General features: G+C 34.2%; 6 protein-coding genes, 7 long non-coding RNA genes and 1 pseudogene across 27 annotated transcripts in view; 9 read left to right on the top strand and 5 right to left on the bottom strand.

The window, feature by feature from the left end:
* The first annotated feature begins 8,778 nt into the window (after window positions 1–8,778).
* On the top strand, window positions 8,779–10,893 carry LOC123898371. Its single transcript, XR_006805309.1, has 2 exons — window positions 8,779–8,904; window positions 10,721–10,893. It is a non-coding gene; the product is annotated as an uncharacterized LOC123898371 (long non-coding RNA).
* Window positions 10,894–28,445: 17,552 nt separating this feature from the next.
* Window positions 28,446–29,705, bottom strand: LOC123896118 (F-box/LRR-repeat protein At2g42720-like). Its single transcript, XM_045946550.1, has 3 exons — window positions 28,989–29,705; window positions 28,738–28,890; window positions 28,446–28,457 (listed from the first exon to the last, which is right to left on the bottom strand). Exons 1-3 carry the CDS (start codon window positions 29,703–29,705, stop codon window positions 28,446–28,448), a joined length of 882 nt encoding a protein of 293 aa, XP_045802506.1.
* A 3,995-nt stretch (window positions 29,706–33,700) lies between these two features.
* Window positions 33,701–34,403, bottom strand: LOC123897765 (dynein light chain 2, cytoplasmic). The gene is made up of 2 exons (XM_045948541.1): window positions 34,145–34,403; window positions 33,701–34,011 (listed from the first exon to the last, which is right to left on the bottom strand). Exons 1-2 carry the CDS (start codon window positions 34,280–34,282, stop codon window positions 33,820–33,822), a joined length of 330 nt encoding a protein of 109 aa, XP_045804497.1. The 5' UTR covers window positions 34,283–34,403; the 3' UTR covers window positions 33,701–33,819.
* A 204-nt stretch (window positions 34,404–34,607) lies between these two features.
* Window positions 34,608–37,748, top strand: LOC123900148. 3 transcript variants are annotated; one of them, XR_006805813.1, is made up of 4 exons: window positions 34,608–34,886; window positions 35,317–35,995; window positions 37,055–37,160; window positions 37,442–37,748. XR_006805813.1 is itself a non-coding variant. In XM_045951475.1 (3 exons), exons 1-3 carry the CDS (start codon window positions 34,612–34,614, stop codon window positions 37,460–37,462), a joined length of 402 nt encoding a protein of 133 aa, XP_045807431.1. In that variant the 5' UTR covers window positions 34,608–34,611; the 3' UTR covers window positions 37,463–37,748. The 3 variants fall into 3 exon arrangements, 1 of the variants encoding a protein (XP_045807431.1); XR_006805814.1 differs by having other exon boundaries at window positions 35,317–35,999; XM_045951475.1 differs by lacking the exon at window positions 35,317–35,995.
* Window positions 37,749–40,834: 3,086 nt separating this feature from the next.
* LOC123897705 (inactive TPR repeat-containing thioredoxin TTL3-like) lies at window positions 40,835–44,213 on the bottom strand. 3 transcript variants are annotated; one of them, XM_045948442.1, is made up of 4 exons: window positions 43,847–44,079; window positions 42,127–43,523; window positions 41,784–41,979; window positions 40,835–41,425 (listed from the first exon to the last, which is right to left on the bottom strand). In XM_045948442.1, the coding sequence occupies exons 2-4, from the start codon at window positions 42,408–42,410 to the stop codon at window positions 41,270–41,272; spliced, it is 636 nt and encodes a 211-aa protein (XP_045804398.1). In that variant the 5' UTR covers window positions 42,411–43,523; window positions 43,847–44,079; the 3' UTR covers window positions 40,835–41,269. The 3 variants fall into 3 exon arrangements, with proteins under 3 accessions (XP_045804398.1, XP_045804399.1, XP_045804400.1); XM_045948443.1 differs by having other exon boundaries at window positions 42,127–42,450; XM_045948444.1 differs by having other exon boundaries at window positions 42,127–44,213.
* Window positions 41,446–41,738, bottom strand: LOC123897706. Its single transcript, XR_006805117.1, has 2 exons — window positions 41,596–41,738; window positions 41,446–41,556 (listed from the first exon to the last, which is right to left on the bottom strand). It is a non-coding gene; the product is annotated as an uncharacterized LOC123897706 (long non-coding RNA).
* A 2,065-nt stretch (window positions 44,214–46,278) lies between the features above and the next one.
* LOC123897698 lies at window positions 46,279–49,104 on the top strand. Its single transcript, XM_045948435.1, has 2 exons — window positions 46,279–46,984; window positions 48,556–49,104. Exons 1-2 carry the CDS (start codon window positions 46,532–46,534, stop codon window positions 48,913–48,915), a joined length of 813 nt encoding a protein of 270 aa, XP_045804391.1. The 5' UTR covers window positions 46,279–46,531; the 3' UTR covers window positions 48,916–49,104.
* A 4,185-nt stretch (window positions 49,105–53,289) lies between these two features.
* LOC123899662 lies at window positions 53,290–55,657 on the top strand. Its single transcript, XR_006805706.1, has 3 exons — window positions 53,290–53,945; window positions 54,046–54,268; window positions 55,351–55,657. It is a non-coding gene; the product is annotated as an uncharacterized LOC123899662 (long non-coding RNA).
* Window positions 55,658–64,341: 8,684 nt separating this feature from the next.
* LOC123896117 lies at window positions 64,342–131,173 on the top strand (annotated as a pseudogene).
* On the top strand, window positions 79,276–94,479 carry LOC123899723. 10 transcript variants are annotated; one of them, XR_006805725.1, is made up of 8 exons: window positions 80,568–80,642; window positions 80,803–80,921; window positions 81,223–81,857; window positions 81,990–82,114; window positions 82,235–82,832; window positions 90,487–90,719; window positions 92,185–92,326; window positions 92,432–94,479. XR_006805725.1 is itself a non-coding variant. In XM_045950935.1 (6 exons), exons 3-6 carry the CDS (start codon window positions 81,650–81,652, stop codon window positions 83,664–83,666), a joined length of 414 nt encoding a protein of 137 aa, XP_045806891.1. In that variant the 5' UTR covers window positions 80,568–80,642; window positions 80,803–80,921; window positions 81,223–81,649; the 3' UTR covers window positions 83,667–84,287. The 10 variants fall into 10 exon arrangements, 1 of the variants encoding a protein (XP_045806891.1); XR_006805724.1 differs by lacking the exon at window positions 81,223–81,857 and having other exon boundaries at window positions 80,803–80,898; XR_006805727.1 differs by lacking the exon at window positions 81,223–81,857.
* LOC123899725 lies at window positions 99,848–109,208 on the top strand. Its single transcript, XR_006805733.1, has 6 exons — window positions 99,848–100,764; window positions 100,914–100,966; window positions 102,027–105,329; window positions 105,885–107,532; window positions 108,647–108,788; window positions 109,054–109,208. It is a non-coding gene; the product is annotated as an uncharacterized LOC123899725 (long non-coding RNA).
* On the top strand, window positions 110,268–114,175 carry LOC123899726. Its single transcript, XR_006805734.1, has 5 exons — window positions 110,268–110,587; window positions 110,856–110,939; window positions 111,179–112,507; window positions 113,614–113,755; window positions 114,021–114,175. It is a non-coding gene; the product is annotated as an uncharacterized LOC123899726 (long non-coding RNA).
* A 3,680-nt stretch (window positions 131,174–134,853) lies between the features above and the next one.
* Window positions 134,854–136,693, bottom strand: LOC123899724. The gene is made up of 2 exons (XR_006805732.1): window positions 136,378–136,693; window positions 134,854–135,064 (listed from the first exon to the last, which is right to left on the bottom strand). It is a non-coding gene; the product is annotated as an uncharacterized LOC123899724 (long non-coding RNA).
* Window positions 136,694–137,033: 340 nt separating this feature from the next.
* The window catches only part of LOC123899727, an 8,973-nt gene continuing 8,020 nt past the window's right edge, over window positions 137,034–137,986 (top strand). For both annotated transcript variants that reach the window (XR_006805736.1, XR_006805735.1), the window contains exon 1: window positions 137,034–137,986. This exon is cut by the window's right edge and continues 2,415 nt beyond it. This is a non-coding gene — a long non-coding RNA (uncharacterized LOC123899727).

Raw genomic sequence — 137,986 nt, 5'->3', positions numbered from 1 at the left:
AAATCAACTCATAATCTCTTTTTTCCATACAACATTAATTATCTTTCTTAATGTGTAAAAGTGCCAAAACGACATATATTGTGGTACGGAGGGAGTATGTGTTAATGTGATCGAAAATTCTATATACATTTTTTTTTTCATTGCCCTTTTCCAACAAAAGTTCTGTATGCGGTCTTTAATTAGCTTAAAGTGATTATAATATTAACACCAGACATTTTCAATTTGTTACATTACTTGCATGGTTTTAGTTTTAGGTCAAAAGTGAGGAACAAACTATTGATTGTTTGGGAAGTAGGGGGTTTGATCTCTATGGCGAGGGCGTAATCAATGTGTGTTTGTAGATCGCACTGGTGATTATAATGAACTTGTAGAAAGAAATTCAAATGTCTTAGCGGTAGTTTTTGAGTAAAAAAAATGGAAACTATTGCCTATTCTATAGTACAGAAAAGGGTTTTTACGTCTGTTGGAAAGGGGTTTTCACGTCGGTTTGGCACCCGACATGAAGACTGTCGTCGTGGTAAGTCATATATTTCACGTCGGTTCCCACTATAACCGAAGTCAAACATAAATTTTAATCTTTTTTTAATAACAAATTCGGTGTTCCACGTCGGTTACGTGTTTACCCCGACGTGGCATGTCTATATTTCACAACTGTTGTTTGTTTTAACCGACGTGAAAGGGATTACTTATTTTTAAAAAAAAATCATTTTTTTGCTGCTATACAAAAATCAAAATCACTTCAAAATCGTACATTTATATTAACAATAATGATACAACTCATAATTCAAACATTACAATCCATAACTTTTTTTTTTAAAAGGCCAAGAGAATTATATTAATAAAGGCATAAGTCATGCCTTAAAGACAAAACAAGATACAAGAATTTTCACTGTCAAATACTAATAAAATTGTTTCCTTGATGATTTCATTATGCCATAATCAGTATATGTACAACCATATTGAGTCAGTGTTGACTCATCAAAATAATTTCCTAATCAATATAAATTAATATGGCATCTCCTAATATAATGATACAAATAATGATACAATAATGATACAATAACGGTTTTATATTCTAATACACTCCCGTAGTTGAAACTGGAGGTTGACGAATGTTAAGACTATCTCGGAAATCATCAAATAACTGCAGCGGAAAGCCCTTTGTGAAAATGTCAGCTATTTGATAACGAGACGGAACATGTAGAACACGTACTTGACCTTTAGCAACCTTTTCACGAACAAAATGGATATCCATTTCAATATGTTTGGTGCGTTGATGTTGAATAGGATTTCCTGACAAGTAGACAGCACTGACGTTGTCACAATAGACAATAGTAGCTTTTGTTACCGGACACTAGAGTTCTAAAAGTAAGTTTTGAAGCCAACATGATTCAGCAACAACATTAGCAACTCCACGGTACTCTGCTTCAGCACTAGAACGGGATAAGGTTGGTTGTCGTTTTGCAGACCAAGAGACCAAATTATCCCCAAGATAAACACAATACCCGGATGTGGATCTTCTAGTATCTGGACACCCTCCCCAGTCAGCATCAGTATATGTGGTGAGTGTATCAACTAGGGAAGGAGAGATATGTAGGCCGTGGGTAATTATACCCTTAAGGTACCTAATAATCCGCTTCAAGGCAGTCATGTGTTGTGTTCGTGGATCATGCATGAATAAACACACTTGTTGTACGGCATAAGCTATATCAGGCCTTGTGAAAGTTAAATATTGCAATGCACCTGCAAGACTTCGATATTCAGAGGGATCGTGATATGGATTACCTGAGATTCCACTAAGCTTTGCTTTGGTGTGCACTGGTGTGGAAACTGGTTTGCAAGATGACATGGCAGCTCTCTCAATAATCTCTTCAGCGTATTTATGTTGAGATAGAAATATTCCACCTGAATGTCTAATAACAGATATACCCAAAAAGTAACTGAGGGGACCCAAATCTTTCATGGCGAATTCGGAATTGAGTTTAGACATGATGGACTGTCGAAGAGTATCAGATGAGGCAGTTAGAATGATGTCATCCACATAGAGTAGAATGTATGTTGTGTCGTTGCCATAATGATAGATGAATAAAGAATGATCACACACACTATGTGAAAATCCTAAGGTAGCAACAAACTCTGCGAAACGTTGGTACCAGGAACGAGGGGCTTGTTTAAGTCCATACAAGGATTTCTTCAGCAAGCATACATAATCAGGATGTGGAGGATCACGAAAACCGGGAGGTTGATGCATGTAGACGGTTTCATTAATATTGCCATGTAAGAAAGCATTTTTGACATCCAACTGATGTAAACACCATGATTTTGAGATAGCAATACTAAGAACCGTTCGTATAGTGGCTGGTTTTACCACTGGACTAAATGTTTCACCACAGTCTACGCCAGTTTGTTGGTTAGAGCCATTTCCCACTAGGCAAGCTTTGTATCTTTCAAAGGAACCATCTGACTTCTTCTTATGCCTGAAAATCCACAAACTTCGAATGACATTAGCATTAGTTGGACGTGGTACTAAATCCCACGTCTTATTTTCAATAAGAGCATCATATTCGTCTTTCATAGCCATTTTCCAATTATGGTCTTGTAATGCATTAATGGGATTAGTGGGTAAAGGAGAAATGACGGGTGAAGTAGAGGTGTGGAGATTGAAGAGTTGGCGTGGTTTGAAAATGCCATGTTGAGCTCGGGTGGTCATCTGAGGAGATAATGGGGGATTGACTAAAGGATCATGAGGTGTAGGTATGGTATTGGGAGAGGGTGTGTTAGAGGGAGGTGTTGGTTGAGAATTTGTGGGGTTTATGTTATTAATTGGTGTTTGATGTGGTGTGGGTGAGGTGTTTAAGGGTGAGGCCAAGAGGTGGTGTGAGGCCGAGTTGTTAGGGTGATTAATGATTGTGGGTTGTGACGAGATAGAAGTAGGAGGGAGAGTTATTGGTTGATGTGTGGTCAATGTAGGGAATGTGTGATATGGAAAAGGTTCGTCGCTTGTATTCAAAAATTCATAGCATGAGGACTCGGGAGTATGTGAGTTAGAGAAAGGGAAAACATTTTCATCAAAAATAACATGTCTAGAAATGAATATTTTATGATTGGACAAGTCAAGACACTTATATCCTCGATGATTTGAGGGATATCCTAAGAAGACACATGGTTTTGACCTTGGCTGAAGTTTATTTCTAGTAGTGGAAGAAATTAATGGAAAACAGAGACATCCGAAGACTTTAAGATGAGAGTATGAAGGAAGTTTTTGATAAAGAATTGTAGTTGGTGTTTGAAGAGCTAACTTTTTGTTTGGAAGAATATTTAACAAATAAGTAGCCATTTGAAGAGCATGATGCCAAAAAGAGGGTGGTAGAGAAGCATGTGCGAGTAGGGTACGTATGATATTGTTTATAGTGCAAATTTTTCTTTCGGCTTTTCCATTTTGAGGTGATGTGTGAGGACAAGAAAACCTGAAACTCATTCCATTTTGCTCACAAAATTTATGAAAAGAAGTGTTGTCATATTCTTTACCGTTATCACATTGAAAACATTTTATATCTCTTTCAAATTGTGTTTTAATGTGATTACGAAATTTGAGAAAAATAGAGTAAGCTTGAGACTTGTTTGCAATGGGAAATGTCCATAGAAAATTCGTAAAATCATCGAGAAATAAAATATAGTAACGATGGCCACCGGAACTAAGAGTTGGTGATGTCCAAAGATCACTATGCACAATATCAAAGGGAAATAAAGTGTTAGACAAAGATTCATAAAATGGAAATTTTACTTGTTTTCCAAATTGACAAGACTGACAAACAAAATTGTTCTGAAACTTATTACAGACAATAAATTTATTTTGGTGAAGAGAATTCAAAATAGATGCTCCCGAATGTCCCAAGCGATCATGCCATAAATTATTGGATAAAGCAACAAAAGTAGATGGTGTTGTGCTTTGAGTGGATGGTCTTGGAGTAAGAGGATAAAGTTCACCCGAGCTATTACATCTCATTAACGGCATCCCTGTCTGAAAATCCTTCACAGAAAAACCAAATGGATCAAATTCAACTGTAACTTCATTATCAATGGTAAATTTTCGCACAGAGATAAGGTTTTTAATTAATTTGGGGGCATGTAGGACATTATTCAAGGTCAATGGAGTATGAGAATTTGTTAATAATGCATTGTCACGACCAATAACTGGAATATTATGACCACTACCAACAGTAATAAGATTACTAATATTGGAATAAGACGTAAGATTACCTTTGTTTGCCGTCATATGAGATGTGGCTCCTGTATCCATGTACCACTGTTCATCAGGAGGAGCCATAGATAGAGTGTGCATTGCGGCCTGAATATCGGTTGGTGTGTATGACGGTTGCGCTGAAGCAACATGTGCCTGCTGTGGTGTCTGTCCAAGAATGCCGGGTTGACGGTTAGGAGCGAATGATTGCTGCCAATTGCCAGTTGTAGGATATGGGCAAGGAGGGGTGGCCCATGGTTGCCACTGTGTAACCCAAGGAGGATAAGCCCACTGTTGTTGTGGGGTTTGTTGGTTCTATGCCCCTTGTTGATTGTGGTGTGATCGTCCGCCTCGACCTCGACCGCGGTTCCTTCCACCACGGTTATTATGATGACCACCGCGACTGCCACGACCACCACTATTGTTATTATTACCACGACCACCATGGTTATTATTAGGAAAATTGGAGTTATTTTCCTGAGAAGTAAGAAAGGCAGAGTTGTCGGTGTTTGGTGTTGTCCGTTTTGCCAGTGTTGTTTCTTCTAGGACAACCATGGATCGTGCCTTGTAGAAACGAGGAAGAGTCTCCGAGTGGCGGATTTGAGTGCCAACATTAGCATAAGCATCCGAAAGGCCGGAGACAAGTTGAAGCACCATGCGTTCTTCGGAAACAGGTGCACCAACGTTTGAGAGTTGATCAGAAAGAGACTTGATATGTTGGCAGTAGGAAGAAGCATCTGAGAATTGTTCCATGTTGACTCTTGAGAATTCTTGCTCTAAATATAGAGCACGGGAGTTCTTATTATCAAAAAAAATGTCAAAAAGGCGGTTCCAAGCTTGTTGGGCAGTAGAGTCACGTTCAATGATGGTGTGGAGGAGATCGGTGGAAATAGTACCATAAATCCATTGTAAAACAATGGCATCAAGACGTTTCCACAAGGTTGGGTCAGTTTCTTTGAGGGATGGTGAAGAGGAGGTAGTATTTGTTTCGGTGGGAGGAATTATATGATCAAGAACCTCGTATGCCTGAGCATGAATTTTGAACAACTCAGACCATGTGTTGTATTGACTTTTCTCGATATCAAGAGTGATTTTAATGAAGTTTGTGATGTTGGTGACGGTGAGGGCTGGATGAATTGTGTGATTAATGGTTTTAGAAGGAATATTTTCAGATGCTGGTTTTGGGGAAGGAGTGCGGGAGATCGAGTGATCTGCCATGGTGAGTTTGGTTGTAATGTAAAAATAGGAGACAATTGGTTTCAAAAGTGGGTTACAAAGTATATGCGGTGGATGATTATTATAGTATAATACTGGATGATGATATAATATTGTTTGAGGAACAAATATGGTGCACCACTAACTATTTAGAAGAAACATATTTGCTGGCGGCGTTGGTTTTTTTTTTTTTTTTGGATGAAACAGAACAATGAACTTAGGGTTGCTAAGAGGGTTAGGCTATTGATACCATAATAGAATTGTTTCCTTGATGATTTCATTATGCCATAATCAGTATATGCAGGGGCGTCTCCGAGTTTTAGGAGGCTCTGTGCAAAATATAAAAGTGGCCCCTTAATAAAAAAAAAAATTATCGATTTAAAATGCATATAATATAAAAAAAAAACATTCTTGTAAACATATAAATTATCAATATTAAATCTTACATTAAATTAAATGGAACAAGAAATACAAAATAATTATCTTTGAATATAACGTCAAAAAGGAACATCATAATCTAAAATTAAATTTTATGCAAAGATTAAAATGGACTAGAACTATATTTACGAGTATAGATAACTAATATATTGATACTCATGATATTTTTGAACATTAACAATATATAACTATTATTTTAGGGCCAAAAAATTAATCTATTAATATATATATATGATATTTTATAGGTATAAATAATATATAAGTAATATTATAGGACCTCAAAATTTTGAGTTGAGGCCCTCAAATTTTGAGGCCCTATGCCGTCGCACACCTCGCACATGCATGCGAGCCTCCTCTGAGTATATGTACAACCATATTGAGTCAGTTGACTCATCAAAATAATTTCCTAATCAATATAAATTAATATGGCATCTCCTAATATAATGATACAAATAATGATACAATAATGATACAATAACGGTTTTATATTCTAATAAATACAGTAAATCAACTCTAAAACAAAAAACTAATTTCTCCTAATCACATAATGCCTCGACAACAAGAACTAGTGGTGATAAAACAACACTTTGATCACTACAGCACTAGATCAAGCAAACTAACCCAAATCAGAAAAATATTCCAATAAATCTCCAAGACCAATACGCTGCACAGAACTCTCCTCCAACCTGCTAGAGAAAGCGGAACAGCCTTGTGGCGGCACAAAGCAACAAAGCTAACAACTCAGGATCTCTACCCGTGACACAAATAAGCCTCGGTACAACGAAGAGAATGATCCAGAACACAGAAACCAAACCTTCTACCGAACCCAAGCGGACACGGATTTTAGAGATTCAACCCAGCTGCAGCTTGAGCTCCATGCTGCCACACAAAAAGGTCCTGCATCGAAAACTCAAATACAGCCCCCTGCTTCCACTCTCGATATGACCTGCAATAGAACAAAATTCTGAAGCATAACTAAAATAGTGCCACCCTTTACTTGACTGATTCTAGACATGTAACTGGAATTGGCATCCAGTATGATATATCATAATTGAAGCTTTTTTATTTTAATCTTAACCAATTCCATGATAGTAGTTTGGATTCTTCCGCGATCGCCGCAGCTGGAGTGTTTTTATCCTCAAAAATCCATAACTAATAAGAAAATCATGTAATTACAATCCATAGAATATATTAACATGATAAATGACTTTGGAACATTGCATGTGTGATAACTTATCAATTATGATTAAGTGCTAATTAACATTGTCTATAGCTTGATCATCATCATCCCTATAAAAACATGTAACAAAAATCCATAATTTAATAAAGTCTCAAGAGATTTAACTTAAAGAGAACAAATCAGTACCTGAAAAAAGATATCAGTTGGGTACCTCCAGCTTTTGGTGTCCTCAGCCATATAAATTTGCGTTTCTCAATAGTACGGAGACTCCACATCACTGCCTCTAGAAATACAAACACAAACGAATAAAAATATATGTAAGAAATTCTACAATGAATAAATACGGACACACATTATAGGAATATGCCACTTTCAAAGTTTTCTCGCTGGAAGCCCATACCATAATAGTGCAGTCCCATGAACTTGATAGTAAGTAGTTGACCTAACAAGGCAATCAACAAAGAAATAATGATTATGTAGTACCAGAATTCATAGCCTATAACAGAATTTGCATATAGCAGAATTTTTACATGGTAATTTGCAGTGCATCCATACAGTTTAAATTTGAAAGAAAGATGAGAAAAATCAGTTTATAGTATCGATCTAAGTTTTGAATAGAATCAGTACCTGAAGATGAGACCGTGATTGAAGCTTCTAAACTAAGAAATATTTTTGGTTCCAATCAGCCCTTTAGCCACATTTTTTGGCTTCTCTTTTAATTTTTATAAATTATTTGCCCTGAAAAGTAAAACCAATTAAACCATATTAGAATTATCATACAATGATAAAGAGGAAAATGTGTATCCTATTTTGGCTACTGGCGGCTAAAACATGTAGTTGTGAACTGAATTTACTTTAACTTTATTATATAGATCGATCAAACATAGAATGTTTCAGCCCTTCAATGTAGGCTTACCATGCATAACAATCAGACATAGCAAGGTAAAGTATGAAAGTATAAAATTAGAAGAAACAAAAAAAGTTCCACTTGTGCCCAGTTATGCAACGCATAAACAAGAACACAAGTTCGCACAAACAACACAAATTGCAAAAACTTAATTTATGCAGAAAATTCTGCAACACAATCAAAATCAGACCCTGCACACAAATTTTAAACAATTTTGCACAACACAATCAGAATTTCGCACAACCAAAATCAGACCCTGCACACACATCTTAAACAATTTCACACAACAAACAAATTAAGCATTTATGCAGAAAATTCTGCATAAAAAAAAGACCCTTAACACAATTCCAATCATATGTTTAATCAAAGTTAGATGATCGTGCATGACTTGTGCTTGGCTCACTAGGAAACCAAAGCAAGAAGCAAAATCAATACATGTATTAAAGGCACAGCATTTCAGAATTAAGTAGACTATTCAATTAATTTTCTTTAATCCATACTCAAAATTTAAAGGCTCGGCATCATTAATAATGTAACATTCCGATTTTATTAATAGATCATTTATTAATTTATTTGTGTGTATTTTATTATGGAGGGTATTATAATCATAATAGATATTAAATAGTTGAGAGTTGTAGACTAAATTAAAGTCAATATAATTAATGAATAGAAATTAAGTAATTAGATTAAAATGAGCATTGAGCCTAAGAGGTGTTGGGGGTGAGTTGAGTAAAGAGGGGGTGTAGGGAGTAACTAGTAAAAACCTAGTATAAAAGGAAAGAATTAGTAAGAGAATTCAATTTCTCTTGAAACATAGAAATAAGAAAAAAGGAGGCTTTGGGAGAAGAAAGAAAGAAAAGAGAAGAAAAGTCTAGGAGATTAGAAGAAGCTCAAGAGAAGGATTAGAGATTTCAACTTATTAAGGTAAGAGGATAGTAACATAATTATTGGAGATGTTGATTTTCTCTAGCCCAAACTCTCACCATCTCAATTGGGGGTTTGTATGTGGGATTTGGGAATGTGTTTATTAAGAACTTTTGTGTGTTGATTCATTATTCTATTTGTTCTATCATGATTATTGAGTGTTTTAATATGATACAAATACTCACTTTGATGTTTGATGTTGTTGTATGATGATTTTAATTGGATTTGTGATTTTGAGCTTAAATCCATGAAATAAGTGATTATACATTATGATTAAGTTGTTTTTAAGTGATTTTAAGTATGTATGATCATAGTATATATTGGTAATGAATTTTGGGTCGAAATAGGTGCTTATATGTGAAGAATAAGTGATTTTTGAACAATCCCATATTCAAAACGTGTTTTTGTGCAATTCTGCAGCTTTGCGTCGAAAATTGGCCGACGCTATGACCGACGCTACCTGTTGACTCGTAACCGTTGACTTTTTGTCTACTTTTTTGGTCGGAACTTATTTTGCTCAGTTTTTCGCGTAGATTTCGATTCCGGAGTCCATTTTCTGAGATTATGCTTGTATAATGATGTTGCCAATATTTTTGGCATTAGTTTAATTTAAAATAACTTTCGTATGCTTAATTAATTGAAATTGGTGAGACTTTAGTGTCTTGTAAATGAATATGTTGATTAATGATGATGATTAGGTTGTTGATAGATAATGATAATCATGATGTTGATAAATGATGATGTATTATGATTAGATTGGTAAATTATTGATAAATAAATCTTATTGAAGATTAGTGTGATTACGTGATGATGTATTAGTGACGATTCATAATGTTATTGATTATGATGTTGATTTATTGATGATGATAAATGATGATTTATCATGAGTGAAGGTATTCTAAAGACGATGATTTAGAATATTTGGATTGTATTATCCTTATTGTGTTGATGTTATAGTTGAGATAAAACCAAATATGCACATTTCATGCATTCATAAGTTGTGTCTATTGATGAGTATCCTAGAGACGATGATCTAGTTTACTGTTATTCTAGAGACGATGATCTAGAATGTTTTAGAGACGATTATCTGAAACACTTGGGTTAAGTTATCCAAGATTATGATGAATTGGTACCACATGCATATAGATATGTCTAGGTGACATCATATCTATGTGACATTAGAATGTGTTAGGTATTACGTGACATTCTTAAATGTTACTCGACATTGTGTATTTCATTTCTTTGTTCGAGAGTTTGTACTTCTTAAATGTGACGAGTAATTGATAAATGAATATGTCTAATACATGTCTGAGCATGTCTGACACATGTCTGAATATATTTGATATAAGTCCGATATATGTCTGAGTAGATCTATACATGTCTGTATATGTGGTGATTGTATGAGTTGAATTTACTCAATTGTATTTACTCCCTCCGGTCCTTATTATAAGGAACAATTTGAAAAAAACACACATACCAAGAAACCTTATCTTTCTTAATAAAAATTCTAAAATTTTACAATCGATTCCAAAACTAACCTTGGTGTATTAATTTATCCTTAGGGAATATATCACTCTAATTAATGCATAACTTTGAAATGGATACAATTTAATAAGGGTAAAAATGGAATTGTAAGAATAAATTTAATGATTGTTTCTTATAAAAAGGACCAATTTTTTTTTCCAAATTGTTCCTTATAAAAAGGACCGGAGGGAGTATTTTATTCAGTGTCTGATATGCGTTATATTCAGTCACTTTTAATAATTATGTTATCTAACCTCTGTTTTGTGTTTGTGCTGAACCGTTGGGGGTTCAGGTTCTCAGATTGTATGTTTGTTGGTGTTCGCGTTGTTGGTGAAAGCTCTGCTCTGATTGTGACACGGGGAAGGGTTCATAGAGTCTTTATTTGTTGTTGTTTTATTTAAATTAAATGTGTATATTGTATAAAAGGAATTTTGCACAAGTGATATTTACTACTCAATTTTATTAGTAGTTTTTTTTTTTGTAATGAAGAATGTAACACCTTGAGCCAATATTTCATAATTCATTTCGACTTCGAGTTTTAAAACTTTTTATCCGTTGCGTAATTTTTAAACAAACATTCTTTTATTAAGATAAATTGAATATTAGGTTAAGGTGGTTACAAATAACAACTAAATCAACATCATTAGTACTTCTTTCAACATGGTATACTATATATCATCGGTTCTTGTTTAAAGTCGTATATGAACTTACAAAATATATAGAACTTACAATCAGCGAAATTAGAGAAATTTCATAAACCCTAAAAAGAAAAACGAAAACGAAATTACATAAACACTAAAAAGAAAAACTAAAAACGAAATTGCATGAACCCTAGTTTTAACATAAACCCTAATTGCAGAAACCCTAAAAAGAGAAATTAGAACAAAGAATGAAATCACCTGAAAACGAAATTAGAACGAAGAATGAAATTAGAACGAAGAACGAAATTACCTGAGAACACGATTTGGGGTTGGCCGGATTCCAGAAAAATGAAAAAGAAGAATGAGAACACGATTGGAGGAAGAACGATGAGGTTGGCCGGTTTCAAGAAGAACGAAGAACATACCGAAGAAGAAGAACGCGATTTGGGTTTCAACAAGAAGAACGCGATTTAGGGTTATTTCGTTTCTATGTATTTGCGCGTACGTATATGTGTGGTACGAGATCGAGGAACCTTTCTAATATTAAGTGGAAACAAATTTAACTTCAGTGGAAACAAAATCAGTAGTGAAATCCAATTAAAACAAATTTCAACTAATTATGTCATTGTGTTTACTTTTCACTACTGATTTAACAATACCAGTAGTGAAATTCCTTGCCTATGAAATTTTCACTACTGGTATTCACTTATTCGTAGTGGAATCCTTTACTCAATTGTGTTTCACTTTTGGTATTCAGATATCAGTAGTGGAATCCCTTATCCGAAAGTTTTTTTTTCTAGTAGTGGGGTGAGTGAACAACTTTTATGCATTACCAAGGTGATGAGTTTCCTCTCTGGGCAGGCGCGCGCTCCTGCTAATCTGGTCCGGGTGTGTTTTCGTTGTTGTCTATTTTTTTGAAACAATAGGGGAGATGTTTGGTTTTTTGTGGGAGGTATGTAGTTGTTTTTGTTCTTTTGGGTCTGTGTACCCCTGCTTTCTTTTTGGATGTTTTCTCTCCCGACTCCCCACATTTTTTTTCTACCACTGAATTTCTATTTTTGCCTTTGAGGGTATTTCGGTTTGTAGGAACCGAATTGTTTTGTCATGCTCAAAAAATTCGGTTAATAAAAACCGAAATTTTGTGTTCCAATTTTTTTTCCAGATTTCCTGCATAAATTCAGCATCAGACCCTCAACTTCCACAATTTATTTGAAATACTAAATGATGTCCGATTTGAGTAAATGACCACTCGTTGGAAAGTTTAGGGTATCAAGGTTACAAATATAATTTTTGTTTTGAGGGTTAACTATCCAATTAATGGGTACTGGTACAGAAACAGAGCTAAAACTTTTCTCAAACTTGTAGGTAGATTTTCTCATACTATACTTAATGAAATTTAACAATTCCGGTGTCAATCATGTAGTAAATTTTGTCTTCTTTACACTAGATTAAAAATCATTAGCATACGACTTATATTCAAAAGTGATATGTTAAATTTACCACAGGTAGCTCTACGCGAATTTTCTCATAAATCTTTCTTCTTTTCTTAACATTTATGTTATTTCGGTTTATATAAACCAGATTTTTTTTTCATGTTTAAAATTTTCGGTTTGTATAAACCGAAATAAGTTGGCCAAATTTTTTCAAACCGCAAGGGGCAAAATGCGATTTTTGGGGTATAAAAGAAAGGCGGGAGGTCGGAAGAGAAAACATCTTTTTGTTTGTTGTTTGGGCCCATGAGGCCTATTTTTCTGTGTTTTTTTTTTTTTGTATTCGTTATATTTTTCCCTTGGCGGTTTGGTACATCTTGTTTCTATTTAATATAATAAATAAATTCAGAAATTTTTTTCTTTTTTCCTAATCTAACTCTAGCCGCGACATCTTTTTTCTCCTTCTTGATCTAATCGGAGAAGGGTTATTTAGGTTAATTTTGGCCTAAAATACCTCTTCAAATAGTTTTTTCTTTCTATTTTAGTTCAATAAGTGTAGTTTCCACATATTTTGTGTTTCTTTGTATTTTTCGTGATTTCGTCGTCTAATAGTGCGACGCTGTTTATTTTGATTTCCCGTCATAGTGCAGTGTATTCTCTTTTCATGTCTTAGTGTGGTGTATTTTGTATTTCCGTTTTTGTGCGGTGTTATTTGTTTCATATTGAAGGATTAAGTTCGATCTTGTGCTGATCAAATCCTAGGGCATGGATAATCCGGACACTTCGATAAGTCGTGAAATATGTAGGCTTATGCAATTTTCACTTTTTTTTTTATATTAACACGGATGCTGTTAGTGGAGGAGCCATAAATTTTTGAGAGCGTTGGCAAAATTTTACTCGCAAATCGAAATAAAAGAGGCCCCCTTATTGTTTCACGATCATCATAAAAAAGTCTGAATGTTAAATATCAGCAAGACGAGCAAGCTTATCAACCGATTGCTCAACATTCATAATCTCAATACTTGTTCTATCAACCAAAAACCTCCTTATCTCTAAAATTAAATGATCCAAAGTTAATATTCAATTCACATATCTTAAATGAAGCAAAATTAACATGCATTAAAGAGATAAAAATATAAGAAAAAAAACAAACGAAAATCCAATATCGAAACCAATACTCCAACAACCATGAATTGAAACAACAAAAATACTCAAAATCTAAGCTTGGAAAACAACTCAAAATCAAAACAAACAGTCCCAAAAAACAAACAACAAAAAACAAAATAATCCAAATGAACGGTCCCAAAAATAATCCAAAGAACAATAACAAAACAATCAACAAAATAATCCAAACAAAAAGGCAATAACAGTCACTCATTCATAAAAAATCAACAAAACAGTCCAGAGAGACAAAGCTTAGGGCGGGGAGAGAGAGAGAGACATGGAGGGAGAGAGAGATGGGGCTCAGGGCGGGGAGAGAGAGAAACAGTCGAGATAGAAAGGGAGAGGTTGAGAGAGAGAGAGAGAGGTATTAGGGTAGTGATGATGCATTTCAGAGTCGAGACAGAAAGGGAGTATTAATCAAGGTTGTCAAAACTAGATCGGCCGATCGAACCGGTCTAACCGGGAATCGGACCTGTATCCGGTCCGATCAGTGTTAAAAACTGTTATGAAAGAGAACCAAAGAATCGTGTAAACCGGCGCAGAACCGGTAAAAACCGGTGAACCGACCGGTCTGGACAGTTCAGCGGTCTGAATTTTTATTATTATTTATTTAGAATTTGATAAAAAAAAATGACGTGTTTCATTTTTTTAAAAAAAAAAAGCAACAAGAAAACAGAGAGAGAGAAAGAGAGAATGTGCAATTGAGATTCTGGTTTTCCTCAATCACATAAGAATAACAAGATCATGAAGAAATTGAGAAAGATGAGTTCAAAGAAATTGTATTTGAGTAAGTAAAGCAACCGATAAAAAGCAAGATCTCATCTTAGAGTCGATCAATATTGCATAGAGAAAAAAGAGTATTTTTCTCCTGTATCAATCAAAGAAATCATTGATTTATCAAATTAGAAGCAACTGGGTTTGGCCTAAGTCAAAAACAGCACACTTATATATATAAATAAAAGCAACTGTTTTATTTTCAATCAAAATATAAAAAATGTGTTTTTTATTTTTTTTAGGCTTTAATGCAGTTTTGATCCTCCTATTTTGAAAAATCTGAACTTTTGATCCCATATTTTAAAACTCAGCACTTTTGATCCCCCTATTTTAGTTTTTTGTTAGTTTTAGTCCCCCACCTCAATTTGGTCAAACTTTTGCTTATGTGTCATGCTCACTGATGACGTGACATTGTACATATGGACAAACAATTTCCTTAGATAGTGTCCCGAGCCCCAATCTTTTGCTTCTTTGATTGCAGTGATGTAAACACGATCATCTTTAAGGAATCCCATTGCAAAACATGCATCTCTATAGGTCAAATATTGTGTGTCACCAATTTTTCTGACATCATCATAGCAAGTTGTCCACATGTACAATGCCACGTCATCAGTGAGCATGACACATTAGCAAAAGTTTGACCAAATTGAGGTGGGGGACTAAAACTAACAAAAAACTAAAATAGGGGGATCAAAAGTGCTGAGTTTTAAAATAGGGGGATCAAAAGTTCAGGTTTTTCAAAATAGGGGGATCAAAACTGCATTAAAGCCTTTTTTTTATTTTATGGTTTTATAAATATAAAAAATAAAAATGAAACTATAAGAGTACTCTTTAATATTATATAAATATGGAAAATTGTTATTTTTATTTATTATTATTATTATTTTATATACTATTTAAATATTTATAAATATAAAAATAATATTTAATTAATACCGGTCGAACCCCTGTCCAACCTCGGTCGAACCTTTGAACCTTGAACCAGTGCCTCCACCGGTTCGACGTCCTATCCGGTTTTAATAATCTTGGTATTGATACATTTGTGTTTTTTTTAACCTTTTTATTTTTTTTCCAAAAAAAAAATAAATTGGGCCCGGGCAAGTGCCTAGGCTAACTGGGCCCAAACTCCTCCTATGAATGTTGTGATTTTGTTCGTGTATTTAGTAAAAAAAAAATTACAAGTTGATATTTTGATTGAAAAATTAATTCATGCATACTTGCGCGCCAAGACACATGTGTTCCCAGAAACTGTAAAAGGTGGTTTGTGCATTGCTTGTTCCCTAAGATGTTAAAACATTTAAGGAAACAAAAAGATTTGGTTCTAAAATATGTGTGCTGAATATACCATTGGATCAGCTGTTTGAAGCCTTGTTGTTCATCAAGCACTCAGGCTATTTAAAGGAATACGCCAAACCTAATTTACTCACCGAAGCCGTTATTGAGAAAATTGTCTTTAGGGTGCAATTCATAATTTCATATCATGCTCATTGTTTATTGGTGAATAAAATTTAAAAACAAAAACTGTAGATATAGTTGGAGAATTTTCTATCTATCTAATGAACAAAAATAATTCTATCTATATATCTAACAGACTAGGTTACTTAATCAATTTGATTATCTAACTATGGCTTGATAACAATTAAGACAAAAAGGATCAAGTAACATTCAATGAATCTTTTCAAGTATATGTCCAAATAATCTTCAAGTTGTTTCAATTATATATGTCCTCTAAAAATATGAATGATAAGATCAAATACTGTATAAAACATGGTATATATTGAAAAAGAGAAAATGTGTATAGACTTCATAACCATTGTTGAATCTCAATTGAATACACTCCTCTAAATCTTTTTCATACCTTTGACATGGTAAAATGGTTTCTCCAGTTTTATTGAGTTGTCATTGATATATTTGATGAAATCCCATTCAGCTTTAATGTTCGGAATTCCTCTAAATTCAAAAGTCTTTAGACTATTTGAAAGACATGTGGGAGTTATTTGTGGTCCCATCCACCCCTTGTTTCCGGCCTCTTTTTCTTTGGAGAATCTTTTAATGTTTTTCTGCATATAATTATTAGTGAATTATAAGTGACTAAATTTCCACAAGAATTGCAGACAAAAATTTTCTTTGGAGTGTAATTTTCATTAAACAAAAGGAAAATATATAATACTAATTTATCTTCCCTTGTTGATTGAAAAGAGATATGTTATTATAAAAGAAAGAAGTATACTTGTGTTGAGGCAAAATGCAAAATCCCAATTTGATGTTTTAAAGATAACAAATATCTTAATTATATTTTAAATGTAATTCTGATCTCATTGTTATCTAACAAGTGCTCTTGAGTGTTTTAATTAGTCAGGAACAATTAAGCTTCTAATCTCAATGATATTCATTATGTTTTGGCAAAAAGAGAAGCTTCAGGATCAGTCTGAGAATGATCTCTGGTTTAAGTGCAACATTCTCCTCATGAACAAGAATAAATGCAAAAGCACTTATTTCATTAAGTCAACCATATACAAGACAAAGAAGCACTTTATCTTGGTTTTAACTCACAAGATCACAACAGTTCATGAACAATTAAGGCAAGGAATAAGTTGGAAAGAAAGTGACTTTCCTCTTTGGACAAAGTTAATGATCAAGCATGTGCAACATGATAAATTCTCAAGGCATCATCTAATCAGGTGTATCAAGAGTGTTTGGACAAGAATTACATAGACCAATAAGGATGAGACAACACACATTCAACTCATAGTTGTCATGTACCTTCAATGTCATTATTTAATGAACATTCTCCAAGAAATTAATTCTTAATCAAGAAAAGGAAGTACATGGAAAGGACAAGTGAATAGTTATGCAAGGACATCACAGCTGCATTCCCTTCACACTACAGCTGGCCACAGGTCTGCATCATTTTCCATTTGAAGATCAAGTGCAAAAATCGCCCAGATTGGAGAACGATCTCAGAATGATGCTGAGAATGACTGTCCTTTGCTTTTGAAGTTGCAAGCTCATCTACAGCTGGCCAAAACGTGCCTAAATGATCTATAACGAATATACTTGGTGAGGAAGCAATGAACAACTATCTACAGCCCATTGCAAGCTGTCATTTTGGCCCTTTTAAGTGAAAATATGAAGAACAGCAGGGAGAACGTTCTGAGAAAGATCAGTTTGAGCTTATCCACTCAACAATTCAGCATGAGCTGTCTATTTTGAATCAACTAGCCGTTGGAGAACTTCCTTTGGGACCAAGGAACTGAAGACTCAAGGTTCAACTATAAAAGGAAGGCTTTGGCAACATTGAAGAGCAAGAGTTTTAGCTACAACAATCAATCTACTTGTCTTTGTGATACAAGTTTTCAAGCTCTTCTTTGAAGATCTCTTTCACTCCATATATTGTAATATCATACTAGGATCAGTATCCATTTTGAGTGAACAAAGAGAGATTTTATTGTAACTAGCTTTTCAACTTAGTTTGAGTGAGAAAGCTTTAAGATCCAAACCATTATCAATATTGTAAAGATTGGCTCAAGTCAATACGTAACTATTGATTGAGTGACACCTCATAAAGTCTAGGAAAGACTTAGGTAGATCAAGCAAGTGAAGCTTGGAAGATTGTGATCTTGGATTAGATCAAAGAAGAAGTGTATCTTGAGATCGGTAGAATCTCTTAGTGGACAATCTCACAGGAGCGTGGGGACTGGAGTAGCCCATACTATTAAGGGGTGAACCAGGATAAAATTATTGTGTCTTTTCTCTCCCTTAAACTCATATTAATTTTGTGCAAACACTAACACACACAAATCACTTATTGTTTTTGTTTGCAGCTCAGAGATCGTTCTAAGATCATTCTCCTAACTTATATTATTTATTCTGAGATCATTCTAACGTATGTTTTGATATCTAATTTTTAAAAGGACAATTTTTAAAGGTTCACAATTCAAACCCCCCTTTCTTGTGAAAAACTTTGCTACTTCAATTGGCATCAGAGCTCTGCCTCTAAGGTTGAGCATCTAACAAGTGCTAGAGGAAAAGATTCAGGAAGGAAGTAATGAATAAAAGCGCAAAGTTTATATCAGAAGGAGGATCTTCACATAGGCCACCACTATTTGAAGGAGATGACTACTACTATTGGAAAGACAAGATGGAACTATTTCTTAGATCACAAGATACGCACATGTGGACAGTGATTGAAGTTGGTGACTATATATACTCCATTAGTAAAAGACTCTACTACTCCAAAGACAAAAGATGAAATGACAACTCAAGAAGCAGATAGGGTACTTCTAAATACTAAAGCTCAATTATTTATTAAAAGTGCTTTGTGTAGGGAAGAATATGACAGGATCATGGAATGCAAAACGGCCAAAGAAATGTGGACAACACTCCAAACTCACCATGAAGGAACAAGTCGTGTCAAGGAAACAAGAATTGACATTGGTGTTAGAAAATTTGAGCTATTTGAAATGAAGGAAGATGAATCAATTGATCAGATGTATGGAAGATTCACAATTATCATAAATGAACTTAACTCATTAGGGAAGAAATTCTCTATACATGAAAGAGTAAGAAAAGTGATTAGATGCTTACCAAATAGTTGGAGACACATAGTAACAGCAATCACAGAGTCAAAAGATCTCACTGAGGTTAAATTAGAAGATCTCATTGGATCTTTAAAAGCTCATGAGTCCATTCTCCAGGAAGACAAACCTATGAAAAACAAGATGATTGCATTAGATTCACAGACTAAAGAACGTTCTAAGAACAAAGAAGCAGTGGAGGAAGACAACAAGTTTCTTCAAGAAGATGATGAAGAAGAGTTAGCATTTTTATCCAGAAGGATACAAAAGCTAATGATGAGAAGAAATCAGATTAAGAAGAACTTTCCACCAAGAAGAAATGGATCTAAACCAGAAGTAGATATCAGCAAAATACAATGCTATGGATGCAACCAATTTGGACACTACAAGAATGAATGTCCTAAACAAAAGAACTCTCCTTACAAATCCATGATGGCAACCTGGGATGAGTTAGATGAAGTACAAGAAGCAGAAGAAGAACAAGAAGCTAATGTATGTCTCATGACAAATGCAAACATTGAAGAGGTAACTCTAGATCCTTGTTCATCTTGTCAAAAAACTGAACATCTCTTTGATAATCTTTTATATGACTCTCAAATTCTAAATTCTAAAAATGGTCAACTTAGAGATGAAGTCACTAAGTTAACTAAAGAAAGAGATGAATATAAATCTGATAATGATATAATGAAACAGATAATCAAAAATATGCAACTTGCACATGATGGACTTTCTAAGCAAATTAAAGAACTTAGAGACAATAATAAAATGAAAGAATGTTCTATGATTCAAAAAGAGAATATCACTTTAAAACAAAAAGTGTCTAAACTTGAAAAAGATTTAACAAAGTTTGTCAGCACCACAGAAACTTTTGAAAATATATTGGGATCACAAGGTAATTCATATAATAGAACTGGATTGGGATACAAACCTTTTCAAAATAAGAAACTAATTGAAAATGTTTTTGTTCCTCATAAAGAAAAAAGATTTCAAAAATATAAATGCTCATTCTGTCACAAGGATGGACATCTTGAACCATTTTGTTTTAAAAAGAAATCTCTTTATAGATCAGAACATTCTCAGAACAATCTAAAAAAAGATTTTTATTCAAAACCTCCTTATAAGAGATCATCTTATCAATATAAGAAGATGCCTTATAAGAGTACTAACCTTCAAGGACCCAAAAAATTATGGGTACCTAAGAATTTATTAAATTCAAATACAGGAATGTCATCTAGCAATGAAGAAAAAGCCTTGGTACTTGGACAGTGGTTGCTCAAGACATATGACAGGAGATAGACAAAGCTTTCTTTCATTTGACAAGAAGGAAGGAGGAACAGTTACCTTTGGAAACAATGAAAAAGCAAGTATAAAAGGTAAAGGTACTATTGGTAAGAATAATTCTGCAAAAATTGAAAATGTTCACTATGTAGAAGGACTTAAACATAACTTAATTAGCATTAGTCAATTATGTAACAATGGTCTTGAAGTTATTTTTAGATCCCATACTTGTGAAATAAAACAATCTGACAAAACTCTTTTCTATGGATCAAGAATAAAGAATGTATATGTCATATACTTAGATGAACTGCCTACTGAATCCTGCTTTGTTTCTCTTGAAAAAGACAAATGGATTTGGCATAAAAGGGCTGGACATATAAGTATGAAGACTATGTCAAAACTCTCTAAACTTGATCTAGTTAGAGGCTTACCTGATATTAGTTTTGACCTAGATAAAGTGTGTGAATCTTGTGCAAAGGGTAAACAAGTTAAAAGTAGTTTTAAACCAAAAGATTTTGTTTCAACAAAAAGACCTCTTGAACTACTTCACATAGATTTATTTGGACCTGTCAAAACTACTAGTCTTGGTGGCAAAAATTATGGTTTTGTCATAGTTGATGACTTTTCAAGGTTCACTTGGGTGTTATTTTTAAAACATAAAGATGAATCTTTTGAAGCTTTTAAAACATTCTGTTTACAAGTTCAAAATGAGAAAGGTACCAATATTGTCTCTATAAGAAGTGATCATGGAGGAGAATTTGAAAACTCTCACTTTGAATCATTCCTAAACAATAATGGTATATCTCATAATTTTTCTTGTCCAAGAACTCCTCAACAAAATGGAGTTGTTGAAAGGAAAAATAGAACTTTACAAGAGATGGCAAGAACTATGATAAATGAATCAAATGTTGAAAAATATTTTTGGGCTGAAGCCATCAATACTTCTTGCTACATCTTGAACAGGGTTACCATAAGAAAAATTTTGAATAAGACACCCTATGAACTTTGGAAAGGAATTAAACCAAATATTTCCTACTTTCATATTTTTGGATGTTATTGTTACATTTTGAATATCAGAGACAACTTAGGTAAGTTTGATTCCAAATCAGATAAGGGAATATTCTTAGGTTACTCTCTAACCTCAAAAGCTTATAGAATATACAATTTGAAAACACAAGCTCTAGAAGAAAGCATGCATGTCAAGTTTGATGAATATGAAGATATATCATATACCAACACCTTTAATGATGAAGAAGAAGTAAGGAATGAACAAAGTAATGATGAGAATCAAGAACCTACAGCTCAAGGACCTCCAAAGACTTGGAGAACTGTTGGTTATCATCCACCATAACAAATTATAGGGAATACTGAAGATGGTGTAAGAACTAGAAGGGCTTTACTGAACAAGGAGAATAATCTGGCAATGATCTCTCAGATAGAACCAAGATCAATAAATGAAGCTATCACTGATGAATCTTGGACTGAAGCCATGAAAGAAGAACTCCTGCAATTTGAAAAGAATGAAGTTTGGAATCTAGTACCACTTCCACAAAATCACTCAATCATTGGAACAAGGTGGGTCTTCAGAAACAAACTTGATGAAAATGGTAAGGTAATAAGAAATAAAGCAAGACTTGTAGCTCAAGGATATAATCAACAAGAAGGTATTGATTATGATGAGACTTTTGCTCCAGTGGCTAGATTAGAAGCCATTAGAATTTTACTTGCATATGCTTCACACAAATGTTTTAAACTTTTTCAAATGGATGTGAAAAGTGCTTTTCTAAATGGTTTTTTAAATGAAGAAGTTTATGTACATCAACCTCCTGGGTTTATTGATCAACAAAAACCTAATCATGTTTTTAAATTAACCAAAGCTCTTTATGGACTAAAACAAGCTCCAAGAGCTTGGTATGAAAGATTAAGCTCATTTTTACTTGAAAATGGTTTTTCTAGAGGAAAAATTGACACTACACTTTTTAGAAAAATTGATAAACATGATTTACTTATTGTACAAGTATATGTTGATGATATTATATTTGGTGCTACTAATGAAAAGTTATGTGAAGAATTTTCTGAACTTATGCAAAGTGAATTTGAAATGAGCATGATGGGAGAACTTAGTTTCTTTCTTGGCTTGCAAGTCAAGCAACATGAAAATGGAATTTTCATCAGTCAAGAAAAATATATAAAGGATCTTCTCAAGAAATACAAGATGAATGAGGCCAAGATAATGTCAACACCAATGCATCCATCAACAAGCTTGGACAAAGATGAAAAAGGAAAAGATGTATCTGAAAAGGAATATAGGGGAATGATTGGATCTCTCCTATATTTAACTGCAAGTAGACCAGACATTGTCTTCTCAGTAGGTCTATGTGCTAGATTTCAAACATCACCAAAGGAATCTCACCTAACTGCAGTAAAAAGGATCTTCAGATATCTAGTTGATACACCATATGTTGGTCTTTGGTACCAAAATAAATCACATTTTGAGTTAAAAGCATTTTGTGATGCTGATTATGCTGGTGACAAAGTTGAGAGAAAAAGCACCAGTGGAGCATGTCAATTTCTTGGAGAAGCTCTTGTAAGTTGGTGTTGCAGAAAACAAAACACCATAGCACTTTCAACAACTGAAGCAGAGTATGTATCTGCAGCAACTTGTTGTTCTCAGGTAATATGGATCAAGAATCAACTTGAAGACTTCTCATTAAGGTACACAAAAATCAAAATCTTATGTGATAACACTAGTGCCATTAATTTATCAAAAAACCCCATTCAACATTCTAGATCAAAACATATTGAAATCAAACATCACTTTATTCGTGATCATGTCAACAAAAATGATGTTGAATTAGTTTTTATTGATACTGAAAATCAGTTAGCTGATATTTTTACTAAGCCATTAGTTGAGGAACGTTTCAATTTTATCAAAGAAAAATTGAAAATCATCAAAAATCCAAACAAAGTGTGAAAAATTAAAATTTTCAAACGATCTGAGAACGTTCTCAAATCTGGGCATAAGGAAATATTTGAATTCTTTTTCAAACGGTCTCTTCCTTGGTTTTAGCCTTCTTTAATTAATGATAAGCATTAAAGAAGATATGTTTACCTTCTCCTCATTGGCTTAACACGATTGATCTCTCTCTCTCTCTCCTTTTTCTTTTCTAAAATCAAGTACAACCAACTATTCATCTCTTCAATCAAGTACACCTAGTCTACTAACACTCTTCCTCCTTCCCAAGCTTCCACCTCTTTTTATACTCACCTAAACTCATCAGTTTATCACATCATCTTCATCCAATTATCTCTTCTGTTTTTTCAAAAAAAATGGCACGAACAAAGAACCCAGGAAGAAGAGCTCCATTTCCACCATTACCCTCATCCTCATCAAACTCTTCATCCTCATCAGATACCTCTGATTCCTCAAACCCTCAAACCTTTGATCAATCAAATTTTTATGATCTAAATGAACCCTTAGATCTTCAACCTCTTTCTCAAATTTTCCCACCGAAATTAATTGAACCTCCTGCACAATCAATTAATGAACCTCCTGCTGAACCAACTGATGTACCTTCTGAGAACGATCCCTCAGAAGAAGAAACCATTCAACTTACCCAGAAACCTAACCCTAAAACTGATGGTACCACCACTCCTAAACCTACCATTGTTGTACCAAGTCAAGCTGAAACTCCACCAATCGTTTTCAAATCTAAGAAAGCCAAATCTTATGATTCTTCAAAAATCAGAAGATCATCTCGTATTATGTCTGGAATTGGTACAGGAAAGAAACCTGTTGTTGACAACACTGTACACACCATTCATGATTCAGATTCTGATAAAACCATCTCAGATTCTGAACTTGAAAAAATTGTGCTTGAACCTCTCACCTCATCAAAATCTGTACCTGCAAAACATTCACCTGTTTCAATCAAAAAGGGTTCTGCTACTGCTGTCAAAGCCCCTAAGAAAAAGAGCTTACCTAAAAGGAAAAGACCTCAAGGAGAGCTGCTTGAAGTTCCACTCATTCATCAAGAAGAAGAAGCTAAGTTTGATCAATATTGGAAAATCAAACCTGTTGCTTCTGGAAGAGTTTATGATTTTGAAGAAATTGCTAAGGGAGGAGTAGACTTGCTGAAGTTTGTGGAACCACAAGGATGGACAAAATTTTTCCAGATGAAAGATACCACAATGCCTCTGTTGGTACAAGCATTCTATTTCAATGCCAAGATACATCCTGACAAAGATTTGATCATCTCCAACATCAAGGGAGTCGAAATCCATGTTACAGCAGACTCAATAAGTAGGCTACTTGAAGTGAAGAGAAATGGAGAAACTCTGTATGGAAAAGACTGGTATGCTGCTCGGAACATAAGCAAAGATGATCTAATTGTTGAGATGTTCACTGCTGAAGGAGCTTACAAGGAGCAACCACCATCATCTATGCTGAAGAAGGAATTTAAAATCTTCCACAACATGTGTCAACATTCCTTCTTTCCTAGGACAGGAAGCAAAGATAAGGTAACTGATAATGATCTACTTGTCATGTATCATCTATCTAAAGGTATTCCACTTGATTTACCTTATTTGATTCTTCAACACATGATCACAATTGCAAATTCTGGAATCAAAAAGATAGCCTTACCTTATGGAATGTTACTCACTAGGATTTTTAGAGATAACCATGTAGATGAGTCTAAACAACTCTTTGATAATCAATGGTTTACTTTTGGAACAAAAAATCTGAGTCACATGAAAAAGGAAATCACTCCTGGCAACACCTCTACTGATATTGGAAACAAAAGGAAGAGAATTGATCCTGATAACAACCTGGATATGCTTGCTAGAGCATCTGGAGAACAATCTGAGAATGTTCTCCTAACTGGTGAAAATGTGGATATTCACACCACCATCTCTGATACACAGCCAATCAATTTGAATACATCTTTGAATCTTGGACCAACTTTCTCTAATGAAGTAGAAACTTCATCTCAACAAGCTGGAAAGATTCTCCAAGGATTTCATTCTACAACTGCTCCATTCAATACCTCTGTGTTTTCACCACTTATGTCATCATCTCATGGAAGCCTGCAATCCATGTTTAGCACTGATTTTGTAAGGAATCTAATGACTTCCAACAGCCCTGATCCATCACAAATACCTGTTCCCATCTTTTCTGCTGGTACACTACCATCTTTACCAAACTCTTTTGCAACTTTGGACTCTTTTTGCTCCTCTGCAAATGCTGCTGCTGCTACTTTGTCTATGCCTGCTGGTTTTGAAGGAAATTTTCAACATGAGGCTGGTACTTCCACTGATCCCAGGCCTCCCAAACGTACCAAGATTGAAAAGAGAATGTCACGGATGAGAAAGGATTTAACTCAGCTGATGAGAGGCATGTCAATGCAAAATGACATGTTAATGTATATTATGCTTGAGTTTCAGATCATGAGAAACTGGTTGAATGAGTGTGTTTGTACTCCTCTTCAGATTGTTCCACCTCCTCCAAATCCACCACCACCTGTTGAGCCATTCCCATAACCTGAAAACTCCACATCCTCTGATGATTCCAGCCCCACCATTCCTGAATAACTTCTGCTGCAACCCTCTTTTTTCTACCCTTTTCAATGATGACAAAGGGGGAGAATGATTTGAGAAAATGAGGGGGAGATTGAACTTGTCTTTTAGAATGCTTAATCATGTTTTAATTTACCTGTTTAGAGGATTAGATATTTTGGGAAGTTCCTTTTGCTGCTATAAGAACTTCTCCTACTATGTTTTTATTTTCTAAACTAGGATTTATGTTTTACCTTTTTCTTGAATCATTATGTGTTAATCATGAACTAGAAATCATGTTGGATTCTCACTTTGTGAGCTTGATGATTAATGAAATCTATTTTGATTCATATTATGTGTTTTTTGCTCAATTCTTTATGCTTAAGCAATTATGAAAATTGGATGCTTGAATTGAGGGGGAGCTTGAAAATTAAAACACTAAACAATTTATTTGTGTTTACTAAATTGATTATATCAGAATCCCATTTTTAAAACATAATTCAAGAAGTTTGTCATCATCAAAAAGGGGGAGATTGTTGAGGCAAAATGCAAAATCCCAATTTGATGTTTTAAAGATAACAAACATCTTAATTATATTTGAAATGTAATTCTGATCTCATTGTTATCTAACAAGTGCTCTTGAGTGTTTAATTAGTCAGGAACAATTAAGCTTCTAATCTCAATGATATTCATTATGTTTTGGCAAAAAGAGAAGCTTCAGGATCAGTCTGAGAATGATCTCTGGTTTAAGTGCAACATTCTCCTCATGAACAAGAATAAATGCAAAAGCACTTATTTCATTAAGTCAACCATATACAAGACAAAGAAGCACTTTATCTTGGTTTTAACTCACAATATCACAACAGTTCATGAACAATTAAGGCAAGGAATAAGTTGGAAAGAAAGTGACTTTCCTCTTTGGACAAAGTTAATGATCAAGCATGTGCAACATGATAAATTCTCAAGGCATCATCTAATCAGGTGTATCAAGAGTGTTTGGACAAGAATTACATAGACCAATAAGGATGAGACAACACACATTCAACTCATAGTTGTCATGTACCTTCAATGTCATTATTTAATGAACATTCTCCAAGAAATTAATTCTTAATCAAGAAAAGGAAGTACATGGAAAGGACAAGTGAATAGTTATGCAAGGACATCACAGCTGCATTCCCTTCACACCACAGCTGGCCACAGGTCTGCATCATTTTCCATTTGAAGATCAAGTGCAAAAATCGCCCAGATTGGAGAACGATCTCAGAATGATGCTGAGAATGGCTGTCCTTTGCTTTTGAAGTTGCAAGCTCATCTACAGCTGGCCAAAACGTGCCTAAATGATCTATAACGGATATACTTGGTGAGGAAGCAATGAACAACTATCTACAGCCCATTGCAAGCTGTCATTTTGGCCCTTTTAAGTGAAAATATGAAGAACAGCAGGGAGAACGTTCTGAGAAAGATCAGTTTGAGCTTATCCACTCAACAATTCAGCATGAGCTGTCTATTTTGAATCAACTAGCCGTTGGAGAACTTCCTTTGGGACCAAGGAACTGAAGACTCAAGGTTCAACTATAAAAGGAAGGCTTTGGCAACATTGAAGAGCAAGAGTTTTAGCTACAACAATCAATCTACTTGTCTTTGTGATACAAGTTTTCAAGCTCTTCTTTAAAGATCTCTTTCACTCCATATATTGTAATATCATACTAGGATCAGTATCCATTTTGAGTGAACAAAGAGAGATTTTATTGTAACTAGCTTTTCAACTTAGTTTGAGTGAGAAAGCTTTAAGATCCAAACCATTATCAATATTGTAAAGATTGGCTCAAGTCAATACGTAACTATTGATTGAGTGACACCTCATAAAGTCTAGGAAAGACTTAGGTAGATCAAGCAAGTGAAGCTTGGAAGATTGTGATCTTGGATTAGATCAAAGAAGAAGTGTATCTTGAGATCGGTAGAATCTCTTAGTGGACAATCTCACAGGAGCGTGGGGACTGGAGTAGCCCATACTATTAAGGGGTGAACCAGGATAAAATTATTGTGTCTTTTCTCTCCCTTAAACTCATATTAATTTTGTGCAAACACTAACACACACAAATCACTTATTGTTTTTGTTTGCAGCTCAGAGATCGTTCTAAGATCATTCTCCTAACTTATATTATTTATTCTGAGATCATTCTAACGTATGTTTTGATATCTAATTTTTAAAAGGACAATTTTTAAAGGTTCACAATTCAAACCCCCCTTTCTTGTGAAAAACTTTGCTACTTCAACTTGCAAATTTACAAAAATAATCTTATTAAATATAATAAAGAATTTTAATATTTTGCAAGAATAAATGCTTATTTAAATTTATAAAATTGATTTTTAAAATAAGAAACTATTGGGTCGTGAGGGGTCTGAGAATCATCGCATTAAACTTTGAATAATCACATAAGTGAGTTCGACAGAACATTTTGACCGAAAACCTTAAGACATTAGATTTATGGATCCTTTTATTTATAAAATGATCAACATCTATTTTTTTTATTTAATATAAGACTCAACGATCAGACTTGAAATATCAACCGAAACATGTAAAATTAATATTAATATTAGACTTTCTCCTAATTATATTAAAAATTCAGTATTTTAGGGGTTAGTTTAGTGCAAAACTGAGATTTTTACCGGTTAGTCTAAGGTAAAACTGAGATTTTTTTGTTCAAAACTGAGATTTTTGTTTAAATGAGATTTTGCCAAGACTTCATAAATTTTCTGGCTCCGCCACTACTAGATATTATACATTTGTTTTGTAGTTCAGCTTTTCCCGATCTTTGTTCGTCTTGTGCATAAACCGGATATTAATAATAATATATTTGCCGTCCAAAACAAAAATATCATACATACCTGAACGACTAGAACCTTGAGTGTAGGAGTTTTTTGTAGAACCCTTATTATCAAATCCATATTGCAATATTGTGTTATTCCAATCCACAAATAATGTAAACTGCGAAACGGAAGAAGCTGCGACTTGTGAAGATTTTCCTTCTCCTTGATGAACTACATGCAAAACAAAATAAAGAAAAGAGAACTTTATATTATGTTATATATAGAACATATATATTATAAATTAAAATCTAATTAATTATGAAACTTACTTTAATTATTTCAGAATATCCAGTGGAGGGTTTCAAAGGCTCTGTATAATTTAGGCATAACCTCTTTAAGAATGGCAAAGAGAATCTGAGGAAGTCAAGACCAATGTATTGTTCTAAACCAAGTTCCTCTAAATGTGGACATCCATATATAAGCTCATATAGAGGTATAAAATCTTTAATATCAAGTACTGAAACTATACATAAAGTGATATGAAGAATCTTTAGTGATGGCAAATAAGGGCGAAAGGAAGAGAGTAATGTTTGAAATTTAAAAGGACTCCCCAATTTTAAGACCACGAGTGATTCTGATCTGAAAAGCTTATGTGGCAAAATTATGTTTCCATTATATTTAACCAACTTCAAGTCAAGTTCCATGACATCCAGGTCTAATGCCTTCAAGATCCACAAATCAAAATTAGAGTGATCAGTTTGGCTATATTTAAGACGATGGATCTTAAGTTTTTTTATATTTTGAGTACGTCTACAGAAAATTGCGTTTACAAAATTGTTTTCTTTTTTGTTTTGAAGCTCGAAGTGAAGGTTAGGAGCCATGGTGTACAACGATTTCCATCTTTTGGATAGAACACTTGTTTTGCATGCGTCCTTTGTTAAAAGGAAAGATAAAATATGACATATCAACTCATCTGGAAGATTGTTTATAAGTCCATCACCAACTTTTTCAGAACAAAATCTTTTTGATTGTTGATCTTCTGCCATCTTCTCTAATTATTCATATGAGCTGTAGTAAGTTTCAATTGAATAATAACAAGTTAAAAAATGGTTTTGAGCTAATGAAAATAGCATATGCTAACTTCTTTTTTTTTATATCAATGAAGACATAGGTCGGAAAAGGAAACAAGATTACAACGACAGGAATGATACAAACCATCTATCATGAAATAACATAAAATACTAATTTAACTCAAACAACCATCATAAACTATATCATTATAATCTAACATATTATTTATATTAGCCAAACCATCCGCACCTTGATATCATTAAGGTTAAACATTTATTTTTAGAAAAAGTGTTTTAGAAACATGCACCTTAAGGTATATCTAACTATTTTCAAGTTCTAATTTGCTAACACACATCTTCACAAAAGAAATAGGGAAAAACGAGGCAATCACAAACAAATTATAAGGATTAAGAATACTATAGAATAGCTATAAGGTTTCGTCAAATAAAATAGAAAAGGAAGAATTGTATGTACTAGAAACCTTTTGAAAAATCCTAAGATTAGAAATCTTAGAATCCTTTAGTGGATTGATGAAATATAATGGAATGGAACGGGGCGGAATAGGGTGGAGTGGAATGGAATAAATCTTCCATTTTATTGTTTGGATATTTTAGAAAGGAAAAAAACAAAATTGAAGGTAAGTGGTGTTATGTGATGGAATCCATTTCATCCTATTTCATTTCATTCCATTATTATTTCACACAGCTAGATAACGGAACATTATTCTATTTCATTCCTTTCCATTTCATTCCATCAATCCAAACACAGCCTTAAAAAAATTTGTGATTCTAAGTTTAGAATAGCACAGCAGGTACTTACTTGATTAGAATCCTTCGGAAAAAACCCCTATTTTTTATTTTTTATTTTTTATTTTATTTTTTAGATAGACTCATATTATTAACGCAGAAGGTCGGCAAACACTTGGTGAATTACAACAGAAGGCACCTCTTATCTATGAAGACTCCGACACGGACACCGCGACACGACACGGGCGACACTGCCCGCTAATGTAAGAAGTACAGGACACCGACAAAGTTACATATTTCTTAAAAAAAGTTTTAAAACAAAGATATAATAATATTTTACCTTTTATTTATCCATCTATTATCGAAAAAACTAAAAATATTGATCAATAAAAGGTAAAATATCTACCTATTTTACCTTTTCTTTACCTTTTCGACACATTTTAACTATATGTCTGATATGTATCAAAGGAGAGTATAAGTAAAAAAATAATTTTTTGGGACACTTGTCCGACATGTGTCGTATGAGTACAAGTGTCTGAGCTATACATACGAGTGTCGGTAACCGACACGTGTCGGACACGGCGACAAGCCTAATAGGTATTGGTGCTTCATAGCCTCTTACAGCCAAACAGACTCCAAAATACACAGAATCAAATTATAAATGAAACACTTGCAATGTAATTAGGGTTTGTTGATAGCTCAATTAGTGAACGAGTCATAAATGGATAAGCCATGAACACCCATTTGGAAGAACAGAAAAATCGAAACATACTGACTGGTAGTAAAGTAATTAAAGTTGGAAACTTTACCTTTTCAATTATGACTAGCTAAGTCTTTTATTGATTAGTCTTTTATTGATTAGGTTCATTAGTTTCTTTGGATCAATTTGACATGTAAATTTCTGAGGATCTTATTATTGCAATTTCAATCTTATCGTTATCCAGTTATTTCTCTGCTTCATGCTTTTATGAATGAAAACCTTATAAATTGTTCTTAAGTATCAATTGATTACTAAATCTAAATGTTGAACTTGAATATAAGATAACTGCTCTGTCAATAATTACTTTGGACATATTGAATTATTCTATTGTGATAGAAGAATTAACTTCGCTAAAACTTCGTATGATTTTAATTTCACCTAAGAAATTAGGGTGTTATTATAGGAAAGAGTTCTTATTCACTGACCATGATTTGAACTATTTTGTTAATTCATCTTAACAACAAAGAGTGAAATTGTAGTATAAGACCGGGTTTATCAAATTTTGATAAGGAAGAGATTCGAGGAACCTAATCAGTTTTAATCGAATTGAAAATCACAAACTTCTATTCTTCCTGTTTAAAAAAGAAACACTTATGCAACCAACCCCCTTTTTTTACATCTTAAATGCAATTAAATCATTTTGTCGAAATTGCACAATTCCTATAGATACAAATTTAATTATTACTTAATGACAATTTGGTACACTTGTCAAATTAGGGGGTGTATTGGATTGGGATTTCATGGGATTTTAAAAGACTTTTTTATGACAAAAAAATCTTGAGGTATTCAATCAAGATTTTTAAAAAAGTTAAATAAATCTTGTGGTATTCAATCAAGACAAATAAGATTTTTTTTTCAGGGCAACAAAATCTGTTGGTATTCAATTGAGATTTGTTCCTACTTTTAAAATGTCCATTGGTATTCAAAAGTCTACCGATTTTGATGGATTCTTGTTTGAAATGGATTTTGAGAGACTTTTTAGTTAAAAATACACTTGACTTTTTACTTTTATCTGTATAAAATTTCTTCTTCTTCTTTATTACTTTCAGAGTTCATCATCACTGCACCCGATTTTTTCTTCTTTTCTTTGTTCACTTTTTCAACAATCTCCCCAAAAGTCTTGAGAATTTTTCAAACTCTTCAAGACTTTTTACTTTCATCATCATTATACCGGTTTTCTTCTTCTTCTTTACCTATCAAATATATTTTTTTGCAAAAAAATATTTTAACAAATTCTACATCTTTTTTACAAAGTTTTGATTAATTACAACGGCAAACAAATTTTTTTCGTCACTCATTCATCTGCTTCTATTTTCCATCAATGGTGGTGGTGGTGATAACCTTTTTATTGGTGATTAGAAAAATATACGTAAAAATGTACAAAAAAAAATAATCATATACATAAAAAAAATGTAAGGTTTTTTTTTAAATCTTTGGATTCCCAAAAAAATATAATTTCTTTTATTAAAATTTATTGATTCTTTTAAAATTTTCCTAATATACAAAAGTTTCCTAATATATAAAGTGTTATGAAATCTTGATTGTAAAAAAGCCTTTTGAAAAAATCTCTTAAAATTCATTCAAATCATGTGTTAAAAATCTTGATTGTAAAAAAGTCTTTGTAAAAAAATCTTTAAAATCTCACAAAATCAATATAGTCCAACAAAATCTCATAAAATCATCAAGACTTTTTTTTGCCAAAATTGTCTCATAAAATATCAATCCAATACACCATCCTTAGTCATCAGATGACTACAAGTAACCTAAGAGCTCGGCATCTGATTTGAATTGCAGCAGTTTTGTGTCTGTGGGTCGCTAGAAATGGCGTTCTCTTTAAAGGAAAGACTGCTATCGGAGACGAGAGTCTTGAGCACATTAAGATAACTTATTGGGGCTAGATCATTGCTCCAAAAAAGCAATAAGTTTAGCTTCTCTTATACTTATACTAACCGGAGAAATAATCCTTTCTCATGCTTTCAAGTGAGATCATTATCCTTGGCTTGTTTATTGCAGGTAGTGGTGATCTCTGGCTATACATGGTGTTGCCCAATTCTTTTATTTTGGTCCCCAGGGGCTGTTGTTATTTGATTTCAGGGTCTGGTGCAGTTTTTTCAGCGTAGAGAGTTGAAGATTTGAGGATGTCAACCATTTAGCCTCTTAGTAGGACTTTGTAGTTTTAATTTAGAGAGTTTGGAATTCTTTTCTTTTGTGGTGCATTGCTGAAAGAGAGCTCTAGTGTATTGTTATTATTGTACCAAATTTGTTCCAACTTCCAACTTTCGAGCACATGATTTGACAGAATATCTCCGCAATGCTTCCTAGAAAATGAATAGTTTTTTCCTGTTATGATGCCAGGTTTGGATATTTTGATGTAAGTTTGAATATACCGCTATATTCCCTTTAATAAAATTTAACATTAATTTTCTACCCAAAAAAAAAATTAACATTAATTTAGCCACCACAATGAAGGCAATAAGATGATTTTAATACCTCCGACATTTTTTTTGTTTTTCAATTTTTTTCAATTAATTCTCATTACACTACTATTACAATAGAATAAACTCAAATAATAAGGAAACTACTTTATGCTTTGGTTGCCCCTATTGCTGAGAACTGATCTTCCTCTGCTTGTGGAGCAGCAGAGCCCTTAAAGAGCAAAATTGCCATACTACCTATACAGAAATATATGAAGCAGCCACAACAATGTGTCACAAATGAACCAAAATCAGTGCCTACAATGCATTGCCAACCAGCTCCATGCACCCTATCAAATTCCTACAATAATTAACAAAACATAAACAATTTTGTCAAAAAAGAAATTCACTAAAAAAATTCAGCTAGTGATGAATTTCACTTTTTCACTAATGAATGTCACAAAATCAATAATCCTTAAGTTTTATTTTATTACCTTCTTTATAAATCGAGCTATCTCAATGGCCTCAGTTACATCATAGAAATCTAGTGCTTTGGATGCTAAATCAAGAGCATCTTGTTGCATAGTTTGAAGCATGTCTGTCTCACCAATCACTGCCTTGCCTTCTAGCATGATGAATTGAATCAAAATTTACTTACCACAAAAAAAAAAAAATTGTGTGCTAAAAATGAAGCTTAAAAGTATGCTACTTTTGTTATTGGTTGTAGAGTGTGTGGATTAAAGATAAAGTGATGGTGGAATTATATATAGTGTCACATAAAAAAGGGATAGTGCTAATGGGTAAGCCACGTATGGATTATCTCTTTGTGGCGACCACAAAATATGATATAAAATACGTCTATTTAATTTAATTATTAAGTACCATTTTGAAGACGTGTCTCCTTGTTTTTGAAAAGGAAAATTGAACATTCAACAAGACGTGTCTCATTTTAACTACAGAAATGCTATACGGACAAATTCAATACCAAAAATACAACAAATATACTCTACTATTCTTTTATACCTATATTTCTATTTTATTTTTATTTTTTATACCATATTGCCACACATGTTTCCTTTATTTTTCTCTTTCCATTCCTCGCTGTTTTCTTCCTCTCACCGAGCCTCTGCGCCGATCTCCCTCCACCACCAATCGCCGGCGACATCTCCCTCCACCACTAAACAACCATCACCGCCTCTTCTCTTGCAATTTTGAAAAATCAAATTTCAATTTCAGGTTTGTTTCTCCTTTTTTTAGGGTTTTAGATTTAATTTTGTTTCCTTTCATGCAACTTTAAGAGTGAACTAGTAATTATTGTTTCTGGATATCATGATACTAGGCACTCATTGTTAAGCTTAAACATTTTACAGTTTCTGTTTCTTTTTTTTTTTGTGTTAAAATTGTGTAATGTGACCCCATGTTGTTATTGGTTATTTTTTAGTTTTTCTTCCATTAATTGAAAAAAATTGTGTAATGGATTTGTAATCCAAAGTAAATTGAACTCTTTCTTTTTTCCTGACAATGAATCTGTTTTAAAAATTGGTTGGGTAGAAGGCAAACTTGTGAGTTGAGTGGTGATTTAAGATGTGATTTAATTGTTTTTTGAGTGAACTGATTTATATCTTACTCACTTGGCACCTCTTATGCCTCTTGTAATGTAACATAGATGCGAGACAAAAATTTGGGCGAGTTGAACGCCATTTTCATTTGTCGAAGAACCTTTCTAGGTATTTGAGTAAAATGGTCAGATTAGGCGTGCACACCTGTCGTAAGAGTTGAGAATATGTTTGAGCATGTTCAGATTAGGTGCTTGTGTTTAAGAATTTGTGGAAGAGCCCGGCACCGTCTAAGGTCATCACTTTTTTGTGGCAGCTGATTTTAGATCGAATTCAAACTAAGGACAATTTACGTAAGCGGAGGATGATACATGATAATAATTTCAACTGTGTGCTTTGTACTGTGTGTGTTGAATCAGCATGTCATGTTTTCTCCATTGCAAGCATGCAACTGAGATATGGTATGCGATTACAAGGTGGTCAGGACTGTTTCTAATTATTCCGCATAATATTGCAAAACATCGTTTGCGTTATTCTATACTAGTGCAAGGAATAAGAAGGAAAAGAAAGGTCTGTGCCTGATTTGGCATGCATATGTTTGGGCTATTTGGACTGTGAGAAACGATGGTGTTTTTAACGCGAAAGTGTGGAGCGGGTTAAGGTGCTGTCTTGCAAGTGGTTCATAGGGAGAATGGCGACGGGTCCGTGTTTACTATATGAATGGAAGTGAAGTCCGTTGGATTGTATGCAGCGTTAATCAGAATCTGTGCATGGGTTTTGGTGTTCCCTGTAGGTGCTTATTGCTGCGTCCCCTTCATCTTTTCTCTGCTTGATGTTTGGCTGGTGTGTTGTGATTGCTGCTATGTGTTTTTTAGCCTCTTTTCTTGGCCTTTTTGTGTTTGCTGCTTTGTAATTTGTAGTCGCTATGTTTTTGGTTTTATTTGCATTTGTACCTTTCTAGCTTTTGTTGTTATTTGCCCCTTAACATTTCTCATGTTTTGGTGGGTTTAATAAATTCACATTTTGCTGCTCAAAAAAAAAAATGTTCAGCTATAGTAGAGTTCCTTATTATTTGTGGTTAAGCTATAGTAGAATTACTTATTACTTGTGATGTTATCAATGATTAGCTTGTTCACAAGTTCAATATGTAGAGTAATGAATGGAGATCCGATATTGTCTGACATATCATTTTCTGCAAATTTTAGATTGCACCACATACCTGTCATGATAAATTGATAATATTTTGTTTTGAATTGATAAATTGATAATATCTTGTTTTGAATTGACTTAGGCTTCAACCATACTTTCTTAGATAGTTTTCTCGCTTGATTTTTGTCTAAGTTAAGAGTACTTATGTAATATAGTTATGTGATATTGATCTATATATGTGAACATTAGACAATATATTTCCATTTCTATGTGTAATATAGTTGTTGTTGACTAAGGGGTTCTATCTGGTGTGTTGAAGTGTGGCTACTGATTTTTGGTGTTTACTTGATATGTTTCTATGCTCAATGTGTATAGTTAACAAGTCAATCTATTGTAAAAATTGGTTGGGTAGAAGGCAAACTTGTGAGTTGAGTTGTGATTTAAGGTTTGCTTTTGATTGTTTTTGCTTTTGATTATGGTTGAAGACACATGTTGATTTTTTAAAAAAAAATTAGCCAAATTGAAACAACGAAAATCAATAGAGTGTAGTTAATATATATATATCTTTGTGATTCTACGCTCTCTCTGCCTCTGTATCTCTATTTTTATATGATAACTTTCTTCACTATCTTTCTTCAACATACATGGATTTAAAGAATTTCATTTCCAACATGTTTATGTACCTATTCATTATCTTAGGCGACCTGTTTTGGATGGTTATAACTGGTGGCGAGGTCATGCTGCAGCCTTTCTTAAGTATGCAAATTTGCCTCCGGAAGCACTCAGACATGGGAGAGTAATCCAGGTTAGAGAATTTAAATGTCTAAATGTGTTGTACTTGAGGAGACTAGAAAGGCTTACCATACATAATGGAAAAGAGTGAAATTGAGTAGTAAAGACTTCTATGTTATATGAAGATGAAAACAGACATCAATAGTAGTTGATAAAATAACCTAATGCTGAGAAGCCATTGACACTAATCTCATGCTTTTAGCTTTTTTTTTATCCTCAAAATTTTATGTGTGATGGTCTAATATCATTTGTTTCAATGTCTGGAGTCTCAACTTATGCGTATTTAATTTGCAGCATAAGCTGACAAGCGGCTAAGCATGCACATGCATCAGATGTGCAGTCAACATTAGATGACGATGCTTGAACACAATGACAGCAGGATGAGGATGTTGGCTTATCATCATTTTGTTATCATGCGAATTGTTTATTGCATATGTACTTGGTATTTGTATCATATTGTGTGTGGGATGTAATGATGCTCACCTATTTCAATTTAGAGCTAAATTGTAATTTTAAACTTTGGTAACAATGAATACAGTGCATTAGAGGAAACTCTAAGTTTAGTATAATTATATCTAGTATTAAGAATTTGTTAAGTTTACATTCCACATCTATATTTGTTAAGTTTAAGTAGTTAACCAAATATGTTGTCCAACTCCCCAGTTATCTAAAATTGACTCCCCACATCTATATTGTTAATAATTTAAAGGAATCTCATTATTTATTCACGAGTAGCATTGCAAATGAGACACACTTCTGATTGTTTTCAGATAAAAAAGTTTAAAAAAAGTTCAAGGTGAATTCTTTTTTCATGTTTAAAAGATTTTAAGTTGAAGGTGTGAAAACACAAGAAGGGGGGTTGAATTGTGTTTTAGCCAAGTTAAAAACTTTTTCGAAGTTCTTAACTTAACTAAGTTAGCAGCGGATAAACAACACAAAGTAATAACAAGATCAGAGAGAGAGAAAAGCACACAACCAATTTATACTGGTTCCTCTCACAAAACGAGAGTAGTCCAGTCCCCTTGCACTTCCAAGGGATTTCACTATAATTGCTCAAGCACACAAGCAAGAGACTTCACCACAATGCTTAAGCACACAAGCTTAAGACTTCACAGAGTAACAAAGTAAATTAAGTTCGTTGATTGTAATACAACTGCTCTTAAGAGAACCTTAAAGATCAAATACAATGAGTATATAAAACTACACAGTATTTGGACTAAGAGTTAAAAAACACTTGTTCAGAGGTTCAGAGCTTGTATTCGCAAATATGAAATTGTTCGAGCGCGTGTGTAATACTTGATATCTTGCAAACTGATTCTCCTAGAATATATATAGGACTAAGAAAGAGTCGTTGCAAAGATGACTGTTGATGAAGATAACATTTTGTCTTCAAGCAACTTGTCTTGATGCAGTTTGGTCGTTTCCAAAACAGAGTAAGAGTTTCAGCAACTTTGACCATGTGCAGAGAAGACTTTCCTTATTCAGCTAAGAAGTCAGATATGTCACGTTCTCCCTTGTGGACAGACAAAATGTAAGTAGCTGTTCTGATCAAGGTTGAGAGGTCATTTTCTTCATTGGTAAGAGAGTTGACCTTCAAATACGAATCTTCACACAATCCAAGATATACATCAGAGTTTGATTAACTTCATACTTTAGCAAGTTTTGATGTCTTCATCCTCTGATGCATGTAACTTCTGAAGATTCTTATCTTCTGAGTTCTTGCGAAACTCTGAGAGCTTAACTTCTGAGTCTTCTTCAGAGCTTGTCTGTAACTAAGTTCTGCACACTTAAAATAAATTTTTAGTATCTCCAATTGTTTATTAATACTTTGTTATCATCAAAACCTTAATAGATTTAGGGGCAAACATTTTTAAATCAATTTTGTTCCAACATAAGTCAGTTAACCAAATTTGTTGTGCAACTCTCCAATTATCTACACATAATTCCCCACGTCTGTATTGTCATTAATTTAAAGGAATATTACTATTGTCAATACAGGTGTGGGGATGTTCATATAACTGGGGAGTTGGAGAACATATTTGGTTAGTTCTCTTAAAGTTTTTCAAACTTGAAAAAAATCTTTCACTTTTAACTTTTTTTTAACTTTCTCATTTGCAACGATTAGACGTGTGTCGCATATACAATTTTACTTTTTAATAAATAGTGAGATTCTATGAAATTATTACTAATATAGATGTGGATAGTCATGCGTTGATAACTAGGGAGTTGAAGAGCATATTTGGTTAACTAATTTAAAATCTTTTAAATTTAACCAAATCTATCATCAACAAACAAACAGAATTGTACCCCATATACAATGTCAATCATGAACAAATAGTAAAAAAAAAAAAGTGAATGCTTTTTTCAAATTTGGAAGATTTTAAGTTTCTTAACCAATTTTGTACACCGACTCCCCACTTATCTACACATAACTCCCCTCACCTAAATTGTAAATAATTTCAAGGAATATCATTATTTGTTCAAAAGTGGAATTGTCCAAAGACACATTTCTGATTGTTTGTATATGATAAAGTCAAAACAAAGTTAAATATGAATAATTGTTTCAAATTTGGAAAATTTTAAGCTTCTTAACCACCTTTGTACACCGACTCCCCACTTATCTACACATAACTCCCCTCTCCTAGATTGTGAATAATTTCAAGGAATATCATTATTTGTTCAAGAGTGGAATTGTACACGAGACACATTTCGGATTATTAGTAGATGATAAAGTTAAAACAAAGTTAAATGTGAATGATTTTTCAGATTTGGAAGATTTTAAGCGCTTTTTAACCAACTTTGTACACCGACTCCCCACTTATCTACACATAACTCCCCTCACCTAGATTGTGAATAATTTCAAGGAATATCATTATTTGTTCAAGAGTGGAATTGTACACGAGACACATTTCGGATTATTAGTAGATGATAAAGTTAAAACAAAGTTAAATGTGAATGATTTTTCAGATTTGGAAGATTTTAAGCGCTTTTTAACCAACTTTGTACACCGACTCCCCACTTATCTACACATAACACCTCTCACCTAGATTGTGAATAATTTCAAGGAATATCATTATTTGTTCAAGAGTGGAATTGTACACGAGACACATTTCTGATTATTAGTATATGATAAAGTTAAAACAAAGTTAAATGTGAATGATTTTTTCAGATTTGGAAGATTTTAAGCTTCTTAACCAACTTTGTACACCGAATCCCGACTTATCTACACATAACTCCCCTCACCTAGATTGTGAATAATTTCAAGGAATATCATTATTTGTTCAAGAGTGGAATTGTACACGAGAGACATTTCTGATTATTAGTAGATGATAAAGTTAAAACAAAGTTAAATGTGAATGATTTTTTCAGATTTGGAAGATTTTAAGCGCTTTTTAACCAACTTTGTACACCGACTCCCCACTTATTTACACATAACTCCCCTCACCTAGATTGTGAATAATTTCAAGGAATATCATTATTTGTTCAAGAGTGGAATTGTACACGAGACACATTCCTGATTATTAGTATATGATAAAGTTAAAACAAAGTTAAATGTGAATTATTTTTTCAGATTTGAAAGATTTTAAGCTTCTTAACCAACTTTGTACACTGAATCCCGACTTATCTACACATAACTCCCCTCACCTAGATTGTGAATAATTTCAAGGAATATCATTATTTGTTCAATAGTGAAATTGTACATGAGACACATTTCTGATTGTTTATAGAAGATAAAGTTAAAACAAAATTATATGTTAATGAAACTCTTCCCTGTTACAAAAATTAGCACAAACCAAAATACTAAGATAGAAACTCTAAAATAGCTTCAACCAAAACAAAAAGCATCCCACACAAACTGACGAGATACACAGTCAACATACCACCAAGCACAAAACCAAAAAATAACCTTGCAAGCCCTGGAGCGCACAAGAAGGCCAACAGATACATGCAGTTCTCAACAAAATCAAAGCTAGTGAACAACTTCCAAACACCCTGGAATGTAGCCAACATCCACTCCAAAAGCATTGCACTAAAGCACGAGCAAAAGAAACACAGCAACACCATTAAAAAACACCCGTTTGCTAAAGGTCCTTCACTACATTAGCAAAAACAGTACCATTTTTAGCCTTCCAAATAGTCCAACTCCCATCGTTTTGTATTTATCCTTTGCCAATGAAAAACTTCAAATTCTTGATAGTAGTCCCAATGCCTATTTTGCCTTTGAGTTGTGAAACCTTTGTTCGTCAACAATTGAGGGTGCTTGATTTTGACATTTTCCTGAATTAAACAAAACAAACTTGAAACTCTAAACAGCTCAACTAAACATGTTAGAATTGACATTCAAGAAGTTCAATTTTGCACCAGATCAATACACAAAGCTTTCAAGTAGACATAACCATACAACTCACCTTACAATGAATGATTTTCAATAATAACCCCTATAGCACTTTAGGGAATTTAAAATTATATTTCCCATACCACTGCTAATAAATTGTAAACCACACCAAGCAAGACAATACTAAAATAATGAGCTAATACAATTGCCAAGTGCAAGTGCAACCACAATTCAAAACCATAAACTAAAATAGTCAACGAGATGATATGATATATAGGTCAATTAATAATTGATTAGTACCTGTGGAGCAGAATCTGCACCAGCTGATATAGTGTTGGAGGTCTCGACCACAAGTTTGTTCCAATCTCCTACCCTTTGAGCCTCGGTGCACTTATTTAAATGAGCTTGAAGAATCTTCACTTTAGCAACTTCATCAGGATCAGCCTCTGGCCCTGCTTGTTTATAATGATAAAGGGCCTTATCTGTTTCTCCTAATCTGTAATAAAAAGTAAGAAACGCACGCTATCAGTCAGACAGTCACTCCCTCTGCTCATAAACATAAGCAAAAAGATATATGTATCCGATAACAAGATCGAATAGAAGTGTTGAATCAATGTTGCATAATTTCATATGCATAACCTACCTAAAATGCAAACTTCCTAAACGATGATGAGATCGATGATAATGAGGATCAATTTGAATAGCTTCCCTACATTCAAACAAAGCTTCAAGAAGCCTACCAAGAGCAGTTAAAGCAGCACTTCTGTTACTTCTATAAGCAGCCTTTTTAGGATCAATTGCAATAGCTGCATCATACAAAGATAACGCCTCCGCAAATCCACGCCAAATGCACAAAGCACCGGAGAACAACCTCCACAAAATCTCACAAAGTAAACTTTCTTGGACAACCAATGATTCATTAAACATCTTATAACTCTCCCATCCAAAATACCGATTGATTCAGCAACTACAATGGAGAAGGATAAACACATGCACATTGACAACAACTTGTAATCTAACAAATGAAACTGTAATTTTCTATAAAATCGCACTGCTAATAACTAAGGCTGCCAATTCCACACAACAACAACAAATCACCGAATCTACTTATCCGAAGAAACAAATAGCAGCACTGAAGTAAACCACACAATATTGTAACTCTTACTCCACTACTACAACATAAGTACAATACACAATGCAAATAACATACCAATGATTAACCTTTCTCTGTAAGCTCACCCTCATCAAAATTTACTTCCCTACAAGATTATAATTTTATTATTACAATGTTACTTATCTAAAATAAACCTTAATTTCACTTCAATTGTTTTAGATATTTGCAATTTATAATTTAGCCATTCCTTTTATCTTTTAACTTCTAGAAGATGAGGTGGCTAGTTAGTGCTAGTTTTCCTTTACTGTGGCAAAGAGTAGTAAGTTGTTGTAACTAATTTGCTACTAGCCCTGATGGAAAATGAAATAATAGTAATCCAATATTTCAACAACCAATTTCTTATCTCATCTCTCTGATTATTCCCTCTTTCACTCTCTCGAGTAGTATTCCATTGTTACTATTCCTGAGCAAGAGTTGGCTATTACTACCACAGATGTGTCTTCAACAATAACCAAAAGCAAAAACAATCAAAAGCAAACATTAAATCACAACTCAACTCACAAGTTTGTCTTCTACCCAACCAATTTTTACAACAGATTGACTTGTTAACTAGATATACGGCACCTCCATTGTTTGAAATGTGTCGGTCTTGGACACCGACAAAACACAGATACATGTATTTACATTCAACTAATTTTATTAAATTATTATAGGTGTCTACGTGTTAGTTTCGTGTCCGTGTAATAGCCAAGGAATCAACTTTATCCCAAATAAACATTAGCATTGTAAGAAAACCAGAATAACAAGGTCAAAGAAATAAAATTAAAAATCAACAAAATTGATAAATGATTCCAAATTCCCAAACCAGTGTGGTCACTTGTAGATCAAACAATTGTTTTCATTCAATAATCTCACTCACCACCGCCCTGTTCCACCAATAACATTGAAAAGAGGTTCACATGAAATTATTAGATTTTAACAAATATTACATACAAAATTGAAACAGAACAGAACAAACTGATTATGGTTTCAAATAATATTGCTTGAACCAAAACACAAAACCTTTTATCCTTTCAAATAATATAAACATAAAAAACAGAACAGACCGATTACACAAAATTGAAACCTCATTAATTAATGGAAGAATGAGTTCCTAGGCTTACAAGAAGGCCAAAGTTACTAGTTCACTCTTAAACTTGAAAGGAACAAAAAATTAAATCTAAAACCCTAACAAGGAGAAGAAACAAACCTTTTGATTTCTCAAAATCGCAAGAGAGAGAGGGGTCGAGTTATGAAGAAGCATTGACGGCATGGAGGGAGAATAGGGGCGGTATGATTGTTTGGTGGTGGAGGGAGATCGGTGGCATCGATGAATGGTGGTGGAGGGAGAAGAGGGGTTTAGCAGAGAGAGGGAGAAGAGGGGTGGTGAATGGTGAGAGCAAGTTGTTCTTCTTTCTCTTTCTGCCTGTGGTAAAGAAATAGATAAAAAATAAAAGAAAAGTGACATCATTTGATGAGCAAAATGACAAATGTACCCTTGATGTGTTGTATTTTTGTTGGGGGTTTGTGTCCCTATAACATTTCTGTTTTAACTATATCTGCTTATGTCGATAGCTACTATTTTGGGCAACACATGGAGTAGAATATGTGTAAAAGTGTATATAATATAATATTATTAATAAATAATGATCAAAGCACAAGACATGCAAATATTAGTAGTGATATACAAATGCCATAAAAATAAGTTAAAAGCATTGAAATGGCTAGAGGCGTATCTGAATTTTTTGAGATTATGTGCAAAATATATAAAAATGATATTTTTATTAGAAAAAAAATTATCATCGACATAAATAACTTTATGATATTATTATTAATTATTTTTTTCCCTTTTTTTTGTGTATACTATATTGTTACGTTTTGTTCCTATCTATAATCTATTTTGTTCAAATTTTTAAGCATATCATTTTTCTATATTTTTTGCTTAAAAAAAAATCTTTTTATATATATTTTTTATATATTTATTTGAGTGAAATTACAATGAAGGATATAAAACTTGCAACGTGGTTAAGAGTAATAAGGATAAATTAGGAACTTTGGTGGTAATTATCGATTTTAATATATTAGTAATAAATATTTAAAAAGCATACAAATTTTAAAATACTTTTATCTACATTTAATATAATAAAATTAATTATTATCAAGTTTATTAATTTGTCCTTATCAGTTTTAATGATATATATATGCAACAAAATAAGAACAACATTAAAATATAAGCTTAGCTTGTACATGAAAACAGAAAACAAATAAATAAACAATAAAAAGATTATATAAAAAAAAATAGTAACAATAAAAATATTATGGATAAAACTTATATGCATTTCTTTAGGTGCAGTTTTTCCTGTTCCTCTCACAAAAATTTAGTTTTTATATATTTTTTAATTTAAAAAAATAAAAGAAAACTGTTTTTATATAAAAATAACTACCTCCATGTATCTAGTACAGTAAAAACTGTGTATATGGAACTGTACAGTGATCCAAATATTATATATGAATCTATGTATAATATGTCAAAAACAAATGAATCTATGTATATAAAACTAGGAATAAAACATAAAAAAGATTATAGAAAAAATAAGATACAATATGCATAAAAATAGAAAAAGAAAAAAAAACAATATTATCTACTCAGCAATATATTTGTTTAAGCACTAATTAATTAGAACATATTAATTACTATATAATTTGTTTAAAAATATAGATGGGTAGAAAATAGTTTCACTCATATTTTACTCCATCCGTTTCAAATTACGTGACGTTTTAGATTTTTTTTTAAAAAAACTACTTGTTGTTTTGATAATTTAAAATTATATTTTATCTATTATACCCTTATGTAAATTCCAAATATTTAGAAGTAGTTGTTGAAATCGAAAAAGATTTAATATATATTTGAAAAACTAAAGTTTTTATTTTTTATTTTTTTTGGTACATAACATATTAAATTTATTGGAAAGAGAAAGTGTGTGCAAAAAAATATTGGTAAATTAAAATAAGGGTATAATAGAAAAATAAGGTGCAAAATACACTCTCTTAATTTATTGTTTTTTCTAAAACGTCAAGTAATTTGAAAGAAAGAGAGTAATAATATTTTATAATTTTTTATAAAATTTCATTCTAAATAATTTTTTTATATAGTATAATTTCGTATTTGATGTAGTATTCCAAATAAATTTTTAGATTAATATAATTACAAACTTAACTATCGAATAAAAATCAATGAATCCGAATGCAAGGATCACAAAATTAGTTATACTTCCTCCATTTCTTTTTAAGTTTCCTTTTAGATTTCTGCATACATGTCGATGCACAACTTTGATAACTAATATATCTAATTATCTATTATAGAATATTATGAAAATTTTATATATATCTTGAAAATATTTATCGAGACAAATTGAATAATATCTTATATACTAATATTTATTTTTATATATTTTTGGTAAGATATTTATTTTTATATATTAATAAAAAAATTATAAACAAAGTAAATTATATTTAATTTCTTTAACAAATATTTCAGAATCAAGTACACTAATTTAGTTAAAAAAATAAATTAAAAATTCTCAATTTTTTTTTTCATTTAATTTTTTGTTAAATAAGCTAATCTGGATCGTTCCCTCACCCAACCTGTCTTCTCCATTAAGAAACAACAGATTACAGGCAAACATCGAATATTCATTCCTTCACCTCTCTCTCTCTCTCTCTCTCTCTCTCTCTCTCTCTCTCTCTCTATCTCACCCATTTTCTTCGCCCTATTTCTTTCTCCACCTTCCATCTTCAATCCAAAAAAAACACTTTATTTTCCCTCTCTCAAAATCCCACTTTCTAATAAAAAAATATCTCGATCCCTACAGCCACCGCTTTATTCCCACAAGCGATGGGTCCCCGTCTCTGGACCTGTTTTGGAAACAAGGGCAGTCGATACGTCGCGGAAGGGAGCAACATCACGGCGGATGTAACACCTGAAGACCAAACACGTTCCGGACCAGGACCAGTGGTGGTTGAGATGTTTTCATCACAAGGTTGTACAACATCGCCGGCGGCTGAGCTTGTGTTGTCACGGTTGGGTAGAGGTGATTTTCAGCTGGAAATGCCGGTGGTTGTGTTGGCATTCCATGTTGATTATTGGGATTATATGGGTTGGAAAGATCCTTATGGTTCTAGTCAATGGACCGTAAGACAGAAAGCCTATGTTGAGTCTCTTGGACTTGATACATTGTTGACTCCTCAAGTTGTTATTCAAGGTTTGGCTCATTGTCTTGGAAATGACGATACTGCCCTTGTTCAAGCTATTAATAATGCTCCTAGATACCCTGCTCTTAATTTCAAGGTTTGTTTTATTTTTTTCACTTTTATGTGTTTCATTTCATTCATTAGGAAAACTTAAGGCCTGCCCAACAATTCTTTATGTTTTATCATAATATATGCTAATTATGTGTCATTTCATTTCATGCATCCATGTTTTTTTTAAGTAGTTTAGTGACTAAAAATTCACTTTTAAAAGTGAATAAGTGGAAATTTCGTATTTAAATCCCGGTTAATGTATATATAATGCATTTTTCTACTAACTAATAATGTTCATGCACGTGCTATGGCACTAATTAAGATATAAGGTTCAGGTTTTTGTTAAATAAATCTAAATATTTTGAAATATAATTTTTCTTGAAATAATGTCCTTACTAATTTTATTTGTTATACACACATATGATCAGGTGATAATTTATTTGTACAGAATATAAAGAATATTAAATTTGAAATATTTTGGGATTTGGGGTTCTGAAAATTTATTTTTTGGTGAGAAGATTTAAAGGAATATGTCTGAAATCATCTTATGCGGTTACGTTGTTATTGTACATGTGATTCAAGATCACCCTGCAGTTTGGAATCATCTTAAACTATAAAATATTGAATTTGAAATCAGTTTGGCCAAAAACTTTTCAGCTAGTTTCAATTATTATGAGTTGGATGTACTTGTAAGTTTTTGCTGTTTATGGAACTTTTAGCCTAAGCCTGTTGTATTTAGGTGCTGAAAGTTTCATATAAAGTGATCTACAATTTGCAGTTCCTTGTTTAAAATTAATCCCTCCCTCTAGTGCTCAATATAAGAAAAAAGTTACTTAATATTTATCTAAAAAATAAATATTTTCTTATATTAAGAACTAGAGGTAGTAATATTTTCCTAATGATAATGTATAATAACAAAATGTTACTCAATGTATCTAAATAATGTACCTTCACTCTCTAATTCTCAAGTACACAAACTAACCACTTCAAGATAGATGGTAACACGTTCTCAATCACAATGCTATATATTCCCCACCCAACAAGATGTGAAAGGCCACTTTCTCTCACATAATGCAAATTAATGTGATTTATGTATGGGTTGAGGAAGTTATGTTGTTCTTTTCAACACCTTTCTTTAGCAGATTAAATTCTGTTTTGGAGGAAGTTGTGTTGTTGTTTTCATCACCTTCCTTTATACGTACCAGTTGGATCAATACCATCCTTTGAAACCAACCCAACTCCTAACTATTTCTAACACACAACATGAATTCAATTACTTCTCAATAAAGAAAATTAAATTCTTGCAATAATATTTAATTACCAATGAATTTTCTTAATAAATTACATTAGGTAGTATAATGTTTATGATGAAAAGTGCATACCATGGGATCTATGATATTGAAGAGAATTATGATAAAATGCATCTGATGCAACCTCAATTGTAGTTATTGTCGCAGAGACATTGAAAATTTTGATATGGTATCATGAATCACAATAGTACACCATATTCGACATCTTGACTTCATGTTTATGAAGAAACAAGCGTGTTGAAGAATTTTTTTTTTTCCGACTAATTATATGTTGTTAATTAACAAAATTAGTCTGCTTAATTTGCAGGCAACATTCACAAAACCTACACAAGACTCTTTGCAAGTGTCACTAACAGGATCATTAAGGAGCAAGGTGGACAGTAATGTTGTGGACATCATGGTAGCCTTATACGAAAATGGTTTAGTTACCGACTGTCCAAGAGGAGAGAACAGAGGTCGTGTTCTATCTAATGATTTTGTCGTTAGAAAGCTCGAGAAGCTCTCTACAGAAAAAGACATCTCTGCCAAGAAGACAGTAACAGGAACTCTTAATTTTCCATTGTGGGGAGGATTCAATAGCAGCAAATGTGGTGTAGCTGTCTTTGTTCAAAGCCCTTCTCACCAGATTTTTGGTTCACAGAGTTTTCATCTGCCTGATGATATATGATATGATACTGTTGATTCATTATTTTAATTTGTTCTGCAAAGTCTATCATTCTTTTTTTTATTTTCGCGTTTCTATTTTTGTTTTAAAATTTCTTTGGTACTTTGTCATATCGTACTATTTTTCATTTTTTTGTCATTTGTCCTACCTTAGATTTACTCTATGTTGACGGTGGATTCATTTACCAGACTATAGACCTCATATTGGTTAGTGCTTGTTAGGATTGTATATATATATATATAAATCTGCCTTTATTAAAATCTTTTCAAAATACGCAACGGAAAGTAAAGTCTGATATTATAAAAGTCATGGTTCGAGTATTATATTGTTCATCAAAATAATACTAATTTAATTAATTAGTAAAACTATTTGTTTATCCAAAATAAATCTCCTTTATAAAGGTACATTTTTTTCCAAATAAATACCCACGAGTCATAAAGGACTCTACACACTAAATACACCATTTTTCCCGTGTCACAATAAGAGCGGAGCTTCACCGACGACTCGGCATCGATAACCACGTAATCTGTGGATCTGGTCCCAAACCAGTCAAATACACAAAACAGAGAGTTAGATAAACATAATCAAATCATACAAGTGTAAGTAAGTAATACTTAAACACTTCATCACAACATCATGCATATTCATAAACTATAAATATACATCATCATTCATACCAATCATAGTATATACTAGAGATTGAAGCCAATTACGTTTATAATCATCGAACAATCAACCCCAAAAAGTAAGTCTAACACACATAGACAAATATCACCAATTCCAAATATTTGTGTCACATAACGATTATCACAAAATGTACACATATCCTAATGCAATCTAATGCTTCAAATTCATGCTATGTCACCCTAGACATATCTAATGCATGTGGTATCATCTTCTTTATTAGAGTATCTCACCTCTAATATCATTCTTTATCGGATTAATATAATCCGATATACTTCTTTATTGGAAAATCCAATATCCCTAATATAATTCATGAATGCATGTATGTTCACGAATATTCTTACATAATCATTTTAATTAGCATTAAGATCTTCATTTACTAATGCGGAACACTATCCAACATTACTTCTTTATTAAGATAAGATTATACCTTAATATACTTCTTTATTAGAATAACATAATTCTAATATCTTTCTTTATTAGGAATATACAATTCCTAATATTCTTCTTTATTAAGTTGATTCACATCTTAATATTCTTCTTTTATAAACTTCATTTATCATACTCATTCAACAAGTAATCCACAAACAATGCCAAATAATTTAAATAAATCATATTAAGCATGCATTATATCACAAAACAAACTCCGGAATCACAATCTACGCGAAAAACTAAGTAAAATAGGTTCCGGGTGCAAAAGCTGTCAAAACGTCAACCTTGAGGTCAACAGTTGACTTTCCAGTCTGTTGACTGCTGCGCATGGCGCAGAAGTCAGGAAAAACTCCTGCAGAGCGACTGCAGAATTGCCCATGGCGCAGGTTGGCTGCGCATGGCGCAGGGCTGCTAACAGAAAGCTGCGCATGGCGCAGAAGCCAGTCCAAAAAGCTGTCAAAACGTGATTTTACACTAAAAATCACTTATTTTGACCCAAAATCACTTATTTTACTTCCAGAAAACATGTCAAGTATAGATTATGATTATACATGCTCAAAAACACTTAAAAGCAACTTATTAACACAAGTAATCACTTATTTCATGGTTTTTGACATATTTAGATCTAAACTCATAAACATAAAGTTCTTAGCAAAACATCTACAAATACCCATTCAAAACTCTCCAAATTCGTTCATACAAATGGTTAAGAGTTTAATAAACATGTTTGTGTTCAAGATTTCACTTTTATTAAGAAAATCACCTAGAAACCCAAAACAAAAAATGAGTGTAGAGAGTTTGGGAATGGATGAATCGACATCCTCCCCTCTCCATAATCACCCAAGAATATGTAATCTAACTCTCATACCTTAGATCGATGATAATCAAGCTTTCCTCTTTGATCTCTAGCTCTTTCTCTCTTTCCCTAGCTCCTTTTTCTCCTCCTTCTCTCTAGCTCCAAGAAAGAACATGAAAAAAAATGTGTTCTTTCTCTCTCTAAGGGCTTCATATAACGCCCCCCACCTTGCCCCAAGGCTCATTGGGTCTCAAGCCCAATTGCTTGGTCCAACTCGCGTTAAAACTCATAACTCACGCGTTAACTAAAAGGTTCGATAAATAACTATTCGCCACTAACTTAATTAAAAGTCATCGCAACAATTAATTAAACACTTAAATAGCGAATAATAAAAATCGGGTCGTTACAAGGATTAACTATAGAGGTTGGATCCACTTATGTTCCACTTGTGTTGTTTTAACTAGAGGTTAATTGGATCCACTTCCATTTGGGTTGACTTGCACTTTGTGGATTCACTAGATTAAATTTCAACTCCCAGTTTTTTTTTTTTTTCTTCTGTATTTTTTCATTTTTATATATTATTATCAGTATGCTTGCTACCCAATTTATATTTATCGGTGCATGTTTCTTTGGATCTTCACATGGTTTTTCTTCTGCTGGATCTAGTTGGGTCTTGCGCTCGCCGTCGTCTGGTGTTGTATACTTTGTTGTTGCTGGTGTGCTACTGTTAATTTTTTTTTTAGCAAAGATAGAGTTGGTGATTGACGTGTTCTATTCATTTGGCGGTGGTATGGGTTCTCTGGATTCATGTTGTCGTCGTTATTGTCCACTAGTGGCTCTTGTGGTGTCACTGTCTTGATCTCTATTTCTTCCAGATCTGTTGAGATCTGCATTTTTCTTGTCTTTGTTGTCGCTTCAAGGTCATGTCGCAACTGTTGGTTCTGTTTTTGAGCGGATCCGTCAATTTGTTGTGGTTTGGGTTTGATTGGCTCAAAAGGGTTGCTTATGCCTGCTGTGATTTATCATAGGGGGTCGTGGTACGTGAATTTGTCCGTGTTGGCGGTCGATTAATTCGCCATTTTATACCTCACAAATGCTCATACATCTCTTTTTTTGCTATTTGGTTTCGAGTCCGTACGCCCAGGTTCGCTGGATAGTGCTCGATGTGTATGTGTTTGCTTTGGTTTATTACCTCAAAAGGGTTGCTTCTAAAACCACTTGAATTTTATTGTATTATCTTTATTTTGCTACATTTTTGTGTGGTTGACTAGGTCAGGTTGATGTCCCCAGTATTTTTATAATATCTTTTATTTTATGTTTAATGTATTTTGGATAGCGTAAAGGGTTTCTCCTGCTCTACTTTTGCTTAAATAAAAAATAATAATACTCATAACTTATAAAAAATATAAAAGATAAAAAACACTTAAGTTTCTTGGTTTTGGAAAAATATATTTTACAAAAGTTATTAGGATTAACATTTATTTTTTACCGATCCATGTAAGTTTAATTTAGTTGGTAGAAACATCGTACCAGGACCCGAGTCTAGGGTCTCCAACAAAATTGAGGCCTCAATTTTTTTTTGGCTCATCATGTTAAAATTGGTTAATTATTTGTTTTGTTTACATGAGATGACAATAATGATAGTGTGTGTTTGTATTGTACTATATTTTAAAGACATGTGCATTCGTAAGTATCCATTGACTTTTATTCCATATTTAAGTTTGTCACTATATTAACGCAGAAAATTTATTTACAATTAATTGTTTAAAAAAATTTGTTATATAATATTGCTAAAATATAAGTAAAATTATTATGTTAATTATTTCTTATAAACTTATTTATTCAATTTTTTAAGTTTAAGTGATAAATAATGATCCTGTACATATTTTTAATAATAAAATAGGGCTCATGCTAGGGTGAGAGACCATCTCATATCTCTCACCCGTGCACACCATGAGCAATTATTAAATACTGTTAGATTGAATGTGATACATGATATTATGGTGTACCGTCAGTATTATATTTATTTTAATTTTTGGGAAAAAGTTTTCAATTTTTCCGGAAAAAAGTTTTCGATATTTTTTTGGGAATTTTTTTTTCATTTTTTGGGAAAAAAAATTCGATTTCAGATAAAAACAATTTCAGAGTTTTTTTTTGAAAAAAAGTTTCCGATCTTTTGTCGGAAAAAAGTTTCGATATTTTATTCGAAAAAAAAGTTTCGGATATTTTCCGATAAAAAGTTTCCGATTTTTTTTCTAGAAAAAGTTCCGATATTTTATTCGGATATCAGAAAAAAAAAAGTTTCAAATATTTTTGACAAATTTTTTTTGGAAACAATGTTCCCGATTTATTCGGGAAAAACAGTTTCGAAATGTTCACCTAAAAAAATATTGCTGATATACAAAAGAGAGTGTAAAAAAAAAAAATTATACAATATTGACGTTACACTATAATATCTTGCATCAGACCCTAACCCCCCTTCTTCTAGCTAAACTCACGCCACCTCCTCCTCTTCTTAAACAAATTCAACTTTCTTTCATTTCCATTGCAAAAATCATCTCTTTAAACTCAATTAATGTCTAGTTTCAACCTCCTTTTTACTCCTTCCTCACACATGCATCTCCCTATGTTAACTCTCATGGATGGAAAAGCTAATCCTCACAATTAGAGCTGTTGCTCACTAAAACCCACACAAAGGTAAATTTCAGTTTGATTATCTTCCTTTCACTAAGATGGCCGAAATTTTATTTACTCAAAAACCCAATTTTAATCTCTTCAAAATTCTGTCTTGGCCAAACCCTCTCTATAAAGAGGGGTAATTCCTAATCCTCTTTTCTTTTCCCCAATTAAATGTGTTACATGTGATGGTTTGAGCAATTGCAAGCTGCTGAAGAGTTACAAGGAGCAGTTTAAGGTCAAGAACATGCGTTGTATGAGAGATTGAAAGTTTGGGTTATTGGGGATTGAAGCTCAATTTGATGCATAAGCTGCCGGAAGGATCCAAAACCAGCTGAGTGCAGGTGCTAATCAAGTCATGGCCACTGCCGTGTAGCCCAGACTTATGTAATTGTTGCATTTTCGGATTCTACATTTAATTCCCTTCAGTTTGGATATAAATTTGGTATGTTTTGGATTAGAAATTGATTCGGAAAGTGCTTTTGAAGTTTGGATATTGATGCTGGAAACTGCTTACGGGTTTTGGCATGTATTTTAATTTGCAGAATAAACGAAAATGTGAGTTTAAGTTGGGTGAATGATTCCATGACTGATCATGTATGCTTAATTGGCTGAGTAAGAGTTTGGGTTGAGGTTGAAATGCAAAAATTAGAAGTTGGAAGTCAGTAACAGTTTATGCAGAAAATCTATCGCGAGTTTGCTTATGCGAGTGGCTCCATCGGATGGTTCTAAGCGGGTGAGATGGCTCGGTACTGCTTGCAATTTCAGGTGGGTTCTCTTAGGATAGCCTATCGATTTTTAAGTTTGGCAAATTTAGAACTAATTGTTCACTATAGGACATAGGTTTAGATACAATGACAAATTGGAGTATTAGATTCCCATTGTACTCCTAATGTTCTTCAAATGCCATTTTGATGGATATTACACATGTATGATAATCTAGTTTTCCCCAATTATTATGCATGTGATAGAATCATCATAAGAAATTGGTGTATGATGAGCTTTTCACCCAAAGCTCATTATTATGTTAAAATTATATTTAGAAGTTGTATCCTAATGATGTAATGGATTGGGGATGAATGAAATTGTTTTGAACTTTATAAAAACACCATTTTAATTGGAGAATGCCTACAACTTCCACTTATGATTTTAGCATTTTATATGCACCTAAATTTGGTTAGGCTAAATAGCTAAGACTTGAGAATTAGTAAGCAAAACCTATAACAATGATGTGTGATTGATATGGTTACACAAACACAAGGGAAATATAAATAGTTCTCCCGATGATTAACATATAAGAAATGGATTTAGAAATACTAGCGAGTACCAACAACGTAACAATCTAAGAGGTTTATTATTCACAAGAGGTTTAGAAAACTTATAGAACTTAGACAGTTGATCTTATGGAATGGATTATGGGCTTTGTGCCATATTTAATTATGAAATGTTTAAGTGGGCTTTGGACCACATATATGAATAAAATGTTTAAGTTATGGTCCTAGTGATACCAGAGACTACCTGATATAGGAGTTGGATAATCTGGTTGGATTCCCAGAGGAAATTCCACATAACGACAAGACGAGTCAATGAGTCGTGTCCTAGCCCTTGATAGGGAATTTGACCGACTAGGTAGACCTCCCGAGCCTAACTCACCTCAGGTTGTCTACGTAAAAATGAACCCAGATAATTATTGTGTGATGCACTTATTTATATGCTATGTAATTGACGAATGAATATGATGTTACTATGAAATGATCAACTGTAAGTTTCTTCCTCTTAGTTACTAACTCTATAGGTAAATGGAACCACTGAGACGAAGTGACTGTCTCACCCCCCACATTTTGTTTCAGATAGACAGGTTGATCAAGGTGTCGAGGCCTAGAAGCATGAAGTTCAGGTATGTGGAATACACTATTGACCTGATGTTAAGATTTTCTTATATGTTGTATAAGACTCGGTTAGATTATGTATTTAGATGTTAGCTCAATTTTGTATTCACTTCTTGGATTTTGTAATCCTATTCATGTGTTTCTAATGTAATTAATGTTTTCCGATTCAGTTGTGTACACTCTTGTCGATATTCTAGATAAATTGACATGAGGTGTTACATTAGAAATTTTATTAAGAATATTTAGGGTAATTTAGTAAGTTTGATACTAATTAACTTTATTATATTATTATTAATGGTTAGTAGTAAAATTTATAATAATATTGTTTATGTTTCTTTTCTTTTTTTGGTAAAAATATTGTTTATATTTCTGTTTTTTATAGAGTATTTTTTTTTCTATATTCCTATTTTTATGCGGTTTTTTATTTTTTCTATAATTTTTTTATTGACTAAACTTTCTATAATTTTTTTATTGTTTTTTTTTCCTATTTTTATGTATTGATTATTGGCAAATTCTATGGTGTCGTGTTGCTTTTAGCGGTTCCAGAACCGTCTTTGACTGGCCAATCAGAAGCCAGCATTTAGGAGAGTTGACTTTTTGATAAATAAAGGCATGCCACGTAGGATATCCATGGTGCAGACTGACCCTCAATCTTTTTAAAATGCTACTATGACCCAAACATATTAAAGTTACAATATATGACCCCTAAACATATTTAACTTAATAAATTTAACCCTCAAATATATTGTTTTTTAAATTGAAATTTATATTTATAAAATACAAAAGGCATTTTTTTTTGGTAATAGGGAGGGCCTAAGCCCCAAAAAGAAAAGATTACATAGAAATTATTCTAGGGGTGGTTATCCCCAACTCATCAGCTAACAATAACTCCTTAATCGGAATAGGACAAGAATCATAAAATATGGTTTCACGATCTAAATGACAACCAATATTCGCCATAGCGTCTGCACACTTGTTTGATTCTCTGTAAGCATGCTCAATTTTAATTTCCCAATCCAAATCCAACATTCGCCGAATGTGTTTCACCAAAGGTAATCCAACCGAGCTACTAAATCTTCCGGTCTTGATCGCCTGAACCACAACAACAAAATCAACATTAAGCTCGACCGCCGTAAAACCCAACCGCCGCGCATAACTCAATCCTTCAGCCACTCCCCACAACTCTGCAATAATAGCACTACAATTTTCCAATCCTCTAGCAAAACCTCCCAACCATTCTCCTTGGCTTCCCCGAATAATACCTCCACAGCCTCCTCTATTTTGATCTTTACAAGCTCCATCAGTGTTAAGTTTAACATAACTACCACATGGAGGCTTCCAACTAATATATACAAGCATATCATTTTTAATTTTCATTAGCCTGTTTGTTTTGCATGCCTGATAGTAATCATTCACTCTTCTATATACATGTTAAATTGCATGAATTGGTCTAGTAAATTCAGCATCATTAATTTCTTTATTCCTCCATGTCCAGAAGCAATGACACGCTGTAGCCCAGTAATCACACCACGCACTATCAATTCTTCCTTTTGCACCTTTGCTCAAGTTTGAATATATCCATTGTTGAAGGTTCTCCATAAAGAAAGTGTTTCTATCTTCCAATGGAACAACCTGTAGCCAAAACTTATTCACCAAATTACAGTCTCTCAAAACATGTATGGTAGTTTCCTCTACATTCCCGCAATAGTTACACATAGCATGACCAAGTCCCATTCGACTCTTTCGACTATTCGTAAGTAATCTGTCATAAGTTAGCAACCATACAAAGCAACGCATGCGCTCTGTCACATTCAACCGCCATGTTTTTTTCCACATCAGCTGTGCATTTCGTCGATCAAAACCGCATATGTGCTCATACATAGCAGCAACAGAAAACTCATTATTATTGCCTCCAATACCTGCTGGTTCATCGCAACCGTTAACATCCAATCCTGAAATATCTGCCAGTTCCATCTGCCGTCTTCATCCATCAGATCACTTACGCGTGCACCATCCAGGTAACTCGGAATTTCGCAGTGCTGCCCAACATGATATCCAGGTTCTATCCATGCTTTATTCCACGCGTCAGTCGCACACCCTTCTCCAATGTTCCAGAAAGTATTATTTAAAAGAAACAATCTCAAATTGATCAAGCTTTTCCACAAATTGGAATCAGAAGACCTTGTATTCATCTCTATAGTTAAACTATTTGATCCATATTTGCCTCTTAAAACCTCACACCAAAAGTCAGTAGATCCATTATTAAGTGTAACACCCCGTTTTTCAAAGCATAAAAAGGGGTATTATTTTTTTTTTTTTAACAACACGCTTAAATAAAATGGCGCGCGTGAACGCCCGCAGCTATCTCGGCAATTCGTCATTCAATAGAAAAATAAATATAACATCAACACATTATATTACAGGGCTTCCTCGAAGCAAAGTGTGTACCTGAATAATTTACAAACAGCGGATACATTAAGTTCATCAACCAAAAGACACGAGTTATGAACCGAATATATCACAAGGCCAAAAGGCACTAAACATGTCTGAGTATAAATGTATAAGACATACAGTCATCCAAAATACAACTAGGCCCTAAGCCTAACCAAAAATGTAGCCTAACAAGCGCTACTCTCTACACTCCGGGATAGTCCACGAAGTCCTCGCCATCCACATGACCCACAGTCTCGCTAGGCTCTCCGTCATCTAAGGTGGGGGATAACCCGTTCATTTATCACATACAAAGCAAGGGTCACCAACTGGAAACAAGTATAAAAATACCAAATACACATACCAAAAGCCAAGTACCAAAACGGAAAGCGAGTAAACGTCAACATATTCTCAACACCAAGAATAATAAATAAAGTGCACACATAGCCTAATGCAAAACCTCTAATGAATGAACGTGATAACCGTCACTGGTTACCACTGTGAAATAACCGTCACTGGTTAAGTCACATGCATGAATTCCGGAATTTAACCTCACCGCAGCGAGTCGTAGGGTCACTCCTACTAAAAGGGTGCAGTCGTCACTGACAAACACCGACTCAATAAATCCCGTAGGATTAGGTGGTCCCATCTGACACACCCCGTGCAGTCGTCACTGACTTACACGACTATGAATGCATGAGCATATTATTTTCTTTTCACATACATAGGGCAGTCTTCACTGACTTACCCCGTGCAGTCGTCACTGACATACACGTTCACATATGCTCCTGCAAACAGTTACATATTCACATAACATGTAATATTCCACAACAACACGCCAACATACATATTCACATAATATGTAAAACAACAAAACAAGTATTCATCACGATCTCATATCGAGAATACATCACACGAATCATACCAAGCACTCACCAATTAGTGCACAAACAACAAACATACACTCATGTTATCGACGGAAGTAAGACATAAATAGAAAGGTGCCCTTACCTCGGCAAGCTTCCAAACAAATACGTTCTCGCACTATTCTACGCTTTCTCGCTTCCTAAAAATAAGGAGCGGACAATGAATAAGTTTCTCCCAAATTATCTTATCGAAACTAAACCTATCTACAAAGGTCTAGAGGTGTCTAAGGCACTTCCTAACACTCTCGGATATTATTTCCGAGTCCTCCCCATAGTGATTAAAAATTCCCGAAGTTAAATACACTATTTTTCACAAAACAAACACATTTTCGACAAAATAGTTTTCAAACTAAAATGACCATAACTAATTCAACTCTTGTCCACTCGAGACGAACCATACGCCAAACTCTTCGTCTCGAAAAGACGGATCAAATGGTTAAGTTTTGAGGGAACTGAAACAATTTTAAATGGACGAAAATGCCCCTGCACAGTTCGTCCAGAATTGAGAAATCAAGGCATTCTCCCACAAATTTTCATTTTCAAAGCATACCATTGCTCTCTATGGTTTTAAACTTCAAAGGACACTTTCATACACTACCAAAACACTTGAAAACAACCTAAAAATTTTACGAAAATATCTCGACAAAATAATCGAGTTTTTCTTGCGTCGCAAGTTTCAAGTTTTTCTTTCCAAATACAATCCTATAATCAAACTTTGACCCACCTATGATCATTTCATCAAAGCATGCTCATTTTTCACAAAATTGTGGACTTAGAAAAATTTCACAATTTTTCCCCCCCCACACAAGCTCTAGGTTCTGCCCTTGAAAAACAAAGTGGCCCTTCCGCTCAAAATTTTTCGCTTCCGAGGGCATGGTAATATCCCATAATACCCCTGAGTTACTAATCCAAGCCCCAAAAAATTTTCCGGGCAAAGCCTCAAATTTCGAAAATTCAATTTTAGGTTCTTTAACACACATACAACACTAAAACCATTTTTTTCCCAAAATTTTTTTGCATGGTAATTCGCCCTAGGCCACCATTGTGCCTCCCTCAAAGCCCTGACAAATTTTGAAACCTCTCCCACACTTTTCCGAAATTTCTCATGACCAAAAGTTTTGAAAATAAGGACCACACTCAAAATTTTCCAATGCAAAGTCCTAGCTAGCATCTATTAGTTCACATGGCCATGGAATTGATCAACCAAACCACTTTGAGCATCAAAACAAAAGTTTCTAAAAATATGTTCATAAAATCCTCAAGAACACACTCAAAATTATTTTTCCTTGTTTCACAAAAACAAAACCATTTCCTAACATCCATTTCCCTACAAAGCTCATAAACAACTTCAAAAATAAAAGCACAACACAATTTTCCAAAGTTATGAGCATTTCAAATAAGTTTTTCAAACCCTAACAAAAGATTTTATGAAAATCTTAATCACCATGGAAATCACAACATGCCAAGCTTAAACAAGCTTAAATACTACTCCTAAACACTTCCCTAGAACCACAAACAACCAAAACTAATTTCTAGAAAAATAATTCTCAAGAACATAACCCAAAAATTCCTAGAATCATGAGTTTCTACCAAGCAAAAACAAGGAGAAGGTTAGTTACCTTAAGTGAAGTGATTCCCTTAGCAAGTCTAGGTTCCAAAGAGCTTGAAAAGGAAGGATTTGATGATGAAATGAAAATTTTGTGATGAATAGAAATGAGGAGTGGCTTTCACGGTTTGGAGAGGAAGAGAAAGGATGAAAAAATCTGATTTTTCTAAGTCTCCAAAGTGCCTAAACCTCCTTACTAACAAATGGTCTTGGTAACTCTTGGCCATTGGATCAAAAGCACTTTCTCTAGATCAAATCCTAGCCATCCATTTTACTTTAACAAATATCTAGATATTTTCTCTCACGCCCCACAGCTCTCGCGCGCCGCGACGAGCAAAACTCGTAAAAGCAGAAAACTTACGGAACGGAAGTCCGTCTCAAAATAATTCCAAAACTTATCGCCGAATCTTTTTCCGCGACTGTAATTTTCTTCCACACTCTCGAAAATTATTCTCAGGACATATCCTAACTCGCGCAGATATATAAATCTTCTATCTAAAATTTTACTGAATTCCGAAACCGTAAAATTTTACGACAGCGGGTAAACTATTGCCCGTTTTCTCAAAAACTAGCATAACGCGAAAAATGAAATTCTAAAGACACAGGATCATCCTCATTCCTATAAGAAGACTAGGAAAACAAACCCCGTGTCATTCTGACACTCGAACACAAAACAGGCACGATCTCAGCAAAATATATCGTAATAACGACGATACTCGAACTAATAACTCTCGAACTCTAATCAACCTATCTATAACTAATGGTCTTCCATAAGACAAATCCAAATAGAATTCCTTAGCCCAACAACAAACCTCGGAAATGAAATATACGCGAAAAACTAAGCAACAAAGGTCCCGGGTGCATAAACCCCTAAAGTCAACTAAAAGTCACAAAAGTCCACCTGTGAACAGTACCATGCGCCTATGCTCAGCCCCCATGGTCAGGTTTTGGCCTAAAATGGGCCTCTGCTGTGCCTGGCTCGAGTGCTAGGAAGTGTGGGAAAATTTCTGCGAATCCGCCTCTTACGGAAACGATCATAACTTGAGTTATGGTTGTCCAATTGAGACGCACCAATATTCGTTGGAAAGCTAACGAAGAGATCTACAACTTTCATGTTGACCATAAAAACCAAATCAAAACGTAAAGGGGTCAAAAAGGTACGAGTTTGTTCAGACTTCAACAAAACAACCAAAACCTTGTTTTTTTTCATTTCCAAACTCAACATCCTTTCCACACTTAATTTACTCCATAAACTCATATAAATTAAAAGTGAAATTTAGGGGTCTTACATTAAGCTTCCATCCCAACTTTAATAAACATGCTTTATTCATGGCATCTAGCCTTCTCAGACCCAAACCTCCCATATCCTTCGGCATAGTCACAACGCTCCACCGCACAGCATGGTATCTACGCACATTTTCCGTATCACCCCATATAAAATTCCTTTGAATTTTTTGAATTTCATCTAAATAGGATTGCGGAATTCTGCTTGTCATCATGGGATAGGTAGGGACTGCCTCTAGAACACTTTTTGCCAAAGTTACTCTCCCGGCGAATGAAAGTTGTCTCGCTTTCCACTTCACAAGTTTGTTGCTAACTTGATCAATCAAGTACTGATAATCTGCCTTCTTAGGCGCCCTTCCAATCAAGGGAACACCAAGATATTTGTCGAGGTCATAAGCTTCTCTAAAACCCGACAGATGCAACAATTTGTCCCGCATACCACTATTTACATTCTTAGAGAATAATATACTAGTTTTTTCTTGGCTTACCTCTTGTCCAGACATAAGACAAAACTTGTTAAGAATATTCATCACACATCTCATCTGCTTTTCACTTGCTTCACCAAACAAAAGTAAGTCATCCGCAAACATTAAATGTGATACCATAGGTCCCGAACGACCAGCTTTAATACCACGCCACTCTCCAACATCAACAGAATGCATAATGAGATGTGACAACTTATCCATACACAAAACAAATAAATAGGGAGATATAGGATCACCTTGTCGGATCCCATGTTGAGGCCTAAAAAAATCCGACCGAGCCCCATTCCACTTAACATTCGTCTCAACACTCGTTATTGCATGCATAACAACATTCACCATTTTGTCAGGAAGCTTAATTTCATTAAGAACTCGCCATATGAAGTTCCAACTAAGCTTATCATAAGCCTTAGAAAGATCCACTTTAATAGCAAACACACCCTTATTACCTCTCATCCGATTCATAGTATGAATCATTTCTTTCGCAACAACTATATTTTCATGGATGTTTCTTCCTGGTACAAATCCGGTTTGGTACGGAGATATAAGCAAAGGAATACAAGTTTTTAGCCTCTCCACCAGAACCTTACTGACTATTTTGTAGTTAGTGTTACACAGCGAAATAGGACGAAACTGTGTAACAACTTCAGGATGCGGTACTTTTGGAATAAGACAGATATCAGTTTTGTTAACCATTCCAATTTCGCTAGGAAAATCCCACACCCTGCGAACAAAGTTGCACATAGTGTCTCCAACTATATTCCAGGACTTTTGATAGAAACCAGCTGGAAAACCATCAGGACCAGGGGCCTTCCAGGGACTCATCTCAAAGAGAGCATTCTTGACTTCATCATTAGTAATAGGTGCTGCCAGCGCATCGATCTCATTCTCGTCCAAACATGGATACGTAATGGTAGTTTGAATCCAATCCATGTTATTATGATTGGCCAAAAACAAGTGTTGATAGAACTCATTCACCATTCTTTGAAGTTGGGCCACTTCCTCTATCCACTGCCCATCAGCATTCTTCAACATCAAAATATTATTTCGTCTTCTTCTATTAATGGTTTTAAGATGGTAATACCGCGTGTTACGATCTCCATCTGCTAACCACTTTGCACGCGATCTTTGAAACCACATTAACTCCTCTTTTCTCAAGATGTCCCTTAACTCACTTTGCAATTTATATTCCAATCGCCACCTTCCCCTGCTGTTTGTAGCTGATTGTATACTTCTTTGAATGCCTTCTATACGAGCCATAATCTCCTTTTTTTTACGCAGCACTTGCTCAAAAGTTTGGAATTTCCACCTCTTCAAATCGTTTTGGACATTTGATAAATTTTGCACAACTGATTTATCTTGCTTCCAGCTGCTAGCTAACATATCATTATAAGTATTATCCATTAGCCACGCACTTTCAAAGCGGGACTGACGAGAAGCCACTGGATGGGGAACATTCTTAGGCGTGATCAAGATAGGATGATGGTCAGAGAAATCTAGTCGAGCAAGCACCCTAACCACTCCATCCGGAAACACCAACCTCCACTTCTCATTACATAAGGCTCTATCAAGCCTTTCAAAAATATGTTGACCTCCATGGAATAGGGGACCTCTCCAAGTATATTTGTACCCCATGGCACCCATATCTAACAAGTTACAATTGTTGATTCTCTCTTGAAACTTGTTACATTTTCTCACACTAACCTTAGCTCCTCTCTTCTTCTCATCTATGCTGGCTATATCATTAAAGTCTCCTGCCAATAACCACCCCTCATTCATGCTATTTGCCATCACAGCTAATTCTTCCCACATTACTTTCCTATTTTCTTCATTGGGACTTGCATATATGGGAGTAAAAAACCAAAATTCACCATTATAAAATTGAACTTTCAGGTGCATATATTGAAACTTTTTTCTACAAATACTAACATGAATATTAGCTTCTTGCCAAGCCACAATAATACCACCTGAGTAACCTCGAACCTACGTTGCATCAAAACCATCATATCCTAGCATTTGAAAAGACCGTTTCAATTTACTAGGGTCACACCGAGTCTCGAGAATGACAAGCATAACAGGCTTATACATATTCACATATTGTTTACAGAACCTATAAAAGGATGTGTTGGCTGCCCCTCTACAATTCCACACAAAAATGTTGCTACTTGTACTCATCATTTTTAAAAAACAATGAATAAAGAACTGAACACGATGCGCTACAAAAATGTACGCAACATTCACATATTATTATCAATATGGAAAATGTAAAGGTTTTGCCATTCGGAAACGCGATGTTAGGCGTAGAGGGCCCAAAGGTAGTGAAATCATAGTAATGAACGAGTTCGTATGCAACAATCATGGCTCAAGAAACAAGAAGCACTTGATTAGGGTGGATAGGAAAAGAGAACACCGTCGGCTGGCTCGTACTTAATGCGGAGCTAGGCTCCGTGTGCTCTACAAAAAAAATAAAGGCAAATATTTAGTGTCATTATTTGAAGAGACTCATAACCATGAATTAACTCCACCTAAGTATGTGCATTTACACCTTGTTTATCGTAACATTTCTGAATCAGATAGAGCTCAAGTTGATGGTCTTCAGTCACATGGGATCAGAACTTGTTATATAATGGGATGCATGGTTGCTCAAAAGGGTGGAAATACTGGTGTTGGTTTTACAAAGAAAGATTTGTACAATTATTTCGACAAAAAAAATGTGTGGTGCTGTTAAAGATGGTGATGTTTCTGTTGCTTTAAATTATCTTAATGTGAAATCATCTACTGATCCCATGCTATATTGAGATTTTATGAGACAATTTTGGCAAAAAAAATTTATGGGGTTCAGTGTTTTGTTGTTCCAAGATTGGAACTTTATTTGATGTTTCATTAATTTTTATGGGGTTCAATGTTTTGTGATTGGAACTTTATTTGATGTTTCATTAATTTTTCCGGGGTTCAATGTTTTGTTCCAGGATTAGAACTTTATTTGATGTTTCATTAATTTTTTGTTCCAAGATCGGAACTTTATTTGATGTTTCATTAATTTTTCCGGGGTTCAATGTTCTGTTCCAAGATTGGAACTTTAGTTTTATGTTTTAAGGGTTTTGTCCCAAATCCAACAAAAAAAATATATGTTTAAGATCATTTATAACTTATGTTACCTAAAAAAAGATATTTATCATAGTTTTTAACAATATTTTTTTTACTATAAAATGTAGTCTATATTTGTATCCATCGTATTTCCGATGCGATCGCACTAGTAAGATTTTCTAAAATTTTGCTTTTAGTCCCTATAGTTTTTAAAAAAATTTCTTTTAGTTCCGAAAGATTTTTTTCGCAATTTTTAGTTCGTGAAGTATTTCTTGTCATGATTTTTGGTCACTACTTTTCATTCAACTCGTGCATATCATTCAAAATTTTAAATTATTTTCTTCGGTCATGTTTAATACATTATATAAATCTCTCTTGCAAAAGTTTAATTTTTTTTAATAAGAGGTGAATTAAATATGAATTTTTTAGTTTTTTGCACATAAAAATTCCTAAATAATTCATTTTATGTTAAAAAATTCTAAATTTTTATCGGAGATATTCTTATAATATTATATATAAACATGAATACGAAAAATCCTTCAAAAATGTGAAAGTAAACAAGAGTTTGATTAAAAGTACAGACCAAAAGTTGTGATAGAAAATTTTTCAAAGACCAAAAAGTGCGGAAAAAATCTTTCGGGACTAAAAGCAAAATTCCGGAACACTATAGGGACCGAAAACATATTTAATTCGAACAAAACATATTCTGGAAACAGAACATACTATACGCATATAAATAGCAACAAAACATATTAATACGAACAAACTTAAATAAGAAAAGAAACATAAACAATATCACTGCCAAGTTTACCACTAGCCACTAATAATAATATAATAAGTTAAATACTATCAAACTTACTATATTACCCTAAATATTCCTAATAAATTTTTTAATTTTCTATTAATAATATACACGAGGCCATTATTTGTCAATAAAATCTAAAAAATTGAATAAATAAGTTTACAAAAAAAAACACAATAATTTCTATTATATTTTAACAATATTATTGGGCTATAATACTACCTGTCATCCGGCCCATATTTCACTATCTCTATATATATATATATCATGTATTAAAAATCACTTTGCGTAAAAAAAAAGTATTAAAAATCACCCAAAAATTCGACCGTTGCTTCAAATATAGGGTTTTTTCATTCTCATTCTCTCATTCCTATTCATTCATTCTACAATCACAGAAGAGAACAATACTGTTTGATTCTACCACCAAGAATCAATCATACAAAAAATCAACAACAACAATAAGAGTTTTGCAATGGCTTCAAGAATTGTTCCTCAACAACAACCCAGAGGTGTGTGTTTTCTTCGATCATCATACTAATTTTGATGTTTCATTAATTTTTATGGGGTTCAATGTTTTGTTCCAAGATTGGAACTTTATTTGATGTTTCATTAATTTTTTCGGGGTTCAATGTTTTGTTCCAAGATTGGAACTTTATTTGATGTTTCATTAATTTTTTGTTCCAAGATCAGAACTTTATTTGATGTTTCATTAATTTTTCTGGGGTTCAATGTTTTGTTCCAAGATTTGAACTTTAGTTTTATGTTTTAAGGGTTTTGTCCCAATCCAACAAAAAGGTCTTGATCTTTTTCTGGATTTCGTGTTTGGATATGAGATTTTGGGTTTAATTATTTTGCAATGGGGGGAGAGAAACCGGTGAAAGAGAACGGTGCAGCAGGTTAAGGAAGGAACCGAAGAACACTTCTTGATATTGGAAATGTTGTCACTCTAAAATGTGTTGAAGTCAAGACAAATCGCCTTGTCACAAGGTTCTTTCCCTATCTCTCTCACATTCTCTATGATTTTGTGATTTTCTCTCTGATTTTGAGATTCCCTCTCTGATTGCCTATTGATTTTGATGATTCTTTTAGGAGTATTTGTGCACAACTACTTGCCAATGCTCAAGTAGCAACATTTAATGAGAATAACAAGGTTCTCTTATATTATTTGTTGAATCTCTTTCTTTGATTAATTTATTTAATTTAGTTTATGTTATCCATTGTGATAGATTATTAATGATTATTGTTTTCTGATTTTTGTATTGTTTTGAAATTGTAGAAACAAGCTTGTGCCAATGTGGCCCCTAAACCTGTTCCTACTGCTGATGATGGAGTGAGAACATGAGCCTACCTTCACTTTGTGGGAATAGTAACAAATGAAAGAGTGAGTGTGTATTTAGGCGCGACAATTTTATGCTATGGGGTTCAACGCACAATTTTTATAAGAAAGTCGCTGCAAATTTAACAAATTTTAGGGTCGATAAGTGCACACGATACTTTTTTCATAATGTCCCCCTACCCTTCAAAAAATACCAAAATGTGCCTCTCCCATGAAAAAACACCAAAAATCTCTCTATGGGTCCCACCATCGGCATCTGCACATGTGGGGGTATGGCTCCCAAGCCAAAGTTGCCATTGAGTGGGCAATGGCGCCCATGGCAAGGCAGCAATCCTTTTTTTTTTTTTAATTGAAATTGACAGCAGCTTTAAATTGTTGCCTTAAAAAATGTTATCTTTGCTATGTATTACAATTTTTTTTTCCGTTTTTAATTACAATGGCCATTGATTATGCCTTAAAATTAGGACTTCTTAAATTCAAAGCGATCCAAATTAAAGTCACAAATCGATTCGAATTAAAACCGCAAATCGATAAAAACTCAACCGTTAAGAATCAAATAGTTTTAGATGCCATTTTAGGATTTTTGGTTGATTTTAATAACAATAGTGACCAATAATTAACTATTGTTATTAAAAACAAAAAAAAATAATGACGACATTAGACTCTAGTGGTTAATGAGCTTTCGCTTAGATGAATCATTCGTGAGAACCCGAGTTCGATTATACTTGAAACATTTTTTAAAAATCAACAAAAAATCAGAAACTAACAATTTGCCATTAAAAAAAAGGTCATTGATGCAAAAAAAGATAATGTTAGGGCTTGTTTGAATTCACTTATTTTTTAGCTTAGGCAAAATAATTTATGCAAATAAATAAGCTTTTATGTCTTATTATAAGATTTTCAAGGTAGTTTATGATAAAAATAGCTTATAATGATACAATTTTTGTCGATGAAAACTTATAAATTAACACAAAAAATTATTTATTTATATAAGTTATTTTTATAAGCTCAAAAATATGCCGAATCCAAACAGACCCTTAGGGTGCGTTTGATCCGCAAAAGATGGTTACAGGATAGAACAGTACTGGACAAGTGACTGAGTTACAGCACAACTTTTTGTGTTGCACTGTGTTTGATGATCGATGCACATGACAAACAATTTTATACTGTACCTTGTTTGATATGTTAATGTACTAGACAAAATAATAAAATGTACCATAATACCCTTTGTGATGTACAATGTTTGATATTGAATTGTATATAGACACGGAACAAAATTTTAAATATATAAAAATATTATATTTGTTATTTCAGTAAAAGTAACAATTTTTTTTACGGATAAAAATAACAATTATTGAAACAATTAAAATTATAGAATTATGTGGACACCTTTTAAATAAATAATATTATTATTTTAACTGTAAAAAAAATATTATTTTTCTCTTTTGCTTAAAAAATATTACTATTATTTTAACAGTAAAAAAAACAAGAAATTCCCAAATTCTCTCTCCGCCTCCCTGGTTCTTCTCTCCGCCGCCCTAGTTCTTCTCCACATCACGCGGCTCCTTCTACTCTCATCCCACATAGCTATCACTTCATGGTTTCACTCTATTCCCCAATACCCACCACAAAGTTTCTCTATTTTCATGCCGTGAAGAACTTTGAATAAAGCCTACAAGAAGGAAAGCAGTTGACGACGATGGCGACGACATCAAACATCAGAGATGCTACTTGAAAGAGATGAGGGAAGAGGGATGCAGTAGCAGAGTTGTAGCAAAAGGAGGAAGAAGAGACGATAAATAAATCAGAAGCAAAGGATAAAAGAGTATTTTTTAATTGTTGTCCACCGGACAAAAAGTTGTCCACCACTTTAGTGGGTTACAAAAAATCACTTAGTTGTCCTGTCCATCAACATTTATTTTGTGCTGTCCTTCCTTCTTTTTTTAGATCAAACACTGGACAATTATTTTTGTCCTGTCATGTCACTTGTTTTTTAGCAAATCAAACGCACCCTTAGTACAACACAATTTTACGACAACAAATTTAACAATTAATCCTTTTACAAATGCAAAAATTTTGTTAAGTTAATTCTTAAAACTTCTTCGTAAATATGTATTAATACGATTAAATATACATATAAAATATATTTGCATATAGAAAATATATTTTTATATTTAGTTAAAAAAAACAAATATTTTTATATATTATCATTATTATTTGATGAAAAAATTATTAAAGAAATAATGTATGACTATAGAGGCACGTTCTATCGTAGGATAAATGTAAAACAATCCAACGGTTAAAAAAGCACACAATAGTTCGACCGTTGAGGAGAGAAACGTTGTCTCATTCTCTCATTCATATTCATTCATTCATTCATTCTACAATCACAAAGAGAGTGTGAGGGTGAGAACAACACTGTTTGATTCTACCCTCAAGAATCATACAAAAAATCATCATCAACAACAACAACAACAAGAGATTCTCAATGGCTTCAAGAATTGTTTCTCAACAACAACCCAAAGGTGTGTGTTTTCTTCGATCATCGTACTGATTTTTAATTGTTTTTTTGATTGTTTTTTATGATTATTGATTCTTTCTGGGGTTCAATTTTTTTGTTCAAAGATTGGAACTTTGAGGGTTTGGTAATGTAGCGATAAGAAAAAAAATTCTGGGTTGGTTTTATGGTTTTATACAAAAAATCAACAACAACAACAAGAGATTCTCAATGGCTTCAAGAATTGTTCCTCAACAACAACCTAGAGGTGTGTGTTTTCTTCAATCATCGTACTAATATGTTTCATTAATTTTTCTAGTTTAATTCTTTTCTGGGGTTCAGTAATTTGTTCAAAGATTAGAACTTTGGGGATTTGTAAAAGGAATTGAAAGGAAAAAGTTTCTGGGTTGGTTTCTTTTTCACGTGTTTTCTTCAATCATCCTACTAAATTTGATGTTTCATTAATTTTTCTGGTTTAATTCTTTTCTGGGGTTCAATAATTTGTTCCAAGATTGGAACTTTGGGGGTTTGGAAAGGGGTTTCTTTTTCGTTTATTTTGCAAAATTGAATGAAAGGTCTTGCAAAGATGGGTTTTTGCAAGAAGCCCAGATGATAAATCATGTAAATCTGGGATTTTGCAAAATTTTGTTACAAATTAAGGATCTTGTTCTTTTATGGATTTTGTGTTTGGACCTAAATCTATAACCTTTTTTTTAATGGGGTTTTGTTTATTTTGCAATGGTATAGGTGATGCTGTAGTGGGGGGAGGGAAACCGGTGAAGAAGAACGGTGCAGCAGGTGAAGGAAGGAACCGAAGAGCACTTCTTGATATTGGAAATGTGGTCACTCTAAAAGGTGTTGAAGTCAAGCCAAATCGCCCTGTCACAAGGTTCTCTTATATTATTTGTTCAATCTTTCTTTGATTAATTTAGTGTAATTATGATGGTTGTTTTCTGATTTTTTGTATTGTTTTGAAATTGTAGAAACAGGCTTGTGCCAATGTTCCTACTGCTGCTGTTGATGGAGTTGCAGCAGTGGCTAAAAGAGTGGCCCCTAAACCTGCTGTTCAGAAGAAAGTCACTGCAAAACCAGAGCCTGTTCAGAAGGAAGTCATTGAAATCTCAGATGAAAAGGACAGTGAAGACAAGGCTGTGCACAAGAAAAAGGAAGCAGATCTTAATTCTAAGAAGAAACCATCACACACTCTTACTTCTGTTCTCACAGCCAGAAGCAAGGTTTGTTCTTTTGTTATGAATTAATTTAACAAAGAAACATGTTATGATTGATTAGAGATTAGACTCTTCACATATGTGATCTTTACATGTTTTTTTTCTTTCTTCATGTTCTTTTTGGCTGCATGTGGTTTGACTAACAAACCAAAGGAAATTGTTGACATTGATGCTGGTGATGCTAACAATGAACTTGCTGCTGTTGAATATCTTGAAGATATTTACAAGTTCTATAAGATAGTTGAGGTAACAATAAAACACTACATGACTTATATGATTTATATTTATTTTTGAATTTTGATTCTTTATGATTTTGTTCTGTGTCTGATTTCAATTTTGCTGTTGTGTGCATGTGTTGAACTATGAAGAATGAGAACCGTCCACATGATTACATGGATTCACAGCCTGAGATAAATGAGAAGATGAGGGCAATACTCATTGATTGGCTAGTAGATGTTCACACCAAATTTGAACTTTCACCTGAAGCGCTTTATCTCACAATCAACATAGTTGATAGATTCCTAGCTGTCAAACTTGTGCCAAGAAGGGAACTTCAATTGGTTGGCATCAGTGCTATGCTGATGGCATCAAAGTATGAAGAAATCTGGCCACCTGTGGTTAATGACTTTGTAACCCTCTCAGATTATGCTTACACTCATGAACAAATTCTTAACATGGAGAAAACCATCCTAGGCAAACTTGAATGGACATTAACTGTGCCTACACCTTTCTTGTTCCTTGTCCATTTCATCAAAGCGGCATCAACATCGGTGTCATCTGTGTCTGGTGTTCCTTCTGATCAAGAACAAGAACAACCTTTGGAGAACATGGCTCATTTTCTATCTGAATTGGGGATGATGCACTATGCTACCTTAAAAGCATTCTCCATCAATGGTTGCTGCTGCAGCAGTTTTTGCAGCAAGATGCACTTTGAACAAGAGTCCTGTTTGGAATGAGACACTGAAGATGCACACTGGTTACTCAGAAGAACAGTTAATGGATTGTGCTAAGTTGTTGACTGGTTTTCACTCTAGTATTGGGAATGGAAAGTTGAAGGTTGTGAGGGTGAGAACAACACTGTTTGATTCTACCCTCAAGAATCAATCATACCAAATATCAACAACAACAACAACAAGAGATTCTCAATGGCTTCAAGAATTGTTCCTCAACAACAACCTAGCGGTGAGTGTTTTCTTCAATCATCGTACTAAATTTGATGTTTCATTAATTTTTCTAGTTTAATTCTTTTTTGGGGTTCAATAATTTGTTCAAAGATTAGAACTTTGGGGATTTGTAAAAGGAATTGAAAGGAAAAAGTTTCTGGGTTGGTTTCTTTTTCACGTGTTTTGTTCAATCATCGTACTAATTTTGATGTTTCATTAATTTTTCTGGTTTAATTCTTTTCTGGGGTTCAATAATTTGTTCCAAGATTGGAACTTTCGGGGTTTGGAAAGGGGATTGAAAGGAAAAAAAATTGTGGGTTGGTTTTTTTTCATGAATTTTGTTAATCTGAATGAAAGATCTTGCAAATCTTTCTTATATTATTTGTTCAATCTTTCTTTGATTAATTATGATTGTTGTTTTCTGATTTTTTGTAATGTTTTGAAATTGTAGAAAAAAGCTTGTGCCAATATTCCTACTGCTGCTGTTGATGGAGTTGCAGCAGTGGCTAAAAAGAATGGCCCCTAAACCTGCTGTTCAGAAGAAAGTCACTGCAAAACCAAACCCTGTTGAAGTCATTGAAATCTCAGATGAAAAGGACAGTGAAGATAAGACTGTGCCCAAGAAAAAGGAAGCAGATGTTAATTCCAAGAAAAAACCATCATGCACTCTTATTTCTGTTCTGACAGCCAGAAGCAAGCAAGATTGGTTTTTTTGTTATGAACCATGTATTAGAACCCCTATTTCACCTATGTTAAGTTTTTTCTTTTTTTTCACCAACACTTATCATTACAGGTACTGATTCAACGAAGTACAACTTGTTCAAGGCATAGATGCAGTAGAAGCTGAAATCAAGAGGATGGTAAGAGTTTAGTTGTATACATATGACTTTGACATAAAGATGTGTTATGTTATGGATCATGCATTTTAATTCATTTTTGCTATGCATATGATTCTTTATGAATAATGAATTTGCATGTTCTTTTTAGTAGTTTTTGTTATGAGTATGTATGCACTATTAGGAATTTGAGTATTAGGAGAGCTTTAGAATTTATGATTCCGCTGTATATCTATCTTTTTCAAGAAGAGGAGTTGAATATATATGATTCTGGTGTACATCTCTTAGCTTGGCTATTATGTGAATTTTATGATACGTCATTCACAATTATTGGCTCTGGATAAGTCTAAATTCGTCGTAGATTATGTCATTGAATTATTCTGTACGTTTTTTCTAGGCTTTGATCTGACTTTATGTGTTGAAACAATTAAGTTCGTTATAGTTTATTCTTCCCAATTTACAGAAAGAGGTAAATATATGAATTTTTGACTATGCCGGGTATTATAATCAGTTGGGGGTTTACTTCCCTTAATACTATATTTTTCTTACCGATTCTTGTCCTGCATTTGTTTTATTAAGTTTGTATCATTCTTGAGAATCTGTGTATGTTTTAGTTTTGTGCAGTGGCCTAAATTGTGTCATTTCATATTGACGGAAAATCGTTGCAATGATCCATCGGGTGCGTCGAGTAATTCCCACTGTTAAATTGCTTAAATTTGGTCATTTATAGTAAGACTAAATTGTGCCATTTCAGTCTTTGTTTGATACTTGGCTTGGCATCTAATTTTGCATTTCCTTTGAGTGTTTTGTGTGGTTGTTGGATGGCTTATGAATGCTTCGTGTGCTTTGGAGCCAGTGGCAGACTGAGGTTAACTACTTTCCATTTAATTCAGCTTTGGGATCTGTCATGTTTTTACTTGTTGTGTCCTGCTAGTCTTGGTGATTTTGTGTTTGTGCATGAGGAACATTAGAGCTGAAGCATATAAGATTCTAAAGTATATCTTTTCTCCCTCCCCTTGAATGAGGAATTCTACACTGAATTTTACTTAAGCTGCTTTGGTGCTTTATTTGATCCGTCTGTGGTATAGGTGGGGGGACTAAATTTTGTACCGTTTCACATAGAGGACCAGAATCTCCAATTGGCTGTGACTTGTGACATATGTTCGCATTATTGTTATGCTTTCATTTGGTGATCTCCAATTGGTTGTGACTTGTACTGTGTGGTAGTTCTTCATAGCATGGCTCCTCGAGATTTGATTATTCTATCTCTATTTTATTCTATCTTTCTCATGATTGTATATTATATCTCATTGGTGGTTTTAGTTGCTTTTTTGTTTCTGATGTTTTCTGTTCTTGATTTCTTAAACCTAATAAGCTGCCTTCCATCTTGCTGGTTTCAATCTCAGAGTTTATTGTACCTTGAATAAGCCTCAACGATTTTTTGCAATGTTATAGGTGATGCTGTAGTGGGGGGAAGGAAATCGGTGAAAGAGAACGATGCAGCAGGTTAAGGAAGGAACCGAAGATCACTTCTTGATATTGGAAATGTGGTCACTCTAAAAGGTGTTGAAGTCAAGCCAAATCGCAGTTAATGAGAATAACAAGGTTCTCTTATATTATTTGTTGAATCTCTTTTTTCAATTGATTTAATTTAGTTTATGTTATTCATTGGTAGGTTAGTGATGATGACCTCCTATTTGATTTTGATGATTCTTTTAGTTGTGTTTGTCACAACTACTTGCCAATGCTCAAGCAGCAGCAGTTAATGAGAATAACAAGGTTCTCTTATATTATTTGTTGAATCTCTTTCTTTTAATTGATTTAATTTAGTTTATGTTATTCATTGGTAGGTTAGTGATGATGATTGTTTTCTGATTTTTGTATTGTTTTGAGTAAGCTTTACACGGGTTTGGTATACCACAAAAGTTTCCTACTTTTTCAAACACTGAACCTTTTTTTTTGAAGCAAAACACTGAACCTTTTTAATCACCGTCTTAAGTGTCTTATGTGGACGAATCAACCTTACACGTGAACCATAATGTTCAGTTGGCTGTGTTACATATTTTTTCTAAGCTTTAATTTGGTGATCTGTACTCATATTTGAATTCTTCACATTTCATTATAGTTGTTTCAGCATCCACACTTGATTCCTTTGTGAAAGCTTATGGTGAGGTTATCATATTCTTCCAGTGCTGAATTTTTTGTGAGTTTGTGTAACGTTTTACTCCGTGGTTTAACATACTAAATTCTGGAGTCACTCTTCCCTTCCCAAGGTAAGGATTTTCGACAACTTGGTTAGGTGGTGTTTGTTACGATGACCTGTTTCATTGGCCCACAAACTCCTCTGGTATTGAAGTAGGCTTAAATTATGACGTTTCATATTGAGCACAGCATGATATTAAATTGATAGTGAGGATATGATGTTGATCTATAGTTCATGATATTAAATTGATAGTGAGGATATGATGTTGATCTATGGTTTTGATTTAAGTCTTGATATGCTTTTCTCAGAATCAAACTTCTCTTGACTCTTCTTAGGTGATGCAGAAGAGGATATGGTTTTATTTTAAGTCTTGATATGCTTTTCTAAGAATCAAACTTCGCTTGACTCTTCTTTTACCCATCAAGATTTTGTTTTGTATAATTTTTTGATATAATTCTTTGTTTGGTAATCCAGAGACGCGTTTATCCGTTTTGCAGCGGGCTAAGAGATTTTGATGTCTAGAATACGTTCATAAAATGGACAACAGCACAGAGCCAGTAGTTTTCATTTGGTGATCTCTAGTAAATTCTTTTTGTTTCAATCTTTATCGATTCAGAGAGCATAAATTTCATGATTTGTTATTTATTCTTAGGTGTTGCTAGAGAGGATATGATTTTGATTTACGTCTGGATATGCTCTCAGAATTCACACAATCAAACTTCTCTCGACTCTTCTTTTACTCATCAAGATTTTGTTTTGTAATATTTTTTGATATAATTCTTTGTTTGATAATCGAGAGATGTGTTTCTCTGTTTTGCAGTGGGCAATGAAGTTTCGATGGAATGCGTTGATAAAATGGACAAAGAACATGGAGCTTAAAGTTTTAATTTGGTGATCTCTAGTAAATTCATTTTGTTTCCATATAGTTTTTTTGATATATCTTGTCAAACTATTGAAAATAAAAGAATATCAAAATATCCGTTTATACATTGCTGCAGGTAGCTGATTTCTGGATATTTGGAACAATTTGATATTATAATAAAAACGATGATAGCTACAGATGCATAATCAAATTTCTTTGACCATTCGTTCTTTCTGATTTTTATTTTTGTGAACTTGTTTTTCTGCAGCATGGTTTATCAAAATAAAAAAAATGTTGATCTTTCATCAAGGCATGGAGACCTCAAGTTTTGATTTGTTTCTCTCTTTTTTAATTATTTTAGTTTTCAATAACTTCATCGCTTTTGAATGCATATTTTCTTGATATTTTATTTCCTTCGATGTTGCAGGGAGGTAATTTGTGAACACTGATTCCTTCTGTTACTGGTTCTATCTTTCTGTTGTTTGATCTTCATGTTTTGTATTCTTATTTTTTTCTGGTCTTTGGATTTTGTTCTGGCTTAGACCGCCATACATGTGAATTGAAATATGACACGCTGTTTTCTGCAATGTAGTTTGTTTTGAAACAATAACATTCTAAGTAGCATCAAGCCTCAGGTTTATTTTGCTACCATGTACTTGGGTTGTGAACTATTTTTATTTTCATTTCTATTCTTATTGTCTAGTCGATTTACTTCTTTGTTCTATGTTTGACTTTTTTTATCTGATTTCTGACAGTGCAAAAGTTTAGACGATTCTATGTTTGTCTGATGATTTGGTCGTTGGAAAAGGTTTTATATTATCTTCTTTTATTGGTTTGAGTGGTTTCAATTGTTATTAATGATTTAGATGATGATTGATACAGATGATACTCCTAAAAAGATATCCTTTTGGTTACAGTGTTCCGGGACTCCTCTGTGTTTGGAGGAAGCCAAAAATTGTGTGTGTTAAATTTAAAGAATGTTAGACTCATGGAAGTATTGATCTGAAAACTGTATGTTCTCCTCTAGGAGAAGTCTCATATAAATACAATGTAATTACATTTGAATCAGCCCAATAAATCTGTAGCTGTCATATCTACATTTATTATACAATATATACTAATTAATAGTAGTTACTATTGTCAAAATAACAGTTACAAATGCATAGCATTTGAATTTGCCATTAAGACATTCAACCTATTGACATCCCCCCTCAAATTGATGCTGGTAAATTAACTAGCATCAATTTGCTAACCAAAAAATTGTGTCGCTGACGTGTCAATGATTTAGTAAAGATGTCAGCCGTCTGATCTGATGTGGAGACATGTGGTAGATTGATGATTCTGCGATCATAGGCTTCTCGGATAGAGTGACAATCAACCTCGATGTGCTTTGTTCGTTCATGATAAACTGGATTTGCTGCAATTTGTATAGCACTAGTATTGTCAGCATGCAATGAAGTTGGTTGTGCTTGAGAGAATCCAAGTTCTGTTAGAAGACCGCGCAACCATACTATTTCAGAACAAGCAGCAGACATTGCACGATATTCTGCTTCAGTGGATGACTTTGAAACTGAATCTTGTTTCTTACACTTCCAGGAAATAGCAGCATTTCCTAGGAACATACACCAGCCAGTAGTAGACTTCCTTGTGTCTGGACAACCAGCCCAATCAGCATCACTATATGCTTGAAGTTGGAGTGTCGAATCATTAGGAAAAAACAAACCACGTCTTGAAGTGCCAAGGAGGTACTTAATGATACGCTGCACTGCTGAAAAATGTAAATGTCGTGGTGCTTGCATGAACCTACTTACAGTGTGCACAGCGAAAGAAATATCTGGGCGGGTAATTGTTACATAAATGAGACTACCAACCAACTTGCGATAAAGAGTTGGATCATCAAGAAGTTCACCTTCATCTCGACGATATTTAACATTAACTTCCATGGGAGTGTCAACAGTGTTTGAATCTGTGAGTCCAGCAAGTTGCACAAGATCCTTAATATACTTTTGTTGATTTAAAAAAATGCCTTCAGATTGATAATGTACCTCCAAACCCAAGAAGTAAGTAAGGCGACCCAACTCTTTCATGTGAAAAGATGAATGCAACAATTCTCTAATTTTAGAGATGCCCTCTTGATCAGAACCCGTCACCACTATATCGTCCACATAAACCAGAAGCACCACAATGCCTTTAGGAGTCCTTTGTAGGAAAAGTGATGGATCATATTGACTTTGAATGAATGAAAAACCAAGTAGTGTGGATCGGAACTTTTCAAACCATACTCTTGGTGCCTGTTTCAAACCATATAAAGAGCGTTTTAATTTGCAAACAGTATTAGAGGAAGATGTGGGCATACCATTGGGAAGTTTGATGTAAACTTCTTCCTTAAGATCACCGTGTAGGAATGCATTTTTCACATCCATTTGATGTAGTGGCCAAGACTGGGATGCAGCAAGAGCAAGAATAGTACGCACACTAGTCATCTTGGCGACCGGGGCAAAAGTCTCGTCATAGTCTAGTCCATATTCTTGCTTATTTCCAAGAACTACAAGACGAGCCTTGTAACGATCTATTGATCCATCTGGACGCAGCTTTATTGAAAACACAAATTTGCTACCCAAAGGTTTAACATACGGAGGACAAGGCACTATGTCCCATGTCTGATTTTCTTCCAAGGCCAGAAGTTCATTTTCAATAGCGGTTTGCCAACAAACATGCTCCATTGCCTGTTTATAAGAAGAAGGAATAGGAACACTAGATAATGTTGCTGTCAAGGATAAGGGATTAGAGAAACCATACTTTTCTGGGGGCTTACGAATGCGTGAGCTGCGTCGTAAAAGTTCAAGTTCTGGTTCTGGTTCTTGTATTGGATCAGCAGTCAAGGAACTATCTTGAGGGGGCCCGTGGGAGTCAGCTGGTTGATTTTGAGTGACAACACGTCGTCTTTGGTAGGTCAAAAGGGGCTTAGAGGATGACTGACTTATAATAGAGTTAGAAAAAAATGGTAAAACAGAAACCGTAGAAGGAGTGTCATGATGTGTTGCAAAAAAATATTTATTTTCCTGGAAAATTACATTTCTAGACACCCGAATTCGACGATTATTAGGATCATAACATAAAAAGCCCTTTTGATGAGGAGAATATCCAAGAAAAGCACATTCAACAGATTGTGCACTGAGTTTGGTGCGTTCTTGTGGAGGAAGATGGACATAACACACACAACCGAAGACACGGAGAGTTGAGTAATCTGGCGGCTTTCCAAATAACCGACTAAAGGGAGATTCATTATTTATTGACGGGGATGACAAACTGTTTATAAGATGAACTGCAGTAGATAGGGCTTCACACCAGAATCGTGGTGGCACATGAGACTCTAGAAAAAGTGTGCGAACAACATCAAGCAAATGGCGATTTTTTCTTTCAGCTACCCCATTTTGTTGGGGAGTTGAGGGACATGATCTTTGAGATATAATTCCATTAGATTGCAAGAACTCTTGAAAAGAATTTGATGTATATTCTCCCCCATTATCAGAGCGAAGAATTTTGATTTTAGATGAAAATTGGGTTTCAACATAAGCATTAAAAAATTTGAAAGTAGAAAAAACTTCATCTTTTGAGCGCAAAAAATAGACCCATGTAAAACGACTATAATCATCAATAAAAGTTACAAAATATTTGTAATTAGCATGAGATATAATCGGTGTCACTCCCCATACATCACTATGGATGATATCAAAAGGTTTTGTTACATTCGGTTGATGTGTTGGAAAAGGAAGGATTTTACTTTTGCCAAGCTTACAAGGAGTGCAATCAAAACGAATAATATCAAGAGACGGAGTGTGTTTATTTCCTAGAAAACCAGATTTTAGCATTTCATGAAGCACATTGAAGTTTGGGTGTCCAAGACGCTTATGCCACAGTTGATAATCAACAGTTGCAGAATTGCACAAAACAGAAGGTAAAGAAAGACTTGGAGACAAATGTAAATTGAGTGGAAAGAGACGTAAGGTGAGGATTGCCTCCTCTTTATAAACTCTTCTCAAGAGTCCTATCTATCCGATGTGGGACTAAATCCCACCGAGTGTTGGCTTCTAACACCCTCCCTCACGCTTCAGCCCAGCGGAATGGGCCTGAAGCGTGGACGACGGAGGAAGGCGGAAGGCCAACGATAGACCCGATAGGCTCTGATACCATGTTAAATTTAAAGAATGTTAGACTCATGGAAGTATTGATCTGAAAACTGTATGTTCTCCTCTAGGAGAAGTCTCATATAAATACAATGTAATTACATTTGAATCAGCCCAATAAATCTGTAGCTGTCATATCTACATTTATTATACAATATATACTAATTAATAGTAGTTACTATTGTCAAAATAACAGTTACAAATGCATAGCATTTGAATTTGCCATTAAGACATTCAACCTATTGACAGTGTGCACATCATGTGCAGGCTTTAATTGGGTTATCTCTTCTAAGACTCTTTATGAATGTGCAACCGTGGCAGAGGTTATTCTTCAAAATGTTTGTTCTCTACCTTTGGTTCTCAAGTTTACATGATTCTTGAGAATCTGTATATTAGTTCTGTGTAGTGTTTGTTACTTTAATCTTCTGGACGAAGGCAATTAAAAGAGTGTAAATGGTAAATATTTTGTTTGGTCTTGTGTAGGACTTCATTGGGTACCTCTTTTGAAGTACAACTGTAAGAAGTCTGTTAGTGAAATATATGCAGCAGTGACAAAAGCAAATGACCAAAGCTTATGAGGTAACTCCGCATAGTGTAGAAAGGTGCGGGTTTTAATAATACAGCAATGCGTTCTTTCATCTGTGACATTTAGTTTAACGTTCGATGTGTTGTGAAGTTAGAGGTGTCATATTGAGATAAAAAAATACGCAATTTGATATACTATCCATCATTATTTGGATTTACTGATTCAAAAGTTGTATAAGTATCCGGTGTATAAGTTATTTTACTACAGTGCCAATAATATGTAGATCTTTATTTTTCATTAATTTCATAGTGTAACGCTTTCTAGAACACATAAGATGACAACTTAACAGTATTTTCTAATGATTAAGTGATCGACAGGTTTAAGTCTCTGCTGCATCAAAGAAAGTTCACCCTAGACCCTACATATGATTCAACTGAAATCTTTCAACATCGTGTCTAGTTCAATCTTCTTGCATCATGTCTATGTATATTTGTTTTCGAATAATTGGGATATTGTTCTTAGATTGTGTACAAATTGGTGTTGACGTTTGTACACAATCATGTCACGCATCATCTGCTTTTGAGTTTTCTGTGGAGAGATAGCCAATAAATATACAGCAAGCACATGTTCTCATATTTCCCATTAAACTAGTAATTTTTTTTATTTGTGTGTATTTGTTTCTGGATTTGGGATATAATAACTGGATTTTGGAGAATAACTTGGTATAGGGGGAACCTAATGGAGCACAAGAATCGGCAATAGTCTATTGTTGTTACGCTTTCATTTGGTGATCGCTACTCTTCAATGAATTCTTCACGCTTCTTTGTCTCTTTTGAAGATTTGATTCTTTCACGAGTTCCATTTGGGTTTCACAGGGTGGATATGTACTGTGAAAGCTGTGGCGGAGATTATCATGGACGTGTTTTTGGTTTGGTGTACTGGGGAGAGAACTATGAATGTACTTGTTCTGAATGGTGTCCTTTGATAGTGTATTATGACAATGTTGATTTTAGTATTAGGAGAGCTTCAGTATATATGGTTATGTCGTACATGTCCATGTCTCTCTTGGAGCATATATTTGTTCATTGATTTTGAGAGAATATATTTATCGATTGATTTGTTATTTTTCTCTTTGGTTTTGCAGGAGAGGTAATCTACATGACTAACAAACCAAAGGAAATTGTTGACATTGATGCTGGTGATGCTAACAATGAACTTGCTGCTGTTGAATATCTTGAAGATATTTACAAGTTCTATAAGATAGTTGAGGTAACAAAAAAACACTACATGACTTATACGATTTATATTTATTTTTGAATTTTGATTCTTTATGATTTTGTTCTGTATCTGATTTCAATTTTGCTATTGTGCATGTGTTGAACTGTGAAGAATGAGAACCGTCCACATGATTACATAGACTCACAGCCTGAGGTTAATGACTTTGTAACCCTCTCAGATTATGCTTACACTCATTAACAAATTCTTATCATGGAGAAAACCATCCTAGGCAAACTTGAATGGACATTAACTGCCTACACCTTTCGTGTTCCTTGCCCGTTTCATCAAAGCGGCATCGGCATCGGTGTCATCTGTGTCTGGTGTTCCTTCTGATCAAGAACAAGAACAACCTTTGGAGAACATGGCTCATTTTCTATCTGAATTGGGGATGATGCACTATGCTACCTTAAAGTATTGTCCATCAATGGTTTCTGCTGCAGCAGTTTTTGCAGCAAGGTGCACTTTGAACAAGAGTCCTGTTTGGAATGAGACGCTGAAGATGTACACTGGTTACTCAGAAGAACAGTTAATGGATTGTGCTAAGTTGTTGACTAGTTTTCACTCTAGTATTGGGAATGGAAAGCTGAAGGTTGTGAGGGTGAGAACAACACTGTTTGATTCTACCCTCAAGAATTAATCATACAAAAAATCAACAACAAGGAGAGATTCTCAATGGCTTCAAGAATTGTTCCTCAACAACAACCTAGCGGTGAGTGTTTTCTTCAATCATCGTACTAAATTTGATGTTTCATTAATTTTTCTAGTTTAATTCTTTTTTGGGGTTCAATAATTTGTTCAAAGATTAGAACTTTGGGGATTTGTAAAAGGAATTGAAAGGAAAAAGTTTCTGGGTTGGTTTCTTTTTCACGTGTTTTGTTCAATCATCGTACTAATTTTGATGTTTCATTAATTTTTCTGGTTTAATTCTTTTCTGGGGTTCAATAATTTGTTCCAAGATTGGAACTTTGGGGGTTTAGAAAGGGGATTGAAAGGAAACAAATTTCTGGGTTGGTTTTTTTTCATGAATTTTGTTATTCTGAAAGATCTTGCAAATCTTTCTTATATTATTTGTTCAATCTTTCTTTGATTAATTTAGTTTAATTATGATTGTTGTTTTCTGATTTTTTGTAATGTTTTGAAATTGTAGATACAAGCTTGTGCCAATGTTCCTACTGCTGCTGTTGATGGAGTTGCAGCAGTGGCTAAAAGAGTGGCCCCTAAACCTGCTGTTCAGAAGAAAGTCACTGCAAAACCAAAGCCTGTTGAAGTCATTGAAATCTCAGATGAAAAGGACAGTGAAGACAAGACTGTGCACAAGAAAAAGGAAGCAGATCTTAATTCTAAGAAGAAACCATCACACACTCTTACTTCTGTTCTCACAGCCAGAAGCAAGGAAGATTGGTTCTTCTGTTATGAACCATGTATTAGAACCCCTATTTCACCTATGTTAAGTTTTTGCCTTTTTTTCCACTAACACTTGTCATTACAGGTACCGATTCAACGAAGTACAACTTGTTCAAGGCATAGATGCAGTAGAAGCTGAAATCAAGAGGATGGTAAGAGTTTAGTTGTATACATATGACTTTGACATAAAGATGTGTTATGTTATGGATCATGCATTTTAATTCATTTTTCCTATGTATATGATTCTTTATAAATAATGAATTTGCATGTTCTTTTTAGTAGTTTTTGTAATGAGTATGTATGTACTATTAGGAATTTGAGTATTAGGAGAGCTTTAGAATTTATGGTTCCACTGTATTTCAAGAAGAGGAGTTGAATATATATGATTCTGGTGTACATCTCTTAGCTTGGCTATTATGTGAATTTTATGTTACGTCATTCACATTTATTGGCTCCGGATAAGTCTAAATTCGTCGTAGATTATGTCATTGAATCATCTGTACGTTTTTTCTAGGCTTTGATCTGAATTTATGTGTTGAAACAATTAAGGTCGTTATAATATCAAGCGATGAGTTAAGTTTAATATTAATTCTTATTGTTTATTCTTCCCAATTTACAGAAAGAAGTAAATATATGAATGTTTGACTATGCCGGGTATTATAATCAGTTGGGGGTTTACTTCCCTTAATACTATATTTTTCTTACAGATTCTTTTCCTGCATTTGTTTTATTAAGTTTGTATCGTTCTTGAGAATCTGTGTATGTTTTAGTTTTGTGCAGTGGCCTAAATTGTGTCATTTCATATTGACGGAAAATCGTTGCAATGATCCATCGGGTCCGTCGAGTAATTCCCACTGTTAAATTGCTTAAATTTGGTCATTTCTAGTAAGACTAAATTGTGCCATTTCAGTCTTTGTTTGATACTTGGCTTGACATCTAATTTTGCATTTCTTTTGAGTGTTTTGTGTGGTTGTTGGATGGCTTATGAATGCTTCGTGTGCTTTGAAGCCAGTGGAAGACTGAGGTTAACTACTTTCCATTTAATTCAGGTTTGGGATCTGTCATGTTTTTACTTGTTGTGTCCTGCTAGTCTTGGTGATTTTGTGTTTGTGCATGAGGAACATTAGAGCTGAAGCATATAAGATTCTAAAGTATATCTTTTCTCCCTCCCCTTGAATGAGGAATTCTACATTGAATTTTACTTAAGCTGCTTTGGTGCTTTATTTGATCTGTCTGTGGTATAGGTGGGGGACCTAAATTTTGTACCGTTTCACATAGAGGACCAGAATCTCCAATTGGTTGTGACTTGTGACATATGTTCGCATTATTGTTATGCTTTCATTTGGTGATCTCCAATTGGTTGTGACTTCTACTGTGTGGTAGTTCTTCATAGCATGGCTCCTCGAGATTTGATTATTCTATCTCTATTTTATTCTATCTTTCTCATGATTGTATATTATATCTCATTGGTGGCTATCTCAGAGTTTATTGTACCTTGAATAAGACTCAACGTTTTTTTGCAATGTTATAGGTGATGCTGTAGTGGGGGGAGGGAAATCGGTGATAGAGAACGGTGCAGCAGGTTAAGGAAGGAACAGAAGATCACTTCTTGATATTGGAAATGTGGTCACTCTAAAAGGTGTTGAAGTCAGTCAAATTGCCCTGTCACAAGGTTCTTTTCCTATCTCTCTCTCATATTCTCTCTGATTTTGTTATTTTTTCTCTGATTTTGAGATTCCATCTCTGATTCCCTATTTGATTTTGATGATTCTTTTAGTAGTTTTTGTGCACTTGGCAATGCTCAAGCAGCAGGAGTTAATGAGAATAACAAGGTTCTCTTATATTATTTGTTGAATCTCTTTTTTCAATTGATTTAATTTAGTTTATGTTATTCATTGGTAGGTTAGTGATGATGACCCCCTATTTGATTTTGATGATTCTTTTAGTTGTGTTTGTCACAACTACTTGCCAATGCTCAAGCAGCAGCAGTTAATGAGAATAACAAGGTTCTCTTATATTATTTGTTGAATCTCTTTCTTTTAATTGATTTAATTTAGTTTATGTTATTCATTGGTAGGTTAGTGATGATGATTGTTTTCTGATTTTTGTATTGTTTTGAGTAAGATTTACACGGGTTTGGTATACCACAAAAGTTTCCTACTTTTTCAAACACTGAACCTTTTTTTTTGAAACAAAACACTGAACCTTCTTAATCACCGTCTTAAGTGTCTTATGTGGACGAATCAACCTTACACGTGAACCATAATGTTCAGTTGGCTGTGTTACATATTTTTTCTAAGCTTTAATTTGGTGATCTGTACTCATATTTGAATTCTTCACATTTCATTATAGTTGTTTCAGCATCCACACTTGATTCCTTTGTGAAAGCTTATGGTGAGGTTATCATATTCTTCAAGTGCTGAAGTTTTTGTGAGTTTGTGTAACGTTTTACTCCGTGGTTTAACATACAAAATTCTGGAGTAACTCTTCCCTTCCCAAGGTAAGGATTTTCGACAACTTGGTTAGGTGGTGTTTGTTATGATGACCTGTTTCATTGGCCCACAAACTCCTCTGGTATTGAAGTAGGCTTAGTAGGCTTAAATTGTGACGTTTCATATTGAGCACACCATGATATTAAATTGTTATTGAGGATATGATGTTGATCTATAGTTCATGATATTAAATTGATAGTGAGGATATGATGTTGATCTATGGTTTTAATTTAAGTCTTGATATGCTTTTCTAAGAATCAAACTTTTCTTGACTCTTCTTTTACCCATCAAGATTTTGTTTTGTATAATTTTTTGATATAATTCTTTGTTTGGTAATCCAGAGACGCGTTTATCCGTTTTGCAGCGGGCTAAGAGATTTTGATGTCTTGAATGCGTTCATAAAATGGACAAGAGCACATAGCCAATAGTTTTCATTTGGTGATCTCTAGTAAATTCTTTTTGTTTCAATCTTTATCGATTCGGAGAGCATAAATTTCATGATTTGTTATTTATTCTTAGGTGTTGCTAGAGAGGATATGATTTTTTTTTACATCTGGATATGCTCTCAGAATTCACACAATCAAACTTCTCTCGACTCTTCTTTTACTCATCAAGATTTTGTTTTGTATTATTTTTTGATATAATTCTTTGTTTGATAATCGAGAGATGTGTTTCTCTGTTTTGCAGTGGGCAATGAAGTTTCGATTTCGCCTTGATAAATTGGACAAAGAACATGGAGCGTAAAGTTATAATTTGGTGATCTCTAGTAAATTCATTTTGTTTCCATATAGTTTTTTTGATATATCTTGTCAAACTATTGAAAATAAAAGAATATCAAAATATCCGTTTATACATTGCAGGTAGCTGATTTCTGGATATCTGGAACAATTTGATATTATAATAAAAACGATGATAGCTACAGATGCATAATCAAATTTCTTTCACCATTCGTTCTTTCTGATTTTTATTTTTGGGCTTTGATTACATTACACTCAAATTGAACCGTGAACTTGTTTTTCTGCAGCATGGTTTATCAAAATAAAAGAAAAGTTGATCTTTCATCAAGGCATGGAGACCTCAAGTTTTGATTTGCTTCTCTCTTTTTTAATTATTTTAGTTTTCAATAACTCCATCGCTTTTGAATGCATATTTTCTTGATATTTTATTTCCTTCGATGTTGCAGGGAGGTAATTTGTGAACACTGGTTCCCTCTTTTACTGGTTCTATCTTTCTGTTGTTTGATCTTCATGTTTTGTATTCTTATTCTTTTCTGGTCTTTTGATTTTGTTCTGGCTTAGACCGCCATACATGTGAATTGAAATATGACACGCTGTTTTCTGCAGTGTAGTTTGTTTTGAAACAATAACATTCTCAGTAGCATCAAGCCTCAGGTTTATTTTTCTACCATGTACTTGGGTTGTGAACTATTTTTATTTTCATTTCTATTCTTATTGTCTAGTCGATTTACTTCTTTGTTCTATGTTTGACTTTTTTTATCTGAATTCTGACAGTGCAAAAGTTTACACGATTCTATGTTTGTCTGATGATTTGGTCGTCGGAAAAGGTTTTATATTATCTTCTTTTATTGGTTTGAGTGGTTTCAATTGTTATTAATGATTTAGATGATGATTGATACAGATGATACTCCTAAAAAGATATCCTTTTGGTTACAGTGGTCCGGGACTCCTGTTAGGAGGAAGCCAAAATTGTGTCACACATCATGTGCAGGCTTTAATTGGGTTATCTCTTCTAAGACTCTTTACATTTCATTCTATGTTGGATTGTGTGGGGTGCCCGTGGAACCTGAGGCAGACAAAGGTTCTCATACTTTTTTTGTGCTTTAGGAATTTTGGTATTACATTTTCAAAACAACGCAGGCAGATACTGCACGAACGAGTAGCTAATCTATGGTCTCCAGGTCAGTATTAATTTTGTTGGCAACCAAATTTCAAACGACGCACAATACCTAGGGTTTACTTCTTTTTCTTTTTTTTCCAATCTGAAATTGTGAGCTTTCGTGATTTGGTTTGTGTGACCTAACTTTTGGTTTTATGGTATTGAATTAAGAAATTGTGGTAAGAAATATGTGTACATTCCTCTCATTCTTCCTGTATGGTCTTCTTTTATTGTTAAGAAAAATAAGATATTTTGCATAATCTGCTTGGGTAGGAAAATCTAGAACATAAATGCATGCCAGAGATTGTTTAAACATTAGTCGCGCAGTCTTCTAGGTGGTTTTGCCAAAAAATAAAATAAATGACGATGCTACCGGTTCTGCAATAATCGTATTTTTAATTGGTTAAATGTATGTGCACCTTACTCAACTGATTACCCCAAGGGGGACATGGCAGCATCACATAGCAGAATTTCAGTGATGACAATTAGGAATTATTTGCAGTACTAAACATGTCCAATTTCTTCTCATACTAAATATTATTTTACTTATTGTGTTAAAATTTGTAATAACCTTATCATAAAAGGCACTTAAATTAATGGAAAATATCTTGAGAGTGTATGTATTGTTGACTTTTCCTTGAAGGAGTTGGGATCATTTGGCATCAAATATAGTATTCTACCTTTAATCTTCTTATATGCATATATCACTGATATGCATATTGAAAAATGTTACACACTCACTAATATGCTTTTAATATAATGAGTGACCTAACCATGGAATGTGCAGCTAGCTAAAATGTTGGTTAAAATTAACCAATAGGTTGCAAAAACTCTCCCATTACCCAAAGATGTAGTATAAAAAAATAGAGGGCCCTCTATCAATGTTTGAGATTTATAACTGCTACAACAGACATTAAAACCATTAAAAACATCTCCCTTTATTGCGTTAGAAGTAAAAGCGAAAAGAGTTTTGTGGAATTGAACCCTCAATCCCTAGTTCTGTAACAATGCAATACAGGAACATAAGTCAAGGATGGAAATTACAGAAATGGTTGTCGTCATGGAGCAACAGTCATAACAGTCATAATAGTTTAAGGTGTTAAGTGATGACAGATGAGTGGTTTTGGTCTCAAAGTGTTGATACTGCACAGGTCTAGACAACTTGTGAAGAAACTGTGCTTTTAATTAGAAGAGTGGGTGTAACAAAGGTTAAACTCTAGACCACTTGTTCATTAAGGCTTTGATACCATATCTAGAGCCAACTATCTCAAAAGCTTGTGAATGGTATTAACGTATCTTAACAATGGTATTGCCGTATTGGTACCCCAAGTGTCTGAGAGACCTAGTAATTCTCCTATTAGAGCCCTACTTGCATCTTCTGATGTATTGTAGGTCTACTATCATAAACATTGTTTCTCTTTTCAATGTTAAAAGAAACGATTATCTTATGCTTACTCATGCATACTGGATCATTGATCACCCGTGTTATATATGCATGCTTCAAAATTCCTTGGTCTATTTTGCTGACACATGGCTTTTTTGTCTTCGTAATAATTTGCAAGAATGATCATTGCTAAGGAAGAACCATCTGGTAGTGTTATACAGACAGTAACCACTTGATTGTGACTAGGATCCATGATACTATTTTTTTATGACATCAACTGTTTTAATGACAGGAATTTAAATAATTTCCATTTATTTGTTTGAGCAGACGTTAAAATTGATGCCAGCAGTACAGGAATTGCACAAACTCGACTCTCAGGACCTTTGTAGATTATTAAAGGATGCCGGCAATTTTTCTGTTCACTACCGTCAAAAAGGAGTGCTTCTGGAGGTTGCCTCATTCTTAGCATCTTGATTTTATTTTATTTATCTATAAGACACTATTTTTTCGAATTTTAGTTGTGTACACAGATTGATATGGACAAGCTTGCAAGATACAGACAAAGGTGACAATCTCTTTACCAACATAATCATCCTAAGACATTGCATCCAAGTGCAGTCATTATATGTTGAATACGACGGCTTTTTCAAAAAAACAAATAAAGCGATGTGGTGTTTGGATGCTATCCCAGCAGTGTTTGTTTCAAATATTATAGAGTTTTGTGACACTTCTTTCACAATCATTGGATCTGGTAAAAACCTGGTTTGTTCATTGAATTGTTTGGAATTAATTTTTCAGGCTATGATTGCACATGTATTGAATTATATGAACCTGTTTTAGGCAGATTAGTGTGTTGAAACAAGGTAGTTCTATGTAAGATTAGTTTCTGGGTTGGTTTCTTTTTCACGTGTTTTGTTCAATCATCGTACTAATTTTGATGTTTCATTAATTTTTCTGGTTTAATTCTTTTCTGGGGTTCAATAATTTGTTCCAAGATTGGAACTTTTGGGGTTTACAAAGGGGATTGAAAGGAAAAAAATTTCTGGGTTGGTTTTTTTTTCATGAATTTTGTTATTCTGAAAGATCTTGCCAATCTTTCTTATATTATTTGTTCAATCTTTCTTTGATTAATTTAGTTTAATTATGATTGTTGTTTACTGATTTTTTGTAATGTTTTGAAATTGTAGAAACAAGCTTGTGCCAATGTTCCTATTGCTGCTGTTGATGGAGTTGCAGCAGTGGCTAAAAGATTGGCCCCTAAACCTGCTGTTCAGAAGAAAGTCACTGCAAAACCAAAGCCTGTTGAAGTCATTGAAATATCAGATGAAAAGGACAGTGAAGACAAGACTGTGCACAAGAAAAAGGAAGCAGATGTTAATTCCAAGGCATAGATGCAGTAGAAGCTGAAATCTAGAGGATGGTAAGAGTTTAGTTGTATACATATGACTTTGACATAAAGATGTGTTATATTATGGATCATGCATTTTAATTCATTTTTGCTATGCATATGATTCTTTATGAATAATGAATTTGCATGTTCTTTTTAGTAGTTTTTGTTATGAGTATGTATGTACTATTAGGAATTTGAGTATTAGGAGAGCTTTAGAATTTATGATTCCGCTGTATATCTGTCTTTTTCAAGAAGAGGAGTTGAATATATATGATTCTGGTGTACATCTCTTAGCTTGGCTATTATGTGAATTTTATGATACGTCATTCACAATTATTGGCTCTGGATAAGTCTAAATTCGTCGTAGATTATGTCATTGAATTATTCTGTACGTTTTTTCTAGGCTTTGATCTGACTTTATGTGTTGAAACAATTAAGTTCGTTATAATATCAATGAGTTAAGTTTAATATTAATTCTTATTGTTTATTCTTCCCAATTTACAGAAAGAGGTAAATATATGAATGTTTGACTATGCCGGGTATTATAATCAGTTGGGGGTTTACTTCCCTTAATACTATATTTTCTTACAGATTCTTGTCCTGCATTTGTTTTATTAAGTTTGTATCATTCTTGAGAAACTGTGTATGTTTTAGTTTTGTGCAGTGGCCTAAATTGTGTCATTTCATATTGACGGAAAATCGTTGCAATGATCCATCGGGTGCGTCGAGTAATTCCCACTGTTAAATTGCTTAAATTTGGTCATTTCTAGTAAGACTAAATTGTGCCATTTCAGTCTTTGTTTGATACTTGGCTTGGCATCTAATTTTGCATTTCCTTTGAGTGTTTTGTGTGGTTGTTGGATGGCTTATGAATGCTTCGTGTGCTTTGGAGCCAGTGGCAGACTGAGGTTAACTACTTTCCATTTAATTGAGCTTTGGGATCTGTCATGTTTTTACTTGTTGTGTCCTGCTAGTGTTGGTGATTTTGTGTTTGTGCATGAGGAACATTAGAGCTGAAGCATATAAGATTCTAAAGTATATCTTTTCTCCCTCCCCTTGAATGAGGAATTCTACACTGAATTTTACTTGAGTTGCTTTGGTGCTTTATTTGATCTGTCTGTGGTATAGGTGGGGGGCCTAAATTTTGTACCGTTTCACATAGAGGACCAGAATCTCCAATTGGCTGTGACTTGTGACACATGTTCGCATTATTGTTATGCTTTCATTTGGTGATCTCCAATTGGTGGTGACTTCTACTGTGTGGTAGTTCTTCATAGCATGGCTCCTTGAGATTTGATTATTCTATCTCTATTTTATTCTATCTTTCTCATGATTGTATATTATATCGCATTGGTGGTTTTGGTTGCTTTTTTGTTTCTGATGTTTTATGTTCTTGATTTCTTAAACCTAATAAGCTGCTTTCCATCTTGCTGGTTTCAATCTCAGAGTTTATTGTACCTTGAATAAGACTCAACGTTTTTTTGCAATGTTATAGGTGATGCTGTAGTGGGGGGAGGGAAACCAATGAAAGAGAACGGTGCAGCAGGTTAAGGAAGGAACCGAAGATCACTTCTTGATATTGGAAATGTGGTCACTCTAAAAGGTGTTGAAGTCAAGCCAAATCGCCCTGTCACAAGGTTCTTTTCCTATCTCTCTCTCACATTCTCTCTGATTTTGTGATTTTTTCTCTGATTTTGAGATTCCATCTCTGATTCCCTATTTGATTTTGATGATTCTTTTAGAGTTTTTGTGCACAACTACTTGTACTTGGCAATGCTCAAGCAGCAGCAGTTAATGAGAATAACAAGGTTCTCTTATATTATTTGTTGAATCTCTTTTTTCAATTGATTTAATTTAGTTTATGTTATTCAGTGGTAGGTTAGTGATGATGACCCCCTATTTGATTTTGATGATTCTTTTAGTTGTGTTTGTCACAACTACTTGCCAATGCTCAAGCAGCAGCAGTTAATGAGAATAACAAGGTTCTCTTATATTATTTGTTGAATCTCTTTCTTTTAATTGATTTAATTTAGTTTATGTTATTCATTGGTAGGTTAGTGATGATGATTGTTTTCTAATTTTTGTATTGTTTTGAGTAAGATTTACACGGGTTTGGTATACCACAAAAGTTTCCTACTTTTCAAACACTGAACCTTTTTTTTTTAAACAAAACACTGAACCTTTTTAATCACCGTCTTATGTGTCTTATGTGGACGAATCAACCTTACACGTGAACCATGATGTTCAGTTGGCTGTGGTACATATTTTTTCTAAGCTTTAATTTGGTGATCTGTACTCATATTTGAATTCTTCACATTTCATTATAGTTGTTTCAGCATCCACACTTGATTCCTTTGTGAAAGCTTATGGTGAGGTTATCATATTCTTCAAGTGCTGAAGTTTTTGTGAGTTTGTGTAACGTTTTACTCCGTGGTTTAACATACAAAATTCTGGAGTAACTCTTCCCTTCCCAAGGTAAGGATTTTCGACAACTTGGTTAGGTGGTGTTTGTTATGATGACCTGTTTCATTGGCCCACAAACTCCTCTGGTATTGAAGTAGGCTTAGTAGGCTTAAATTGTGACGTTTCATATTGAGCACACCATGATATTAAATTGATAGTGAGGACATGATGTTGATCTATCGTTTTGATTTAAGTCTTGATATGCTTTTCTAAGAATCAAACTTCTCTTGACTCTTCTTTTTCCCATCAGGATTTTGTTTTGTATAATTTTTTGATATAATTCTTTGTTTGGTAATCCAGAGACGCGTTTATCCGTTTTGAAGCGGGCTAAGAGATTTTGATGTCTAGAATGCGTTCATAAAATGGACAAGAGCACAGAGCCAATAGTTTTCATTTGGTGATCTTTAGTAAATTCTTTTTGTTTCAATATTTATCGATTCGGAGAGCATAAATTTCATGATTTGTTATTTATTCTTAGGTGTTGCTAGAGAGGATATGATTTTTATTTACGTCTGGATATGCTCTCAGAATTCACACAATCAAACTTCTCTCGACTCTTCTTTTACTCATCAAGATTTTGTTTTGTATTATTTTTTGATATAATTCTTGTTTGATAATCGAGAGATGTGTTTCTCTGTTTTGCAGTGGGCAATGATGTTTCGATTTCGCCTTGATAAATTGAACAAAGAACATTGAGCGTAAAGTTTTAATTTGGTGATCTCTAGTAAATTCATTTTGTTTCCATATAGTTTTTTTGATATATCTTGTCAAACTATTGAACATAAAAGAATATCAAAATATCCGTTTATACATTGCAGGTAGCTGATTTCTGGATATATGGAACAATTTGATATTATAATAAAAACGATGATAGCTACAGATGCATAATCAAATTTCTTTGACCATTCGTTCTTTCTGATTTTTATTTTTGGGCTTTGATTACATTACACTCAAATTGAACCGTGAACTTGTTTTTCTGCAGCATGGTTTATCAAAATCAAAAAAATGTTGATCTTTCATCAAGGCATGGAGACCTCAAGTTTTGATTTGCTTCTCTCTTTTTTAATTATTTTAGTTTTCAATAACTCCATCGCTTTTGAATGCATATTTTCTTGATATTTTATTTCCTTCGATGCTGCAGGGAGGTAATTTGTGAACACTGGTTCCTTCTTTTACTGGTTCTATCTTTCTGTTGTTTGATCTTCATGTTTTGTATTCTTATTCTTTTCTGGTCTTTTGATTTTGTTCTGGCTTAGACCTCCATACATATATGACACGTTGTTTTCTGTAGTGTAGTTTGTTTTGAAACAATAATATTCTAAGTAGCATCAAGCCTCAGGTTTGTTACCATGTACTTGGGTTGTGAACTATTTTAATTTTCATTTCTATTCTTATTGTCTAGTCGATTTACTTCTTTGTTCTATGTTTGACTTTTTTTATCTGAATTCTGACAGTGCAAAAGTTTACACGATTCTATGTTTGTCTGATGATTTGGTCGTCGGAAAAGGTTTTGTATTATCTTCTTTTATTGGTTTGAGTGGTTTCGATTGTTATTAATGATTTAGATGATGATTGATACAAATGATACTCCTAAAAAGATATCCTTTTGGTTATAGTGGTCCGGGACTCCTTTGTTAGTTAGGAGGAAGCCAAAATTGTGTCACACATCATGTGCAGGCTTTAATTGGGTTATCTCTTCTAAGACTCTTTACATTTCAGTCTATGTTGGATACTTAGCATCTACTTTTGTCAGTTTCATTTTACGAGTAGCTAATCTATGGTCTCCAGGTCAGTATTAATTTTGTTGGCAACCAAATTTCAAACGACGCACAATACCTAGGGTTTACTTCTTTTTCTTTTTTTTCCAATCTGAAATTGTGAGCTTTCGTGGTTTGGTTTGTGTGACCTAACTTTTGGTTTTATGGTATTGAATTAAGAAATTGTGGTAAGAAATATGTGTACTTTCCTTTCATTCTTCCTGTATGGTCTTCTTTTATTGTTAAGAAAAATAAGATATTTTGCATAATCTGCTTGGGTAGGAAAATCTAGAGCCAACATAAATGCATGCTAGAGATTGTTTAAACATTAGTCGCGCAGTCTTCTAGGTGGCTTTGCCAAAAAATAAAATAAATGACGATGCTACCGGTTCTGCAAAAATCGTATTTTTAATGGCTTAATTACTTAAATGGTCCCTTAAAGACATTTTAGGTTTCACAATGGTCCCTTAAAGAAAAAAAGGATCGGATTGGTCCCTTAAAGACATTTCCATTAGTCATTTTGGTCCTTTCCGTTAGTTTTTAACACCAAATGTATTAGGTGGACCAACATTGTATGTGGTCCACCATAGATCTCACTAAATGTTTTAATTTAAGTCGTTTGATCTTATTGAAAAAAAATAGCCATTAGATTGTGAATGACCACTCTATCTAATAGTATACCATTATCAACTGATTACCCCAAGGGGGACATGGCAGTATCACATAGCAGAATTTTAGTGATGACAAATAGGAATTTTTTGCAGTACTAAACATGTCCAATTTCTTCTCATACTAAATATTATTTTACTTATTGTGTTAAAATTTGTAATACCCTTATCATAAAAGGCACTTAAATATATCTTGAGAGTGTATGTATTGTTGACTTTTCCTTGAAGGAGTTAGGATCATTTGTCATCAAATATAGTATTGTACCTTTAATCTTCTTATATGCATATATCACTGATATGCATATTGAAAAATGTTACACACTCACTAATATGCTTTTAATATAATGAGTGACCTAACCATGGAATGTGCAGCTAGCTAAAATGTTGGTTAAAATTAACCAATAGGTTGCAAAAACTCTCCCATTACCCAAAGATGTAGTATAAAAAAATAGAGGGCCCTCTATCAATGTTTGAGATTTATAACTGCTACAACAGACATTAAAACCATTAAAAACATCTCCCTTTATTGCGTTAGAAGTAAAAGCGAAAAGAGTTTTGTGGAATTGAACCCTCAATCCCTAGTTCTGTAACAATGCAATACAGGAACATAAGTCAAGGATGGAAATTACAGAAATGGTTGTCGTCATGGAGCAACAGTCATAATAGTTTAAGGTGTTAAGTGATGACAGATGAGTGGTTTTGGTCTCAAAGTGTTGATAATGCACAGGTCTAGACAACTTGTGAAGAAACTGTGCTTTTAATTAAAAGAGTGGGTGTAACAAAGGTTAAACTCTAGACCACTTGTTCATTACTTCTTTGATACCATATCTAGAGCCAACTATCTCAAAAGCTTGTGAATGGTATTAACGTATCTTAACAATGGTATTGCCGTATTGGTACCCCAAGTGTCTGAGAGACCTAGTAATTCTCCTATTAGAGCCCTACTTGCATCTTCTGATGTATTGTAGGTCTACTATCATAAACATTGTTTCTCTTTTCAATGTTAAAAGAAACGATTATCTTATGCTTACTCATGCATACTGGATCATCGATCACCTGTGTTATATATGCATGCTTCAAAATTCCTTGGTCTATTTTGCTGACACATGACTTTTTTGTCTTCGTAATAATTTGCAAGAATGATCATTGCTAAGGAAGAACCATCTGGTAGTGGTATACAGACAAGTAGTAACCACTTGAATGTGACTAGGATCCATGATACTAATTTTTTATGATATCAACTGTTTTAATGACAGGAATTTAAATAAGTTCCATTTATTTGTTTGAGCAGACGTTAAACTTGATGCTAGCAGTACAGGAATTGCACAAACTCGACTCTCAGGACCTTTGTAGATTATTAAAGGATGCCGGCAATTTTTCTGTTCACTACCGTACTGGAAAAGGAGTGCTTCTGGAGGTTGCCTCATTCTTAGCATCTTGAATTTTATTTATTTTTATGAGACTATTTTTTCGAATTTTAGTTGTGTACACAGATTGATATGGACAAGCTTGCAAGATACAGACAAAGGTGACAATCTCTTGTTTATTGTACCAACATAATCAATGCGTATTTACCAACATAATCATCCTAAGACATTGCATCCAAGTGCAGTCATTATATGTTGAATACGACGGCTTTTTCAAAAAAACAAATAAAACGATGTGGTGCCTGGATGCTATCCCAGCAGTGTTTGTTTCAAATATTATAGAGTTTTGTGACACTTCTTTCACAATCATTGGATCTGGTAAAAACCTGGTTTGTTCATTGAATTGTTTGGAATTAATTTTTCAGGCTATGATTGCATGTGTATTGAATTATATGAACCTGTTTTAGGCAGATTAGTGTGTTGAAACAAGGTAGTTCTATGTAAGTATGAAGCCTTAATTTAATTTGATGACCTCTACTGGATTATAAGTTATTTTTGTTTCAGTGTTACTCTTTCTACTATTTTTATTATACATTCTTTGCAATTTCCTCTTTTAAATTCACTTGGACATTTCATGAAAGATAAAGCTATGAATGTGCAACCGTGGCAGAGGTTATTCTTCAAAATGTTTGTTCTCTACCTTTGGTTCTCAAGTTTACATGATTCTTGAGAATCTGTATTTTAGTTCTGTGTAGTGTTTGGTACTTTAATCTTCTGGACGAAGGCAATTAAAAGAGTGTAAATGGTAAATATTTCATTTGGTCTTGTGTAGGACTTCATCGGGTACCTCTTTTGAAGAACAACTGTAAGAAGTCTGTTAGTGAAATATATGCAGCAGTGACAAAAGCAAATGACCAAAGCTTATGAGGTAACTCCGCATAGTGTAGAAAGGTGCGGGTTTTAATAATACAGCAATGCCTTCTTTCATCTGTGACATTTAGTTTAACGTTCGATGTGTTGTGAAGTTAGAGGTGTCATATTGAGATAAAAAAATACGCAATTTGATATACTATCCATCATTATTTGGATTTACTGATTCAAAAGTTGTATAAGTATCCGGTGTATAAGTTATTTTACTACAGTGCCAATAATATGTTGATCTTTATTTTTCATTAATTTCATAGTGTAACGCTTTCTAGAACACATAAGATGACAACTTAACAGTATTTTCTAATGATTAAGTGATCGACAGGTTTAATTCTCTGCTGCATCAAAGAAAGTTCACCCTAGACCCTACATATGATTCAACTGAAATCTTTCTACATCATGTCTACTTCAATCTTCTTGCATCATGTATATGTATATGTATTTGTTTTCGAATAATTGGGATATTGTTCTTAGATTGTGTACAAATTGGTGTTGACGTTTGTACACAATCATGTCACGCATCATCTGCTTTTGAGTTTTCTGTGGAGAGATAGCCAATAAATATATAGCAGGCACAGGATCTCATATTTCCCATTAAACTAGTAATTTTTTTTTATTTGTGTGTATTTGTTTCTGGATTTGGGATATAATAACTGGATTTTGGAGAATAACTTGGTATAGGGGGAACCTAATGGAGCACAAGAATCGGCAATAGTCTATTGTTGTTATGCTTTCATTCGGTGATCGCTACTCTTCAATGAATTCTTCACGATTCTTTGTCTCTTTTGAAGATTTGATTCTTTCACGAGTTCCATTTGGGTTTCACAGGGTGGATATGTACTGTGAAAGCTGTGGCGGCGATTATCATGGACGTGTTTTTGGTTTGGTGTACTGGGGAGAGAACTATGAATGTACTTGTTCTGAATGGTGTCCTTTGATAGTGTATTATGACAATGTTGATTTTAGTATTAGGAGAGCTTCAGTATATATGGTTATGTAGTACATGTCCATGTCTCTCTTGGAGCATATATTTGTTCATTGATTTTTAGAGCATATATTTATCGACTGATTTGTTATTTTTCTCTTTAGTTTTGCCGGAGAGGTAATCTACATGACTAACAAACCAAAGGAAATTGTTGACATTGATGCTGGTGATGCTAACAATGAACTTGCTGCTGTTGAATATCTTGAAGATATTTACAAGTTCTATAAGATAGTTGAGGTAACAAAAAAACACATGACTTATATGATTTATATTTATTTTTGAATTTTGATTCTTTATGATTTTGTTTTGTGTCTGATTTCAATTTTGCTATTGTGTATGTGTTGAACTGTGAAGAATGAGAACCGTCCACATGATTACATGAACTCACAGCCTGAGATAAATGCGAAGATGAGGGCAATACTCATTGATTGGCTAGTAGATCTTCACACCAAATTTCAACTTTCACCAAAAGAAGCCCTATATCTCACAATCAACGTAGTTGATAGATTCCTAGCTGTCAAACTTGTGCCAAGAAGGGAACTTCAATTGGTTGGCATCAGTGCTATGCTGATGGCATCAAAGTATGAAGAAATCTGGCCACCTGAGGTTAATGACTTTGTAACCCTCTCAGATTATGCTTACACTCATGAACAAATTCGTATCATGGAGAAAACCATCCTAGGCAAACTTGAATGGACATTAACTGTGCCTACACCTTTCGCGTTCCTTGTCCGTTTCATCAAAGCGGCATCGGCATCGGTGTCATCTGTGTCTGGTGTTCCTTCTGTAGTACATGTCCATGTCTCTCTTGGAGCATATATTTGTTCATTGATTTTGAGAGCATATATTTATCGATTGATTTGTTATTTTTCTCTTTGGTTTTGCAGGAGAGGTAATCTACATGCACACAATTCCGCCGTGTTCTATCTTCCTCTTGTTTGATCTTTTAGTTTTTGTTTTCACATTTTTTTCCCTGGTTACTTTGGTTTTGATCTTGAAGTTGGCTGTTATTTTAATGATCTGTAGCTACTAATGAGTTGTTAGTTTTCACAATATTGAGACAATAACTTTCTGTGTAATATCAAGCAATCAGGTTTATTTTGTACACTTCTTGCAATGTGAATTATTTTCGATTCATTTTCTCTGGAGTTTTAAATTCTTTTATTTTTCAATATTTCATCGGTATTGTTATTCTTTTCAGGTTGATTATTTTGGGTTCTTGCTTCTGAGATATTATTTGGTTGTCGTTGCATTCAAACTTGGAGTTTGCCGCACTTATTTTAATGATGATACACTACGATTATAAAGTTCGTTAGGTTTTTAGTCGACTTGTTTTCTAATTCCTCTTTGCGTCAAATATTATTCTTCGATTGAGTTCTAATGTGAATTTTCTTTTTAATGTGTTTCAATTTTGATAGCACGCTTTGTTTTTAACCTGTAATCTGGCACTGCAGAAATTTACACGATTCTGGAGAAATTTTGACAGCTTTGTGGGGCTCTCTTTGTAATTATGACCTTTTGTTCAGTGACTTGGTTTGCCGAATTATTCTACTTTTCTTTATTCTTGGTTTATTCTACAACAATTTGTCATAGTAGTTTTGTTTTTCATCTATCTTCTTGTGTTCACGGTGCAAGTACTTAGAAGTCTCTATCACACTGCACCTTGTTAATTTTGTTGTGCTGCAGTTGGAGATGAGTGCCTCTGTGCTTTGTACTACTTGTGTCCTGTAAAATATAATTTTATTAACATTCCATGTTTTTTGACTTTTGATTAAAGGTTTTCTGCAATGTGCTGCACTCATGGAAGTTATACACGGTGCCATTGGTGCTGAGCGGATCATTGTTTCCTCTGATGCAATGGACAAGAAGGGCTCAGTTTGTGGTTGTCATTGTTCAGACTTTGATGAGGTTTTAATCTGTTCTACGGGTCACTTCACTTTCACTTCTTTATGTTATTGCCTTTAGTTTATATTGTTTAATTTCATGTGAAGCTTTTGTTTGTTTTTGCAATTCATTTGATTCCTAACTCAGAATTTTTGTTCTGTGCTTTCTCTTAGGCCAGGAGTTACCTTATGTTTTTATAACTTTTCTTGCATGGAGTATAGCCGAGGTGATTTTTTATTGGATTGGATTCATTTATTTTGAGTATGGTTCATATTCACCGATAAGTAGACACACACTCGAGTCTGTCATTACTCACTAAAATGATAAGTATTAAGTTTAGAGGTGATCATTGCTTAATAGAATGATCTTACAGAACATGACATATATCACAGAAAATCAAACATTTGAAAACAAGAAAATGCAAATAACAAAGAGCACCTAAGATAGAAAGCAAATTAAGGAAATTCAACCCCATTTCAATTAAAACTTAAGGGGAATTTACACCTTAATAATATGTGACAGGTAATTGTTCATAAGAGCTAGGGGTGATGAAGAAAATTTCATAGACAACTGCAGCAATAGCCGAACCAATTAAAGGGCCGACCCAATAAACCCAGTGATTAGCCCATGTCCAGCTAACAACGGCAGGCCCAAAAGACACTGTTGGGTTCATGGAAGCACCATCAAAAGCCCCACCTGTCAAGATGTTGGCTCGTACAATAGACATACACAAATTAATACTAAAATTTAACACAGAAAATTTACTTGTAATAACTAACAAGTTTGGTCTCTTAAACTAAAATCTTTGATCAAATTAAAGATTTTGAGTGGTCTAATTAGTCTTCAAAATTAAAACTAATGTGATCGAATCTTTAATTTTCGATCGTAGTTTTTTAACCCATTAACGTTCTAAGGTATCCCCAAGGTTTAGGCTTTTCGGGTCCACTACAAGACTTATTCTTGAGTCGACAACTTGAACTTTATTTCAGTATCCAGAACCTGAGTAGTACTCTGTCATAAGGTACAAGATTTTGGAATAACTCTTTTCCCTTCCCGGATGAAAATTTTTGGACAATTTTGGTTACGTCATATGTGTTGTTTGCTCTGATGATTTGTTCGTTGGTGACAACTTAACTTTGTTCGGAGAGATTTTCTCTAGTCTTCTTTTGCTTGTTTTTACTGTTAGTTGTGATCTTTGATGGTGACCAGAATCTGCAATTGGCTCTCTTCGTGTTTTTTGTTTGAGGATGTAGTTTACTTGACCCCTTTGTCCGTTTCTGTGGCAGAGATTATGAAGGACATATTCTTGCTTTGGTGTTACAGGGGAGAGAGCCTGTGAATGTTTTTGCTTGGTCAATTTTCCTTGCATCAACTTGGTGGGCCTCTCTTTGTACTAATTATCCACATTGATTTGAAGAATTATGCTACTATTCCATTGGGTGTGTCGAATACTGATCCACATTGATTTGAAGAATTATGCTACTTTTCCATTGGGTGTGTCGAATACTTCCAACTGTAAAAGGCTTAAATTTGGTCATTTCTACTATGGCATGGTTTATTATTTTTGGTTCCTGCTTTTGAGGTTTTATTTGGTTGTTGTTGGTTTCAAACTTGGAGTTTACGGCTCTTGTTGGTTTCAAACTATTATTGAGTTTGTTAGGTTTTTCGTCGACTTATTTTCTAGTTCATCTTTTGTGTCAAATATTATTCTTCCTTTCATCCTTTGAGCATGTACTCATCATCAGTGTTTTGCTTTTAATATTATTTTTTTGCAGCATTCTGCACTTTTGATGTGAATTTTATTTTTCGATGTGTTACCAGTTTGGGAAGCATGCCTCGTTTTTAATATGTAATCTGGAGAAATTGGGACAGTTCTGTGGGACTCTTTGTAATTATGACCTTCTGATCAGTGACTTGGTTTGGAGTATTATGCTACTTTTTTTTCTTCTGTTTTCTTGGTTTATTCTACAACTAATCGTCACAGTAATTTTGTTGTGCATGTATGTATCACCTGGTGTTTACAGTCCCAGAAGTGTCAATCACACGGCACCTTGTCAATTTTGTTGTGCTGAAAATGGAGATTAGTGCCTTTGTGCTTTGTACTACCCGTGTCCTGTGAAATAATTAACAAGTACACATGAACCATCATGTTTTACTAGATGTGGTATATAGTTTCATCTGTGGCTGAGGTTAATCTAACAATCTGATGATTTCCAACTGCCTCTGCGCTTTGTACTACTTCTGCATCCTTTCTTCTCTCATTCATTCTGGGAATATAATAGGTCTTTCTCTCCTATGTGTGAGCTGGTGTTGAAGTTTTCGTGTCATAAGGTTTCAGTATCCAGAACCTCGGTACTACTCTGTCATAAGGTACAAGATTCTGGAACAACTCTTTTCCCTTCCCAGATGAGAAATTTTGGACAATTTTGGTTACGTCATATGCGTTGTTTGCTTTGATGATTTGTTCATTGGTGACAACTTAACTTTGTTTGGAGAGATTTTCTCTAGTCTTCTTTTGCTTGTTTTTACTGTTAGTTGTGATATATGATGATGACCAGAATCTCCAATTGTTTCTTGTTTTCTGTTTGAGGATGTAGTTTACTTGAATCCTTTATCAGTTTCTGTGGCAGAGATTTTCAAGGACATGTTCTTGCTTTGGTGCTACAGGGGAGAGAGCCTGTGAATGTTTTTGCTCTGGTCAATTTTCCTTGAACGCACTTGATTCGGAATACGTAATCATCAGGATAGCTTCAGCTGTATGTTGTACTCGTGTCCTGTGAAATGATTAATAAGTGCACATGAACCTCATGTTTTGCTGGATGTGGTATATATTCTCAATTGTGGCTGGCTTAATCTTGCAATCTGATGATTTTCAACTGCCTCTACGCTTTTTTCTACTTCTGCATGCATGCTTCTCTCATTCATTCTTGGGATATAATTGGTCTTTTTACTTATATGTATTTGTTCCCAAATGATAGTTCTTTGATCGCGTGTAAGCTGGTTTTGAAGCTGTGCGTTTCAGTATCCAGAACTTGAGTACTACTCTATCATAAGGTACAAGATTCTGGAATAACTCTTTTCCCTTCCCAGATGAGAAATTTTGGTTATGTCATAGGTGTTGTTTGCTCTGATGATTTATTTGTTGGTGACAATAGTTTCTTTTGCTGGTTTTTACTGTTAGTTGTGATTTATGATGATGATGATGATGATCCTATAAAGATAATGTTTTCATTACAGTGGCCTGGGACTCCTATGTTTTAGGAGGAAGCCAAAAGTGTGTCAGAAATGTGTAGTTTGTTGTGGAACCCGTGGCAGACAGGTTCACATTGTTGTGGAAATGTGTGGGATATAATTGGTCTTTTCTTCTGGTTCTATCTTTCTTTTGTTTGATATTCATGGTTTGTAATCTTATTTTTTTCTGGTCTTTTGATCGTCATGTTTTGTAGTCTTATTTTTTTCTGGTCTTTTGATTTGGTTCTGGCTTTGACCGCCATATGTGAATTGAAACATGACGTTGTTTTCTGCAGTGTAGTGTCTTTTGAAACAATAACATTCTAAGTAGTATCGAGCTTCAGGTTTATTTTGCTACCATGTACTTGGGTTGTGAATTATTTTCATTTCTATATTGTCTAGTTGATTTATTTCTTTGATCCTCATTTGGCTTTTTGATCTGAATTCTGACAGTGCAAAAGTTTACATGATTCTTGAGGAGTTGGGATAACTTGGTAGTCCTCTCTTTGTAATGTTGATCTGCAACTTGGTTTGAAGAATTATGCTACTATTCTTTCTTCTTCTTTATTTTTCTACAACCTATTTTCACAGCGTAATTGTTCTGTTAATGTATGATGTGGTATTGGCAGAGCAAGTTTTACATGGGTTTGGTGTGTTACAAAAGTCTTCATCTTTCGCAATCAACCTACACCTTTTCAATTAGCTTCCTGGAATGTAGAACATTGGAGATGAGTTTCTTTGCCGCTTTTCTGGGAACAAATTAACAAGGACACATGAATCATTTTTTTTTATGGTCGTGTTATATAATTGCTAGGCTTTAATTTGGGGTTCTCTTCTCGGAATATGAATTATTTACATTTCATTATGTCCGTTTCAGCATCCCCGCTTCTCGATTCCATTGTGAAAGCTTAGAGAGAGGTTATCACAGACTACCTTGAGTTTTGCATTTCTTCTAGTGTTGAAGTTTTTGTGTTTCTATCCGGAACTTCGTTTTTACTCTGTGGTTTTGCATACAAGCTTCCGGAGTAACTCTTCCCTTCCCAAGGATGAAGATTTTTGGTCAACTTGGTTAGGTGTTTGTTATGATGATTTGTTTGTTGGGGATAAATTGGCTAAGGGAGAGATGATATTCTTCTAGTGTTATTTTCGTTGTTATTTTGTATTTTGTATTTTCGTTGTTATTTTGTTATTTATGATATTCTTCTAAAATGATATCGTCATTGTTATAGTGGCTGGCTCTAGGAATTATCTGGTATTGCATGTGGCAAGATAAAACCGGTAATTTGTTTGTTGGGGATAAGCTGGTGTTGAAGCTGTGCGTTTCAGTATCCAGAACTTGAGTACTACTCTATCATAAGGTACAAGATTCTGGAATAACTCTTTTCCCTTCCAGATGAGATATTTTGGTTATGTCATAGGTGTTGTTTGCTCTGATGATTTAATCGTTGGTGACAATAGATTCTTTTGCTGGTTTTTACTGTTAGTTGTGATTTATGATGATGATGATGATGATGCTATAAAGATAATGTTTTCATTACAGTGGCCTGGGACTCCTATGTTTTAGGAGGAAGCCAAAAGTGTGTCAGAAATGTGTAGTTTGTTGTGGAACCCGTGGCAGACACTTGTTGTGTCCTGCTAGTCTTGGTGATTTTGTGTTTGTGGATGAGGAACATTAGATATTAAATTGATAGTGAGGACATGATGTTGATCTATAGTTTTGATTTAAGTCTTGATATGCTTTTCTCAGAATCAAACTTCTCTTGACTCTTCTTAGGTGTTGCAGAAGAGGATATGGTTTTGATTTAAGCCTTGATATGCTTTTCTAAGAATCAAACTTCTCTTGACTCTACTTTTACCCATCATGATTTTGTTTTGTATAATTTTTTGATATAATTCTTTGTTTGGTAATCCAGAGACGCGTTTATCCGTTTTGCAGCGGGCTAGGAGATTTTGATGTTTAGAATGCGTTCATAAAATGGACAAGAGCACAGAGCCAATAGTTTTCATTTGGTGATCTTTAGTAAATTCTTTTTGTTTCAATCTTTATCGATTCAGAGAGCATAAATTTCATGATTTGTTATTTATTCTTAGGTGTTGCTAGAGAGGATATGATTTTGATTTACGTCTGGATATGCTCTCAGAATTCACACAATCAAACTTCTTTCGACTCTTCTTTTACTCATCAAGATTTTGTTTTGTATTATTTTTTGATATAATTCTTTGTTTGATAATGGAGAGTTGTGTTTCTCTGTTTTGCAGTGGGCAATAAAGTTTCGATGGAATGCCTTGATAAAATGGACAAAGAACATGGAGCGTAAAGTTTTAATTTGGTGATCTCTAGTAAATTCATTTTGTTTCCATATAGTTTTTTTTTGATATATCTTGTCAAACTATTGAAAATAAAAGAATATCAAAATATCCGTTTATACATTGCAGGTAGCTGATTTCTGGATACCTGGAACAATTTGATATTATAATAAAAACGATGATAGCTACAGATGCATAATCAAATTTCTTTGACCATTCGTTCTTTCTGATTTTTATTTTTGGGCTTTGATTACATTACACTCAAATTGAACCGTGAACTTGTTTTTCTGCTGCATGGTTTATCAAAATAAAAAAAATGTTGATCTTTCATCAAGGCATGGAGACCTCAAGTTTTGATTTGCTTCTCTCTTTTTTAATTATTTTAGTTTTCAATAACTCCATCGCTTTTGAATGCATATTTTCTTGATATTTTATGTCCTTCGATGTTGCAGGGAAGTAATTTGTGAACACTGATTCCTTCTGTTACTGGTTCTATCTTTCTGTTGTTTGATCTTCATGTTTTGTATTCTTATTCTTTTCTGGTCTTCTGATTTTGTTTTGGCTTAGACCGCCATACATGTGAATTGAAATATGACACGCTGTTTTCTGCAGTGTAGTTTGTTTTGAAACAATATCATTCTAAGTAGCATCAAGCATCAGGTTTATTTTGCTACCATGTACTTGGGTTGTGAACTATTTTTATTTTCATTTCTATTCTTATTGTCTAGTCGATTTACTTCATTGTTCTATGTTTGACTTTTTTTTATCTGAATTCTGACAGTGCAAAAGTTTACACGATTCTATGTTTGTCTGATGATTTGGTCGTTGGAAAAGGATTTATATTATCTTCTTTTATTGGTTTGAGTGGTTTCAATTGTTATTAATGATTTAGATGATGATTGATACAGATGATACTCCTAAAAAGTTATCCTTTTGGTTACTACAGTGGTCCGGGACTCCTCTGTTAGGAGGGAGCCAAAATTGTGTCACACATCATGTGCAGGCTTTAATTGGGTTATCTCCTCTAAGACTCTTTACATTTCAGTCTATGTTGGATACTTAGCATCCACTTTTGTCAGTTTCATTTAGTTTTCTGTGTGGGTTAAACAGGAGATAAATGTGTGGGGTGCCCGTGGAACCTGAGGCAGACAAAGGTTCTCATACTTTTTTTGTGCTTTAGGAATTTCAGTATTACATTTTCAAAACAACGCAGGCAGATACTGCACGAACGAGTAGCTAATCTATGGCTTCCAGGTCAGTATTAATTTTGTTGGCAACCAAATTTCAAATGACGCACAATACCTAGGGTTTACTTCTTTTTGTTTTTTCCAATCTGAAATTGTGAGCTTTCATGATTTGGTTTGTGTGACCTAACTTTTGGCTTTATGGTATTGAATTATGAAATTGTGGTAAAAAATGTGTACATTCCTTTCATTCTTCCTGTATGGTCTTCTTTTATTGTTAAGAAAAATAAGATATTTTGCATAATCTGCTTGGGTAGGAAAATCTAGAGCCAACATAAATGCATGCCAGAGATTGTTTAAACACTAGTCGCGCAGTCTTCTAGGTGGTTTTGCCAAAAAATAAAATAAATGACGATGCTACCGGTTTTTCAAAAATCGTATTTTTAATTGGTTAAATGTATGTGCACCATACTCAACTGATTACCCCAAGGGGGACATGGCAGCATCACATAGCAGAATTTCAGTGATGACAAATAGGAATTTTTTACAGTACTAAACATGTCCAATTTCTTCTCATACTAAATATTATTTTACTTATTGTGTTAAAATTTGTAATAACCTTATCATAAAAGGCACTTAAATTAATGGAAAATATCTTGAGAGTGTTTGTATTGTTGACTTTTCCTTGAAGGAGTTGGGATCATTTGACCTCAAATATAGTATTCTACCTTTAGTCTTCTTATATGCATATACCACTGATACGCATATTGAAAAATGTTACACACTCACTAATATGCTTTTAACATAATGAGTGACCTAACCATGGAATGTGCAGCTAGCTAAAATGTTGGTTAAAAATAACCAATAGGTTGCAAAAACTCTCCCATTACCCAAAGATGTAGGATAAAAAAATAGAGGGCCCTTTATCAATATTTGAGATTTATAACTGCTATCTCGAGATCATAGCATGGCTCCTCGAGATTTGATTATTCTATCTCTATTTTATTCTATCTTTCTCATGATTGTATATTATATCTCATTGGTGGTTTTGGTTGCATTTTTGTTTCTGATGTTTTCTGTTCTTGATTTCTTAAACCTAATAAGCTGCTTTCCATCTTGGTGGTTTCAATCTCAGAGTTTATTGTACCTTGAATAAGACTCAACGTTTTTTTGCAATGTTATAGGTGATGCTGTAGTGGGGGGAGGGAAATCAATGAAAGAGAACGGTGCAGCAGGTTAAGGAAGGAACCGAACATCACTTCTTGATATTGGAAATGTGGTCACTCTAAAAGGTGTTGAAGTCAAGCCAAATCGCCCTGTCACAAGGTTCTTTTCCTATCTCTCTCTCACATTCTCTCTGATTGTGTGATTTTTTCTCTGATTTTGAGATTCCATCTCTGATTCCCTATTTGATTTTGAGATTCCATCTCTGATTCCCTATTTGATTTTGATGATTCTTTTAGTAGTATTTGTGCACAACTACTTAGCAATGCTCAAGCAGCAGCAGTTAATGAGAATAACAAGGTTCTCTTATATTATTTGAATCTCTTTTTTTAATTGATTTAATTTAGTTTATGTTATTCATTGGTAGGTTAGTGATGATGACCCCCTATTTGATTTTGATGATTCTTTAGTTGTGTTTGTCACAACTACTTGCCAATGCTCAAGCAGCAGCAGTTAATGAGAATAACAAGGTTCTCTTATATTATTTGTTGAATCTTTTTCTTTTAATTGATTTAATTTAATTTATGTTATTCATTGGTAGGTTAGTGATGATGATTGTTTTCTGATTTTTGTATTGTTTTGAGGAAGATTTACACGGGTTTGGTATACCACAAAAGTTTCCTACTTTTTCAAACACTAAGGGCCCGTTTGGTGCGCAGGATAGGATAGTGACATGATAGGATATACAACAGGATAGTGATAGGATAAGATATCAGCAGGATAACAGTTATCCTCGGTTATCCTATCCTGTGTTTGGTGCACACAGGATAACAAACATGATAACTATTATATCATATTTTTAATACATATTTGTTCATACCAATATGATAAGATACATAACATATTTAAATGACAAAATTACCCTCGTAAAATAATTGTTATTTGTTAAAAATTATATTGTAATACTTTGAATTTTATAAATAAAAATATAAATAAGTAATTGTACAAAAAGAAAAAGTAATCAAATAACTTTAAATTTTAAATACAAATCATGAGAAAATAAACAAATTAAGTTTTTTATATGAATCATGATCAAATAAATAACTCAATTATACATGTTAGATAAGCTAAATAAATATATGATATATGTAAATAATAAAACTACCATTGCAAAAGAATTATATTTAAGTTGTTATTAAATTTAAATTAATATTCTTATTTTGCAATTTTTTAATAATTATTTTAATTTAAAATATTGTAATTTTAGGAGAATTTTGATTTTTTAGATTATATAAATTACAAAATTACCTTGTGAGAAAATCACATATATATTTAAAAATTAATTATTTTATTATTAATTTACTATCAAATTATATTATTAATTTTCAATTTTCAATTTTTTATTTTAAAATATATTTTATAGAATAAATCAACGATTTTTTTTTTTCTTATCCTATCCTGCTGGTAACCCAGCTCAAATTCAGGATAAGAATTTTAACTAGAGAAACAGGATAGGATAAGCTTCAGGATTAACTTATCATATCCTGTTGTGTCACCAAACACTGGATTGAGACACGATATGATATAGTTATCCTATCCTGTCTCTTATCCTGTGCACCAAACGGGCTCTAAAGCTTTTTTTTTTTAAACAAAACACTGAACCTTTTTAATCACCGTCTTAAGTGTCTTATGTGGACGAATCAACCTTACACGTGAACCATAATGTTCAGTTGCCTGTGTTACATATTTTTTCTAAGCTTTAATTTGGTGATCTGTTCTCATATTTGAATTCTTCACATTTCATTATAGTTGTTTCAGCATCCACACTTGATTCCTTTGTTTGTGAAAGCTTATGGTGAGGTTATCATATTCTTCCAGTGCTGATGTTTTTGTGAGTTTGTGTAACGTTTTACTCTGTGGTTTAACATACAAAATTCTGGAGTAACTCTTCCCTTCCCAAGGTAAGGATTTTCGACAACTTGGTTAGGTGGTGTTTGTTATGATGACCTATTTCATTGGCCACAAACTCCTCTGGTATTGAAGTAGGCTTAGTAGGCTTAAATTGTGACGTTTCATATTGAGCACACCATGATATCAAATTGATAATGAGGATATGATGTTGATCTATAGTTCATGATATTAAATTGATAGTGAGGATATGATGTTGATCTATGGTTTTGATTTAATTCTTTGTTTGGTAATCCAGAGACGCTTTTATCCGTTTTGCAGCGGGCTAAGAGATTTTGATGTCTAGAATGCGTTCATAAAATGGACAAGAGCACAGAGCCAATAGTTTTCATTTGGTGATCTCTAGTAAATTCTTTTTGTTTCAATCTTTATCGATACTGAGAGCATAAATTTCATGATTTGTTATTTATTCTTAGGTGTTGCTAGAGAGGATATGATTTTGATTTACGTCTGGATATGCTCTTAGAATTCACACAATCAAACTTCTCTCGACTCTTCTTTTACTCATCAAGATTTTCTCTTGTATTATTTTTTGATATAATTCTTTGTTTGGTAATCGAGAGATGTGTTTCCCCGTTTTGCAGTGAGCAATGAAGTTTCGATGGAATGCCTTGATAAAATGGACCAAGAACATGGAGCGTAAAGTTTTAATTTGGTGATCTCTAGTAAATTCATTTTGTTTCCATATAGTTTTTTTGATATATCTTGTCAAACTATTGAAAATAAAAGAATATCAAAATATCCGTTTATCCGTTTATACATTGCAGGTAGCTGATTTCTGGATATCTGGAACAATTTAATATTATAATAAAAACGATGATAGCTACAGATGCATACTCAAATTTCATTGACCATTCGTTCTTTCTGATTTTTATTTTTGGGCTTTGATTACATTACACTCAAATTGAACCGTGAACTTTTTTTTCTGCAGCATGGTTTATCAAAATAAAAAAAATGTTGATCTTTCATCAAGGCATGGAGACCTCAAGTTTTGATTTGCTTCTCTCTTTTTTAATTCTTTTAGTTTTCAATAACTCCATCGCTTTTGAATGCATATTTTCTTGATATTTTATTTCCTTCGATGTTGCAGGGAGGTAATTTGTGAACACTGATTCCTTCTGTTACTGGTTCTATCTTTCTATTGTTTGATCTTCATATCTTTCTGTTGTTTGATCTTCATGTTTTGTATTCTTATTTTTTTCTGGTCTTTTGATTTTGTTCTGGCTTAGACCGCCATACATGTGAATTGAAATATGACACGCTGTTTTCTGCAGTGTAGTTTGTTTTGAAACAATAACATTCTAAGTAGCATCAAGCCTCAGGTTTATTTTGCTACCATGTACTTGGGTTGTGAACTATTTTTATTTTAATTTCTATTCTTATTGTCTAGTCGATTTACTTCTTTGTTCTATGTTTGACTTTTTTTATCTGAATTCTGACAGTGCAAAAGTTTACACGATTCTATGTTTGTCTGATGATTTGGTCGTTGGAAAAGGTTTTATATTATCTTCTTTTATTGGTTTGAGTGGTTTCAATTGTTATTAATGATTTCGATGATGATTGATACAGATGATACTCCTAAAAAGATATCCTTTTGGTTACAGTGGTCCGGGACTCCTCTGTGTAGGAGGAAGCCAAAATTGTGTCACACATCATGTGCAGGCTTTAATTGGGTTATCTCTTCTAAGACTCTTTATATTTCAGTCTACGTTGGATACTTAGCATCTACTTTTGTCAGTTTCATTTAGTTTTCTTTGTGGGTGAAACAGGAGATAAATGTGTCGGGTGCCGGTGGAACCTGAGGCAGACAAAGGTTCTCATACTTTTTTTGTGCTTTAGGAATATCGGTATTACATTTTCAAAACAACGCAGGCAGATACTGCACGAACGAGTAGCTAATCTATGGCCTCCAGGTCAGTATTAATTTTGTTGGCAACCAAATTTCAAACGACACACAATACCTAGGGTTTACTTCTTCTTTTTTTTTTTTTTTTTTTTCCAATCTGAAATTGTGAGCGTTCGTGATTTGGTTTGTTGGTATTGAATGAAGAAATTGTGGTAAGAAATATGTTTACATTCCTTTCATTCTTCATGTATGGTCTTCTTTTATTGTTAAGAAAAATAAGATATTTTGCATAATCTTCTTGGGTAGGAAAATCTAGAGCCAACATAAATGCATGCCAGAGATTGTTTAAACATTAGTCGCGCAGTCTTCTAGGTGGTTTTGCCAAAAAATAAAATAAATGACGATGCTACCGGTTTTGCAAAAATCGTATTTTTAATTGGTTAAATGTATGTGTACCATACCCAACTGATTACCCCAAGGGGGACATGGCAGCATCACATAGCAGAATTTCAGTGATGACAAATAGGAATTTTTTGCAGTACTAAACATGTCCAATTTCTTCTCATACTAAATATTATTTTACTTATTGTGTTAAAATTTGTAATAACCTTATCATAAAAGGCACTTAAATTAATGGAAAATATCTTGAGAGTGTTTGTATTGTTGACTTTTCCTTGAAGGAGTTGGGATCATTTGACCTCAAATATAGTATTCTACCTTTAGTCTTCTTATATGCATATACCACTGATACGCATATTGAAAAATGTTACACACTCACTAATATGCTTTTAATATAATGAGTGACCTAACCATGGAATGTGCAGCTAGCTAAAATGTTGGTTAAAAATAACCAATAGGTTGCAAAAACTCTCCCATTACCCAAAGATGTAGGATAAAAAAATAGAGGGCCCTTTATCAATATTTGAGATTTATAACTGCTATCTCGAGATCATAGCATGGCTCCTCGAGATTTGATTATTCTATCTCTATTTTATTCTATCTTTCTCATGATTGTATATTATATCTCATTGGTGGTTTTGGTTGCATTTTTGTTTCTGATGTTTTCTGTTCTTGATTTCTTAAACCTAATAAGCTGCTTTCCATCTTGGTGGTTTCAATCTCAGAGTTTATTGTACCTTGAATAAGACTCAACGTTTTTTTGCAATGTTATAGGTGATGCTGTAGTGGGGGGAGGGAAATCAATGAAAGAGAACGGTGCAGCAGGTTAAGGAAGGAACCGAACATCACTTCTTGATATTGGAAATGTGGTCACTCTAAAAGGTGTTGAAGTCAAGCCAAATCGCCCTGTCACAAGGTTCTTTTCCTATCTCTCTCTCACATTCTCTCTGATTGTGTGATTTTTTCTCTGATTTTGAGATTCCATCTCTGATTCCCTATTTGATTTTGAGATTCCATCTCTGATTCCCTATTTGATTTTGATGATTCTTTTAGTAGTATTTGTGCACAACTACTTAGCAATGCTCAAGCAGCAGCAGTTAATGAGAATAACAAGGTTCTCTTATATTATTTGAATCTCTTTTTTTAATTGATTTAATTTAGTTTATGTTATTCATTGGTAGGTTAGTGATGATGACCCCCTATTTGATTTTGATGATTCTTTAGTTGTGTTTGTCACAACTACTTGCCAATGCTCAAGCAGCAGCAGTTAATGAGAATAACAAGGTTCTCTTATATTATTTGTTGAATCTTTTTCTTTTAATTGATTTAATTTAATTTATGTTATTCATTGGTAGGTTAGTGATGATGATTGTTTTCTGATTTTTGTATTGTTTTGAGGAAGATTTACACGGGTTTGGTATACCACAAAAGTTTCCTACTTTTTCAAACACTAAAGCTTTTTTTTTTTAAACAAAACACTGAACCTTTTTAATCACCGTCTTAAGTGTCTTATGTGGACGAATCAACCTTACACGTGAACCATAATGTTCAGTTGCCTGTGTTACATATTTTTTCTAAGCTTTAATTTGGTGATCTGTTCTCATATTTGAATTCTTCACATTTCATTATAGTTGTTTCAGCATCCACACTTGATTCCTTTGTTTGTGAAAGCTTATGGTGAGGTTATCATATTCTTCCAGTGCTGATGTTTTTGTGAGTTTGTGTAACGTTTTACTCTGTGGTTTAACATACAAAATTCTGGAGTAACTCTTCCCTTCCCAAGGTAAGGATTTTCGACAACTTGGTTAGGTGGTGTTTGTTATGATGACCTATTTCATTGGCCACAAACTCCTCTGGTATTGAAGTAGGCTTAGTAGGCTTAAATTGTGACGTTTCATATTGAGCACACCATGATATCAAATTGATAATGAGGATATGATGTTGATCTATAGTTCATGATATTAAATTGATAGTGAGGATATGATGTTGATCTATGGTTTTGATTTAATTCTTTGTTTGGTAATCCAGAGACGCTTTTATCCGTTTTGCAGCGGGCTAAGAGATTTTGATATCTAGAATGCGTTCATAAAATGGACAAGAGCACAGAGCCAATAGTTTTCATTTGGTGATCTCTAGTAAATTCTTTTTGTTTCAATCTTTATCGATACTGAGAGCATAAATTTCATGATTTGTTATTTATTCTTAGGTGTTGCTAGAGAGGATATGATTTTGATTTACGTCTGGATATGCTCTTAGAATTCACACAATCAAACTTCTCTCGACTCTTCTTTTACTCATCAAGATTTTCTCTTGTATTTTTTTTTGATATAATTCTTTGTTTGGTAATCGAGAGATGTGTTTCCCCGTTTTGCAGTGAGCAATGAAGTTTCGATGGAATGCCTTGATAAAATGGACCAAGAACATGGAGCGTAAAGTTTTAATTTGGTGATCTCTAGTAAATTCATTTTGTTTCCATATAGTTTTTTTGATATATCTTGTCAAACTATTGAAAATAAAAGAATATCAAAATATCCGTTTATCCGTTTATACATTGCAGGTAGCTGATTTCTGGATATCTGGAACAATTTAATATTATAATAAAAACGATGATAGCTACAGATGCATACTCAAATTTCATTGACCATTCGTTCTTTCTGATTTTTATTTTTGGGCTTTGATTACATTACACTCAAATTGAACCGTGAACTTTTTTTTCTGCAGCATGGTTTATCAAAATAAAAAAAATGTTGATCTTTCATCAAGGCATGGAGACCTCAAGTTTTGATTTGCTTCTCTCTTTTTTAATTCTTTTAGTTTTCAATAACTCCATCGCTTTTGAATGCATATTTTCTTGATATTTTATTTCCTTCGATGTTGCAGGGAGGTAATTTGTGAACACTGATTCCTTCTGTTACTGGTTCTATCTTTCTATTGTTTGATCTTCATATCTTTCTGTTGTTTGATCTTCATGTTTTGTATTCTTATTTTTTTCTGGTCTTTTGATTTTGTTCTGGCTTAGACCGCCATACATGTGAATTGAAATATGACACGCTGTTTTCTGCAGTGTAGTTTGTTTTGAAACAATAACATTCTAAGTAGCATCAAGCCTCAGGTTTATTTTGCTACCATGTACTTGGGTTGTGAACTATTTTTATTTTAATTTCTATTCTTATTGTCTAGTCGATTTACTTCTTTGTTCTATGTTGACTTTTTTTATCTGAATTCTGACAGTGCAAAAGTTTACACGATTCTATGTTTGTCTGATGATTTGGTCGTTGGAAAAGGTTTTATATTATCTTCTTTTATTGGTTTGAGTGGTTTCAATTGTTATTAATGATTTCGATGATGATTGATACAGATGATACTCCTAAAAAGATATCCTTTTGGTTACAGTGGTCCGGGACTCCTCTGTGTAGGAGGAAGCCAAAATTGTGTCACACATCATGTGCAGGCTTTAATTGGGTTATCTCTTCTAAGACTCTTTATATTTCAGTCTACGTTGGATACTTAGCATCTACTTTTGTCAGTTTCATTTAGTTTTCTTTGTGGGTGAAACAGGAGATAAATGTGTCGGGTGCCGGTGGAACCTGAGGCAGACAAAGGTTCTCATACTTTTTTTGTGCTTTAGGAATATCGGTATTACATTTTCAAAACAACGCAGGCAGATACTGCACGAACGAGTAGCTAATCTATGGCCTCCAGGTCAGTATTAATTTTGTTGGCAACCAAATTTCAAACGACACACAATACCTAGGGTTTACTTCTTCTTTTTTTTTTTTTTTTTTCCAATCTGAAATTGTGAGCGTTCGTGATTTGGTTTGTTGGTATTGAATGAAGAAATTGTGGTAAGAAATATGTTTACATTCCTTTCATTCTTCATGTATGGTCTTCTTTTATTGTTAAGAAAAATAAGATATTTTGCATAATCTTCTTGGGTAGGAAAATCTAGAGCCAACATAAATGCATGCCAGAGATTGTTTAAACATTAGTCGCGCAGTCTTCTAGGTGGTTTTGCCAAAAAATAAAATAAATGACGATGCTACCGGTTTTGCAAAAATCGTATTTTTAATTGGTTAAATGTATGTGTACCATACTCAACTGATTACCCCAAGGGGGACATGGCAGCATCACATAGCAGAATTTCAGTGATGACAAATAGGAATTTTTTGCAGTACTAAACATGTCCAATTTCTTCTCATACTAAATATTATTTTACTTACTGTGTTAAAATTTGTAATACCCTTATCATAAAAGGCACTTAAATTAATGGAAAATATCTTGAGAGTGTATGTATTGTTGACTTTTCTTTGATGGAGTTGGGATCATTTGACATCAAATATAGTATTCTACCTTTAATCTTCTTATATGCATATATCACTGATATGCATATTGAAAAATGTTACACACTCACTAATATGCTTTTAATATAATGAGTGATCTAACCATGGAATGTGCAGCTAGCTAAAATGTTGGTTAAAATTAACCAATAGGTTGCAAAGACTCTCCCATTACCCAAAGATGTAGGATAAAAAAATAGAGGGCCCTGTATCAATGTTTGAGATTTATAACTGCTACAACAGACATTAAAATCGTTAAAAACATCTCCCTTTATTGCGTTAGAAGTAAAAGCGAAAAGAGTTTTATGGAATTGAACCTTCAATCCCTAGTTCTGTAACAAAGCAATACAGAAACAGAAGTCAAGGATGGAAATTACAGAAATGGTTGTCGTCATGGAGCAACAGTCATAACAGTCATAACAGTTAATGACTTTGTAACCCTCTTAGATTATGCTTACACTCGTGAACAAATTCTTATCATGGAGAAAACCATCCTAGGCAAACTTGAATGGACATTAACTGTGCCTACACCTTTCGTGTTCCTTGTCCGTTTCATCAAAGCGGCATCGGCATCGGTATCATCTGTGTCTGGTGTTCCTTCTGATCAAGAACAAGAACTACCTTTCGAGAACATGACTCATTTTCTATCTGAATTGGGGATGATGCACTATGCTACCTTAAAGTATTCTCCATCAATGGTTGCTGCTGCAGCAGTTTTTGCAGCAAGATGCACTTTGAACAAGAGTCCTGTTTGGAATGAGACACTGAAGATGCACACTGGTTACTCAGAAGAACAGTTAATGGATTGTGCTAAGTTGTTGACTGGTTTTCACTCTAGTATTGTGAATGGAAAGCTGAAGGTTGTGAGGGTGAGAACAACACTGTTTGATTCTACACTCAAGAATCAATCATACCAAAAATCAACAACAACAAGAGATTCTCAATGGCTTCAAGAATTGTTCATCAACAAACAACCTAGCGGTGAGTGTTTTCTTCAATCATCGTACTAATTTTGATGTTTCATTAATTTTTCTAGTTTAATCCTTTTCTGGGGTTCAATAATTTGTTCAAAGATTAGAACATTGAGGATTTGTAAAAGGAATTGAAAGGAAAAAGTTTCTGGGTTGGTTTCTTTTTCACGTGCTTTGTTCAATCATCGTACTAATTTTGATGTTTCATTAATTTTTCTGGTTTAATTCTTTGCTGGGGTTCAATAATTTGTTCCAAGATTGGAACTTTGGGGGTTTGGAAAGGGGATTGAAAGGAAAAAAATTTCTGGGTTGGTTTTTTTTCATGAATTTTGTTAATCTGAATGAAAGATCTTGCAAATCTTTCTTATATTATTTGTTCAATCTTTCTTTGATTAATTATGATTGTTGTTTTCTGATTTTTTGTAATGTTTTGAAATTGTAGAAACAAGCTTGTGCCAATGTTCCTACTGCTGCTGTTGATGGAGTTGCAGCAGTGGCTAAAAGAATGGCCCCTAAACCTGCTGTTCAGTAGAAAGTCACTGCAAAACCAAAGCCTGTTGAAGTCATTGAAATCTCAGATGAAAAGGACAGTGAAGACAAGACTGTGCACAAGAATAAGGAAGCAGATGTTAATTCCAAGAAAAAACCATCACGCACTCTTATTTCTGTTCTCACAGCCAGAAGCAAGCAAGATTGGTTCTTTTGTTATGAACCATGTATTAGAACCCCTGTTTCACCTATGTTAAGTTTTTGCCTTTTTTTCACTAACACTTATCATTACAGGTACTGATTCAACGAAGTACAACTTGTTCAAGGCATAGATGCAGTAGAAGCTGAAATCAAGAGGATGGTAAGAGTTTAGTTGTATACATATGACTTTGACATAAAGATGTGTTATGTTATGGATCATGCATTTTAATTCATTTTTGCTATGCATATGATTCTTTATGAATAATGAATTTGCATGTTCTTTTTAGTAGTTTTTGTTATGAGTATGTATGTACTATTAGGAATTTGAGTATTAGGAGAGCTTTAGAATTTATGATTCCGCTGTATATATGTCTTTTTCAAGAAGAGGAGTTGAATATATATGATTCTGGTGTACATCTCTTAGCTTGGCTATTATGTGAATTTTATGATACGTCATTCACAATTATTGGCTCTGGATAAGTCTAAATCCGTCGTAGATTATGTCATTGAATTTTTCTGTACGTTTTTTCTAGGCTTTGATCTGACTTTATGTGTCGAAACAATTAAGTTCGCTATAATATCAAGCGATGAGTTAAGTTTAATATTAATTCTTATTGTTTATTCTTCCCAATTTACAGAAAGAGGTAAATATATGAATGTTTGACTATGCCGGGTATTATAATCAGTTGGGGGTTTACTTCCCTTAATACTATATTTTTCTTACAGAGTCTTGTCCTGCATATGTTTTATTAAGTTTGTATCATTCTTGTGAATCTGTGTATGTTTTAGTTTTGTGCAGTTGCCTAAATTGTGTCATTTCATATTGACGGAAAATCGTTGCAATGATCCATTGGGTGCGTCGAATAATTCCCACTGTTAAATTGCTTAAATTTGGTCATTTCTAGTAAGACTAAATTGTGCCATTTCAGTCTTTGTTTGATACTTGGCTTGGCATCTAATTTTGCATTTCCTTTGAGTGTTTTGTGTGGTTGTTGGATGGCTTATGAATGCGTCGTGTGCTTTGGAGCCAGTGGCAGACTGAGGTTAACTACTTTCCATTTAATTCAGCTTTGGGATCTGTCATGTTTTTACTTGTTGTGTCCTGCTAGTCTTGATGATTTTGTGTTTGTGCATGAGGAACATTAGAGCTGAAGCATATAAGATTCTAAAGTATATCTTTTCTCCCTCCCCTTGAATGACGAATTCTATACTGAATTTTACTTAAGCTGCTTTGGTGCTTTATTTGATCTGTCTGTGGTATAGGTGGGGGGCCTAAATTTTGTACCGTTTCACATAGAGGACCAGAATCTCCAATTTGCTGTGACTTGTGACATATGTTCGCATTATTGTTATGCTTTCATTTGGTGATCTCCAATTGGTTGTGACTTCTACTGTGTGGTAGTTCTTCATAGCATGGCTCCTTGAGATTTGATTATTCTCTCTCTATTTTATTCTATCTTTCTCATGATTGTATATTATATCTCATTGGTGGTTTTGGTTGCTTTTTTGTTTCTGATGTTTTCTGTTCTTGATTTCTTAAACCTAATAAGCTGCTTTCCTTCTTGCTGGTTTCAATCTCAGAGTTTATTGTACCTTGAATAAGACTCAGCGGTTTTTGCAATGTTATAGGTGATGCTGTAGTGGGGGGAGGGAAATCGGTGAAAGAGAACGGTGCAGCATGTTAAGAAAGGAACCGAAGATCACTTCTTGATATTGGAAATGTGGTCACTCTAAAAGGTGTTGAAGTCAAGCCAAATTGCCCTGTCACAAGGTTCTTTTCCTATCTCTCCCTCACATTCTCTCTGATTTTGTGATTTTTTCTCTGATTTTGAGATTCCATCTCTGATTCCCTTTGATTTTGAGATTCTATCTCTAAATTCCCTATTTGATTTTGAGATTCCATCTCTGATTCCCTATTTGATTTTGATGATTCTTGTAGAAAATAATAAGTGAATACTGTTATATGTTATTCCTCAGCTCAAGGCTGGTTTAAATAGGAAGAGTACAAAAATAAAGGGAAATAATAGATAAGCTTAGAATCTCCTAGAAATAACAAACTAGGAAACTAAATATTTTCCAACACCCCCCCCCCCCCCCTCAAGTTGGTGCATAGATATCTATCACGCCCAACTTGCATATCAAATGCTCAAAGGTGGGTCTTGCTAAGCTTTTGGTCAAGATATCCGCAGTTTGCTGACTCGAAGTTACAAAAGGTAGACATATGATTCCGGCGTCTAACTTCTCTTGTATGAAATGTCGATCGATCTCAATATGCTTGGTTCTGTCATGTTGAACTGAGTTATGAGCTATGCTAATAGCGGCTTTACTATCAGAGTATAATTTCAATGGAAGCTCAATTTTTATCTTAAGCTCTTCTAGGACTTTGTGGATCCATAATCCTTCACAAATACCTTGAGTCATAGCTCTAAACTAAGCTTCTGCACTACTTCTTGCTACAACTCCTTGTTTCTTGCTCCTCCATGTCACAAGATTACCCCAAACATAGGTACAATATCCAGATGTTGATCTTCTGTCAGTGACTGAACCTGCCCAATCAGCATCTGTAAAAATAGACACATTTCTTTCACTATTCTTCTTAAAAAATAATCCCTTTCCAGGATTTGCTTCCAAATATCGCAGTATCCTATAGACTGCCTCAAGATGTTCCTCAAAAGGAGAATGCATAAACTGACTCACTACACTAACCGAGAAAGCAATGTCAGGTCTAGTGTGTGACAAATAAATCAGTTTCCCAACCAATCTCTGGTACCTTCCAGTATCAACAGGAACACTACCTTCTTCCCAAAGTTTTGCATTAGGATCCATGGGATTATCTGTTGGTCGACATCCACTCATTCCTGTTTCTTTCAATAAATCTAGAATGTATTTTTGCTGGGAAACTACAATACCATCTTTTGATCGAGCAACCTCCATACCAAGAAAATATCTCAGGGATCCCAAGTCCTTGATTTCAAAGTCTAATGTTAATTTCTCTTTTACTCTTGCCATTTCAACTATATCATCTCCAGTAAGGATGATATCATCAACATAAACAATTAGGACAGCAATTTTTCCATTTTGGGAGAACTTTGTGAACAAGGTGTGGTCAGCTTGTCCTTGAATGTACCCTTGTTTCTTCATGGAATAAGTGAACTTTTCAAACCAAGCTCTAGGAGACTGCTTTAATCCATACAAAGACTTATTTAGTTTGCATACATTTGATCCAAACTTGTCTTCAAAGCCAGGAGGAATGTCCATATATACTTCTTCTTCTAAATCACCATTGAGAAAAGCATTCTTAACATCCAACTGATGTAGGGGCCAATCTAAGTTAGCAGCAAGAGACAAGAGAATTCTAACACTAACAGTGTTCAATTTTGCAACAGGAGCAAAAGTCTATGAGTAGTCTATACCATAGGTTTGAGTAAAACCCTTAGCCATCAACCGAGCCTTGTACCTTTCGATTGACCCATCTGAATTATACTTCACAGTAAACACCCATTTGCATCCAACCGTCTTCTTGTCATCCGGTAGTGTCATAACACTCCAAGTTTTGTTCTTTTCAAGAGCTTTCATCTCCTCAAGTACAGCTTCTCTCCACTTTGGAACTTCTAGAGCAACCTGTACATTTCTTGGAATCTCTACACTAGACAATTTTGAGGTGAAGGCAGAAAAAGACGAAGACAAATATGAATATGATATAAAATTGGACAATGGGTATTTAGTGCAAGATTTAACAGGTTTTCTAACAGCCACAGGATCATCGATATTAGGAAACAAAATACGGCTCTCGGAAACAGAGATAGACTTACCTTTTCTTTTTTTAGGAAGTTGATCATCCCCCGGTTCAGATTCATGACAGTGTTGAGATGTGGACTCATCACTTTCTTTGTGATTCTTTCTCACAAAAACCTTTCCTTTCCAAGTCTTGTTTCCTGCTTCAAACCTATTATCTTTAATTGACTCATTATTTTGTGGCATTTCAATTAGATCATATCATTGTTTTCAAGATTCTCATTGTTTTCTTCATGAGAAAATGTAGGCTCAGATTCACCAAGTTCACTACTCATAACAGGAGTAGGATTAGATAAAGAATCATGACCATTTTCTGTTAGTGCAGAAGTATAAGTCTTAGAACTTTGTGATACAGACAAAGATAAATTATTAAAAAAACTCATGTACTCAGTTTGAAACGAATCTTCATTTAAATTCCCCCCCTGAAGATGCGTGTCAAAAAAAGGTTTGTTTTCAAAGAATGTAACATCCGTGGTGACAAACATTTTCTGGTTTTTTGGATCAAAACATTTATATCCCTTCTGAGTTGGAGAGTACCCAACAAAAACACATTTTATAGCACGCAGTTCGAGTTTGCTAATATTTTTATGTTCATAAACAAATGCAGTGCAACCAAAGATTTTTAAAGTCAAATCATTTGTGTTGAAATAGAAAATAATAGAGAACACAAGAGCATTGGTGAAAACCGTGTGTATTTGAGCATCACGGACATTCCATTATATAATACTAAGAGCATTAATTACAAGGGAATATTACTATGGAATATGCTATGCTAAGAATACTCTAGAATATATTTACAATAATATTAAATATCAACACTCCCCCTCAAGCTGGAGCATATAAGTCAAATGCACCAAGCTTGCCACATATGTAGTTGATTCTAGGACCTCGCAGTGATTTTGTAAAGACATCTGCCAATTGATCATTAGAATTGACAAAGCTCGTGACAATGTCGCCTGATTCGATCTTCTCTCTGACAAAATGACAGTCTATCTCAATATGTTTGGTCCTCTCATGAAAAACTGGGTTTGAGGCAATGTGCAGTGCAGCCTGATTATCACAGATAAGTGTCATTGGTCTAACATTTTGAAATTGAAGTTCTTTGAGTAACTGTTTCAACCAAATCAGCTCACATGTTACTAGTGCCATGGCTCTATATTCTGCCTCGGCACTTGATCTTGCTACTACATTTTGTTTCTTACTCTTCCAAGATATCAAGTTTCCTCCAACAAGTACACAATACCTAGAAGTTGATCGTCTATCAATGGGTGAGCCTGCCCAATCAGCATCTGAGTAACCAACTATCTGAGTATGACCTCTATCTTCATAAATGAGACCTTTTCCTGGAGCACCTTTGATGTATTTCAGAATCCGGATTACAGCATCCATGTGTTCTTGGCAAGGAGAATTTAAGAACTGACTTACAACACTGACTGCAAATGAAATGTCTGGACGAGTGACTGTGAGATAATTCAATTTTCCAACCAATCTCCTATATCTCCCTGAATCTGATAGAGGCTCCCCCTGATTAGGTAGAAGCTTGACATTTGGATCCATTGGAGTATCAACAGGCTTTGCATTCAATAAACCTGTTTCTTCAAGGATATCCATAGCATATTTTCGTTGTGAGATCACAATACCATCCTTAGATTGAGCTACCTCAATGCCCAAAAAATACCGGAGTTTACCAAGGTCTTTAGTCTGAAACTGATTCGAGAGATATTGTTTTAACTGAAGTATTCCCTGCTGATCACTACCAGTTATGACAATATCATCTACATAAACAATCAGATAAATGCATCCTTCAACAGAGTGACGATAAAAAACAGAATGGTCAGCTTCACTACGAATCATGCCAAATTGTTGGACTACAGTACTGAATCTGCCAAACCAAGCTCGAGGAGACTGTTTAAGACCATAAAGAGACCTGTGTAACCTACAAACCATATTAGATGACTCCCCCTGAGCAACAAACCCAGGTGGTTGCTCCATATACACTTCCTCTTCAAGATCGCCATGTAAAAATGCATTTTTAATGTCAAGCTGATGGAGAGGCCAATGCTGAATGGCTGCAATGGAGAGAAAAAGTCTAACTGAGGCCATTTTGGCTACAGGTGAAAAAGTGTCGCTATAATCCAACCCAAAAATCTGAGTATAGCCTTTGGCCACTAAGCGAGCCTTAAATCGATCAATCTTACCATCCGGGCCAACCTTCACCGTATATATCCAACGACAACCTACCAAAGACTTTCCAGGGGGTAGAGGAACCAGTTCCCAAGTACCACTGCTTTGGAGAGCACACATCTCGTCAATCATTGCTTGCCTCCACTCAGGGTGGGATAATGCTTCACCTGTGGATTTAGGAATAGAAACAGACGACAAAGATGACAAGCAAGTGTAATGTAAAGGGGAAAGACGACTGTAACACAAATCTATATAGTGTGGAGACGGGTTACGTGTTGAACGATTACCTTTACGGATTACAGGGGGCAGACTAGGCTCAGGTTGCGGGACCGGATCCGGTGACGGCGATGGCGTTGGCGGTGAGTCTTCAACAGCCCCTGGAATAGGTACAACAGAGGGTCGTGGACGACGCTGATATGTTTGTAGTGGTTTCGAAGCTGGAGGGTCAACCAGAGGTGTATCTGGTGGGACAGATGGACAAGGCTCAAGAGGAACAATGGTAACTTCTTGGATGGGTTCAAGATTAATTTCTTGAAGGGGTTCATGAGTCATGGTATTTGGCTCAAAGTATGGGACAGACTCAAAGAAGGTAACATCGGCCGATACGAGGTATCGTTGTAATGTAGGAGAATAACAACGATAACCTTTTTGTGACCGATGATAACCAAGAAAGACGCACTTTAGTGATCGGGCGGACAGTTTGTCGAGTCCAGGGGAGAGATTGTGAACAAAACATGTGGACCCGAAGACACGAGGAGGCAGCGGGTGAAGATGGGAATTGGGAAAAAGAACAGAATGAGGGATATTGCCATCAAGGACATAAGATGGCATGCGATTTATGAGGTAACATGCCGTTAAGACAGCATCCCCCCAAAAGCGAAATGGAACATTACCATGAAGAAGTAGGGTCCGTGTGGTTTCAATGAGATGCCGATTTTTGCGTTCTGCCACCCCATTTTGTTGAGGTGTATGAGGACATGATGTTTGGTGGAGAATACCATTTGAAACCATAAAATTTTGAAATTGATGTGACAAATATTCACGAGCGTTATCACTTCTTAAAGTACGAATAGACACACCAAATTGAGTTTTGATTTCTTGATAAAACTGCTCAAAGATAGAAAATAACTCGGATCTATTTTTCATTAAAAATATCCAGGTACAACGAGAAAAATCATCAATAAAAGTAACAAAATATTTTGATTGTAAAGTAGACATGGTACGAGATGGACCCCAAACATCGGAGTGAACTAAAGCAAAAGGGGACGAAGCCCGTTTATTGACTCGATCGGGAAAGTTACTACGAGTGTGTTTCCCTAACTGACATGACTCACAATGTAAACTAGACAACTTAGATAAACTTGGCACCAACTTCTGAAGTTTGGGAAGACTTGGATGTCCCAACTGAGCATGAATGGTAAGTGAGGAATCTGTGGCGGAGCATGTTTTGGAAGACAAAGATAGGTAGTAAAGGCCTTGAGACTCACATCCGACGCCAATCGTTCGTCCCGAACTCCGATCCTGCAAGGTAACATTATTATTAGTGAAAGTAACGATACAATCAAGAGAACGAGTTAGACGATTGACTGAAAGTAGATTAAATGGACAACCAGGTACATAGAGAACAGAGTCAACTGAAATTGAAGGTAGAATTTGGACAGTACCAATCCCTTGGGATTGAGTTTGAGAACCATTTGCAGAAGTTATACTGGGTAAGAAACCAGATGTAGAGAGAGAAGAGAAAAGACCTTTATTACCGGTAACATGATCAGACGCACCAGAATCAAGAACCCAAGGACCGAGAGATGATTGAGAGAGGCAAACAGATGAATTACCAGTGTGTGCAACCGAAGCAGTGGAACCGGAGTCCTGGTTACTCTGACACCACCTGAGGAAATCTTCATAGCTTGCCGTAGAGCCTTGGGAAGAAGGCTTGGTCTGAATGATGCGAGACTGATTAGTGTGAGTCATATTAACCCGACGTCGAGGAGGTTTGCCATGCAACACCCAACAATCATCAATATCATGTCCAGTTTGGTTACAATGCGTACACTTAGAATTGGAACGTGGTTTATAATTGGATGGCCCTCCTCGGTATCGATTCTTGTTATTTCCATATGATGCAAGGGCAGCAGTATCACCTGGTGCAGGGGTGATAGTAGGCTCAAGTGAATGTTTGGCAGGTACTCGAAGAAGCATAGCAGTTGCTGTAGACATATCCGGAACAGTTGCATAACCCAAAATCTGATCACGAATGGCAGAGTACTCTTCTGGTAAGCCATAAAGGGCAAGGAGCATGAAGAAGGTGCTACGTTGGTCACGTTCCTTCTCCTGTTCAGTTGTAGTGCTTGCAGCAGGAGGGAGAAGCTCATTAAAATCATGAAGTGCAGAATGAACATTACCAAGATATGTCGACATAGAGCCTTCTATCTTTTTCGAAGTAATGATATTCATCAATTTGTGACAAACTCCATAAAGATGCTGAGTGTCATTAGTGTAAAGTTTCTTAGCCTGATTCCAAACGGATTCACACGTGATATGAGGACGGAAGATCGGTTTGATATCAGGGTGAAGTGTCGATTTGATAACACTACACAACTGAGCATCAATCTGTTCCCATTTTGGTTTCTCGGCTGTAGCAATCGAATCGGACTTTGTAGTGAGATGGTCCTTGTAACCTTGCCCAGTAACCCATAATTTGATATCGGCGGCCCAACTATCGTAATTTGAACCGTTCAGTTTCTCTGTAGAGAGAGGAGATGTAACGTAGTTGGTAAAAATACTCTTGGAACCATCAGAAGTTTTATCAGCAGCCATTGTAATCCAGAAGCAGTAAACGCCACGCACTTCGGTATAAATATGGGCTGTTTGTGAAGGAACACGTATTTCGATCGATCGAAACTGAAAACTGAGATCGGATATGGAACCAGAACGAAGAGACGAGTCCGGCGATCCAAACGGCGGCCTGAACGGCGGCCGGACGCGCTGTCACGCGCGGTTACGGCGGAGGCGCGTGGGCGAACGCGTCGGTGAGAAAGACGGCGCGTGTGAGCGCGTGACGGCGAGGTTGCTGACGCGGTTTTGGGGACAGGCCGGATCGGGGATTGCGATTCGGATGGTGGGGTTGTTTGCCGGAAAAGTCGTCGGAATGGGCGGCGGCTGTGGTGGCAGTGGCGGGAGGGGATGAAAATTGACTGAAAAATTGCCGGAATAATCACGGCAGCAAATAAGGGACAAACTGGTGGTAACACACAGTTTGCCGGAAAAAAATTTCAACGGAGGACAGTGGGTCCCCCGGTTAAGCACGGTGTAGGGTTGCCTCTTAATAGGCTCTAGATACCATGTTGAAATAGAAAATAATAGAGAACACAAGAGGCATTGGTGAAAACCGTGTGTATTTGAGCATCACGGACATTCCATTATATAATACTAAGAGCATTAATTACAAGGGAATATTACTATGGAATATGCTATGCTAAGAATACTCTAGAATATATTTACAATAATATTAAATATCAACAATTTGAAACACGATCATTAGGAAAACATTCTTTGAAAATATGAATTGGAGTTTGAAAATTAAGAACTTTGGAGGGCACTCTGTTAATTAAGTATGCAGCAGTTAAAACCGCTTCACCCCACAAATAATTTGGTACTTTACTTGCGAAAAGTAAAGCTCTAGCCACCTCCAACAGGTGCCTATTTTTTCTTTCTGCAACTCCATTTTGTTGGGGAGTGTTAGGACATGAACTTTGATGCACAATTCCATTTTCACGAAAAAAATCACTCAACATTGTGTTAAAATATTCTTTGCCGTTATCACTTCTAAATACTTGAATATTTGTTTGAAATTGATTTTGCACCATTTTAATAAAATCTTTTACAGCCTGACAAACGTCAGATTTCCCCTTTAACAAGTACACCCAACAAACTCTTGAGTCATCATCTATAAATGTGATAAACCATTTTTTATGAGAAAGTGTACTCGTTCGGTTAGGGCCCCAAACATCACTATCATTAACATAAAAAGGTTTTGATGGTTTGTAGGGTTGTAATGGAAAATGAGAACGATGATGTTTTGCAAATTCACATGTTTCACATTTAAACATAGACAAATCCTTATTACGAAATAACTCAGGAAATAAGTGTTTTAAATAAGGAAAACTAGGATGACCTAATCGTGAGTGCCATAACATAACATCATCATCATTATTATTCAGAACTAAAAAAGATTCAAAGCATGAACTTATTGGTTTGGAAGGTAGTTGTGATTCAGGTTCAATGTCGAAGTAGTAGAGTCCTCCACTCTCCTTAGCACTAGCAATCATCTTCCCCGAGTTCAAATCCTGAAAAACACAATGAGTACGGAAAAAATTAGTTTAACAGTTTCTATCTTGGGCTAATTTACTGACAGACATGAGACTACAAGATAGATTTGGGACATGAAGAACATCTTTAAGGGTTAGACTTGGAGACAACACAACCGAACCTTTACCCGCAATGGCTGAAAATGATCCATCTGCAATTTTTATTTTATGGTTACCTGCACATGGACTATAAGAAGAAAACAGAGTAGAATCACCTGTCATGTGATCACTTGCACCTGAATCTACTATCCAAGCACGACTGAGAATGACACTAAAAAGGGAAGAATCACCTGTCTAGTTGTTCCATCGTGAATGAAAGCTGAATTGAAGAAGACCATTGCGCTTGATCAGAATTACTGGCTTGGAATGTATGACCCTCACCTCCACCTTTGTTCTTCTGATTTGAAGTTCGCGGAAGACCATGTAATTTCCAACATTGGAAAATAGTATGTCCCAAACGATGACAATATTTGCATTCACGACGATATTTGAAAGTGGATGATCATCGTCGAGAATAAAAAAACGGCATAATTAATAATCTTAGCCAACTAGCACCGGAAGCAGCAAAGAAAAAGTAACGCCGGTGAACAGTGTACATGAATAGTGCGTGTGAATAGTATTTCTGGTGAACAGTACGAACGTGAACAGTACCGTCGATGAAACAGTGTTGCCGAATGAACAGTAGCGTATGAACAGTGCCGCACACAAAATCAGTTGTCGTGATCAGACCGTAAACACGACGGCGGCTAGGGTTTTGCGGAAGCGAGACCCCCAAAACCAAGAGCTCTCGATACCATGTAGAAAATAATAAGTGAATACTGTTATATGTTATTCCTCAGCTCAAGGCTGGTTTAAATAGGAAGAGTACAAAAATAAAAGGAAATAATAGATAAGCTTAGAATCTCCTAGAAATAACAAACTAGGAAACTAAATATTTTCCAACAATTCTTTTAGTAGTTTTTGTGCACAACTACTTGGCAATGCTCAAGCAGCAGCAGGTAATGAGAATAACAAGGTTCTCTTATATTATTTGTTGAATCTCTTTTTTTAATTGATTTAATTTAGTTTATGTTATTCATTGGTAGGTTAGTGATGATGACCCCCTATTTGATTTTGATGATTCTTTTAGTAGTGTTTGTGCACAACTACTTGCCAATGCTCAAGCAGCAGCAGTTAATGAGAATAACAAGGTTCTCTTATATTATTTGTTGAATCTCTTTCTTTTAATTGATTTAATTTAGTTTATGTTATTCATTGGTAGGTTAGTGATGATGATTGTTTTCTGATTTTTGTATTGTTTTGAGTAAGATTTACACGGGTTTGGTATACCACAAAAGTTTCCTACTTTTTCAAACACTGAACCTTTTTTTTTTTTTAAACAAAACTCTGAACCTTTTTAATCACCGTCTTAAGTGTCTTTTGTGGACGAATCAACCTTATACGTGAACCATAATGTTCAGTTCGCTGTGTTACATATTTTTTCTAAGCTTTAATTTGGTGATCTGTACTCATATTTGAATTCTTCACATTTCATTATAGTTGTTTCAGCATCCACACTTGATTCCTTTGTGAAAGCTTATGGTGAGGTTATCATATTCTTCCAGTGCTGAAGTTTTTGTAAGTTTGGAATAACTTCCATTCCCAAGGTAAGGATTTTCGACAACTTGGTTAGGTGATGTAATGGTGTTTTGTTATGATGACCTGTTTCATTGTCCCACAAACTCCTCTTGTATTGAAGTAGTAGGCTTAAATTGTGTCGTTTCATATTGAGCACACCATGATATTAAATTGATAGTGAGGATATGATGTTGATCTATAGTTCATGATTTGTTACTTATTCTTAGGTGTTGCAGAAGAGGATATGGTTTTGATTTAAGTCTTGATATGCTTTTCTCAGAATCAAACTTTTCTTGACTCTTCTTTTACCCATCAAGATTTTGTTTTGTATAATTTTTTGATATAATTCTTTGTTTGGTAATCGAGAGACGCGTTTATCCGTTTTGCAGCGGGCTAAGAGATTTCGATGTCTAGAAATGCGTTCATAAAATGGACAAGAGCACAGAGCCAATCGTTTTAATTTGGTGATCTCTAGTAAATTCTTTTTGTTTCAATCTTTATCGATTCGGAGAGCATAAATTTCATGATTTGTTTTTTATTCTTAGGTGTTGCTGGAGAGGATATGATTTTGATTTACGTCTGGATATGCTCTCAGAATTCACACAATCAAACTTCTCTTGACTCTTCTTTTACTCATCAAGATTTTGTTTTGTATTATTTTTTGATATAATTCTTTGTTTGATAATCGAGAGATGTGTTTCTCCGTTTTGCAGTGGGCAATGAAGTTTCGATGGAATGCCTTGATAAAATGGACAAAGAACACGGAGCGTAAAGTTTTAATTTGGTGATCTCTAGTAAATTCATTTTGTTTCCATATAGTTTTTTTGATATATCTTGTCAAACTATTGAAAATAAAAGAATATTAAGATATTCGTTTACCCATTTTGCAGCGAGTTGATTTTTGGATATCAGGAACAATTTGATATTATAATAAAAACGATGATAGCTACAGATGCATAATCAAATTTCTTTGATCATTCATTCTTTATGATTTTTATTTTTGGGCTTTGATTACATTACACTCAAATTGAATCGTGAACCTGTTTTTCTGCAGCATGGTTTATCAAAATCAAAAAAAATGTTGATCTTTCATCAAGGCATGGATACCTCAAGTTTTGATTTGCTTCTCTCTTTTTTAAATATTTTAGTTTTCAATAACTCCATCGCTTTTGAATGCATATTTTCTTGATATTTTATTTCCTTCGATATTGTAGGAAGGTAATTTGTGAACACCGATTCCTTCTGTTACTATCTTTCTTTTGTTTGATATCCATGTTTTGTATTCTTATTATTATTTTTGATATTCATGTTTTGTTTGATATTCATGTTTTGTATTCTTATTCTTATTCTTATTCCTTCTGTTACTGGTTCTATCTTTCTGCAATGTAGTTTGTTTTGAGACAATAACATTCTAAGTAGCATCAAGCCTCAGGTTTATTTTGCTACCATGTACTTGGGTTGTGAACTATTTTTATTTTCATTTCTATTCTTATTGTCTAGTCGATTTACTTCTTTGTTCTATTTTTGGCTTTTTTTATCTGAATTCTGACAATGCAAAAGTTTACATGATTCTATGTTTGTTTGGTGATTTGGTCGTCGGAAAAGGTTTTATATTATCTTCTTTTATTGGTTTGAGTGGTTTCAATTGTTGTTATTAATGATTTAGATGATGATTGATATAGACGATACTCCTAAAAAGATACCCTTTTGGTTACAGTGGTCCGGGACTCCTCTGTGTTAGGAGGAAGCCAAAATTGTGTCACACATCATGTGCAGGCTTTAATTGGGTTATCTCTTCTAAGACTCTTTACATTTCAGTCTACGTTGGATACTTAGCATCTACTTTTGCCAGTTTCATTTAGTTTTCCGTGTGGGTGAAACAGGAGATAAATGTGTGGGGTGCCCGTGGAACCTGAGGCAGCCAAAGGTTCTCATACTTTTTTTGTGCTTTAGGAACGTCGGTATTGCATTTTCAAAACAACGCAGGCAGATACTGCACGAACGAGTAGCTAATCTATGGCCTCCAGGTCAGTATTAATTTTGTTGGCAACCAAATTTCAAACGACGTACAATACCTAGGGTTTACTTCTTTTTTTTCTTTCCAATCTGAAATTGTGAGCTTTCGTGATTTGGTTTGTGTGACCTAACTTTTGGTTTTATGGTATTGAATTAAGAAATTGTGGTAAGAAATATGTGTACATTCCTTTCATTCTTTTTGTATGGTCTTCTTTTATTGTTAAGAAAAATAAGATATTTTACATAATCTGCTTGGGTAGGAAAATCTGGAGCCAACATAAATGCATGCCAGAGATTGTTTAAACATTAGTCGCGCAGTCTTCTAGGTGGTTTTGCCAAAAAATAAAATAAATGACGATGCTACCGGTTTTGCAAAAATCGTATTTTTAATTGGTTAAATGTATGTGCACCATACTCAACTGATTACCCCAAGGGGACATGGCAGCATCACATAGCATAATTTCGGTGATGACAAATAGGAATTTTTTGCAGTACTAAACATGTCCAATCATTGGATCTGGTAAAAACCTGGTTTGTTCATTGAATTGTTTGGAATTAATTTTTCTGGCTATGATTGCACGTGTATTGAATTATATGAACCTGTTTTAGGCAGATTAGTGTGTTGAAACAAGGTAGTTCTATGTAAGTATGAAGCCTTAATTTAATTTGATGACCTCTACTGGATTATAAGTTATTTTTGTTTCAGTGTTACTCTTTCTACTATTTTTATTGTACATTCTTTGCAATTTCCTCTTTTAAATTCACTTGGATATTTCATGAGAGATAAAGCTATGAATGTGCAACCGTGGCAGAGGTTATTCTTCAAAATGTTTGTTCTCTACCTTTGGTTCTCAAGTTTACATGATTCTTGAGAATCTGTATTTTAGTTATGTGTAGTGTTTGTTACTTTAATCTTCTGGACGAAGGCAATTAAAAGAGTGTATATGGTAAATATTTCGTTTGGTCTTGTGTAGGACTTCATTGGGTACCTCTTTTGAAGAACAACTGTAAGAAGTCTGTTAGTGAAATATATGCAGCAGTGACAAAAGCAAATGACCAAAGCTTATGAGGTAACTCCGCATAGTGTAGAAAGGTGCGGGTTTTAATAATACAACAATGCCTTCTTTCATCTGTGACATTTAGTTTAACGTTCGATGTGTTGTGATGTTAGAGGTGTCATATTGAGATAAAAAAATACGCAATTTGATATACTATCCATCATTATTTGGATTTACTGATTCAAAAGTTGTATAAGTATACGGTGTATAAGTTAGTATTAGGAGAGCTTCAGTATATATGGTTATGTAGTACATGTCCATGTCTCTCTTGGAGCATATATTTATCGATTGATTTGTTATTTTTTTCTTTGGTTTTGCAGGAGAGGTAATCTACATGACTAACAAACCAAAGGAAATTGTTGACATTGATGCTGGTGATGCTAACAATGAACTTTTTGCTGTTGAATATCTTGAAGATATTTACAAGTTCTATAAGATAGTTGAGGTAACAAAAAAACACATGACTTATATGATTTATATTTATTTTTGAATTTTGATTCTTTATGATTTCCTTCTGTGTCTGATTTCAATTTTGCTATTGTGTATGTGTTGAACTCTGAAGAATGAGAACCGTCCACATGATTACATGAACTCACAGCCTGAGATAAATGAGAAGATGAGGGCAATACTCACTGATTGGCTAGTAGATCTTCACACCAAATTTCAACTTTCACCAGAAGCCCTATATCTGGCCACCTGAGGTTAATGACTTTGTAACCCTCTCAGATTATGCTTACACTCATGAACAAATTCTTATCATGGAAAAAACCATCCTAGGCAAACTTGAATGGACATTAACTATGCCTACACCTTTCGTGTTCCTTGTCCGTTTCATCAAAGCCGCATCTGTAACACCCCAAATTTTACCCTCTAATTTATTTGTAAAATGTCTCTTTAATTATTTTTTAGGAGTGTCACACTACTATGCATCGACTTATTTATAATAATGCAGCGGAAATAAACTCATAAGGAAATTAAATTGTCTGAAAAATTCAAATTAACAAGGTTTTAGAAATAGACATCACAGTTCAATTAAAAATCTTTAAAACAATAAAACAACTGAATTAAAACTTAGAGTTCCCCCATAGGACTTCCTAGCAGAGCGACTCAATTTATTAAAAACGGGAAAGGAAGACAGCTCCTAATGTCATCTCCGGACTCTCAGCTAAGCATCATTGTTACCTCAAAATCTACGATTGCACATCGTAGGGTCAAACCAGAAGGGGCAGCAAGGGTGAGTAACACAATCACAAAAGATAACCAAATTCAAAATAGTACAAGAGATAGTCAAAACATAATATTGCTTTTGGGCGGTCTAATACACAAACAATCACAATTATCAAAATACAACAACTACACAACTTAATAATAAAAAAAACAAGTCATCAAACAAAATAATCCAACTCATTAGTCGAAATAAGTTTAACTCAAAGAAACAAGACATCTTTGCTACGTCATTACTACTCCAATACTACACCAATTATAATATACTACACCAATATACTACACCAATTATAACATACTACACCAACAGTTTTATATCACGTAGGATCAACACCAACAGTTTTATATCATGTAGGATCGACATCAATAACAGTTTTACATCAATTTAATTAATAAATATTGTGAAATAATTTCAAATTCTTAAGAGAATATAAAACCAAGGAGAGTGAGTTACACCATCAGTTTAGGAAATTTTCACGAAATTATAATATTTTTAATCACAGTTTTACTCCAAATAATTATTTAAAAATAGCTACGAGTGTCCAAAAATTACCAAATAGGTACCAAAATTCTTGTAAAATTATTTACTATTTTACTTTAAAAATAAAGAAAACAATTGAAGTCTCCTAGATGCCTCACGCGCCTCCACTCGCCGTGGGTGAGAGTGGGCGTAGCCAGCGCGACACTGTTCATCATCTTCCTAACCCGGATTCCTGCAAAACGGGTCATGCGACCCGGTTACCCGACCCGTCCATATCTCCCTCAATACTCAACGAAACTCGACGTTCTTTATACCGTTTTGATCGTCATTCAATTTAGAAAGGATTACCGGTATTATTTTTAAGATTAGATATTCGAAATGAAAGTTTTAACGATGACAAAGGTTCATACGGTTTTGAAAAAAATAAAACTCCATTGATGGTTGTTTAAAGGCTTCGATTTTGACATTCTCTTGACCCGGAAACGACTCATAATTGTTTTAGAATTGTATTCTATTCTTAACACGTTACGAAACTGATTCTTTCGAATTATCATCAAAATCCCAATAAACCCCATTATTTGAATTCTCAAGAACAACACCAATGAGCAACTTCAAGCACAATACCATATAAAATTAACACTAAACACGGAGCACAAAATTCACAATAAGGATTATAACTAGCAGTGAATCAACATCAACATAACATAAAAACTCACTTTCAATGAAGCATGAACAACAACAACATGTAGCAGTAAAGGAGAAAGAAAAGAATCCTAAACGAAAGGTTAAGCCCCTTACTTGATTAGTAGCGAATCCCTAAGATTTGAGATCGAGTTTCTTCCTTCCCTTCTTTCCCACGTGCTTTTCCTTCTTCTCACACTTGCACTCTTAATTTTATTTTTGTTTGTATGAGTATACTGACTCTTCCTAACCTTATTTCCCTTTAAACCACTTAATTCCAAAGGACAAGATATTTATTACAATTGAAGTGAATTCATTAAAATTAAAACCATGGTTTTCTTTTCTTTTTATCTCTACTATAATTTTATCCCCACCCCCTACCTTGTTATCTAATTAAATGTATTCTCTACTCTATTTCTTCATCAAAACTATATTTTTTATTTTTATTTTTTTTTTTAGTTTCTCGTCTCATTAACTTTTACTAAAATCTAGATTTTAGTTTATTAATTTTTCATTCGCGCGCTATCTCGCCACCCCTCTCCATACTTAATTATTTAGTCATATCATATCACCATTGCAACTCATCTACTCTAGAATTCTTTTTATATCAATTAACTAACTAATTCACATGCCAACACAAACAAGAAATGACACATAAACACATCAAGACAAACAAGTGTTAATAAAATAAATCTAGAATTTAACTATATTTTGAATAATTAAATAATTCTAAAAGTCGGGGTGTTACAGCATCGTCATCTGTGTCTGGTGTTCCTTCGGTAGTACATGTCCATGTCTCTCTTGGAGCATATATTTGTTCATTGATTTTGAGAGCATATATTTATCGATTGATTTGTTATTTTTCTCCTTGGTTTTGCAGGAGAGGTAATCTACATGCACACAATTCCTCCGTGTTCTATCTTCCTCTTGTTTGATCTTTTAGTTTTTGTTTTCACATTTTTTTCCCTGGTTACTTTGGTTTTGATCTTGAAGTTGGCTGTTATTTTAATGATCTGCAGCTACTAATGAGTTGTTAGTTTTCACAATATTGAGACAATAACTTTCTGTGTAATATCAAGCAATCAGGTTTATTTGGTACACTTCTTGCAATGTGAATTATTTTCGATTCATTTTCTCTGGAGTTTTACATTCTTTTATTTTTCAATATTTCATCGGTATTGTTATTCTTTTCAGGTTGATTATTTTGGGTTCTTGCTTCTGAGATATTATTTGGTTGTTGTTGCATTCAAACTTGGAGTTTTTTAATGATGATACACTACGATTATAGAGTTCGTTAGGTTTTTAGTCGACTTGTTTTCTAATTCCTCTTTGCGTCAAATATTATTCTTCGATTGAGTTCTAATGTGAATTTTCTTTTTAATGTGTTTCAATTTTGACAGCACACTTTGTTTTTAACCTGTAATCTGGCACTGCAGAAATTTACACGATTCTGGAGAAATTTTGACAGCTTTGTGGGGCTCTCTTTGTAATTATGACCTTTTAATCAGTGACTTGGTTTGCCGAATTATTCTACTTTTCTTTATTCTTGGTTTATTCTACAACTATTTGTCATAGTAGTTTTGTTGTTCATCTATCTTCTTGTGTTCACGGTGCAAGTACCTAGAAGTCTCTATCACACTGCACCTTGTTAATTTTGTTGTGCTGCAGTTGGAGATGAGTGCCTCTGTGCTTTGTACTACTTGTGTCCTGTGAGATATAATTTTAT

Source organism: Trifolium pratense, linkage group LG7 (assembly GCF_020283565.1).
Source record: "Trifolium pratense cultivar HEN17-A07 linkage group LG7, ARS_RC_1.1, whole genome shotgun sequence".
Lineage (NCBI taxonomy): Eukaryota > Viridiplantae > Streptophyta > Magnoliopsida > Fabales > Fabaceae > Trifolium > Trifolium pratense.
This window is presented reverse-complemented; position numbering and strand designations above follow the sequence as displayed.

Excerpts from the sequence above, each read along its gene's own strand:
- LOC123897765 (XM_045948541.1), bottom strand. The coding sequence starts at position 34,282 with ATGCTAGAAGGCAAGGCAGTGATTGGTGAGACAGACATGCTTCAAACT. Across the intron at positions 34,012-34,144 it reads TAGCTCGATTTATAAAGAAG|GAATTTGATAGGGTGCATGG; the intron begins GTAATAAAATAA and ends TAATTATTGTAG.
- LOC123896118 (XM_045946550.1), bottom strand. The coding sequence starts at position 29,705 with ATGGCAGAAGATCAACAATCAAAAAGATTTTGTTCTGAAAAAGTTGGT. Across the intron at positions 28,891-28,988 it reads GATATTCTGAAATAATTAAA|TTCATCAAGGAGAAGGAAAA; the intron begins GTAAGTTTCATA and ends TTTTGCATGTAG.
- LOC123897705 (XM_045948444.1), bottom strand. The coding sequence starts at position 42,410 with ATGTTTAATGAATCATTGGTTGTCCAAGAAAGTTTACTTTGTGAGATT. Across the intron at positions 41,980-42,126 it reads TTAGGAAGTTTGCATTTTAG|ATTAGGAGAAACAGATAAGG; the intron begins GTAGGTTATGCA and ends TTTTTATTACAG. Across the intron at positions 41,426-41,783 it reads GTGCAGATTCTGCTCCACAG|GAAAATGTCAAAATCAAGCA; the intron begins GTACTAATCAAT and ends TGTTTAATTCAG.
- LOC123900148 (XM_045951475.1), top strand. The coding sequence starts at position 34,612 with ATGCTATACGGACAAATTCAATACCAAAAATACAACAAATATACTCTA. Across the intron at positions 34,887-37,054 it reads AAATCAAATTTCAATTTCAG|GCGACCTGTTTTGGATGGTT; the intron begins GTTTGTTTCTCC and ends TCATTATCTTAG. Across the intron at positions 37,161-37,441 it reads GACATGGGAGAGTAATCCAG|CATAAGCTGACAAGCGGCTA; the intron begins GTTAGAGAATTT and ends TTTAATTTGCAG.
- LOC123899723 (XM_045950935.1), top strand. The coding sequence starts at position 81,650 with ATGAATTCTTCACGCTTCTTTGTCTCTTTTGAAGATTTGATTCTTTCA. Across the intron at positions 82,082-83,484 it reads TTGCTGCTGTTGAATATCTT|CTCTTACTTCTGTTCTCACA; the intron begins GAAGATATTTAC and ends AACCATCACACA. Across the intron at positions 83,545-83,612 it reads GTTCTTCTGTTATGAACCAT|GTACCGATTCAACGAAGTAC; the intron begins GTATTAGAACCC and ends TTGTCATTACAG.
- LOC123897698 (XM_045948435.1), top strand. The coding sequence starts at position 46,532 with ATGGGTCCCCGTCTCTGGACCTGTTTTGGAAACAAGGGCAGTCGATAC. Across the intron at positions 46,985-48,555 it reads ACCCTGCTCTTAATTTCAAG|GCAACATTCACAAAACCTAC; the intron begins GTTTGTTTTATT and ends CTTAATTTGCAG.